The sequence below is a fragment of the Hemiscyllium ocellatum genome, chromosome 23 (genome assembly GCF_020745735.1).
Source record: "Hemiscyllium ocellatum isolate sHemOce1 chromosome 23, sHemOce1.pat.X.cur, whole genome shotgun sequence".
Classification (NCBI taxonomy): Eukaryota; Metazoa; Chordata; class Chondrichthyes; order Orectolobiformes; family Hemiscylliidae; genus Hemiscyllium; species Hemiscyllium ocellatum.
This window is the reverse complement of record NC_083423.1, coordinates 3,834,432-3,977,703: the sequence shown is the minus strand read 5'-3', so window position 1 is coordinate 3,977,703 and position 143,272 is coordinate 3,834,432. Positions and strand designations below refer to the sequence as shown.

The window sequence follows — 143,272 nt, the reverse complement described above, 5'->3', positions numbered from 1 at the left end:
ATGATTGTGCATTTAAATATAGGAGTGTGTGTGTGAGAGTGCATTTAACTGTGGGGTTATGTGTGTGTGCATTTAGCTGTGGGCTGTGTGTGTGTATTTAACTGTGGGAGTGTGTGTGTGTGAATGTGAATTTAGCTGTGGGAGTGTGAGTGTGTATTTAGCTGTGAGGGCGTGTGTGTGTACATTTAGCTGTGGGGATGTGTGTGTACATTTAGCTGTGAGGGTATGTGAGTGTGCATTTAGCTGTGTGAGTGTGAGAGTCTGCATTTAGCTGTGGGAGTGTGTGTGTGTGTGCATTTAGCTGTGGGCAGTGTGTGTGTGTATATTTAACTGTGTGTGTGTGTGTGTGTGTGTGTAATTAACTATAGGAGCGTGTGTATGTAATCTAATCTAATCGAATGTGCATTTAGGTATGGGGGAGTGTGTGTATTTAGCTGTGAGGGTGTGTGAGTGTGAATTTAACTATGAGGGTGCATGTGTGAGTGTACATTTAGCTGTGAGGGTGCATGTGTGTGTGTACACTTAGCTGTGAGGGTGTGTGAGCGTGAGTTTAGCTGTGGGAGTGTGTGTGTGAGTGCGCATTTAGCTATGGGTGCTTGTGAGTGAACATTTAGCTGTGAGGGCGTGTGAGTGTGCATTTAGCTGTGGGAGAGAATGTGTGTGTGTATTTAACTGTGCGGCTGTGTGTGTGCATTTAACTGTAGGACCGTGTGTATAAATGTAATCTAATCTAATCTGAACTGTGGGCCTGTGTGTACTAATGTGCATTTAAGTATGGGGGAGTGTGTATATTTAGCTGGGGGGTTGTGTGTGTACATTTAGCTGTGGGGTGTGTATGTGTGTACATTTAGCTGTGGGTGTGTGTCTGTATGTATATTTAGCTGTGAGGGTGTCTGAGTGTGCATTTAGCTGAGGCGTTGTGTGTGTACGTTTAGCTGCGGGAGTGTGAGTCTGCATTTAGCTGTGAGGGTGTGTGTGTATACATTTAGCTGTGTGTGTGTGTGTGTGTGTGTGCATTTAGCTGTGAGTGTGTGTGAGTGTGTGTGCATTTAGCTGTGGGAGTGTGTGTGTATACATTTAGGTGTGTGTGTGTGTGTGTGCATTTAGCTGTGGGAGTGTGTGTGTATTTGGCTGTGAGGGTGCTTGTGAGAGTGTGAATTTAGCTGTGGGAGTGTGTGTGAGAGAGTGTGCATTTAGCTGTGAGGGTGTGTGAGTGTGTATTTAGCTGTGGGGGTGTGTGTGGGCATTTAACTGTGAGGGTGTGTGAGTGTGCATTTAGCCGTGGGAGTGTGTGAGTGTGCATTCAGCTGTGAGGGTGTGTGAGTGTACATTTAGCTGTGGGAGTGTGTGAGAGTGTACATTTAGTTGTGAAAGTGTGTGTGTGAGTGTAAATTTAGCTGTGGGAGTGTGTGAGGGTACATTTAGCTGTGGGAGTCTGTGTGTGAGTGCACATTTAGCTGTGGGAGTGTGAGAGTGTACATTTAGCTGTGGGAGTGAGAGTGTGTGTGTGTATGAGTGTACATTTAGCTGTGGGAGTGTGGTTGTGAATGTACATTTAGGTGTGGGAGTGTGTGAGTGTATATTTAGCAGTGGGAATGTGTGTGTGAGTGTACATTTAGCTCTGTGTGTGTGTGTGCATTTAGCTGTGAGGGTGTGTGTGTGTGCATTTAGCTGTGGGAGTGTATGTGTATTTAGCTGTGAGGGTGCATGTGAGAGTGTGAATTTAGCTGTGGGAGTGTGTGTGAGACAGTGTGCATTTAGCTGTGGGAGTGTATGTGAGAGAGTGTGCATTTAGCTGTGTGTGTGTGTGTGTGTGTGCGCATTTAGCTGTGGGAGTGTATGTGTATTTAGCTGTGAGGGTGCATGTGAGAGTGTGAATTTAGCTGTGGGAGTGTGTGTGAGAGAGTGTGCATTTAGCTGTGAGGGTGTGTGAGTGCGTATTTAGCGGTGAGGGTGTGTGAGTGTGCATTTAGCTGTGGGAGTGTGTGTGTGCATTTAGCTGTGAGGGTGTGTGAGTGTGCATTTAGCTGTGGTAGTGTGTGAGTGTACATTTAGCTGTGAGAGTGTGTGAGTGTACATTTAGCTGTGAGGGTGTGTGAGAGTGTACATTTAGCTGTGGGGGTGTGTGAGAGTGTACATTTAGCTGTGGGAGTGTGAGAGTGTGTGTGTGAATGTGCATTTAGCTGTGGGAGTGTGTGAGTGTACATTTAGCTGTGAGGGTGTGTGAGAGTGTACATTTAGCTGTGGGGGTGTGTGAGAGTGTACATTTAGCTGTGAAAGTGTGTGTGTGTGAGTGTAAATTTAGCTGTGGGAGTGTGTGAGGGTACATTTAGCTGTGGGAGTCTGTGTGTGAGTGCACATTTAGCTGTGGGAGTGTGAGAGTGTACATTTAGCTGTGGGAGTGAGAGTGTGTGAATGTACATTTAGCTGTGAGAGTGTGAGAGTGTGTGTGTGCGAGTGTACATTTAGCAGTGAGAGTGTGTGTGTGAGTGTACATTTAGCTGTGGGAGTGTGAGAGTGTGTGTTTGAGTGTACATTTAGCTGTGGGAGTGTATGTGAGAGAGTATACATTTTGCTGTGGGTGTGTGAGAGTTTGTGTGTGAGTGTGAGAGAGTGTGTGTGAGTGTACATTTAGCTGTGGGAGTGTGAGAGTGTGAGTGTACATTTAGCTGTGGAAGTGTGTGTGTGTTAGTGTACATTTAGCTGTGGGAGTGTGAGAGTGTGTGTGTGAGTGTACATTTAGCTGTGGGAGTGTGAGAGTGTGTGTTTGAGTGTACATTTAGCTGTGAGAGTGTGAGAGTGTGTGTGTGCGAGTGTACATTTAGCAGTGAGAGTGTGTGTGTGAGTGTACATTTAGCTGTGGGAGTGTGAGAGTGTGTGTTTGAGTGTACATTTAGCTGTGGGAGTGTGTGTGAGAGAGTGTACATTTTGCTGTGGGAGTGTGAGAGTTTGTGTGTGAGTGTGAGAGAGTGTGTGTGAGTGTACATTTAGCTGTGGGAGTGTGAGAGTGTGAGTGTACATTTAGCTGTGGAAGTGTGTGTGTGTTAGTGTACATTTAGCTGTGGGAGTGTGAGAGTGTGTGTGTGAGTGTACATTTAGCTGTGGGAGTGTGTGTGTTAGTGTACATTTAGCTGTGGGAGTGTGGGAGTGTGAGAGTATGTGTGTGTGTACATTTAGCTGTGGAAGTGTGTGTGTGTTAGTGTACATCTAGCTGTGGGAGTGTGAGAGTGTGTGTGTGAGTGTACATTTAGCTGTGGAAGTGTGTGTGTGTTAGTGTACATTTAGCTGTGGGAGTGTGAGAGTGTGTGTGTGAGTGTACATTTAGCTGTGGGAGTGTGTGTGTTAGTGTACATTTAGCTGTGGGAGTGTGAGTGTTAGTGTACATTTAGCTGTGGGAGTGTGAGAGTGTGAGACTGTGAGTGTACATTTAGCTGTGGAAGTGTGTGTGTGTTAGTGTACATTTAGCTGTGGGAGTGTGTGTGTGTGAGTGTACATTTAGCTGTGGGAGTGTGAGAGTGTGTGTGTTAGTGTACATTTAGCTGTGGGAGTGTGAGAGTGTGTGTGAATGTACATTTAGCTGTGGGAGTGTGAGAGTGTATATTTAGCAATGGGAATGTGTGTGTGAGTGTACATTTAGCTGTGGGAGTGTGAGAGTGTGTGTGTTAGTGTACATTTAGCTGTGGGAGTGTGTGTGTGTGAGTGTACATTTAGCTGTGGGAGTGTGAGAGTGTGAATGTGAGTGTACATTTAGCTGTGGGAGTGTGTGTGTGTTAGTGTACATTTAGCTGTGGGAGTGTGAGAGTGTGAGTGTACATTTAGCTGTGGAAGTGTGTGTGTGTTAGTGTACATTTAGCTGTGGGAGTGTGAGAGTGTGTGTGTGAGTGTACATTTAGCTGTGGGAGTGTGTGTGTTAGTGTACATTTAGCTGTGGGAGTGTGAGTGTTAGTGTACATTTAGCTGTGGGAGTTTGTGTGTGTGTGTGAGTGTACATTTAGCTGTGGGAGTGTGAGAGTGTGTGTGTTAGTGTACATTTAGCTGTGGGAGTGTGAGAGTGTGAGAGTGTGAGTGTACATTTAGCTGTGGAAGTGTGTGTGTGTTAGTGTACATTTAGCTGTGGGAGTTTGTGTGTGTGTGAGTGTACATTTAGCTGTGGGAGTGTGAGAGTGTGTGTGTTAGTGTACATTTAGCTGTGGGAGTGTGAGAGTGTGTGTGAATGTACATTTAGCTGTGGGAGTGTGAGAATGTATATTTAGCAGTGGGAATGTGTGTGTGAGTGTACATTTAGCTGTGGGAGTGTGAGAGTGTGTGTGTTAGTGTACATTTAGCTGTGGGAGTGTGTGTGTGTGAGTGTACATTTAGCTGTGGGAGTGTGAGAGTGTGAATGTGAGTGTACATTTAGCTGTGGGAGTGTGTGTGTGTTAGTGTACATTTAGCTGTGGGAGTGTGAGAGTGTGAGTGTACATTTAGCTGTGGAAGTGTGTGTGTGTTAGTGTACATTTAGCTGTGGGAGTGTGAGAGTGTGTGTGTGAGTGTACATTTAGCTGTGGGAGTGTGTGTGTTAGTGTACATTTAGCTGTGGGAGTGTGGGAGTGTGAGAGTATGTGTGTGAGTGTACATTTAGCTGTGGAAGTGTGTGTGTGTTAGTGTACATTTAGCTGTGGGAGTGTGAGAGTGTGTGTCTGAGTGTACATTTAGCTGTGGAAGTGTGTGTGTGTTAGTGTACATTTAGCTGTGGAAGTGTGAGAGTGTGTGTGTGAGTGTACATTTAGCTGTGGGAGTGTGAGAGTGTGTGTTTGAGTGTACATTTAGCTGTGAGAGTGTGAGAGTGTGTGTGTGCGAGTGTACATTTAGCAGTGAGAGTGTGTGTGTGAGTGTACATTTAGCTGTGGGAGTGTGAGAGTGTGTGTTTGAGTGTACATTTAGCTGTGGGAGTGTGTGTGAGAGAGTGTACATTTTGCTGTGGGAGTGTGAGAGTTTGTGTGTGAGTGTGAGAGAGTGTGTGTGAGTGTACATTTAGCTGTGGGAGTGTGAGAGTGTGAGTGTACATTTAGCTGTGGAAGTGTGTGTGTGTTAGTGTACATTTAGCTGTGGGAGTGTGAGAGTGTGTGTGTGAGTGTACATTTAGCTGTGGGAGTGTGTGTGTGAGTGTACATTTAGCTGTGGGAGTGTGGGAGTGTGAGAGTATGTGTGTGTGTACATTTAGCTGTGGAAGTGTGTGTGTGTTAGTGTACATTTAGCTGTGGGAGTGTGAGAGTGTGTGTGTGAGTGTACATCTAGCTGTGGGAGTGTGAGAGTGTGTGTGTGAGTGTACATTTAGCTGTGGAAGTGTGTGTGTGTTAGTGTACATTTAGCTGTGGGAGTGTGAGAGTGTGTGTGTGAGTGTACATTTAGCTGTGGGAGTGTGTGTGTTAGTGTACATTTAGCTGTGGGAGTGTGAGTGTTAGTGTACATTTAGCTGTGGGAGTGTGAGAGTGTGAGACTGTGAGTGTACATTTAGCTGTGGAAGTGTGTGTGTGTTAGTGTACATTTAGCTGTGGGAGTGTGTGTGTGTGAGTGTACATTTAGCTGTGGGAGTGTGAGAGTGTGTGTGTTAGTGTACATTTAGCTGTGGGAGTGTGAGAGTGTGTGTGAATGTACATTTAGCTGTGGGAGTGTGAGAGTGTATATTTAGCAATGGGAATGTGTGTGTGAGTGTACATTTAGCTGTGGGAGTGTGAGAGTGTGTGTGTTAGTGTACATTTAGCTGTGGGAGTGTGTGTGTGTGAGTGTACATTTAGCTGTGGGAGTGTGAGAGTGTGAATGTGAGTGTACATTTAGCTGTGGGAGTGTGTGTGTGTTAGTGTACATTTAGCTGTGGGAGTGTGAGAGTGTGAGTGTACATTTAGCTGTGGAAGTATGTGTGTGTTAGTGTACATTTAGCTGTGGGAGTGTGAGAGTGTGTGTGTGAGTGTACATTTAGCTGTGGGAGTGTGTGTGTTAGTGTACATTTAGCTGTGGGAGTGTGAGTGTTAGTGTACATTTAGCTGTGGGAGTTTGTGTGTGTGTGTGAGTGTACATTTAGCTGTGGGAGTGTGAGAGTGTGTGTGTTAGTGTACATTTAGCTGTGGGAGTGTGAGAGTGTGAGAGTGTGAGTGTACATTTAGCTGTGGAAGTGTGTGTGTGTTAGTGTACATTTAGCTGTGGGAGTTTGTGTGTGTGTGAGTGTACATTTAGCTGTGGGAGTGTGAGAGTGTGTGTGTTAGTGTACATTTAGCTGTGGGAGTGTGAGAGTGTGTGTGAATGTACATTTAGCTGTGGGAGTGTGAGAATGTATATTTAGCAGTGGGAATGTGTGTGTGAGTGTACATTTAGCTGTGGGAGTGTGAGAGTGTGTGTGTGAGTGTACATTTAGCTGTGGGAGTGTGAGAGTGTGAATGTGAGTGTACATTTAGCTGTGGGAGTGTGTGTGTGTTAGTGTACATTTAGCTGTGGGAGTGTGAGAGTGTGAGTGTACATTTAGCTGTGGAAGTGTGTGTGTGTTAGTGTACATTTAGCTGTGGGAGTGTGAGAGTGTGTGTGTGAGTGTACATTTAGCTGTGGGAGTGTGTGTGTTAGTGTACATTTAGCTGTGGGAGTGTGGGAGTGTGAGAGTATGTGTGTGAGTGTACATTTAGCTGTGGAAGTGTGTGTGTGTTAGTGTACATTTAGCTGTGGGAGTGTGAGAGTGTGTGTCTGAGTGTACATTTAGCTGTGGAAGTGTGTGTGTGTTAGTGTACATTTAGCTGTGGAAGTGTGAGAGTGTGTGTGTGAGTGTACATTTAGCTGTGGGAGTGTGAGAGTGTGTGTTTGAGTGTACATTTAGCTGTGAGAGTGTGAGAGTGTGTGTGTGCGAGTGTACATTTAGCAGTGAGAGTGTGTGTGTGAGTGTACATTTAGCTGTGGGAGTGTGAGAGTGTGTGTTTGAGTGTACATTTAGCTGTGGGAGTGTGTGTGAGAGAGTGTACATTTTGCTGTGGGAGTGTGAGAGTTTGTGTGTGAGTGTGAGAGAGTGTGTGTGAGTGTACATTTAGCTGTGGGAGTGTGAGAGTGTGAGTGTACATTTAGCTGTGGAAGTGTGTGTGTGTTAGTGTACATTTAGCTGTGGGAGTGTGAGAGTGTGTGTGTGAGTGTACATTTAGCTGTGGGAGTGTGTGTGTTAGTGTACATTTAGCTGTGGGAGTGTGGGAGTGTGAGAGTATGTGTGTGTGTACATTTAGCTGTGGAAGTGTGTGTGTGTTAGTGTACATCTAGCTGTGGGAGTGTGAGAGTGTGTGTGTGAGTGTACATTTAGCTGTGGAAGTGTGTGTGTGTTAGTGTACATTTAGCTGTGGGAGTGTGAGAGTGTGTGTGTGAGTGTACATTTAGCTGTGGGAGTGTGTGTGTTAGTGTACATTTAGCTGTGGGAGTGTGAGTGTTAGTGTACATTTAGCTGTGGGAGTGTGAGAGTGTGAGACTGTGAGTGTACATTTAGCTGTGGAAGTGTGTGTGTGTTAGTGTACATTTAGCTGTGGGAGTGTGTGTGTGTGAGTGTACATTTAGCTGTGGGAGTGTGAGAGTGTGTGTGTTAGTGTACATTTAGCTGTGGGAGTGTGAGAGTGTGTGTGAATGTACATTTAGCTGTGGGAGTGTGAGAGTGTATATTTAGCAATGGGAATGTGTGTGTGAGTGTACATTTAGCTGTGGGAGTGTGAGAGTGTGTGTGTTAGTGTACATTTAGCTGTGGGAGTGTGTGTGTGTGAGTGTACATTTAGCTGTGGGAGTGTGAGAGTGTGAATGTGAGTGTACATTTAGCTGTGGGAGTGTGTGTGTGTTAGTGTACATTTAGCTGTGGGAGTGTGAGAGTGTGAGTGTACATTTAGCTGTGGAAGTGTGTGTGTGTTAGTGTACATTTAGCTGTGGGAGTGTGAGAGTGTGTGTGTGAGTGTACATTTAGCTGTGGGAGTGTGTGTGTTAGTGTACATTTAGCTGTGGGAGTGTGAGTGTTAGTGTACATTTAGCTGTGGGAGTTTGTGTGTGTGTGTGAGTGTACATTTAGCTGTGGGAGTGTGAGAGTGTGTGTGTTAGTGTACATTTAGCTGTGGGAGTGTGAGAGTGTGAGAGTGTGAGTGTACATTTAGCTGTGGAAGTGTGTGTGTGTTAGTGTACATTTAGCTGTGGGAGTTTGTGTGTGTGTGAGTGTACATTTAGCTGTGGGAGTGTGAGAGTGTGTGTGTTAGTGTACATTTAGCTGTGGGAGTGTGAGAGTGTGTGTGAATGTACATTTAGCTGTGGGAGTGTGAGAATGTATATTTAGCAGTGGGAATGTGTGTGTGAGTGTACATTTAGCTGTGGGAGTGTGAGAGTGTGTGTGTTAGTGTACATTTAGCTGTGGGAGTGTGTGTGTGTGAGTGTACATTTAGCTGTGGGAGTGTGAGAGTGTGAATGTGAGTGTACATTTAGCTGTGGGAGTGTGTGTGTGTTAGTGTACATTTAGCTGTGGGAGTGTGAGAGTGTGAGTGTACATTTAGCTGTGGAAGTGTGTGTGTGTTAGTGTACATTTAGCTGTGGGAGTGTGAGAGTGTGTGTGTGAGTGTACATTTAGCTGTGGGAGTGTGTGTGTTAGTGTACATTTAGCTGTGGGAGTGTGGGAGTGTGAGAGTATGTGTGTGAGTGTACATTTAGCTGTGGAAGTGTGTGTGTGTTAGTGTACATTTAGCTGTGGGAGTGTGAGAGTGTGTGTCTGAGTGTACATTTAGCTGTGGAAGTGTGTGTGTGTTAGTGTACATTTAGCTGTGGAAGTGTGAGAGTGTGTGTGTGAGTGTACATTTAGCTGTGGGAGTGTGTGTGTTAGTGTACATTTAGCTGTGGGAGTGTGAGAGTGTGAGTGTACATTTAGCTGTGGAAGTGTGTGTGTGTTAGTGTACATTTAGCTGTGGGAGTGTGTGTGTGTGTGAGTGTACATTTAGCTGTGGGAGTGTGAGAGTGTGTGTGAATGTACATTTAGCTGTGGGAGTGTGAGAGTGTATATTTAGCAGTGGGAATGTGTGTGTGAGTGTACATTTAGCTGTGGGAGTGTGAGAGTGTGTGTGTTAGTGTACATTTAGCTGTGGGAGTGTGTGTGTGTGAGTGTACATTTAGCTGTGGGAGTGTGAGAGTGTGAATGTGAGTGTACATTTAGCTGTGAGAGTGTGTGTGTGTTAGTGTACATTTAGCTGTGGGAGTGTGAGAGTGTGTGTGTGTGTACATTTAGCTGTGGGAGTGTGAGAGTGTGTGTTTGAGTGTACATTTAGCTGTGGAAGTGTGTGTGTGTTAGTGTACATTTAGCTGTGGGAGTGTGAGAGTGTGTGTGTGAGTGTACATTTAGCTGTGGGAGTGTGTGTGTTAGTGTACATTTAGCTGTGGGAGTGTGAGTGTTAGTGTACATTTAGCTGTGGGAGTGTGAGAGTGTGAGACTGTGAGTGTACATTTAGCTGTGGAAGTGTGTGTGTGTTAGTGTACATTTAGCTGTGGGAGTGTGTGTGTGTGAGTGTACATTTAGCTGTGGGAGTGTGAGAGTGTGTGTGTTAGTGTACATTTAGCTGTGGGAGTGTGAGAGTGTGTGTGAATGTACATTTAGCTGTGGGAGTGTGAGAGTGTATATTTAGCAATGGGAATGTGTGTGTGAGTGTACATTTAGCTGTGGGAGTGTGAGAGTGTGTGTGTTAGTGTACATTTAGCTGTGGGAGTGTGTGTGTGTGAGTGTACATTTAGCTGTGGGAGTGTGAGAGTGTGAATGTGAGTGTACATTTAGCTGTGGGAGTGTGTGTGTGTTAGTGTACATTTAGCTGTGGGAGTGTGAGAGTGTGAGTGTACATTTAGCTGTGGAAGTGTGTGTGTGTTAGTGTACATTTAGCTGTGGGAGTGTGAGAGTGTGTGTGTGAGTGTACATTTAGCTGTGGGAGTGTGTGTGTTAGTGTACATTTAGCTGTGGGAGTGTGAGTGTTAGTGTACATTTAGCTGTGGGAGTTTGTGTGTGTGTGTGAGTGTACATTTAGCTGTGGGAGTGTGAGAGTGTGTGTGTTAGTGTACATTTAGCTGTGGGAGTGTGAGAGTGTGAGAGTGTGAGTGTACATTTAGCTGTGGAAGTGTGTGTGTGTTAGTGTACATTTAGCTGTGGGAGTTTGTGTGTGTGTGAGTGTACATTTAGCTGTGGGAGTGTGAGAGTGTGTGTGTTAGTGTACATTTAGCTGTGGGAGTGTGAGAGTGTGTGTGAATGTACATTTAGCTGTGGGAGTGTGAGAATGTATATTTAGCAGTGGGAATGTGTGTGTGAGTGTACATTTAGCTGTGGGAGTGTGAGAGTGTGTGTGTTAGTGTACATTTAGCTGTGGGAGTGTGTGTGTGTGAGTGTACATTTAGCTGTGGGAGTGTGAGAGTGTGAATGTGAGTGTACATTTAGCTGTGGGAGTGTGTGTGTGTTAGTGTACATTTAGCTGTGGGAGTGTGAGAGTGTGAGTGTACATTTAGCTGTGGAAGTGTGTGTGTGTTAGTGTACATTTAGCTGTGGGAGTGTGAGAGTGTGTGTGTGAGTGTACATTTAGCTGTGGGAGTGTGTGTGTTAGTGTACATTTAGCTGTGGGAGTGTGGGAGTGTGAGAGTATGTGTGTGAGTGTACATTTAGCTGTGGAAGTGTGTGTGTGTTAGTGTACATTTAGCTGTGGGAGTGTGAGAGTGTGTGTCTGAGTGTACATTTAGCTGTGGAAGTGTGTGTGTGTTAGTGTACATTTAGCTGTGGAAGTGTGAGAGTGTGTGTGTGAGTGTACATTTAGCTGTGGGAGTGTGTGTGTTAGTGTACATTTAGCTGTGGGAGTGTGAGAGTGTGAGTGTACATTTAGCTGTGGAAGTGTGTGTGTGTTAGTGTACATTTAGCTGTGGGAGTGTGTGTGTGTGTGAGTGTACATTTAGCTGTGGGAGTGTGAGAGTGTGTGTGAATGTACATTTAGCTGTGGGAGTGTGAGAGTGTATATTTAGCAGTGGGAATGTGTGTGTGAGTGTACATTTAGCTGTGGGAGTGTGAGAGTGTGTGTGTTAGTGTACATTTAGCTGTGGGAGTGTGTGTGTGTGAGTGTACATTTAGCTGTGGGAGTGTGAGAGTGTGAATGTGAGTGTACATTTAGCTGTGAGAGTGTGTGTGTGTTAGTGTACATTTAGCTGTGGGAGTGTGAGAGTGTGAGTGTACATTTAGCTGTGGAAGTGTGTGTGTGTTAGTGTACATTTAGCTGTGGGAGTGTGAGAGTGTGTGTGTGTGTACATTTAGCTGTGGGAGTGTGAGAGTGTGTGTTTGAGTGTACATTTAGCTGTGGGAGTGTGTGTGAGAGAGTATACATTTTGCTGTGGGAGTGTGAGAGTTTGTGTGTGAGTGTGAGAGAGTGTGTGTGAGTGTACATTTAGCTGTGGGAGTGTGAGAGTGTGAGTGTACATTTAGCTGTGGAAGTGTGTGTGTGTTAGTGTACATTTAGCTGTGGGAGTGTGAGAGTGTGTGTGTGAGTGTACATTTAGCTGTGGGAGTGTGAGAGTGTGTGTTTGAGTGTACATTTAGCTGTGAGAGTGTGAGAGTGTGTGTGTGCGAGTGTACATTTAGCAGTGAGAGTGTGTGTGTGAGTGTACATTTAGGTGTGTGAGTGTGTGTGAGAGAGTGTACATTTTGCTGTGGGAGTGTGAGAGTTTGTGTGTGAGTGTGAGAGAGTGTGTGTGAGTGTACATTTAGCTGTGGGAGTGTGAGAGTGTGAGTGTACATTTAGCTGTGGAAGTGTGTGTGTGTTAGTGTACATTTAGCTGTGGGAGTGTGAGAGTGTGTGTGTGAGTGTACATTTAGCTGTGGGAGTGTGTGTGTTAGTGTACATTTAGCTGTGGGAGTGTGGGAGTGTGAGAGTATGTGTGTGAGTGTACATTTAGCTGTGGAAGTGTGTGTGTGTTAGTGTACATTTAGCTGTGGGAGTGTGAGAGTGTGTGTGTGAGTGTACATTTAGCTGTGGAAGTGTGTGTGTGTTAGTGTACATTTAGCTGTGGGAGTGTGAGAGTGTGTGTTTGAGTGTACATTTAGCTGTGGGAGTGTGTGTGAGAGAGTATACATTTTGCTGTGGGAGTGTGAGAGTTTGTGTGTGAGTGTGAGAGAGTGTGTGTGAGTGTACATTTAGCTGTGGGAGTGTGAGAGTGTGAGTGTACATTTAGCTGTGGAAGTGTGTGTGTGTTAGTGTACATTTAGCTGTGGGAGTGTGAGAGTGTGTGTGTGAGTGTACATTTAGCTGTGGGAGTGTGAGAGTGTGTGTTTGAGTGTACATTTAGCTGTGGGAGTGTGAGAGTGTGTGTGTGCGAGTGTACATTTAGCAGTGAGAGTGTGTGTGTGTGTACATTTAGGTGTGGGAGTGTGTGTGAGAGAGTGTACATTTTGCTGTGGGAGTGTGAGAGTTTGTGTGTGAGTGTGAGAGAGTGTGTGTGAGTGTACATTTAGCTGTGGGAGTGTGAGAGTGTGAGTGTACATTTAGCTGTGGAAGTGTGTGTGTGTTAGTGTACATTTAGCTGTGGGAGTGTGAGAGTGTGTGTGTGAGTGTACATTTAGCTGTGGGAGTGTGTGTGTTAGTGTACATTTAGCTGTGGGAGTGTGGGAGTGTGAGAGTATGTGTGTGAGTGTACATTTAGCTGTGGAAGTGTGTGTGTGTTAGTGTACATTTAGCTGTGGGAGTGTGAGAGTGTGTGTGTGAGTGTACATTTAGCTGTGGAAGTGTGTGTGTGTTAGTGTACATTTAGCTGTGGGAGTGTGAGAGTGTGTGTGTGAGTGTACATTTAGCTGTGGGAGTGTGTGTGTTAGTGTACATTTAGCTGTGGGAGTGTGAGTGTTAGTGTACATTTAGCTGTGGGGGTGTGAGAGTGTGAGAGTGTGAGTGTACATTTAGCTGTGGAAGTGTGTGTGTGTTAGTGTACATTTAGCTGTGGGAGTGTGTGTGTGTGAGTGTACATTTAGCTGTGGGAGTGTGAGAGTGTGTGTGTTAGTGTACATTTAGCTGTGGGAGTGTGAGAGTGTGTGTGAATGTACATTTAGCTGTGGGAGTGTGAGAGTGTGTGTGTGAGTGTGAGAGAGTGTGTGTGAGTGTACATTTAGCTGTGGGAGTGTGAGAGTGTGTGTTAGTGTACATTTAGCTGTGGGAGTGTGAGAGTGTGTGTGTGTGTGAGTGTACATTTAGCTGTGAGAGTGTGTGTGTGTTAGTGTACATTTAGCTGTGGGAGTGTGAGAGTGTGAGAGTACATTTAGCTGTGGACGTGTGTGTGTGTTAGTGTACATTTAGCTGTGGGAGTGTGAGAGTGTGTGTGTGAGTGTACATTTTAGCTGTGAGAGTGTGTGTTTGTGTGAATGTACATTTAGCTGTGGGAGTGTGAGAGTGTATATTTAGCAGTGGGAATGCGTGTGTGAGTGTACATTTAGCTGTGGGAGTGTGAGAGTGTGTGTGTTAGTGTACATTTAGCTGTGGGAGTGTGTGTGTGTGAGTGTACGTTTAGCTGTGGGAGTGTGAGTGTGTGTGTGTGTGAGTGTACATTTAGCTGTGGAAGTGTGTGTGTGTTAGTGTACATTTAGCTGTGGGAGTGTGAGAGTGTGTGTGTGAGTGTACATTTAGCTGTGGGAGTGTGTGTGTTCGTGTACATTTAGCTGTGGGAGTGTGGGAGTGTGAGAGTGTGAGTGTACATTTAGCTGTGGAAGTGTGTGTGAGTGTACATTTAGCTGTGTGAGTGTGAGTGTTCGTGTACATTTAGCTGTGGGAGTGTGAGTGTTAGTGTACATTTAGCTGTGGGAGTGTGAGAGTGTGAGTGTACATTTAGCTGTGGAAGTGTGTGTGTGTTAGTGTACATTTAGCTGTGGGAGTGTGAGAGTGTGTGTGTGTGAGTGTACATTTAGCTGTGAGAGTGTGTGTGTGTGTGAGTGTACATTTAGCTGTGGGAGTGTGAGAGTGTGTGTGTTAGTGTACATTTAGCTGTGGGAGTGTGAGAGTGTGTGTGAGTGTACATTTAGCTGTGGGAGTGCGTGTTAGTGTACATTTAGCTGTGGGAGTGTGAGAGTGTGTGTGTTAGTGTACATTTAGCTGTGAGTGTGTGTGTGAGTGTACAATTAACTGTGAGAGTGTGTGTTAGTGTACATTTAGCTGTGTGAGTGTGAGTGTTAGTGTACATTTAGCTGTGGGAGTGTGAGAGTGTGTGTGTTAGTGTACATTTAGCTGTGTGAGTGCACATTTAGCTGTGGGAGTGTGTGTTAGTGTACATTTAGCTGTGAGTGTGTGTGTGTGTACAATTAACTGTGAGAGTGTGTGTGAGTGTACATTTAGCTGTGAGAGTGTGTGTGAGTGTACATTTAGCTGTGAGTGTGTGTGTGTACAATTAACTGTGAGAGTGTGTGTGAGTGTACATTTAGCTGTGAGTGTGTGTGTGAGTGTACAATTAACTGTGAGAGTGTGTGTGTACATTTAGCTGTGAGTGTGTGTGTGTGTTGGTGTACATTTAGCTGTGGGAGTGTGAGAGTGTGTGTGTTAGTGTACATTTAGCTGTGTGAGTGTACATTTAGCTGTGGGAGTGTGTGAGAGTGTATATTTAGCTGTGTGAGTGTACATTTAGCTGTGAGAGTGTGAGAGTGTGTGTGTTAGTGTACATTTAGCTGTGAGTGTGTGTGTGAGTGTACAATTAACTGTGAGAGTGTGTGTTAGTGTACATTTAGCTGTGTGAGTCTGAGTGTTAGTGTACATTTAGCTGTGGGAGTGTGAGAGTGTGTGTGTTAGTGTACATTTAGCTGTGTGAGTGTACATTTAGCTGTGGGAGTGTGTGTTAGTGTACATTTAGCTGTGAGTGTGTGTGTGAGTGTACAATTAACTGTGAGAGTGTGTGTGAGTGTACATTTAGCTGTGAGTGTGTGTGAGTGTACAATTAACTGTGAGAGTGTGTGTGAGTGTACATTTAGCTGTGAGTGTGTTTGAGTGTACAATTAACTGTGAGAGTGTGAGTGTATATTTAGCTGTGAGTGTGTGCGTGAGTTTACAATTAACTGTGAGAGTGTGTGTGAGTGTACATTTAGCTGTGAGAGTGTGAGAGTGTGTGTGTGTTGGTGTACATTTAGCTGTGGGAGTGTGAGAGTGTGTGTGTTAGTGTACATTTAGCTGTGAGAGTGTGTGTGTGTGAGTGTACATTTAGCTGTGGGAGTGTGAGAGTGTTGTATGTGAGTGTACATTTAGCTGTGGGAGTGTGTGTGAGTGTACATTTAGCTGTGGGAGTGTGTGTGTGTGAGTGTACATTTAGCTGTGGGAGTGTGAGAGTTTGAGTGTGAGTGTACATTTAGCTGTCGAAGTGTGTGTGTGTTAGTGTACATTTAGCTGTGGGAGTGTGAGAGTGTGTGTGTGAGTGTACATTTAGCTGTGGGAGTGTGTGTGTTAGTGTACATTTAGCTGTGGGAGTGTGGGAGTGTGAGAGTATGTGTGTGAGTGTACATTTAGCTGTGGAAGTGTGTGTGTGTTAGTGTACATTTAGCTGTGGGAGTGTGAGAGTGTGTGTCTGAGTGTACATTTAGCTGTGGAAGTGTGTGTGTGTTAGTGTACATTTAGCTGTGGAAGTGTGAGAGTGTGTGTGTGAGTGTACATTTAGCTGTGGGAGTGTGTGTGTTAGTGTACATTTAGCTGTGGGAGTGTGAGAGTGTGAGTGTACATTTAGCTGTGGAAGTGTGTGTGTGTTAGTGTACATTTAGCTGTGGGAGTGTGTGTGTGTGTGAGTGTACATTTAGCTGTGGGAGTGTGAGAGTGTGTGTGAATGTACATTTAGCTGTGGGAGTGTGAGAGTGTATATTTAGCAGTGGGAATGTGTGTGTGAGTGTACATTTAGCTGTGGGAGTGTGAGAGTGTGTGTGTTAGTGTACATTTAGCTGTGGGAGTGTGTGTGTGTGAGTGTACATTTAGCTGTGGGAGTGTGAGAGTGTGAATGTGAGTGTACATTTAGCTGTGAGAGTGTGTGTGTGTTAGTGTACATTTAGCTGTGGGAGTGTGAGAGTGTGAGTGTACATTTAGCTGTGGAAGTGTGTGTGTGTTAGTGTACATTTAGCTGTGGGAGTGTGAGAGTGTGTGTGTGTGTACATTTAGCTGTGGGAGTGTGAGAGTGTGTGTTTGAGTGTACATTTAGCTGTGGGAGTGTGTGTGAGAGAGTATACATTTTGCTGTGGGAGTGTGAGAGTTTGTGTGTGAGTGTGAGAGAGTGTGTGTGAGTGTACATTTAGCTGTGGGAGTGTGAGAGTGTGAGTGTACATTTAGCTGTGGAAGTGTGTGTGTGTTAGTGTACATTTAGCTGTGGGAGTGTGAGAGTGTGTGTGTGAGTGTACATTTAGCTGTGGGAGTGTGAGAGTGTGTGTTTGAGTGTACATTTAGCTGTGAGAGTGTGAGAGTGTGTGTGTGCGAGTGTACATTTAGCAGTGAGAGTGTGTGTGTGAGTGTACATTTAGGTGTGTGAGTGTGTGTGAGAGAGTGTACATTTTGCTGTGGGAGTGTGAGAGTTTGTGTGTGAGTGTGAGAGAGTGTGTGTGAGTGTACATTTAGCTGTGGGAGTGTGAGAGTGTGAGTGTACATTTAGCTGTGGAAGTGTGTGTGTGTTAGTGTACATTTAGCTGTGGGAGTGTGAGAGTGTGTGTGTGAGTGTACATTTAGCTGTGGGAGTGTGTGTGTTAGTGTACATTTAGCTGTGGGAGTGTGGGAGTGTGAGAGTATGTGTGTGAGTGTACATTTAGCTGTGGAAGTGTGTGTGTGTTAGTGTACATTTAGCTGTGGGAGTGTGAGAGTGTGTGTGTGAGTGTACATTTAGCTGTGGAAGTGTGTGTGTGTTAGTGTACATTTAGCTGTGGGAGTGTGAGAGTGTGTGTTTGAGTGTACATTTAGCTGTGGGAGTGTGTGTGAGAGAGTATACATTTTGCTGTGGGAGTGTGAGAGTTTGTGTGTGAGTGTGAGAGAGTGTGTGTGAGTGTACATTTAGCTGTGGGAGTGTGAGAGTGTGAGTGTACATTTAGCTGTGGAAGTGTGTGTGTGTTAGTGTACATTTAGCTGTGGGAGTGTGAGAGTGTGTGTGTGAGTGTACATTTAGCTGTGGGAGTGTGAGAGTGTGTGTTTGAGTGTACATTTAGCTGTGGGAGTGTGAGAGTGTGTGTGTGCGAGTGTACATTTAGCAGTGAGAGTGTGTGTGTGTGTACATTTAGGTGTGGGAGTGTGTGTGAGAGAGTGTACATTTTGCTGTGGGAGTGTGAGAGTTTGTGTGTGAGTGTGAGAGAGTGTGTGTGAGTGTACATTTAGCTGTGGGAGTGTGAGAGTGTGAGTGTACATTTAGCTGTGGAAGTGTGTGTGTGTTAGTGTACATTTAGCTGTGGGAGTGTGAGAGTGTGTGTGTGAGTGTACATTTAGCTGTGGGAGTGTGTGTGTTAGTGTACATTTAGCTGTGGGAGTGTGGGAGTGTGAGAGTATGTGTGTGAGTGTACATTTAGCTGTGGAAGTGTGTGTGTGTTAGTGTACATTTAGCTGTGGGAGTGTGAGAGTGTGTGTGTGAGTGTACATTTAGCTGTGGAAGTGTGTGTGTGTTAGTGTACATTTAGCTGTGGGAGTGTGAGAGTGTGTGTGTGAGTGTACATTTAGCTGTGGGAGTGTGTGTGTTAGTGTACATTTAGCTGTGGGAGTGTGAGTGTTAGTGTACATTTAGCTGTGGGGGTGTGAGAGTGTGAGAGTGTGAGTGTACATTTAGCTGTGGAAGTGTGTGTGTGTTAGTGTACATTTAGCTGTGGGAGTGTGTGTGTGTGTGAGTGTACATTTAGCTGTGGGAGTGTGAGAGTGTGTGTGTTAGTGTACATTTAGCTGTGGGAGTGTGAGAGTGTGTGTGAATGTACATTTAGCTGTGGGAGTGTGAGAGTGTGTGTGTGAGTGTGAGAGAGTGTGTGTGAGTGTACATTTAGCTGTGGGAGTGTGAGAGTGTGTGTTAGTGTACATTTAGCTGTGGGAGTGTGAGAGTGTGTGTGTGTGTGAGTGTACATTTAGCTGTGAGAGTGTGTGTGTGTTAGTGTACATTTAGCTGTGGGAGTGTGAGAGTGTGAGAGTACATTTAGCTGTGGACGTGTGTGTGTGTTAGTGTACATTTAGCTGTGGGAGTGTGAGAGTGTGTGTGTGAGTGTACATTTTAGCTGTGAGAGTGTGTGTTTGTGTGAATGTACATTTAGCTGTGGGAGTGTGAGAGTGTATATTTAGCAGTGGGAATGCGTGTGTGAGTGTACATTTAGCTGTGGGAGTGTGAGAGTGTGTGTGTTAGTGTACATTTAGCTGTGGGAGTGTGTGTGTGTGAGTGTACGTTTAGCTGTGGGAGTGTGAGTGTGTGTGTGTGTGAGTGTACATTTAGCTGTGGAAGTGTGTGTGTGTTAGTGTACATTTAGCTGTGGGAGTGTGAGAGTGTGTGTGTGAGTGTACATTTAGCTGTGGGAGTGTGTGTGTTCGTGTACATTTAGCTGTGGGAGTGTGGGAGTGTGAGAGTGTGAGTGTACATTTAGCTGTGGAAGTGTGTGTGAGTGTACATTTAGCTGTGTGAGTGTGAGTGTTCGTGTACATTTAGCTGTGGGAGTGTGAGTGTTAGTGTACATTTAGCTGTGGGAGTGTGAGAGTGTGAGTGTACATTTAGCTGTGGAAGTGTGTGTGTGTTAGTGTACATTTAGCTGTGGGAGTGTGAGAGTGTGTGTGTGTGAGTGTACATTTAGCTGTGAGAGTGTGTGTGTGTGTGAGTGTACATTTAGCTGTGGGAGTGTGAGAGTGTGTGTGTTAGTGTACATTTAGCTGTGGGAGTGTGAGAGTGTGTGTGAGTGTACATTTAGCTGTGGGAGTGCGTGTTAGTGTACATTTAGCTGTGGGAGTGTGAGAGTGTGTGTGTTAGTGTACATTTAGCTGTGAGTGTGTGTGTGAGTGTACAATTAACTGTGAGAGTGTGTGTTAGTGTACATTTAGCTGTGTGAGTGTGAGTGTTAGTGTACATTTAGCTGTGGGAGTGTGAGAGTGTGTGTGTTAGTGTACATTTAGCTGTGTGAGTGCACATTTAGCTGTGGGAGTGTGTGTTAGTGTACATTTAGCTGTGAGTGTGTGTGTGTGTACAATTAACTGTGAGAGTGTGTGTGAGTGTACATTTAGCTGTGAGAGTGTGTGTGAGTGTACATTTAGCTGTGAGTGTGTGTGTGTACAATTAACTGTGAGAGTGTGTGTGAGTGTACATTTAGCTGTGAGTGTGTGTGTGAGTGTACAATTAACTGTGAGAGTGTGTGTGTACATTTAGCTGTGAGTGTGTGTGTGTGTTGGTGTACATTTAGCTGTGGGAGTGTGAGAGTGTGTGTGTTAGTGTACATTTAGCTGTGTGAGTGTACATTTAGCTGTGGGAGTGTGTGAGAGTGTATATTTAGCTGTGTGAGTGTACATTTAGCTGTGAGAGTGTGAGAGTGTGTGTGTTAGTGTACATTTAGCTGTGAGTGTGTGTGTGAGTGTACAATTAACTGTGAGAGTGTGTGTTAGTGTACATTTAGCTGTGTGAGTCTGAGTGTTAGTGTACATTTAGCTGTGGGAGTGTGAGAGTGTGTGTGTTAGTGTACATTTAGCTGTGTGAGTGTACATTTAGCTGTGGGAGTGTGTGTTAGTGTACATTTAGCTGTGAGTGTGTGTGTGAGTGTACAATTAACTGTGAGAGTGTGTGTGAGTGTACATTTAGCTGTGAGTGTGTGTGAGTGTACAATTAACTGTGAGAGTGTGTGTGAGTGTACATTTAGCTGTGAGTGTGTTTGAGTGTACAATTAACTGTGAGAGTGTGAGTGTATATTTAGCTGTGAGTGTGTGCGTGAGTTTACAATTAACTGTGAGAGTGTGTGTGAGTGTACATTTAGCTGTGAGAGTGTGAGAGTGTGTGTGTGTTGGTGTACATTTAGCTGTGGGAGTGTGAGAGTGTGTGTGTTAGTGTACATTTAGCTGTGAGAGTGTGTGTGTGTGAGTGTACATTTAGCTGTGGGAGTGTGAGAGTGTTGTATGTGAGTGTACATTTAGCTGTGGGAGTGTGTGTGAGTGTACATTTAGCTGTGGGAGTGTGTGTGTGTGAGTGTACATTTAGCTGTGGGAGTGTGAGAGTTTGAGTGTGAGTGTACATTTAGCTGTCGAAGTGTGTGTGTGTTAGTGTACATTTAGCTGTGGGAGTGTGAGAGTGTGTGTGTGAGTGTACATTTAGCTGTGGGAGTGTGTGTGTGAGTGCACATTTAGCTGTGGGAGTGTGTGTGTGTGAGTGTACATTTAGCTGTGGGAGTGTGGGAGTGTGAGAGTGTGAGTGTACATTTAGCTGTGTGAGTGTGAGAGTGTATATTTAGCTGTGGAAACGTGTGTGTGAGTGTACATTTAGCTGTGGGAGTGTGTGAGTGTACATTTAGCTGTGAGTGTGTGTGTGAGTGTACATTTAGCTGTGGGAGTGTGTGAGTGTACATTTAGCTGTGAGTCTGTGTTAGTGTACATTTAGCTGTGAGAGTGTGAGAGTTTGTGTATGTGAGTGTACATTTAGCTGTGGGAGTGTGTGTTAGTGTACATTTAGTTGTGGGAGTGTGAGCGTATATGTGAGTGTATATTTATTTGTGGGAGTGTGAGAGTGTGTGTGTGTATGAGTGTACATTTAGCTGTGGGAGTGTGTGTGTGAATGTACATTTAGCTGTGGGAGGGTGAGAGTGTATATTTAGCTGTGGGAATGTGTGTGTGAGTGTACTTTTAGCTGTGGGAGTGTGTGAGTGTACATTTAGCTGTGAGTGTGTGTGTGTGAGTGTACATTTAGCTGTGGGAGTGTGTGAGTGTACATTTAGCTGTGAGTGTGTGTGTGAGTTTACATTTAGCTGTGGGAGTGTGAGAGTGTGTGTGTGAGTGTACATTTAGCTGTGCGAGTGTGTGAGCGTACATTTAGCTGTGAGTGTGTGTGAGTGTACATTTAGCTGTGGGAGTGTGTGAGCGTACATTTAGCTGTGAGTGTGTGTGAGTGTACATTTTGCTGTGGGAGTGTGAGAGTGTGTGTGTGAGTGTGAGAGAGTGTGTGAGTGTACATTTAGCTGTGGGAGTGTGAGAGTGTGTGTTAGTGTACATTTAGCTGTGAGAGTGTGAGAGTGTGTGTGTGCGAGTGTACATTTAGCAGTGAGAGTGTGTGTGTGAGTGTACATTTAGCTGTGGGAGTGTGAGAGTGTGTGTTTGAGTGTACATTTAGCTGTGAGAGTGTGAGAGTGTGTGTGTGCGAGTGTACATTTAGCAGTGAGAGTGTGTGTGTGAGTGTACATTTAGCTGTGGGAGTGTGAGAGTGTGTGTTTGAATGTACATTTAGCTGTGGGAGTGTGTGTGAGAGAGTGTACATTTTGCTGTGGGAGTGTGAGAGTTTGTGTGTGAGTGTGAGAGAGTGTGTGTGAGTGTACATTTAGCTGTGGGAGTGTGAGAGTGTGAGTGTACATTTAGCTGTGGAAGTGTGTGTGTGTTAGTGTACATTTAGCTGTGGGAGTGTGAGAGTGTGTGTGTGAGTGTACATTTAGCTGTGGGAGTGTGAGAGTGTGTGTTTGAGTGTACATTTAGCTGTGAGAGTGTGAGAGTGTGTGTGTGCGAGTGTACATTTAGCAGTGAGAGTGTGTGTGTGAGTGTACATTTAGCTGTGGGAGTGTGAGAGTGTGTGTTTGAGTGTACATTTAGCTGTGGGAGTGTGTGTGAGAGAGTGTGCATTTTGCTGTGGGAGTGTGAGAGTTTGTGTGTGAGTGTGAGAGAGTGTGTGTGAGTGTACATTTAGCTGTGGGAGTGTGAGAGTGTGAGTGTACATTTAGCTGTGGAAGTGTGTGTGTGTTAGTGTACATTTAGCTGTGGGAGTGTGAGAGTGTGTGTGTGAGTGTACATTTAGCTGTGGGAGTGTGTGTGTTAGTGTACATTTAGCTGTGGAAGTGTGTGTGTGTTAGTGTACATTTAGCTGTGGGAGTGTGAGAGTGTGTGTGTGAGTGTACATTTAGCTGTGGGAGTGTGAGAGTGTGTGTGTGAGTGTACATTTAGCTGTGGGAGTGTGTGTGTTAGTGTACATTTAGCTGTGGGAGTGTGGGAGTGTGAGAGTATGTGTATGAGTGTACATTTAGCTGTGGAAGTGTGTATGTGTTAGTGTACATTTAGCTGTGGGAGTGTGAGAGTGTGTGTGTGAGTGTACATTTAGCTGTGGGAGTGTGTGTGTGTGAGTGTACATTTAGCTGTGGGAGTGTGAGAGTGTGTGTGTTAGTGTACATTTAGCTGTGGGAGTGTGAGAGTGTGTGTGAATGTACATTTAGCTGTGGGAGTGTGAGAGTGTATATTTAGCAGTGGGAATGTGTGTGTGAGTGTACATTTAGCTGTGGGAGTGTGAGAGTGTGTGTGTTAGTGTACATTTAGCTGTGGGAGTGTATGTGTGTGAGTGTACATTTAGCTGTGGGAGTGTGAAAGTGTGAATGTGAGTGTACATTTAGCTGTGGGAGTGTGTGTGTGTTAGTGTACATTTAGCTGTGGGAGTGTGAGAGTGTGTGTGAGTGTACATTTAGCTGTGAGAGTGTGTGTTTGTGTGAATGTACATTTAGCTGTGGGAGTGTGAGAGTGTATATTTAGCAGTGGGAATGTGTGTGTGAGTGTACATTTAGCTGTGGGAGTGTGAGAGTGTGTGTGTGAGTGTACATTTAGCTGTGGGAGTGTGTGTGTGTTAGTGTACATTTAGCTGTGGGAGTGTGAGAGTGTGTGTGTGAGTGTACATTTAGCTGTGGGAGTGTGTGTGTGTGAGTGCACATTTAGCTGTGGGAGTGTGTGTGAGAGAGTGTACATTTAGCTGTGGGATTGTGTGAGTGTACATTTTGCTGTGGGAGTGTGAGAGTGTGTGTGTGAGTGTGAGAGAGTGTGTGTGAATGTACATTTAGCTGTGGGAGTGTGAGAGTGTGTGTTAGTGTACATTTAGCTGTGGGAGTGTGAGAGTGTGTGTGTGTGTGTGAGTGTACATTTAGCTGTGAGAGTGTGTGTGTGTGTGTGTGTGAGTGTACATTTAGCTGTGGGAGTGTGAGAGTGTGTGTGTGTGAGTGTACATTTAGCTGTGAGAGTGTGTGTTTGTGTGAATGTACATTTAGCTGTGGGAGTGTGAGAGTGTATATTTAGCAGTGGGAATGTGTGTGAGTGTACATTTAGCTGTGGGAGTGTGAGAGTGTGTGTGTTAGTGTACATTTAGCTGTGGGAGTGTGTGTGTGTGAGTGTACATTTAGCTGTGGGAGTGTGAGAGTGTGAGTGTACATTTAGCTGTGGGAGTGTGTGTGTGTTAGTGTACGTTTAGCTGTGGGAGTGTGAGAGTGTGAGTGTACATTTAACTGTGGAAGTGTGTGTGTGTTAGTGTACATTTAGCTGTGGGAGTGTGGGAGTGTGAGAGTGTGAGTGTACATTTAGCTGTGGGAGTGTGTGTGTGTTAGTGTACATTTAGCTGTGGGAGTGTGAGAGTGTGAGTGTACATTTAACTGTGGAAGTGTGTGTGTGTTAGTGTACATTTAGCTGTGGGAGTGTGAGAGTGTGTGTGTATGAGTGTACATTTAGCTGTGAGAGTGTGTGTTTGTGCGAATGTACATTTAGCTGTGGGAGTGTGAGAGTGTATATTTAGCAGTGGGAATGTGTGTGTGTGTGTACATTTAGCTGTGGGAGTGTGTGTGTGTTAGTGTACGTTTAGCTGTGGGAGTGTGAGAGTGTGAGTGTACATTTAACTGTGGAAGTGTGTGTGTGTTAGTGTACATTTAGCTGTGGGAGTGTGAGAGTGTGAGTGTACATTTAGCTGTGGGAGTGTGTGTGTGTTAGTGTACATTTAGCTGTGGGAGTGTGAGAGTGTGAGTGTACATTTAACTGTGGAAGTGTGTGTGTGTTAGTGTACATTTAGCTGTGGGAGTGTGAGAGTGTGTGTGTGTGAGTGTACATTTAGCTGTGAGAGTGTGTGTTTGTGTGAATGTACATTTAGCTGTGGGAGTGTGAGAGTGTATATTTAGCAGTGGGAATGTGTGTGTGTGTGTACATTTAGCTGTGGGAGTGTGAGAGTGTGTGTGTTAGTGTACATTTAGCTGTGGGAGTGTGAGAGTGTGTGGGAGTGTACATTGAGCTGTGGGAGTGTGTGTTAGTGTACATTTAGCTGTGGGAGTGTGAGTGTTAGTGTACATTTAGCTGTGGGAGTGTGAGAGTGTGTGTGAGTGTACATTTAGCTGTGGGAGTGTGTGTTAGTGTACATTTAGCTGTGGGAGTGTGAGAGTGTGTGTGTTAGTGTACATTAAGCTGTGGGAGTGTGTGTTAGTGTACATTTAGCTGTGGGAGTGTGAGAGTGTGAGTGAGTGTACATTTAGCTGTGAGTGTGTGTGTGAGTGTACAATTAACTGTGAGAGTGTGTGTTAGTGTACATTTAGCTGTGGGAGTGTGAGAGTGTGAGTGTACATTTAGCTGTGGGAGTGTGAGTGTATATTTAGCTGTGGGAGTGTGAGAGTGTCTGTGTTAGTGTACATTTAGCTGTGTGAGTGTACATTTAGCTGTGGGAGTGTGAGAGTGTGTGTGAGTGTACATTTAGCTGTGAGTGTGTGTGTGAGTGTACAATTAACTGTGAGAGTGTGTGTTAGTGTACATTTAGCTGTGGGAGTGTGAGTGTACATTTAGCTGTGGGAGTGTGAGAGTGTGTGTGTTAGTGTACATTTAGCTGTGTGAGTGTACATTTAGCTGTGGGATTGTGTGAGTGTACATTTTGCTGTGGGAGTGTGAGAGTGTGTGTGTGAGTGTGAGAGAGTGTGTGTGAGTGTACATTTAGCTGTGGGAGTGTGAGAGTGTGTGTTAGTGTACATTTAGCTGTGGGAGTGTGAGAGTGTGTGTGTGTGTGAGTGTACATTTAGCTGTGAGAGTGTGTGTGTGTGAGTGTACATTTAGCTGTGGGAGTGTGAGAATGTGAGAGTACATTTAGCTGTGGAAGTGTGTGTGTGTTAGTGTACATTTAGCTGTGGGAGTGTGAGAGTGTGTGTGTGAGTGTACATTTTAGCTGTGAGAGTGTGTGTTTGTGTGAATGTACATTTAGCTGTGGGAGTGTGAGAGTGTATATTTAGCAGTGGGAATGTGTGTGTGAGTGTACATTTAGCTGTGGGAGTGTGAGAGTGTGTGTGTTAGTGTACATTTAGCTGTGGGAGTGTGTGTGTGTGAGTGTACATTTAGCTGTGGGAGTGTGAGAGTGTGTGTGTGTGAGTGTACATTTAGCTGTGGGAGTGTGTGAGTGTACATTTTGCTGTGGGAGTGTGAGAGTGTGTGTGTGAGTGTGAGAGAGTGTGTGTGAGTGTACATTTAGCTGTGGGAGTGTGAGAGTGTGTGTTAGTGTACATTTAGCTGTGGGAGTGTGAGAGTGTGTGTGTGTGTGTACATTTAGCTGTGTGAGTGTACATTTAGCTGTGGGATTGTGTGAGTGTACATTTTGCTGTGGGAGTGTGAGAGTGTGTGTGTGAGTGTGAGAGAGTGTGTGTAAGTGTACATTTAGCTGTGGGAGTGTGAGAGTGTGTGTTAGTGTACATTTAGCTGTGGGAGTGTGAGAGTGTGTGTGTGTGTGAGTGTACATTTTGCTGTGGGAGTGTGAGAGTGTGTGTGTGAGTGTGAGAGAGTGTGTGTGAGTGTACATTTAGCCGTGGGAGTGAGAGAGTGTGTGTTAGTGTACATTTAGCTGTGGGAGTGTGAGAGTGTGTGTGTGTGAGTGTACATTTAGCTGTGAGAGTGTGTGTGTGTGAGTGTACATTTAGCTGTGGGAGTGTGAGAGTGTGAGAGTACATTTAGCTGTGGAAGTGTGTGTGTGTTAGTGTACATTTAGCTGTGGGAGTGTGAGAGTGTGTGTGTGAGTGTACATTTTAGCTGTGAGAGTGTGTGTTTGTGTGAATGTACATTTAGCTGTGGGAGTGTGAGAGTGTATATTTAGCAGTGGGAATGTGTGTGTGAGTGTACATTTAGCTGTGGGAGTGTGAGAGTGTGTGTGTTAGTGTACATTTAGCTGTGGGAGTGTGTGTGTGTGAGTGTACATTTAGCTGTGGGAGTGTGAGAGTGTGTGTGTTAGTGTACATTTAGCTGTGGGAGTGTGTGTTAGTGTACATTTAGCTGTGGGAGTGTGAGAGTGTGTGTGAGTGTACATTTAGCTGTGGGAGTGTGTGTTAGTGTACATTTAGCTGTGGGAGTGTGAGAGTGTGTGTGTTAGTGTACATTAAGCTGTGGGAGTGTGTGTTAGTGTACATTTAGCTGTGGGAGTGTGAGTGTATATTTAGCTGTGGGAGTGTGAGAGTGTCTGTGTTAGTGTACATTTAGCTGTGTGAGTGTACATTTAGCTGTGGGAGTGTGAGAGTGTGTGTGAGTGTACATTTAGCTGTGAGTGTGTGTGTGAGTGTACAATTAACTGTGAGAGTGTGTGTTAGTGTACATTTAGCTGTGGGAGTGTGAGTGTACATTTAGCTGTGGGAGTGTGAGAGTGTGTGTGTTAGTGTACATTTAGCTGTGTGAGTGTACATTTAGCTGTGGGATTGTGTGAGTGTACATTTTGCTGTGGGAGTGTGAGAGTGTGTGTGTGAGTGTGAGAGAGTGTGTGTGAGTGTACATTTAGCTGTGGGAGTGTGAGAGTGTGTGTTAGTGTACATTTAGCTGTGGGAGTGTGAGAGTGTGTGTGTGTGTGAGTGTACATTTTGCTGTGGGAGTGTGAGAGTGTGTGTGTGAGTGTGAGAGAGTGTGTGTGAGTGTACATTTAGCCGTGGGAGTGAGAGAGTGTGTGTTAGTGTACATTTAGCTGTGGGAGTGTGAGAGTGTGTGTGTGTGTGTGAGTGTACATTTAGCTGTGAGAGTGTGTGTGTGTGAGTGTACATTTAGCTGTGGGAGTGTGAGAGTGTGAGAGTACATTTAGCTGTGGAAGTGTGTGTGTGTTAGTGTACATTTAGCTGTGGGAGTGTGAGAGTGTGTGTGTGAGTGTACATTTTAGCTGTGAGAGTGTGTGTTTGTGTGAATGTACATTTAGCTGTGGGAGTGTGAGAGTGTATATTTAGCAGTGGGAATGTGTGTGTGAGTGTACATTTAGCTGTGGGAGTGTGAGAGTGTGTGTGTTAGTGTACATTTAGCTGTGGGAGTGTGTGTGTGTGAGTGTACATTTAGCTGTGGGAGTGTGAGAGTGTGTGTGTTAGTGTACATTTAGCTGTGGGAGTGTGTGTTAGTGTACATTCAGCTGTTTGAGTGTGAGAGTGAGAGTGAGTGTACATTTAGCTGTGGGATTGTGTGAGTGTACAATTAACTGTGAGAGTGTGTGTTAGTGTACATTTAGCTGTGGGAGTGTGAGAGTGTGAGTGTACATTTAGCTGTGGGAGTGTGAGTGTACATTTAGCTGTGGGAGTGTGAGAGTGTGAGTGTACATTTAGCTGTGGGAGTGTGAGTGTACATTCAGCTGTTTGAGTGTGAGAGTGAGAGTGAGTGTACATTTAGCTGTGGGATTGTGTGAGTGTACAATTAACTGTGAGAGTGTGTGTTAGTGTACATTTAGCTGTGGGAGTGTGAGAGTGTGAGTGTACATTTAGCTGTGGGAGTGTGAGTGTACATTTAGCTGTGGGAGTGTGAGAGTTTGAGTGTGAGTGTACATTTAGCTGTCGAAGTGTGTGTGTATTAGTGTACATTTAGCTGTGGGAGTGTGAGAGTGTGTGTGTGAGTGTACATTTAGCTGTGGGAGTGTGTGTGTGAGTGCACATTTAGCTGTGGGAGTGTGTGTGTGTGAGTGTACATTTAGCTGTGGGAGTGTGGGAGTGTGAGAGTGTGAGTGTACATTTAGCTGTGTGAGTGTGAGAGTGTATATTTAGCTGTGGAAACGTGTGTGTGAGTGTACATTTAGCTGTGGGAGTGTGTGAGTGTACATTTAGCTGTGAGTGTGTGTGTGAGTGTACATTTAGCTGTGGGAGTGTGTGAGTGTACATTTAGCTGTGAGTCTGTGTTAGTGTACATTTAGCTGTGAGAGTGTGAGAGTTTGTGTATGTGAGTGTACATTTAGCTGTGGGAGTGTGTGTTAGTGTACATTTAGTTGTGGGAGTGTGAGCGTATATGTGAGTGTATATTTATTTGTGGGAGTGTGAGAGTGTGTGTGTGTATGAGTGTACATTTAGCTGTGGGAGTGTGTGTGTGAATGTACATTTAGCTGTGGGAGGGTGAGAGTGTATATTTAGCTGTGGGAATGTGTGTGTGAGTGTACATTTAGCTGTGGGAGTGTGTGAGTGTACATTTAGCTGTGAGTGTGTGTGTGTGAGTGTACATTTAGCTGTGGGAGTGTGTGAGTGTACATTTAGCTGTGAGTGTGTGTGTGAGTTTACATTTAGCTGTGGGAGTGTGAGAGTGTGTGTGTGAGTGTACATTTAGCTGTGCGAGTGTGTGAGCGTACATTTAGCTGTGAGTGTGTGTGAGTGTACATTTAGCTGTGGGAGTGTGTGAGCGTACATTTAGCTGTGAGTGTGTGTGAGTGTACATTTTGCTGTGGGAGTGTGAGAGTGTGTGTGTGAGTGTGAGAGAGTGTGTGAGTGTACATTTAGCTGTGGGAGTGTGAGAGTGTGTGTTAGTGTACATTTAGCTGTGAGAGTGTGAGAGTGTGTGTGTGCGAGTGTACATTTAGCAGTGAGAGTGTGTGTGTGAGTGTACATTTAGCTGTGGGAGTGTGAGAGTGTGTGTTTGAGTGTACATTTAGCTGTGAGAGTGTGAGAGTGTGTGTGTGCGAGTGTACATTTAGCAGTGAGAGTGTGTGTGTGAGTGTACATTTAGCTGTGGGAGTGTGAGAGTGTGTGTTTGAATGTACATTTAGCTGTGGGAGTGTGTGTGAGAGAGTGTACATTTTGCTGTGGGAGTGTGAGAGTTTGTGTGTGAGTGTGAGAGAGTGTGTGTGAGTGTACATTTAGCTGTGGGAGTGTGAGAGTGTGAGTGTACATTTAGCTGTGGAAGTGTGTGTGTGTTAGTGTACATTTAGCTGTGGGAGTGTGAGAGTGTGTGTGTGAGTGTACATTTAGCTGTGGGAGTGTGAGAGTGTGTGTTTGAGTGTACATTTAGCTGTGAGAGTGTGAGAGTGTGTGTGTGCGAGTGTACATTTAGCAGTGAGAGTGTGTGTGTGAGTGTACATTTAGCTGTGGGAGTGTGAGAGTGTGTGTTTGAGTGTACATTTAGCTGTGGGAGTGTGTGTGAGAGAGTGTGCATTTTGCTGTGGGAGTGTGAGAGTTTGTGTGTGAGTGTGAGAGAGTGTGTGTGAGTGTACATTTAGCTGTGGGAGTGTGAGAGTGTGAGTGTACATTTAGCTGTGGAAGTGTGTGTGTGTTAGTGTACATTTAGCTGTGGGAGTGTGAGAGTGTGTGTGTGAGTGTACATTTAGCTGTGGGAGTGTGTGTGTTAGTGTACATTTAGCTGTGGAAGTGTGTGTGTGTTAGTGTACATTTAGCTGTGGGAGTGTGAGAGTGTGTGTGTGAGTGTACATTTAGCTGTGGGAGTGTGAGAGTGTGTGTGTGAGTGTACATTTAGCTGTGGGAGTGTGTGTGTTAGTGTACATTTAGCTGTGGGAGTGTGGGAGTGTGAGAGTATGTGTATGAGTGTACATTTAGCTGTGGAAGTGTGTATGTGTTAGTGTACATTTAGCTGTGGGAGTGTGAGAGTGTGTGTGTGAGTGTACATTTAGCTGTGGGAGTGTGTGTGTGTGAGTGTACATTTAGCTGTGGGAGTGTGAGAGTGTGTGTGTTAGTGTACATTTAGCTGTGGGAGTGTGAGAGTGTGTGTGAATGTACATTTAGCTGTGGGAGTGTGAGAGTGTATATTTAGCAGTGGGAATGTGTGTGTGAGTGTACATTTAGCTGTGGGAGTGTGAGAGTGTGTGTGTTAGTGTACATTTAGCTGTGGGAGTGTATGTGTGTGAGTGTACATTTAGCTGTGGGAGTGTGAAAGTGTGAATGTGAGTGTACATTTAGCTGTGGGAGTGTGTGTGTGTTAGTGTACATTTAGCTGTGGGAGTGTGAGAGTGTGTGTGAGTGTACATTTAGCTGTGAGAGTGTGTGTTTGTGTGAATGTACATTTAGCTGTGGGAGTGTGAGAGTGTATATTTAGCAGTGGGAATGTGTGTGTGAGTGTACATTTAGCTGTGGGAGTGTGAGAGTGTGTGTGTGAGTGTACATTTAGCTGTGGGAGTGTGTGTGTGTTAGTGTACATTTAGCTGTGGGAGTGTGAGAGTGTGTGTGTGAGTGTACATTTAGCTGTGGGAGTGTGTGTGTGTGAGTGCACATTTAGCTGTGGGAGTGTGTGTGAGAGAGTGTACATTTAGCTGTGGGATTGTGTGAGTGTACATTTTGCTGTGGGAGTGTGAGAGTGTGTGTGTGAGTGTGAGAGAGTGTGTGTGAATGTACATTTAGCTGTGGGAGTGTGAGAGTGTGTGTTAGTGTACATTTAGCTGTGGGAGTGTGAGAGTGTGTGTGTGTGTGTGAGTGTACATTTAGCTGTGAGAGTGTGTGTGTGTGTGTGTGTGAGTGTACATTTAGCTGTGGGAGTGTGAGAGTGTGTGTGTGTGAGTGTACATTTAGCTGTGAGAGTGTGTGTTTGTGTGAATGTACATTTAGCTGTGGGAGTGTGAGAGTGTATATTTAGCAGTGGGAATGTGTGTGAGTGTACATTTAGCTGTGGGAGTGTGAGAGTGTGTGTGTTAGTGTACATTTAGCTGGTGGGAGTGTGTGTGTGTGAGTGTACATTTAGCTGTGGGAGTGTGAGAGTGTGAGTGTACATTTAGCTGTGGGAGTGTGTGTGTGTTAGTGTACGTTTAGCTGTGGGAGTGTGAGAGTGTGAGTGTACATTTAACTGTGGAAGTGTGTGTGTGTTAGTGTACATTTAGCTGTGGGAGTGTGGGAGTGTGAGAGTGTGAGTGTACATTTAGCTGTGGGAGTGTGTGTGTGTTAGTGTACATTTAGCTGTGGGAGTGTGAGAGTGTGAGTGTACATTTAACTGTGGAAGTGTGTGTGTGTTAGTGTACATTTAGCTGTGGGAGTGTGAGAGTGTGTGTGTGTGAGTGTACATTTAGCTGTGAGAGTGTGTGTTTGTGCGAATGTACATTTAGCTGTGGGAGTGTGAGAGTGTATATTTAGCAGTGGGAATGTGTGTGTGTGTGTACATTTAGCTGTGGGAGTGTGTGTGTGTTAGTGTACGTTTAGCTGTGGGAGTGTGAGAGTGTGAGTGTACATTTAACTGTGGAAGTGTGTGTGTGTTAGTGTACATTTAGCTGTGGGAGTGTGGGAGTGTGAGAGTGTGAGTGTACATTTAGCTGTGGGAGTGTGTGTGTGTTAGTGTACATTTAGCTGTGGGAGTGTGAGAGTGTGAGTGTACATTTAACTGTGGAAGTGTGTGTGTGTTAGTGTACATTTAGCTGTGGGAGTGTGAGAGTGTGTGTGTGTGAGTGTACATTTAGCTGTGAGAGTGTGTGTTTGTGTGAATGTACATTTAGCTGTGGGAGTGTGAGAGTGTATATTTAGCAGTGGGAATGTGTGTGTGTGTGTACATTTAGCTGTGGGAGTGTGAGAGTGTGTGTGTTAGTGTACATTTAGCTGTGGGAGTGTGAGAGTGTGTGGGAGTGTACATTGAGCTGTGGGAGTGTGTGTTAGTGTACATTTAGCTGTGGGAGTGTGAGTGTTAGTGTACATTTAGCTGTGGGAGTGTGAGAGTGTGTGTGAGTGTACATTTAGCTGTGGGAGTGTGTGTTAGTGTACATTTAGCTGTGGGAGTGTGAGAGTGTGTGTGTTAGTGTACATTAAGCTGTGGGAGTGTGTGTTAGTGTACATTTAGCTGTGGGAGTGTGAGAGTGTGAGTGAGTGTACATTTAGCTGTGAGTGTGTGTGTGAGTGTACAATTAACTGTGAGAGTGTGTGTTAGTGTACATTTAGCTGTGGGAGTGTGAGAGTGTGAGTGTACATTTAGCTGTGGGAGTGTGAGTGTATATTTAGCTGTGGGAGTGTGAGAGTGTCTGTGTTAGTGTACATTTAGCTGTGTGAGTGTACATTTAGCTGTGGGAGTGTGAGAGTGTGAGTGTACATTTAGCTGTGAGTGTGTGTGTGAGTGTACAATTAACTGTGAGAGTGTGTGTTAGTGTACATTTAGCTGTGGGAGTGTGAGTGTACATTTAGCTGTGGGAGTGTGAGAGTGTGTGTGTTAGTGTACATTTAGCTGTGTGAGTGTACATTTAGCTGTGGGATTGTGTGAGTGTACATTTTGCTGTGGGAGTGTGAGAGTGTGTGTGTGAGTGTGAGAGAGTGTGTGTGAGTGTACATTTAGCTGTGGGAGTGTGAGAGTGTGTGTTAGTGTACATTTAGCTGTGGGAGTGTGAGAGTGTGTGTGTGTGTGAGTGTACATTTAGCTGTGAGAGTGTGTGTGTGTGAGTGTACATTTAGCTGTGGGAGTGTGAGAATGTGAGAGTACATTTAGCTGTGGAAGTGTGTGTGTGTTAGTGTACATTTAGCTGTGGGAGTGTGAGAGTGTGTGTGTGAGTGTACATTTTAGCTGTGAGAGTGTGTGTTTGTGTGAATGTACATTTAGCTGTGGGAGTGTGAGAGTGTATATTTAGCAGTGGGAATGTGTGTGTGAGTGTACATTTAGCTGTGGGAGTGTGAGAGTGTGTGTGTTAGTGTACATTTAGCTGTGGGAGTGTGTGTGTGTGAGTGTACATTTAGCTGTGGGAGTGTGAGAGTGTGTGTGTGTGAGTGTACATTTAGCTGTGGGAGTGTGTGAGTGTACATTTTGCTGTGGGAGTGTGAGAGTGTGTGTGTGAGTGTGAGAGAGTGTGTGTGAGTGTACATTTAGCTGTGGGAGTGTGAGAGTGTGTGTTAGTGTACATTTAGCTGTGGGAGTGTGAGAGTGTGTGTGTGTGTGTACATTTAGCTGTGTGAGTGTACATTTAGCTGTGGGATTGTGTGAGTGTACATTTTGCTGTGGGAGTGTGAGAGTGTGTGTGTGAGTGTGAGAGAGTGTGTGTAAGTGTACATTTAGCTGTGGGAGTGTGAGAGTGTGTGTTAGTGTACATTTAGCTGTGGGAGTGTGAGAGTGTGTGTGTGTGTGAGTGTACATTTTGCTGTGGGAGTGTGAGAGTGTGTGTGTGAGTGTGAGAGAGTGTGTGTGAGTGTACATTTAGCCGTGGGAGTGAGAGAGTGTGTGTTAGTGTACATTTAGCTGTGGGAGTGTGAGAGTGTGTGTGTGTGAGTGTACATTTAGCTGTGAGAGTGTGTGTGTGTGAGTGTACATTTAGCTGTGGGAGTGTGAGAGTGTGAGAGTACATTTAGCTGTGGAAGTGTGTGTGTGTTAGTGTACATTTAGCTGTGGGAGTGTGAGAGTGTGTGTGTGAGTGTACATTTTAGCTGTGAGAGTGTGTGTTTGTGTGAATGTACATTTAGCTGTGGGAGTGTGAGAGTGTATATTTAGCAGTGGGAATGTGTGTGTGAGTGTACATTTAGCTGTGGGAGTGTGAGAGTGTGTGTGTTAGTGTACATTTAGCTGTGGGAGTGTGTGTGTGTGAGTGTACATTTAGCTGTGGGAGTGTGAGAGTGTGTGTGTTAGTGTACATTTAGCTGTGGGAGTGTGTGTTAGTGTACATTTAGCTGTGGGAGTGTGAGAGTGTGTGTGAGTGTACATTTAGCTGTGGGAGTGTGTGTTAGTGTACATTTAGCTGTGGGAGTGTGAGAGTGTGTGTGTTAGTGTACATTAAGCTGTGGGAGTGTGTGTTAGTGTACATTTAGCTGTGGGAGTGTGAGTGTATATTTAGCTGTGGGAGTGTGAGAGTGTCTGTGTTAGTGTACATTTAGCTGTGGGAGTGTGAGAGTGTGTGTGAGTGTACATTTAGCTGTGAGTGTGTGTGTGAGTGTACAATTAACTGTGAGAGTGTGTGTTAGTGTACATTTAGCTGTGGGAGTGTGAGTGTACATTTAGCTGTGGGAGTGTGAGAGTGTGTGTGTTAGTGTACATTTAGCTGTGTGAGTGTACATTTAGCTGTGGGATTGTGTGAGTGTACATTTTGCTGTGGGAGTGTGAGAGTGTGTGTGTGAGTGTGAGAGAGTGTGTGTAAGTGTACATTTAGCTGTGGGAGTGTGAGAGTGTGTGTTAGTGTACATTTAGCTGTGGGAGTGTGAGAGTGTGTGTGTGTGTGAGTGTACATTTTGCTGTGGGAGTGTGAGAGTGTGTGTGTGAGTGTGAGAGAGTGTGTGTGAGTGTACATTTAGCCGTGGGAGTGAGAGAGTGTGTGTTAGTGTACATTTAGCTGTGGGAGTGTGAGAGTGTGTGTGTGTGTGTGAGTGTACATTTAGCTGTGAGAGTGTGTGTGTGTGAGTGTACATTTAGCTGTGGGAGTGTGAGAGTGTGAGAGTACATTTAGCTGTGGAAGTGTGTGTGTGTGAGTGTACATTTAGCTGTGGGAGTGTGAGAGTGTGTGTGTTAGTGTACATTTAGCTGTGGGAGTGTGTGTTAGTGTACATTTAGCTGTGGGAGTGTGAGAGTGTGTGTGAGTGTACATTTAGCTGTGGGAGTGTGTGTTAGTGTACATTTAGCTGTGGGAGTGTGAGAGTGTGTGTGTTAGTGTACATTAAGCTGTGGGAGTGTGTGTTAGTGTACATTTAGCTGTGGGAGTGTGAGTGTATATTTAGCTGTGGGAGTGTGAGAGTGTCTGTGTTAGTGTACATTTAGCTGTGTGAGTGTACATTTAGCTGTGGGAGTGTGAGAGTGTGTGTGAGTGTACATTTAGCTGTGAGTGTGTGTGTGAGTGTACAATTAACTGTGAGAGTGTGTGTTAGTGTACATTTAGCTGTGGGAGTGTGAGTGTACATTTAGCTGTGGGAGTGTGAGAGTGTGTGTGTTAGTGTACATTTAGCTGTGTGAGTGTACATTTAGCTGTGGGATTGTGTGAGTGTACATTTTGCTGTGGGAGTGTGAGAGTGTGTGTGTGAGTGTGAGAGAGTGTGTGTAAGTGTACATTTAGCTGTGGGAGTGTGAGAGTGTGTGTTAGTGTACATTTAGCTGTGGGAGTGTGAGAGTGTGTGTGTGTGTGAGTGTACATTTTGCTGTGGGAGTGTGAGAGTGTGTGTGTGAGTGTGAGAGAGTGTGTGTGAGTGTACATTTAGCTGTGGGAGTGAGAGAGTGTGTGTTAGTGTACATTTAGCTGTGGGAGTGTGAGAGTGTGTGTGTGTGTGTGAGTGTACATTTAGCTGTGAGAGTGTGTGTGTGTGAGTGTACATTTAGCTGTGGGAGTGTGAGAGTGTGAGAGTACATTTAGCTGTGGAAGTGTGTGTGTGTTAGTGTACATTTAGCTGTGGGAGTGTGAGAGTGTGTGTGTGAGTGTACATTTTAGCTGTGAGAGTGTGTGTTTGTGTGAATGTACATTTAGCTGTGGGAGTGTGAGAGTGTATATTTAGCAGTGGGAATGTGTGTGTGAGTGTACATTTAGCTGTGGGAGTGTGAGAGTGTGTGTGTTAGTGTACATTTAGCTGTGGGAGTGTGTGTGTGTGAGTGTACATTTAGCTGTGGGAGTGTGAGAGTGTGTGTGTTAGTGTACATTTAGCTGTGGGAGTGTGTGTTAGTGTACATTCAGCTGTTTGAGTGTGAGAGTGAGAGTGAGTGTACATTTAGCTGTGGGATTGTGTGAGTGTACAATTAACTGTGAGAGTGTGTGTTAGTGTACATTTAGCTGTGGGAGTGTGAGAGTGTGAGTGTACATTTAGCTGTGGGAGTGTGAGTGTACATTTAGCTGTGGGAGTGTGAGAGTGTGTGTGTTAGTGTACATTTAGCTGTGTGAGTGTACATTTAGCTGTGGGAGTGTGAGAGTGTGTGTGAGTGTACATTTAGCTGTGAGTGTGTGTGTGAGTGTACAATTAACTGTGAGAGTGTGTGTTAGTGTACATTTAGCTGTGGGAGTGTGAGTGTACATTTAGCTGTGGGAGTGTGAGAGTGTGTGTGTTAGTGTACATTTAGCTGTGTGAGTGTACATTTAGCTGTGGGATTGTGTGAGTGTACATTTTGCTGTGGGAGTGTGAGAGTGTGTGTGTGAGTGTGAGAGAGTGTGTGTGAGTGTACATTTAGCTGTGGGAGTGTGAGAGTGTGTGTTAGTGTACATTTAGCTGTGGGAGTGTGAGTGTGTGTGTGTGTGTGTGAGTGTACATTTAGCTGTGAGAGAGTGTGTGTGTGAGTGTACATTTAGCTGTGGGAGTGTGAGAGTGTGAGAGTACATTTAGCTGTGGAAGTGTGTGTGTGTTAGTGTACATTTAGCTGTGGGAGTGTGAGAGTGTGTGTGTGAGTGTACATTTTAGCTGTGAGAGTGTGTGTTTGTGTGAATGTACATTTAGCTGTGGGAGTGTGAGAGTGTATATTTAGCAGTGGGAATGTGTGTGTGAGTGTACATTTAGCTGTGGGAGTGTGTGTGTTAGTGTACATTTAGCTGTGGGAGTGTGGGAGTGTGAGAGTGTGAGTGTACATTTAGCTGTGGAAGTGTGTGTGTGTTAGTGTACATTTAGCTGTGGGAGTGTGAGAGTGTGTGTGTGTGAGTGTACATTTAGCTGTGAGAGTGTGTGTGTGTGTGTGAGTGTACATTTAGCTGTGGGAGTGTGAGAGTGTGTGTGTTAGTGTACATTTAGCTGTGGGAGTGTGAGAGTGTGTGTGAGTGTACATTTAGCTGTGGGAGTGTGTGTTAGTGTACATTTAGCTGTGAGTGTGTGTGTGAGTGTACAGTTAACTGTGAGAGTGTGTGTGAGTGTACATTTAGCTGTGAGAGTGTGTGTGTGTACATTTAGCTGTGAGTGTGTGTGAGTGTACAATTAACTGTGAGAGTGTGTGTGAGTGTACATTTAGCTGTGAGTGTGTGTGTGAGTGTACAATTAACTGTGAGAGTGTGTGTGTGTACATTTAGCTGTGAGAGTGTGTGTGTGTTGGTATACATTTAGCTGTGGGAGTGTGAGAGTGTGTGTGTTAGTGTACATTTAGGTGTGTGAGTGTACATTTAGCTGTGGGAGTGTGTGAGAGTGTATATTTAGCTGTGTGAGTGTACATTTAGCTGTGAGAGTGTGTGTGAGTGTACATTTAGCTGTGAGTGTGTTTGAGTGTACAATTAACTGTGAGAGTGTGAGTGTATATTTAGCTGTGAGTGTGTGCGTGAGTTTACAATTAACTGTGAGAGTGTGTGTGAGTGTACATTTAGCTGTGAGAGTGTGTGTGTGTGAGTGTACATTTAGCTGTGGGAGTGTGAGAGTGTTGTATGTGAGTGTACATTTAGCTGTGGGAGTGTGAGAGTGTGTGTGTGAGTGTACATTTAGCTGTGGGAGTGTGAGAGTGTGTGTGTTAGTGTACATTTAGCTGTGAGAGTGTGTGTGTTGGTGTACATTTAGCTGTGGGAGTGTGAGAGTGTGTGTGTGAGTGTACATTTAGCTGTGGGAGTGTGAGAGTGTGTGTACATTTAGCTGTGGGAGTGTGAGAGTGTGTGTGAGTGTACATTTAGCTGTGGGAGTGTGAGAGTGTGTGAGTGTACATTTAGCTGTGGGAGTGTGAGAGTGTGTGTGAGTGTACATTTAGCTGTGGGAGTGTGAGAGTGTGTGTTAGTGTACATTTAGCTGTGGGAGTGTGAGAGTGTGTGGTAGTGTACATTTAGCTGTGGGAGTGTGAGTGTGTGTACATTTAGCTGTGGGAGTGTGAGAGTGTGTGTTAGTGTACATTTAGCTGTGGGAGTGTGAGAGTGTGTGTGAGTGTACATTTAGCTGTGTGAGTGTGAGTGTACATTTAGCTGTGGGAGTGTGAGCGTGTGTGTACATTTAGCTGTGGGAGTGTGAGAGTGTGTGTTAGTGTACATTTAGCTGTGGGAGTGTGAGTGTGAGTGTGAGTGTACATTTAGCTGTGGGAGTGTGTGAGTGTGAGTGTGAGTGTACATTTAGATGTGGGAGTGTGAGTGTGAGTGTACATTTAGCTGTGGGAGTGTGTTAGTGTGAGTGTGAGTGTACATTTAGATGTGGGAGTGTGAGAGTGTGTGTTAGTGTACATTTAGCTGTGGGAGTGTGAGTGTGAGTGTACATTTAGCTGTGGGAGTGTGTGAGTGTGAGTGTACATTTAGCTGTGGGAGTGTGAGAGTGTGTGTGTTAGTGTACATTTAGCTGTGGGAGTGTGAGAGTGTGTGTGTGTGTGTTAGTGTACATTTAGCTGTGGGAGTGTGTGTGAGTGTACATTTATCTGTGGGAGTGTGTGAGTGTGAGTGTACATTTAGCTGTGGGAGTGTGAGAGTGTGTGTACATTTAGCTGTGGGAGTGTGAGGGTGTGTGTGTTAGTGTACATTTAGCTGTGGGAGTGTGAGAGTGTGTGTGAGTGTACATTTAGCTGTGGGAGTGTGTGAGTGTGAGAGTGTGTGTACATTTAGATGTGGGAGTGTGAGAGTGTGTGTACATTTAGATGTGGGAGTGTGAGAGTGTGAGTGTACATTTAGCTGTGGGACTGTGTGAGTGTGAGAGTGTGTGTACATTTAGATGTGGGAGTGTGAGAGTGTGAGTGTGAGTGTACATTTAGCTGTGGGAGTGTGAGAGTGTGTGTACATTTAGCTGTGGGTGTGTGTGTTAGTGTACATTTAGCTGTGGGAGTGTGAGAGTGTGTGTACATTTAGCTGTGGGAGTGTGAGTGTGTGTTAGTGTACATTTAGCTGTGGGAGTGTGAGAGTGTGTGTACATTTAGCTGTGGGAGTGTGAGTGTGAGTGTGTGTTAGTGTACATTTAGCTGTGGGAGTGTGAGTGTGTGTGAGTGTACATTTAGCTGTGGGAGTGTGAGAGTGTGTGTACATTTAGCTGTGTGAGTGTGAGTGTGTGTTAGTGTACATTTAGCTGTGGGAGTGTGAGAGTGTGTGTACATTTAGCTGTGTGAGTGTGAGTGTGTGTTAGTGTACATTTAGCTGTGGGAGTGTGTGAGTGTGAGTGTGTGTTAGTGTACATTTAGCTGTGAGTGTGTGTGTTAGTGTACATTTAGCTGTGGGAGTGTGTGAGTGTGTGTTAGTGTACATTTAGCTGTGTGAGTGTGAGTGTGTGTTAGTGTACATTTAGCTGTGGGAGTGTGTGTTAGTGTACATTTAGCTGTGGGAGTGTGAGTGTGTGTTAGTGTACATTTAGCTGTGGGAGTGTGAGTGTGAGTGTGTGTTAGTGTACATTTAGCTGTGGGAGTGTGAGTGTGTGTTAGTGTACATTTAGCTGTGGGAGTGTGAGTGTGAGTGTGTGTTAGTGTACATTTAGCTGTGGGAGTGTGAGTGTGTGAGTGTACATTTAGCTGTGGGAGTGTGAGTGTGTGTTAGTGTACATTTAGCTGTGGGAGTGTGAGAGTGAGTGTGTGTTAGTGTACATTTAGCTGTGGGAGTGTGAGTGTGAGTGTGTGTGAGTGTACATTTAGCTGTGGGAGTGTGAGAGTGAGTGTGTGTTAGTGTACATTTAGCTGTGGGAGTGTGAGTGTGTGTTAGTGTACATTTAGCTGTGGGAGTGTGAGAGTGAGTGTGTGTTAGTGTACATTTAGCTGTGGGAGTGTGAGAGTGTGTGTGTGAGTGTACATTTAGCTGTGGGAGTGTGAGTGTGTGTTAGTGTACATTTAGCTGTGAGTGTGTGTGTTAGTGTACATTTAGCTGTGGGAGTGTGAGTGTGTGTTAGTGTACATTTAGCTGTGAGTGTGTGTGTGAGTGTACATTTAGCTGTGGGAGTGTGAGTGTGAGTGTGTGTTAGTGTACATTTAGCTGTGGGAGTGTGAGTGTGAGTGTGTGTTAGTGTACATTTAGCTGTGGGAGTGTGAGCGTGTGCTGCATTCTTTGTCCCGATCACTTTAAGGAAAGGGGAGGAGTTGTTTTGGAGGGGGCGAGACTTTCTTTAATAGAATGCAGCGTCTTTTACGCGCCACCATGTTTGAATGGGAAGTCCAAGATGGCTGAAAGCAGAGGCAGTAAGTATCTGCTGAGGTTTGGTGGAGGGTAATTGCAGTGTTTGTGGGGGTTTGCAGAGAGTGCCCGGGGAGCGGGGCCGGGGGATTGCTGTGTGAGCGCTGTAGCTCCAGCAGCTGATGCGCTGCTCCCTGCGCTGGCAGCTTTCGGCGCGTTTACCATCCCCTCTATATAACCCCCTAGCACCATCCAGTTCCTCTTTTCAGCCTCCTCCACCTCTCCCTTACTGTTTTCCTTCATTGGGGCTTTTCTTTTCATGTGATCAGCAAGGAACCCCTTTTGCTTTCTGAATTCCAGTTAAAAAAGAATCAGATTGGAACTGATCTCTTTAAATGCACATTGTGTTTTCTCTGGAGTTAGCCCTGCACTAACTTTATTTTACTTTCAGTTTTAAGGCACCCAACGTGAGATGATTCTTCGGGCTGCATTGTTCTGAGCTACTGCCTGTTAAAATGGGGAGTGGGGTAGTTTGCAGGGCAAATAGGAAACAGCTTTTGCATTCAAAGCAGTTGGAGTCTTTTATTTTCAGATTCTGTTAATTTTGCCCTCTGGGGAGGGAGCGGAGGCCTTATTTTCAAACCAGCACTGTTATGCAAGAAAGTGTGTTCAAAGGCTTAATTCAGACTCTCAGTGCTGGTCATGTCTGAGACTAGTTAAGCCTTTGAAATGCACCCAGCTGAGTTGAGCCTTTCTCAAAGGTATCTCTCAAATTGCACCTTTTTAAAGACACCAGGATAACACTTTTGTGTGAAGTACATGACAAGTCAAAGGAAAGGCTGTTGTGGGGGAAGGGATTAGAGGCTGAGTTAAAGTGGTTATGTTTTTTTTTGGAAGAGAGCTCTGTGGGTGGTGAATGTGGTGAGGAAAGTTTCGCGGGGAAATATTTGAGCGTTGTATTGGAGGAGTGTGAGGAAATGATGACGGAGCAGATTGTAATCTGAGAAGTTTTTAGATGGGGGTTGGTGGTTGGTCTTCTGGAAGCTGGGAGGGACTCCTTGTTGTGAAATGGGTGACTGACCAGCCTTGGGAGGTTGTTGTATTGAGTAGGAACTGAGAGGCTGGGTGGGGGAAACATTGCAGTTGTTGAGTAAGGAATGGACAAAGACATGGTGAGGATTTTAAAGGTGAACGGATTTGGCTAACCCAACTTGTGAAGAACAGTCAGTCTTTTATATGCTTGAGATGTGGGTGCTGTGGGCAAGGCAAACATTTACTACTCGTCCCTACTTGCCCCCTTGAGAAGGTGGGGGTGAGCTGCCTTCTTGAACCGCTGCAGTCCATGTGCTGTAGATAGACCCACAGTGCCCTTAGGGAGGGGATTCCAGGATTTTAATCCAGTGACACTGAAGGAACAGTGATATATTTCCAAGTCAGGATGGGGAGTGGCTTGGAGGGGAACTTGCAGGGGGTGGTGTTCCCATTATCTGCTGCCCTTGGGGAAGTGGTCGTGGGTTTGGAAGGTGGTGTTGTGGTAGATGGAATTCTGTAAAGTGTAAAAATAGGTAAGTCCCCTGGGCCGGATGGGATTTATCCTCGGATTCTCTGACAAGTCAGAGAGGAGATTGCCGAGCCTTTGGCTTTGATCTTTATGTCATCATTGTTTACAGGAATAGTGCCAGAAGACTGGAGGATAGCAAATGTTCCTTGTTCAAGAGGGGGAGTAGGGACAACCCTGGTAATTATAGACCAGTGAAATTTACTTCGGTTGTGGGTATAAGTGTTGGACAGGAGTATAAGAGATAGGATTCATAATCATCTAGAAAGGACTAAGATGATAAGGGATAGTCAATATGGTTTTGTGACAGATAGGTCATGCCTAATTAACCGTTATTGAGTTCTTTGAGAAGGTGACCAAACAAGTGGATGAGGGTAAAACGGTTGATGTGGTGTATATGGATTTCAGTAAGGTGTTTGATAAGGTTCCCCACGGTAGGCTAGTGCACAAAATATGGAGGTATGATATTGAGGGTTATTTAGTGGTTTGGATCAGAAATTGGCTAGCTGAAAGAAGACAGAGGGTGGTGGTTGATGGAAATGTTCATCCTGGAGTTTATTTACTAGTGGTGTACCACAAGGATCTGTTTTGGGTCCACTGTTGTTTGTCATTTTTATCAACGACTTGGATGAGGGCAAAGAAGGATGAGATTAGTAAATTTGCAGATGACACTAAGGTCGGTGGAGTTATGGATAGTGCCGAAGGATGTTGTAGGTTTTAGAGGGACATAGATAAGCTGCAGACCTGGGCTGAGAGGTGGCAAATGGAGTTTAATGCGGAAGATTGAGAGGTGATTCACTTTGGAAGGAGTAATAGGAATACAGAGTACTGGGCTAATGGTAAGATTCTTGATAGTGTAGATGAGCAGAGAGAGCTCGGTGTCCAGGTACATAGATCTTTGAAAGTTGCTACCCAGGTTGGTAAGATTGCTAAGAAGGCATACGGTGTGTTAGCTTTTAGTGGTAGAGGGATTGCGTTTCAGAATCATAAAGTCATGTTGCAGCTGTACAAAACTCTGGTGCAGCCACATTTGGAGTATTGTGTACAGTTCTGGTCACCGCATTATAGGCAGGATGTGGAAGCTTTGGAAAGGGTTAGAGGAGATTTATTAGGATGTTGCCTGGTATGGAGGGAAGGTCTTAAGCGGAAAGGCTGAGGGACTTGAGACGGTTTTCATTAGAGAGAAGAAGTTTGAGAGGTGACTTAGTTGAGATATAGAAGATATTCAGAGGGTTAGATAGGGTGCACAGTGAGAGCCTTTTTCCTTGGATGGCGATGGATACCATGAGGGGACATAGCTTTAAATTGAGGGATGATAGATATAGGACAGATGTCAGAGGTACATAGAACATAGAAGGATACAGCGCAGTACAGGCCCTTCGGCCCTCGATGTTGCGCCGACCGAGTCCTACCTAACCTATACTAGCCCAATAACTTCTAAATGCCTATCCAATGCCCGCTTAAATGAACATAAAGAAGGAGAGTTCACCACTGATACGGGCAGGGCATTCCATGAACTCACAACCCGCTGTGTGAAGAATCTACCCCTAACATCTGTCCTATACCTACCACCCCTTAATTTAAAGCTATGTCCCCTAGTAACACCTGACTCCATTAGCGGTAAAAGGTTCTTAGTATCTACCCTATCTAAACCCCTAATCATCTTATACACTTCTATCAGATCTCCCCTAAACCTTCTCTTCTCCAATGAGAACAGCCCCAAGTGCCTCAGCCTTTCCTCATAAGATTTTCCTACCATTCCAGGCAACATCCTGGTAAACCTCTGCACTCGTTCTAAAGCTTCCACATCCTTCCTATAGTATGGCGACCAAAACTGCACACAATACTCCAGATGAGGCCTCACCAGAGTCTTATACAACTGCAACATGACCTCAGGACTCCGGAACTCAATTCCTCTGCCAATAAAGCCCAGTACACCATATGCCTTCCTCACAGCACTATTTACCTGGGTGGCAACTTTCAGAGATCTGTGTACATAGACACCAAGATCCCTCTGCTCATCCACACTACCAAGTAGCCTACCATTAGCCCAGTAATCCATCATCTTGTTATTCCTAAGGTAGTTTCTTTACTCAGAATAGTAGGAGCATGAAATCTACTGACTGCAATAGTATTAGACTCACCAACTTTAAGGACATTTAAATAGTCATTGGATAGGCTTATGGACAAGAATGGAATAGTATAGGTCAGATTGGCTCCACAGGTTAGTGCAACATCGAGGGCTGAAGAGCCTGTACTGCGCTGTAATGATCTATGATCTATGTTCTATGGGATGTGGGTTTGGTAGTACAGCATGCAATGAGTGTGGGTCAGCCTGAACTGCTGGCTGGAGATGGACATGGTCATAGTTTGGGTTCTGGGAAAGGTGATGTGGATTGAACATGCAGTTCCAATATAACCCAGAGGAATTTTGCAGCTTTTGGTTTTCAAAACAGATATCTACTGGAATTAAATGAAGAAGACCCTTTCCAACCCTAAAGTTAACTGTCCTGTCAAATGTAATTAGACAGCAGGAACCCCCTTGTCAATGGGTGAGACATGAAGCCATCACCCTCTTTAATGTTTTGAGTGGATGTTAAAGATCGTATGGCATTATTCGGCAAAGAGTTGGCAGCTTCTTTTTATAGTTTTCATATTTATAGCAAAGTTTGGAACAATAAGAATGCTTCTAATTTTATTAAAGGTTTTCAGTTGTTGGCATTGGAGTCTGCAAAGCAGATTGAGGGGGAGAATATCTAAAGTTAGAGGATGACAAGTAACATCTTCATGTTTTCTCCTCTGCATCATTTTGGAGATAAATTAATCCCTTTTGAGTCAGGGGCAGTTAACAATCCAGTTTCTGCTGAATCATCCTTGGATTTATGACTAGCTGCTGATGACATTTCAGCTGTCTCACTGTTGACGTCAGTATTTGTTAGAGCTTGCAACAATGTCAGAATCTTAATAATATTTGTGTGATGGGAAAATGATTAAACCTTTCATCATGTTTTGTTTACATACACTGTTTTTAATGGCTTCCCAAACTGTTTACTGGGGAGGGGAGAAGATTAAGTAGATATTGGAGGTGAGCACAGATACAGGGAAAGATATCTTAATAACATTCTTCATGGACAAGAATGTGCATTTATGTAGCGCCTTCAACGTAAAATGCCCAAAGCACAATACTGGGACATTAATAGCTAAGATTGAGCCACAGAAGGGTATATCAGATGGTCAAACAGTGGGTTTTAAGGAATAAAATAAATATAAAGAATTGCAGATGCTGGAAATTTGAAACAAAAACAGAAGGTGCTGGAGAAACTCAGCAGGTCTGGCAGTATCTGTGCAGAGAAATAGTTCATGTTTTGAGTTCAGTGACTCATTTTCAGTTCTCTCAAAGGGTCGTTGAACTTGAAATGTTAACTGTGTTTTACTCTCCACAGTTGTTGCCAGACCTGCTGAGTTTCTCCAGCACATTCGGATTTTAAGGAGGGAAGGGTGTAGTAGGGAATTCCAGATGCTGGATGGTATGACCACTAAACTACTAAATTGGAGGATGCAGAATTAGCTGAGTGTAGATATCTCAGGAAATTTTGGGTCTGGAATAGATTGCAGAATGGCAATTGCATTGAGAGATGTGTACAGTCTTGGATATGTGGTTCTTGAAGCCTGATTAATTTTACTGATTCCAATCGAACTTCATATTTTGTACTTAATTTGAACATTGTAGGTTTGGAAAGATGTGCTTTTGAGGCCATCAAACCCTTAATGGGATTACAAGGATCTGTTTTCATGTGCACAAAGAATTGGGAAAGTGGCTCGGACACAAACACCGAAAGCAGGAGCAGGCCATTTGATTCTTTGAGCAGAATGATTGATTGTGGCTGGTCATCCAACTCAGTCCCCCCTTCCTGCTTTCCCCCCATGCTCATTGTTCCCTTTAGTTCTTGGGCTATATCCACGTCCTGGGAAACAATCAGTGTTTCGGTGTTAGCTGCTTTCTGTGGCAGAGAATTCCACTGGCTCCCTTTCCCTGGATGAAGAAATGTCTCCTCATCCTGCTTTGGTCATTTATTGCAACTTTTGGCATGTTGTCTTACAGTTCAACCCAGCCTGTTTAGGAAATAGGGAAGGTGGAAGACAGATGTAAGTTTGGGTGAACTGAGGCATTATTTAAACTTTCTAGTGAGCTAGTGGTGAGGAAATAAACCCTTGGGTAGCATGCTGGAAGCATACAAGGGAAGGATAGAATTTTCTTTTAATTAAAATTGCTTTAGAATGTGGAATATGTTGCCAAAACTGGTTGTGAAATCACAGAAACTGGAAGCCTATAAGGAGGCCATTTGGCCCATCATTCCTGTTCTGAAAGTGACTAATGATTAATCCCATTCCTTTGGTGTTTCAGTACAGCTCTTTCCTCTTCAAAATGGATATCAAATTCATTTAAAAAAATATTCCTGCTTTATCTGCAACCACCACTGTTTCAAGAAGCCTATTCCTGATCTGAACAATTAGCTGCTTTAGAAGAAGATCCACACCTCCCCATAGTTTTTAATTATTTTAACTGAATCCTGTGGTTAGTAAATCTTCTATTAATGGAAGCAGTTTTTTATTTCCATTCTAGCACCTTCAGAACTTAGAACATGTGTCTGAAGTTTACCACTAGCCTGATATTATAAGGAGAGCAGAAAAAAAGGTAGAGTTTATGGGAGTATTTGAATAGGAGAATAGAAACCATAATTTGTGCTTATCTGAGTCAAGGCTGAGATAGACAGATTTTTAACAAGTAAGGAATCAAGGTTTATGGGGAAAAGGCAGGAAAAGTGATGTTGAGGATAATCTGATCAGCTGTGATTTCTTTGCGTCTGCTCTGACATTCAATAGGGCCTACTTAGGCTCCTGTACTTTATGTCCTTTTTAAATCCGGTTTCTCCATGTTCACATTTGAGTAAACTTCTCCTTTGTCACACCAAGAGTTTGGCACTATTTTTTTCTGAAGCTTGTAGCTGATTCAACCCTGTTCTTTTTAAAACATTAAATGTAAATATTAAAGGTGGCCAATATTATGAGGCATGGATAGAGTCAGTAGCCAGAGACTTTTCCCCAGGGCAGGATTGACTGCCATGAGGAGTTATAATTTTAAGATACTAGGAAGGAGGTATAGAGGAGACGTCAGAGGTAGGTTCTTCACGCGGAGAGCTGTGAATGCATGGAATGTGTTGCCAGCGGTGGTGGTGGAAGCAGAATCATTAGAGACATTTAAGCGCCTGCTGGAAATGCATATGGACAGCAGTGAATTAAGGGGTGCGTAGGTTAGGTTATTTTATTTTAGGTTAGGAATAATCCTCTGCAAAACATCATGGGCCAAAGGGCCTGTTCTGTGCTGTACTTTTCTATGTTCTAATATAAAGCATGGATTTGGTTTTTGACCCTGTGGGTAGTTGGGACTGAGTGACTAGATTGAATTTAGTCTGGTTGTCATTGTCTGTAACTTTGCATTCAAACATGATTCCTGTAATTTGTCCATAACAGTTCATTATGAAAATATTATCTGTATTTTACTTTATAATCACACAGCACCAGGTTAAAGTAAAACAGGTTTATTTGGAAGCTCTAGCTTTCGGGGCGCTGCTCCTTCATCAGCTGGTTGTGCACAACTACCTGATGAAGGATCAGTGCTATGAAAGCTCGTGCTTCCCAATAAACCTGTTGGACTATAACCTGGTGCTGTGTGATTTTTAACTTTGTCCACACCAGTCCAACACCGGCACCATCTCATCATTACTTTGGAAAAACCTTCATGCTCTCAATACGGATGCTAAAATTGTTTTAGTAAATGTTTCACTTTTTTACAATGTGGTGTCCTCCCTGTCTAACAAAATAACTGCTGCCAACAACCCAATAGGTCTGAAGTGTACACACAAAATGTTGATCTGATTGCTGTGTGTTTGAGCTACATTTACTTTGGGTACTTTTTAAGTTGGTCCAGTGGATTTGGGAAATGCATGACTTGTCTGTTACCATTGCTGGATTCTGGATCAGTGGTGCTGGAAGAGCACAGCAGTTCAGGCAGCATCCAACTCCCTGTTTGCAGTTGGTGAGCTAACAAGAAAGAGCAGGCATACGTTGTCAAGGCGTGGCACACAACTTGTTACAAGATCAGTGGTGGGGCCTCAACTGTTGGCACTAAGATGATAGGCAAGGAAGTTCTGAAGATGGCATGAGACTGTAGAGGAAACAATATGTTACATGAGTGGGCAAACAGTGAGCAAATGGAGTTTAATGTGGAAACAAGTAAAATTGTTGATTTAGCATCGAAATGGTAAGTTGGCAGAGCTGAGATGCAGAGTGATCAGGGTGTCCTTGTGCAGAGCAGGTTTGCTAGTTGAATATCTGGAATGACTGCATTGTCAATAGACAATAGGTGCAGGAGTAGGCCATTCTGCCCTTCGAGCCTGCACCACCATTCAATATGATCATGGCTGATCATCCTTAATCAGTATCCTATTCCTGCCTTATCTCCATAACCCTTGATTCCACTATCCTTGAGAGCTCTATCCAACTCTTTCTTAAATGAATCCAGAGACTGGGCCTCCACTGCCCTCTGGGGCAGAGCATTCCACACAGCCACCACTCTCTGGGTGAAGAAGTTTCTCCTCATCTCTGTCCTAAATGGTCTACCCCGTATTTTTAAGCTGTGTCCTCTGGTTCAGCACTCACCCATCAGCGGAAACATGTTTCCTGCCTCCAGAGTGTCCAATCCTTTAATAATCTTATACGTCTCAATTAGATCCCCTTTCAGTCTTCTAAACTCAAGGGTATACAAGCCCAGTCGCTCCAGTCTTTCAGTGTAAGGTAGTCCCGCCATTCCAGGAATTGACCTCGTGAACTTATACTGCACTCCCTCAATAGCCAGAATGTCTTTCCTCAAATTTGGAGACCAGAACTGCACACAGTACTCGAGGTGTGGTCTCACCAGGGCCCTGTACAGCTGCAGAAGAACCTCTTTGCTTCTATACTCAATCCCTCTTGTTATGAAGGCCAGCATGCTATCAGCCTTCTTCACTACCTGCTGTACCTACATGCTTACCTTCATTGACTGGTGTACAAGAACACCCAGATCTCTTTGTACTGCCCCTTTACCTAAATTGATTCCATTTAGGTAGTAATCTGCCTTCCTGTTCTTGCCACCAAAGTGGATAAACATATATTTATCCACATTAAACTGCATCTGACCACTCACCTAACCTGTCCAGGTCACCCTGTAATCTCCTAACGTCCTCCTCACATTTCACCCTGCCATCCAGCTTCGTATCATCAGCAAATTTGCTAATATTACTTTTAATACATTCATCTATATCATTAATGTATATTGTAAGAAGCTGCGGTCCCAGCACTGATCCCTGTGGTACCCCACTGGTCACTGCCTGCAATTCCGAAATGGAGCCGTTTATCACTACTCTTTGTTTCCTGTCAGCCAACCAACTTTCAATCCAAGTTAGTACTTTGCCACCAATACCATGCACCCTAATTTTGCTCACTAACCTCCTATGTGGGACTTTATCAAAAGCTTTCTGAAAGTCCAGGTACACTACATCTACTGGATCTCCCTCGTCCATCTTCAAAGTTACATTCTCAAAAAATTCCAGAAGATTAGTCAAACATGATTTCCCCTTCATAAATCCATGTTGACTCTGACCTATCCTGTTACTACTATCCAGATGTGTCGTAATTTCATCCTTTATAATAGACTCCAGCATCTTTCCCACCACTGAGGTCAGACTAACTGGTCTATAATTTCCTGCTTTCTCTCTCCCACCTTTCTTAAAAGGTGGTACAACATTAGCCACCCTCCAATCCGCAGGAACTGATCCCGAATCTATCGAACTCTGGAAAATAATCACCAACACATCCACGATTTCCCGAGCCACCTCCTTCAGTACCCTGGGATGTAGACCATCAGGCCACGGGGACTTATCAACCTTCAGACCTAACAGTCTCTCCAACACCAATTCCTGGCAAATATAAATTCCTTTCAGTTCAGGTCCTTCAGCCACTGTTACCACCGGGAGATTGCTTGTGTCTTCCCCAGTGAACACAGATCTGAAGTAACGATTCAATTCTTCTGCCATTTCTTTGTTCCCCGTAATATATTCCCCTGTTTCTGTCTTCAAGGGCCCAATTTTAGTCTTAACCATTTTTTTGCCTTTCACATACCTAAAAAGCTTTTACTATCCTCCTTTATATTTTTGGCCAGTTTACCTTCATACCTCATTTTTTCTCTGTGTATTTCCTTCTTAGTAATCCTCTGTTGTTCTTTAAAAGCTTCCCAGTCCTCCGTTTTCCCACTTATCCTTGCTATGTTATACTTTTTCTCTTTTAACTTTATATGTTTCTTCACTTCCCTCGTCAGCCACGGCCGCCCATGCCTCCTCCTGGGATCTTTCTTCCTTTTTGGAATGAACTGATCCTGCATCTTCTGCATTATACCCAGAAATACCTGCCATTGTTGCTCCACTGTCACCCCTGCTCAGGTATTGCACCATTGAACTTTGGCAGCTCCTCCCTCATAGCTCCATAGTTCCCTTTATTCAACAGAAATATTGTCACTTCCGATTGTACCCTCTCCCGCTCAAATTGCAGATTGAAGTTTATTGTATTATGGTCACTACTTCCCAATGGCTCCTTCACTTTGAGGTCCCTGATCAATTCTGGTTTGTTGCACATGAGACTAGACTTATATCCACTGGAACTTGAGAGGAAGAGACAGCTTTATTAGAACATGGAACAATACAGCACAGCACAGGAACAGGCCCTTCAGCCTACAATGTTGTGCTGAGCATGACACCAAATTAAACTAATCCCTTCTGCCTGTCCTTTGTCAATGTCTTTCCATTCCTTGCATGTTCATATGCTTATCAAAAAGCCCCTGAAATGCCCCTGTTGTATCTGCCTGCATCACCACCCCTGGCAGCATGTTCCACACTCCTGCCACTCTCTGTGTAATAAACTTGCCCCTCATGTCTCCTTTGAACTCTTTCTCCCCCCCCCCCCCCCCAATGGAAATGCATGCCCCCTGAGTATGAGCAGCAACAGAAGACCCTGAGGATTCTTGATGCTTCACATGTGGGACATTCTAACATTGAGGGGTCATTCTTAATGAGCATGGAGTGATCAGATTAGACATGGTCCTGACTGAATAGCAGAGTGGGCTGGAGAGTTGAATGGCCTACTCCTGCCTATAATGTCAATGTTCATTTTAGGATTGTGACATGTGAGGGTGGTGACCACGCAAATGCACGTCTGTTCTAATCTGTTGCAGGTAGCTGAGTATTGTGTTTAAAATTTGTATTTTAAATGCTATGCTGGATTGTGAAGATAACAGATGGAATTGAACAGCTAGCACATTTTAAATTTGGGTTCTGTAATGAATCTTGAGTTTTGTATCTGGGTTGAGTGGGGATGCGATAATAAAGAGACCTTTTTTATGAAAGCCTCTGACATCGTTGGGGGGGGGGGGGGGGGCGGTGTTTGTGAATTGGAACTTGGAACTGTAAAATGCTTCTACAATGTAGCTCAACTTTCAAGGTGACAGTGCGAAAAAATTATTAATCAGCTCCATTCCCTGGAAGGTGGAAAAGATTATTGTGTTTTCTTTGGGCTGAAGATGAATCATTCGTACTTCTTCAGCAGAAACTTTTAAAATGAATAAATTCAAAACAACTGTAAAATGTATACCAATGCGTGGAATCATTTTTACTGGAGGGAGAAATTGCAGCTGTATAATTAAAGTTATAGAACATAGAACAGTACAGCACAGAACAGGCCCTTCAGCCCACGATGTTGTGCCGACCACTGATCCTCATGTATGCACCCTCACATATCTGTGACCATATGCATGTCCAGGAGTCTCTTAAATGTCCCCAATGACCTCGCTTCCACAACTGCTGCTGGCAACACATTCCATGCTCTCACAACTCTCTGTGTAAAGAACCCGCCTCTGACATCCCCTCTATACTTTCCTCCAACCAGCTTAAAACTATGACCCCTCGTGTTAGTCATTTCTGCCCTGGGAAATAGTCTCTGGCTATCAACTCTATCTATGCCTCTCATTATCTTGTTCACCTCAATTAGGTCCCCTCTTCTCCTCCTTTTCTCCAATGAAAAATGTCCAAGCTCAGTCAACCTCTCTTCATAAGATAAGCCCTCCAGTCCAGGCAGCATCCTGGTAAACCTCCTCTGAACCCTCTCCAAAGCATCCACATCTTTCCTATAATAGGGTGACCAGAACTGGATGCAGTATTCCAAGTGCGGTCTAACCAAAGTTTTATAGAGCTGCAACAAGATCTCACGACTCTTAAACTCAATACCCCTGTTAATGAAAGCCAAAACACCATATGCTTTCTTAACAACCTTGTCCACTTGGGTAGCCATTTTAAGGGATCTATGTACCTGCACCCCAAGATCCCTCTGTTCCTCCGCACTGCCAAGAATCCTATCCTTAATCCTGTACTCAGCTTTCAAATTCGACCTTCCAAAATGCATCACCTCGCATTTATCCAGGTTGAACTCCATCTGCCACTTCTCAGCCCTCTCTGCATCCTGTCAATGTCCTGCTGCAGCCTCCAATGGCCCTCTATACAGTCAATGGCAACCTTTGTGTCATCTGCAAACTTGCTGACCCATCCTTCAATCCCCTCATCCAAGTCATTAATAAAAATTACAAACAATAGAGGCCCAAGGACAGAGCCCTGTGGAACACCACTCCCCACAGACTTCCAGGTAGAATATTTTCCTTCCACTACCACTCGCTGTCTTCTGTTAACCAGCCAATTCTGTATCCAGACAGCTATGTTCCCCTGAATCCCATTCCTCCTGACCTTCTGAATGAGCCTACCATGGGGAACATTATCAAATGCTTTGCTGAAGTCCATATACACCACATCCACAGCTTGACCCTCATCAACTTTTCTAGTCGCATCCTCAAAGAATTCGATAAGGTTTGTGAGGCATGACCTGCCCCTCACAAAGCCGTGTTGACTGCATTTAATTAAACCATGCTCTTCCAGATGGTTATAAATCCTATCCCTCAGAATCCTTTCTAACACCTTGCAGGCGACAGACGTGAGACTTACTGGTCTGTATGGATTTGACTTTCAAACCTGGATTAGGTTCTCCCTCAAGGGAGTGCTTTGAACATCACCTAAGGAGGCATTGGCTGCAGTTATCCTGGGCCTTGGTGAGATCACACCCAGAGTATTGTTTGCAATTTTGGTCTCTCTAGCTAAGAAATGATTTAACCGCCATAGAGGGGGTACAGTGGAGGTTCACTCAGCTGACATCAGGGGCGACAAGACTATCCCATGAGAAGAGACTGGTTTGACTGGGCCTGTACTCACTGGAGGATGGAAACATGAGGGGGATCAGATTAAAACGTATAGAATTCCAACAGGGTTAGACAGACCAGACAGCGGATGTTTCCCCTTCGGTGGGGAGCCTAGAACTAGGGACGGTAAGGAACTTGTGGAGACCTACTCACCAAGTATACTCAAGAAAGTTTTTTTTTGATATTAAAGGCATCAAGGCATATAGAGAGAAAGCAGGAACGTGGCATTGAAGTAGAGAGTCAGCCATGATCACATTGAATGGCAGAGCAGGCTCGAAGGGCCGAATAGCCGCCTCCTGTTCCTGGATTCCATGTGTGGGGGTCATGGAGGTGCTAACCCTCTGGTTATACAAGCAATCATATCATCGGTATCTCTAATTTCTGTGCTTTGCCCTCTGTCCCCTCCTCACTCACCCAGAGTAACATTCCACCTTCTGTCTTATCCCAGGGTGGTGCGTGCCCTGTTTAGCATCACTCGAGATTCTCCAGGAACTGTGTCGAGTCGAGAAGCTGACCTGCCCTGCCCTTGGAATTGGCAAGAGAAACCTTGAAGAATATGAAGTGGAGTATCTGTGTGGGTATAAGAAAGTAAAGGTTCGTTCACTACATACCTGTCATTTCTTCAAAGTGAATGTTTTTGTTCTGCCTCCATCTCCTGCGATAAACACTCCGGACAACAGTTTATCACGTACTGGCTCAGTGGAAGCTGATATTTCATTTTGGATTTTGTTTACTCAAAGCATTTCGTTTACACATTAATCACTTGAAGAATGTCTAATTTGATAATGTGAATTGGAGTTTAAGCTGACGTTCAATTCATAATATCTGATGAACAATCGATAAGTGTGACAATATATGCAGGAATAGGTTTTACACTTCTTAAAATTTTATTTCGACATCTCCAGTAGAATTAATTTTATAACAGCAAAATGTCACTTCACATTAACCTGTTTGGTTCAACTTTTGTGGAAAATTAACAATGTTTTCTGGCTATGCTGCTTATTTTCAAGGTTTATTCATTTATTTGTTTGCTTAACTGAGTCCTGCCATAAGCACCGGCCTTGCTTTTCCTGACTCTGCCATATAATGTTTCAGCTCCATGACCTTTTCATCAGAACTAAAGAATTTCAGGGTGGCGTGGTGGCTCAGTGGTTAGCGCTGCGGCCTCACAGCTACAGAGACTCAGGTTCGATTCCCACCTTCGACAACTGTCTGTGTGGAGTCTGCACGTTCTCCCCGTGTCTGCGTGGGTTTCCTCTGGATGCTCCGGTTTCCTTCCACAAAGATGTGCAGGTTAGGTCGATTGCGGATTGCACCTAAATTGGAAGGGAACTAATATACTGGCAGGGAAATTTGCCAGAACTGCTTGGGAGGATTTAAACTAGTAAGGTGGGGGGGGGGGGATCCAGGGAGATAGTGAGGAAAGAGATCGATTTGAGACAGGTACAGTGAGTTCCTAACAGGGAAGGCAGATGAACTCAGGGCATGGTTAGGAACGTGGGATCAGGATATCATAGCAATTACAGAAACATGGCTCAGGGATGGGCAGGACTGGCAGCTTAATGTTCCAGGACACAAATGCTACAGGAAGGATAGAAAGGGAGGCAAGAGAGGAGGGGGAGTGGCATTTGTGATAAGGGATAGCATTACAGCTGTGCTGAGGGAGGATATTCCTGGAAATGCATCCAGGGAAGTTATGTGGGTGGAACTGAGGAATAAGAAAGGGATGATCACCTTATTGGGATTGTATTACAGGCCCCCCAATAGTCAGAGGGAAATTGAGAAACAAACTTGTAAGGAGATCTCAGCTATCTGTAAGAATAATAGGGTAGTTCTGATAGGGGATTTTAACTTTCCAAACGTAGACTGGGACTGCCATAGTGTGAAAAGTTTAGATGGAGAGGAATTTTTTAAGTGTGTACAAGACAATTTTCTGATTCAGTATGTGGATGTACCTACTAGAGAAGGTGCAAAACCTGACCTACTCTTGGGAAATAAGGCAGGGCAGGTGACTGAGGTGTCAGTGAGGGAGCACTTTGGGGCCAGCGACCATAATAGTGATGGAAAAGGATAGACCAGATCTAAAAGTGGAAGTTCTAAATTGGAGAAAGGCCAATTTTGACGGTATTAGGCAAGAACTTTCGAAAGCTGATTTAGAGGCAGATGTTCACAGGTAAAGGGATGGCCTTCAGAAATGAGATAACAAGAATCCAGAGAAAGTATATTCCTGTCAGGGTGAAAGGGAAGGCTGGCAGGTATAGGGAATGCTGGATGACTAAAGAAATTGAGGGTTTGGTTAAGAAAATGAAGAAAGCATATGTCAGGTACAGACAGGATAGATCGAGTGAATCCTGAGAAGAGTATAAAGAAAGTAGGAGTATACTTAAGAGGGAAATCAGGAGGGCAAAACGGGGACATGAGATAGCTTTGGCAAATAGAATTAAGGAGAATCCAAAAGGGTTTTACAAATATATTAAGGACAAAAGGGTAACAAGGGAGAGAATAGCGCCCCTCAAAGATCAGCAAGGCGGCCTTTGTGTGCAGCCACAGAAAATAGGGGAGATACTAAATGAATATTTTGCATCAGTATTTACTGTTGAAAAGGATATGGAAGATATAGACTGTAGGGAAATAGATGGTGACATCTTGCAAAATGTCCAGATTACAGAGGAGGAAGTGTTGGATGTCTTGAAATGGTTAAAAGTGGATAAATCCCCAGGACCTGATCAGGTGTACCCGAGAATTCTGTGGGAAGCTAGAGAAGTGATTGCTGGGCCTCTTGCCGACCAGATATCCCAATCCAATCTAGTCCTACCTGCCCACATCTTCGATAGTCACAGGTGAGGTGCCGGAAGACTGGAGGTTGGCAAACGTGGTGCCACTGTTTAAGAAGGGTGGTAAAGACAAGCCAGGGAACTATAGACCAGTGAGCCTGACCTCGGTGGTGGGCAAATTGTTGGAGAGAATCCTGAGCGACAGGATGTACATGTATTTGGAAAGGCAAGGACTGATTAGGGATAGTCAACATGGCTTTGTGCGTGGGAAGTCATATCTCACAAACTTAGAAGATTAATGAGGGCAGAGCAGTAGATGTGATCTATATGGACTTCAGTAAGGCGTTCGACAAGGTTCCCCATGGGAGACTGATTAGCAAGGTTAGATCTCATGGAATACAGGGAGAACTAGCCATTTGGATACAGAACTGGCTCAAAGGTAGAAGACAGAGGGTGGTGGTGGAGGGTTGTTTTTCAAACTGGAGGCCTGTGACCAGTGGAATGCCACAAGGATCGGTGCTGGGCCCTCTACTTTTTACCATTTATATAAATGATTTGGATGTGAGCATAAGAGGTACAGTTAGTAAATTTGTAGGTGACACCAAAATTGGAAGTGTAGTGGACAGCAAAGAGGGTTACCTCAGATTACAACAGGATCTGGACCAGATGGGCCAATGGGCTGAGAAGTGGCAGATGGAGTTTAATTCAGATAAATGTGAGGTGCTGCATTTTGGGAAAGCAAATCTTAACAGGACTTATACACTTAATGGTAAGGTCCTAGGGAGTGTTGCTGAACAGAGATGTTGGAGTGCAGGTTCCTAGCTCCTTGAAAGTGGAGTTGCAGGTAGATAGGATAGTGAAGAAGGCGTTTGGTATGCTTTCCTTTATTGGTCAGAGTATTGAGTACAGGAATTGGGAGGTCATGTTGAGGCTGTACAGGACATTGGCTAGGCCACTGTTGGAATATTGCATGCAATTCTGATCTCCTTCGTATCGGAAAGATGTTGTGAAACTTGAGAAGGTTCAGAAAAGATTTACAAGGATGTTGCCAGGGTTGGAAGATTTGAGCTGTAGGGAGAGGCTGAACAGGCTGGGGCTGTTTTCCCTGGAGCATCGGAGGCTGAGGGGTGACCTTATAGAGGTTTACAAAATTATGAGGGGCATGGATAGGATAAATAGACAAAGTCTTTTCCCTGGGGTCGGTGAGTCCAGAACTAGAGGGCATAGGTTTAGGGTGAGAGGGGAAAGATATAAAAGAGACCTAAGGGACAACTTTTTCACACAGAGGGTGGTACGTGTATGCGATGAGCTGCCAGAGGAAGTGGTGGAGGCTCGTACAATTGCAACATTTAAGAGGCATTTGGATGGGTATATGAATAGGAAGGGTTTGGAGGGATATGGGCCGGGTGCTGGCAGGTGGGACTAGATTGGATTGGGATATCTGGTCGGCATGGACGAGGTTGGACCGAAGGTCTGTTTCCATCTCAATGACTGTATGGTCATGCTAAATTGACTATAGTGTGCAGGCTATGTGGGGTTAGCCATAAGGAATACAGGGGTAGAGGGTGTGAATCTGTTGAAGGGTCATTGTGGACTCGATGGGCTGAATGACTGTTTCCACACTGTGAGGACTTTAAGTTCCAATATGATGGCGTTCTGATGAGAACTCATTTAACTGAAACATTAAATCACTCTCCACTGACGATGCCTGCTATTGAGTTTTCTGGGTGGTGGGGGGTGGGGGGAGAGAAGGGGAGAGAAAGGCCTAGATGGCTCTTCATCTCTATTGAAGAATCACCTAGACTCAACATGTTAGCTTGCTGTCTCTCCACGATGCTGCCTGACCCACTGTGATCTCCAGCATTTGTTCAGATAATTCAGATTCCAGCCTCTGCAGTAACTTGCTCTCCCTGTGTTTATGGCCTGACTTGGAATAAGGCCGATTCACCCATCGCCCTCTGTGCTCACTGACCTACATTGGCTCCTGTTTAAGCAAAACCTCTATTTTAAAACTGTGATTTAGTTTGCAAATCCCTGCAAGGATTCACGTCATCATCCTTCTTCCTTTTTCCTGTGATCCCTTTTGCATTCCTCAACCCTGCACCCCTGCTGTTCTGGCCTCTGTAGCATCCCAGCTTTTCATCACCAGCAGAGAGTGATCTGAGATCTAGTGTTATCTCTTTGCCTCATTTCCTTCAAAGATGCTCCATTAAACCTACCTCCCTTTTTAATAACCAAACATGGAGCTGCCTGCCCTGATGCCACTCTTGTATTTCGGTGTCAGATAGAGTTTGCTAACAAAAAGTTACAGTTAACCTGAGAATGTAACTTTTAAGAAAATGTTTTGTGATTTACATGCGAAAGAAGTGAAACTATCATGGTCATTCTAACAGATGAGAGACTTAACAAACAATCAAGGTATTTTTCAATGTATAATTTCAGTGACATCACACTGTAAACTTTTGCTATAAATTCTGTGTCCTCACAACCCCCTGATGAAGGAGCGGCGCTCTGAAATTTAGTGCTTCCAATTAAATTTTTTTTTAGATTAGATTATTTACAGTGTGGAAACAGGCCCTTCGGCCCAACAAGCCCACACCGACCCGCAACCCACCCAGACCCATTCCCCGACATTTACCCCTTCACCTAACACTACAGGCAATTTAGCATGGCTAATTCATCTAACCTGCACATCTTTGGACTGTGGGAGGAAACCGGAGCACCCGGAGGAAACCCACGCAGACATGGGGAGAATGTGCAAACTCCACACAGTCAGTCGCCTGAGTCGGGAATTGAACCCGGATCTCTGGCGCTGTGAGGCAGCAGTGCTAACCACTGTGCCACCGTTCTGCCCAAACCTGTTGGACTATAACCTGGTGTTGTGTGATTTTTAACTTTGTACACCCCAATCCAACACCGGCATTTCCAAATCATGGTAGATATGGCTCCTGTGGGTGAAGAAATCAAGGGACGTGGGGGAGGGTGGGATTAGGGGAATGAGATCGATGGTCAGCCAGGATTGTATTGGATGATGGGCAGGCCTGAGGGGCTTATTAGCATACTTCTGTCTTGAACTGTTCAAGTGACGTTGTTAAATCTTTAACTGAGTCTTGTATAAGTGAAGAAAATAACAAAACCAAGCTTTAATAATTAACATTTTTAAATTCCATTTTTACCCCTTTCTAAGCGTAAAGAGTACTATCTGGTGAAGTGGAAAGGATGGCCTGAGTCAACAAACACCTGGGAACCAAGGAAAAATCTCCGATGTGTTGGACTTGTGAAGCAGTATCATGATGATAGGAGCAAATTCTTGGAAAAAGTGAAAGCAGCAAAAAAGCTAAAGTTCAACAACTGCAAAGATTACAAATCTGAAATTGAAGAGTGTATTATCAGGAAATCCAAACAAAGATTAGCGCTCAAAAGATGGGAAGAGGAGCTGAACAGAAAGAAGAATCATAGAGGTAAAATACTGGTGGAAAATGAAGTGGACTTTGAGCCTCCCCCTATGGACTTCCATTACATTAATCAATACAAACCATCTCATGGAATCAATTTAAACAGTGACCCTTTGATTGGCTGTGAGTGTTTAAACTGTTTGGAGGAGAAATGTTGCCCAGAGGAAGCTGGAGCAACATTTGCTTACAACGCACGACGGCAGCTAAAGATTGCCCCAGGCAAACCCATTTTCGAATGCAATTCTTGCTGCAGTTGTGGATCTCAGTGTCCAAACAGAGTGGTACAGAATGGGACGCTATATGATCTCTGCATCTTCAGAACTTCAGATGGAAGAGGTTGGGGCATAAAAACCCTCCAAAATATTAAGAAGAATTGTTTTGTAATGGAATATGTTGGAGAGGTATGTTGTATTTATTTTGTGGTGTCTTTTCCAGTGACTAAAGTGTTGCACTAACATTAGCTCCCAGATCCTCACTTGGTCGAGCAAAGTAGGTTGTTGCTGGGAACAGTCTGCTGCTGAGTAACTAACAGTGCATTGAATTCTCTTGCTGTCTTCATTTACACAGTGTGAGATACCATCTGCATGGATTGGTTTCAGGAAAGATCATTCCCTGAATGATTAAGTTTCCTGTTTGTTCATTTCCTAATCTATCCTTATCTTTATTTTGTGTGGGGTGCTGGGCCAACATTTACTGCCTGTCCCAGAGGGCAGCCACATTGCTGTGGTTCTGGAGGCTCATGTAGGCCAGACCAGGTAAGGATGCAGTTTCCTTCCCTTAAGGACCTTAGTGACCCAGACAGACCCCTGAAAGTCGACAGTTGTTTCACAGTCATCAGTCCAAATTTTAATTGAATTCAGAGTCCACCATCTGCCGGGTTCCGAGATCAATAGTCTAGTGATAACATCATGAGGCTATCAACTCCCCTTTTCTCATCTAAATGCTTTGTCAAGATTAGCACTTCCTGTTTAACAGTCTTCCTTGCTTCGTTTTGAACCTAGGAAGAGGGATTCGCCATTCCCTCATCTCCCTGTTTCCTGTTGTGGTGACAGTTCCTATAGTTAGATCGGATTGACTGTATTTGCTTTATCCCTGGTGCTAACCAACTTTTTAAAAAAATTGTTGGGAAGCACCGTTGCCTGTAACTGACTGATAAAGCCTGTGGGGTTGCTATTTTGGGAATTAAAAACCCTTTAGTTGAAAGTGCAGTGCATCAGCACATGACCACAATCCCATGGTAAACCCCCTTTTAACTTGAACTTGGCAGTTCACATCAGCGTGCAGTAGCTTTTCCAATGTGACAGGTTTGTTTTTTGGTTTTGCTGGGGTTTCAGCTTGTAATTGAAGCAGTCGAAGTTTACAAACAGGTGATTTTTCATCATCGCTTCCTTTTTTTAAATTATATTTTTAGTTTAGTCCTTTGCTTGGATAACATCAGCTGGGATGTTTGCCCCTGGTTAGTTCAGTTTAGTTGCAACCACTTGGGAAGTTGAAGAGGTTTAGAATGTACAGTGTGGGTCACATATGAGCAGAGCAAAGAGGAGTGTGGGGAGGGGAACCACAGGCAAGGAGACACTAGGTCCCTGTAATGCTGAGGAAGTTAATGAGTTAAACACCTCTTTGATCGACAAAGAGGTGCATTTGACATGACATAGAAGGTGATCCCGATGAGATGGGATTCTGAGAAAAGATGAGACAATAGATCTTGAGAAATGTTGAGCAAAGGCATGAGATCTAATTACAAACCCTGGGGATTTATGATGATTACTTCCATTCTGAAAAGAGACAACAAAGCTGGGTGATCCCCATAGTGCAGAATGCCATCCCTTTCCTTTCTCCAGTGACTGCATGAAGAATCTCCACTCCAAGTGTTGAACCTGTTTTCCAACCTGTTTTTCTATTTTCTATTTGGAAACTTACAAGGGCACTCTCTGCGTTCCTTTCAAAATGTCAATATTTCATATTCTCACCCTTGCTATATAGACATGTGTACAGTCATAGAATCATAGAGACATACAGCACAGAATCAGACCCTTCAGTCCAACTTGTCCATGGCGATCAGATATTGTAAATTAATTATGTCTCATTTGCCAACACTTGGCCCATATCCCTCCAAGCCCTTCCAATCATATACCCATCTAGATGCCTTTTAAATGCTGTAATCGTACCAGCCTCCCCCACTTCCTCTGCCAGCTCATTCCATACATGCACCACCTACTGTGTGAAAAAATTGCCCACAGATCCCTTTTTAAATCTTTCTCATCTCACTCTAAACCTATGCCCTCTAGTTCTGGACTCCCCCATCCCAGAACAAAGACCTTGTCTATTCATCCTATCCACGCGCCTCATGATTTTATAAACCTCTATAAGGTCGCCCCCCAGCCTGCAATGCTCCAGGGAAAATAGCCCCAGCCTGTTCAGCCTCTCCCTACAGCTCAAATCCTCCAATCCTGGCAACTTCCTTGTAAATCTTTTCTGGACGCTTTCAAGTTTCACAACATTCTTCTGATAGGAAGGAGACCAGAATTGCATGCAATATTCCTACAGTGGCCTAACCAATGTCCTGTACATCTGCAACATGACCTCCCAACTCCTGTACTCAATGCACTGACCAATAAAGGAAAGCATACCAAACGCCGCCTTCACTATCCAAACTACCTGTGACACTAGTTTCAAGGAACTGTGAACCTGCACTGCAAGATCTCCAGATAACGCAACATACATATTAATTGGGTGACCATTACAATCAACAAGTATCAATAAGCGAGACCAAGCCCTTTACTGTTATTCAGTGAATGTTCTTAACCTTGTTAACTGGATTCATACCATGGATACTTTTCCCTTGTTAGCTTGAGAATGTGTATAGTGTATAAGCAGTCAGGGAAAGAGTTAAATTTGAGTTTTGTGAAACAAGAGGTTCAGCTGAGCACGACCCAGATCAGATAAGAGCTTTCAATTAACAATGGGGTGCTGGAGGCAAGGGTAATGGGTTAACAAGGTGGAAAAGCAGTCATTATGTAGAGCCATTTAACTCAGAATTTAACACTTTCCCTACCTGCTTCTACCCTTTACACATTCTCAGTGGCATTACGTTAACCAACCTCCGGTCTTCTGGCAACTCACCTGTGACTATCAATGATACAAATTTTTCAGCAAGGGGCCCAGCAATCACTTCTCTAGCTTCCCATAGAGCTCTAGGGTATACCAGATCAGGTCCTGCGGATTTACCCATTTTTATGTGTTTCAAGACATCCAGCACCATCACCTCTGTAATATGGACATTTTTCAAGATGTCACCATCTATTTCTCTACATTTTATATCTTCCATGTCCTTCTCCACAGTAAATACTGATGCAAAATACTCGTTTAGTATCTTTGCCCATCTCCTGTGGCTCCACACAAAGGCTGCCTAGCTGGTCTTTGAAGGGCCCTATTGTCTCCCTAGTTACCTTTTTGTCCTTAATGTATTTGCAAAAGCCCTTTAGATTTTCCTTAACCCTATTTGCTAAAGCTATCTCATGTCCCCTTTTTGCCCTCCTGATTTCCCTCTTAAGTATACTCCTACTGCTTTTATACTCTTCTAAGAATTCACTCAATCTCTCCTGTCTGTACCTATTATATGCTTCCTTCTTTTTCTTAATCAAAAACTCAATTTCTGTAGGCATACTGCATTCCTACATTTACCAGCCTTTCCTTTCATCCTAACAGGAATATACTTTCTCTGGATTCTCACTATCTCATTTCTGACGGCTTCCTATTTTCTAGCCGTCCCTTTACCTGAGAATATCTTCCTTCAATCAGCTTTTGAAAATTCTTGCCTAATACCATCAAACTTTTAGATCTGGTCTATCCTTTTCCATCACTATTTTAAAACTAATAGAATTATGGTTGCTGGCCCCAAAGTGCTCCCCCACTGACACCTCAGTCACCTGCCCTGCCTTATTTCCCAAGAGTAGATCAGATTTTGCACCTTCTCTAGTAGATACATCCACATACTGAATCAGAAAATTGTCTTGTACGCACTTAACAAGTTCCTCTCCATCTAAACCCTTAACACTATTGCAGTCTCAGTCTATATTTGACAAGTTAAAATCCCCTACCATAACCACCCTATTATTCTTACAGATAACTGAGATCTCCTTACAAATTTGTTTCTTAACTTCTGTCTGACAATTAGAGGGTCTATAATACAATCCCAATAAGGTGATCATCCCTTTCTTATTTCTCAGTTCCACCCAAATAGCTTCCCTAAATGTATTTCTAGGAATATCCTCCCTCAGTACAGCTATGATGCTATCCCTTATCAAGAACACCACTCCCCCTCTCTCAACCCCCTTTCTATCCTTCCTGTACCATTTGTATCCTGGAACATTAAGCTGCTAGCCTGTCCATCCCTGATCCACGTTTCTGTAATTGCTATGATATCCCAGTCCCATGTTCCTAACCATGCCCTGAGTTCATGTGCCTTCCCTGTTAGGCCTCTTGCATTGAAATAAATGCAGTTTAATTTATCAGTCCTACCTTGTTCTCTGCTTTGGCCCTGCCTGCCCTGACTGTTTAACTTGCTTCTGTTCTCAACTGTACCAATCTCAGATTGATCTCTTTCCTCACTATCTCCCTGGGTCCCCTCCAGCCCCCCAATCTTATTAGTTTAAATCCTCGCGAGCGGTTCTAGCAAATCTCCCTGCCAGTTTATTAGTCCCCTTCCAATTCAGATGCGATCCATCCTTCTTGTACAGGTCACTTCTACCCCAGAAGAGATTCCAATAATCCAAAAATGTGAATCCTTCTCCCATACACCAGCTCCTCAGCCATGCATTCATCTGCTGTATCATCCTATTCCTGCCTTCACTAGCTCGTAGCACCGGGAGTAATCCAGATATTGCTATCCTCAAGGACCTTTTTTTGAAAAAATTCCTGCCTAACTCTCTCTCTTCTCCCTTCAGAATCTCATCCTTTTCCCTTCTATGTCGTTAGCTCAATGTGTACAATAAGCTCTTACTGGCCTCTCTTCCCCCTAGAGAACATTCTGCACCCTCTCTGAGACATCCGTGATCCTAGCACCAGGGAGGCAACATACCATTCTGATTTTTCGCTGCTGCCCACAGAACGTTTGTCTGTACCTCGGACTAGAGTCCCTTGAAACAGTTGATCTTTTGGAACCCGACGTACCTCTCATTACATTAGAGCCAGTCTCAATACCAGAAACTTGGCTGTTCATGCTAAAATTCCCTGAGAGTCCATCACCCCCTATATTTTCCAAAACAGCATACTTGTTTGAAATGGGGATAGCCACAGGAGACTCCTGAACTGCCTGTCTATCTCTTCTACCTTTCCTGGAGTTAACCCATTTACCTGACTGTATCTGCGATTTTTCTCCCTTCCTTATAACTGCCATCCATCACACCCCCTAGATCTTGTAATTTCCTCATTGCCTGTAACTGTCTCTCCAAGCGATCCATGCAATCTGATAGGATTTACAGCCAAAGACACTTCTGCAAACATAATCATCAGTAACATAGAAACTCTCCCTAAACTCCCACATCTGACAGGAAGGGCACATCACTCTAGGAAAGGCTATCTTTGCTCCTTCACAATCTACAGACCCAGAAAATAGCACTGTTGTTTTGCCCTAAACAATAATGCTCCAGACTAACTTAATACTTATGGTTTATATTTTTAAAATTTAATGGAGACAGGTCTCAGTAAAATATATAATCAAGATAGAACCCACTCTACTCACCACTGCAGACTTACAGCAAGGTTACCCTTTAAAAACTGTGCACTTACCTGTTCCTGTGCTCTGAGTTCTCCCACACAGGTTCATCCAAGGTCAGCTATGAATCTCTCTGTTGATTAATTTTTCCTAGACATATTCCGATATCCAAGGATACATGAACTCAAACAGCAAAGGCAGTAACTGTACATATTCACATCTGTGTCAGCTAGCGGTGTATGTTTCTTCCTCTCTCTCTCTCTCTCTCTCTCTCTCTCTCTCTCTCCCCCTCACTGACTGTTCGCTGCCTTTTGTCTGTCTTTGTCCTTTTAAAAGTGCAGTTATTTTGATCATCGTTCCCCAAAGTTCCAAAAAGATAATTGCTGCTCCTGGAATTCGAGGAAATCACCTCCAACACCTAAAATACTGTTTTAAAAAAAAAAGCAGCTGTTATAGCCACAATGTTTTCCATCCTTCATCTTGGAGTTCCTGCTTTAACCATTTCTATCTCTGGAACCTCCAGCCAGTTATAGACACTTGTATGTTCTTGGTTCCTCATTGTTTCACCATTGGCAACCGTGTCTTCGCTACCAGAGTGCCGAAGGTCTGGAATGCCAACAGAAAACCTTTCCACCCTGATCTACCTTTCCACATGGGGCTATCGTCAAATTCTATTCAGTAGTAGAATGTAGAACATTACAGCGCAGTACAGGCCCTCGATGGTTCCACGGGTCTGTGCAACAATCTGAATCCCATCTAACCTACGCTATTCCATTTTCATCCATAAACTTTTCCAATGGCCATTTAAATGTCCTTAAACTTTTGGCAAGTCTACTACTGTTGCAGGCAATGTGTTCCATTCCCCTACTACACTCTGAGGAAAGAAACTACCTCTGACATCTGTCCTATATCTTTCACCACTCAATTTATAACTATATCACCTCGTGCTAGCCATAGTTATCTGAGTAAAAAGGCTCTCACTGTCCAAACTATCTAACCCTCTGATTATCTTAATTAAGTCGCCTCTTAACCTTCTTCTCTGTAACAAAAACCGCCTCAAGTCCCTCAGACTTTCCTCATAAGACCTTCCCTCCATACCAGGCAACATCCAAGTAAATCTCCTCTAAACCCTTTCCAAAGCTTCCACATCCTTCCTATAATGCAGTGACCAGAACTGTACACAATACTCCAAGTGTGGCTGCACCAGAGTTTTGTACAGCTGCAGCATGACCTCATGGTTCCAAAACTCAATCCCTCTACCACAAAGCTAACACACTGTATGACTTCTTAAAACCCTATCAACTTGCGTAGCAACTTTCAAGGATTTATGTACCTGGACACCGAGATCTCTCTGCTCGTCTACACTACCGAGAATCTTACCATTAGCCCACTCTGCATTCCTGTTGCTCCTTACAAAGTGAATCACCTCTCACTTTTCTGCATTAAACTCCATTTGCCACCTCTCAGCCCAGCTCTGCAGCTTATCTATGTCCCTCATTAACCTACAAAATCCTTGGCACTATCCACAGCTCCATTGACCTTCGTGTCATCTGCACGTTTACTAACTCATTCTTCCACACACACATCCAGGTTGTTTATAAAAATGCCGGCAGCAGTGGACCCAAACACAGATTCCTGCGGTACCCCACTAGTAACTGAACTCCAGGATGAACCTTTCCCATCAACCATCACCCTCTGTCTTCTTTCAGCTAGCCAATTTCTTATTCAAATCACGGTGCATCCATATTTTGTGCAATCGTCTACCATGGGAACTTTATCAGACACCTTACTGAAATCCACATACACCACATCAAACGCTTTACCTTCAAGGTGTTTCGTCGCCTTCTCAAAGAACTCAATAGGTTTGTGAGGCATGACCTACCCTTCACAGATCTATACTCCTGAGAAGTGCATTGTTGCTGTGCAACTACATTAAAGACATTTATATAAACAGCTTCTGAAAAGAAAACTGTAGACTTGGCTAAATTTTTCAAACCCGAAGAAGCAGAGAACCACTGCGTGTTAATGAGGGGTCATTCCCCAAATGTTCCTTCTGGCGTAGTACCTGCTAGGCAGGAAAGTGTAAACCTCCAAGCTCCTAACTTTGTCCTCATGAGACTAAATTGACTAGAGCTAGGTATTGCCAGCTGTAGCTCAGGCTACAGGGAGAAGCAGTTTAGTGTGAGGTACTGGTCAGACCACAGCAGAAATACTGTGAACCATTTTAGGCCCTTTATCTAAGGAAAGATAGACTGACACTGGAGGCAGCTCGGAGAAGGTTCACTCGACTGATGCTGGGTGTGGAGGGACTGTCCTATGAGGAGAGGTTGAGTAGGTTGGAACTGTACTTATTGGAGTTTAAAAGAATGAGAGGTGACCTTATTGCAACATGTGAGATTTTTGGGGTAGACACAGAGAGGTCACCCCCATTGTGGGAGAGTTGAGAATCAGGGCTCATCATCTCAGAATAAGAGGTCACCCAGTTAGGACAGATTGAGGAGGACTTCTTTACCACAAAAGGCTGTTGAGGCTGGGTCATTTTAGTATATTCAAGGCTGAGATGGATGGAAGCTTAAATCAGGAAGGGAATCCGTGGTTATGGGGAAAAGGCAAGAAAATGAGCTTAGGATTATCAGATTAACCATGATTTCATTGAATGGCAGAGCAAACTTGATGGGCTGAATGGACTAATCCTGCCGTTGAATCTTATGATCTTATTTCTGAATAGGAAACTTTTCCCTCTGGTTACCTGCTGTGTGTTTATCCCTTGGTCACCATCTTAAAAATGGATCACTATCTCGAGGTTAGTGGGATGTGGAAGTGAGTTGGCTGCTTTTCCCACATGAGAATAGGGACTAGGCCGCAAAGTAACGTTAATTGACTGCAAAGCCTTTTAGGACATCCTGTGAAGGTGCTACAGAAATGCAAGTGTATAATATAAGCAAGGCAGAACAAACAGCTGTCAACAGAAGTTGAAAACAAACTCTGCACGACCCCAAATAAAACACAGTTTCTGTATGGAAGTGAGATACCAACAGAACCCTCTCCCCACACCCAGCCTCTGGAGAACCTTCCCAAAGGATAGCCCATTGGTCTGTCTGTTGTGGTGAGTTGAGTGATTGAAATGCTGTACACATTGGGCTTTTAAGTTTAACTAAACTTTTCTTTTGAACTATCGGCATAATCTCTCCCAATGGCCCACTCCTCCTTTGTGGAATGGAATGGAATGTATTGTTTTGGAATGCTGACGAGTCTGGAAGTATCTAGTTTTTGTGTGTCAAAGTGTTGTTTGAAGCAAGGTATTGCATTTTGCTAAGACAGGACTTTGACAGTTAATGGAAGGGCCCTGGGAGTGTTGTTCAATAGAGTGACAGAGGGATGCAGGTGTGTAGTTACTCAAAAGTGGAGACACAGGTAGAGAGGTGGTAAAGAAGGTGTTTGGCATACTTCTCTTCATCGGATCGCATTGAGCCACAGTGTGTATGAAGCTTGTATGTTTTCCCCCGTATCTGCATGGGTTTCCTCCTGGTGCGCCGGTTTCTTCCTATAGTCCAAAAATGTGCAGGTTAGGGTGGATTGGTCGTGCTGAATGCCTCCTAGTGTCCCAAGGATGTGCAGGCTGATGGGTTAGCTGTGAGAGATGCAAGGTTTTGGGGGTTGGGTCTGGGTGGGATGCTGTTTTAAGGGTCGGTGTGGACTCGATAGGCAGCTTCCACTCTGTAGGGATTCTTTGATACCATAAACATTTCTGCATTTTCTGTTAGTAATTTATGAATGCTCAAGCACTCAAGTAAAGTCGCCTTAGTCCCAGAAGTCCCAGAAGTGATGCCAGCAGTGTGGGGTCAGTTCCTGTACTGGCTGATATTACCATTGAAGATCCCACCTTGCTTAGTACTAATTGCCCATTCAATGTGCCTGCCTTTCTATTGTTCCTTGCTGTATAGTTAAAGTTCGCTAGTGCAAGCAGTTCCATCTGCCCTTATGTTCACCTGTTAGTAAACTAATATCTTACCACTGGAGTAAATTAATAATATTGTGTGTGTGTGTGTGTGTGTGTGTGTGTGTATGTGTGTGTGTGTGTGTGTGTCCGTCCGTCCGTCTATCCGAGGAGCTAGTCTGGGTCAGGACTAACCTGCACAGGGAGGTAGGTTATAACGATGTGACCCAGAGTTTGGTGTTGGGACCCTTGTCCTTCCTGATACAGATTAATTAGGGTCCAGGATATAAGGTCTTCAGGCAATACTGAGGAGGAGGGGGTCTTAGTTTTGATCAGGGAATCTAGTCCAGCAGTAAGGAGGGATGATATCTCGGAAGGTTTCTCAAATTAAGCCAACTGAGTAGAACATAAAAAGTAGAAAAGAGCAGTCAGTGTTTAAGAATCTCACAGCACCAGGTTATAGTCCAACAGGCTTATTTGGAAGCACTAGCTTTCGGAGCGCTGCTCCTTCATCAGGTGGTTGTGAAGTAAAACATCATTAGACACGGAATTTATAGCAAAAGATTACAGTATCATACCGGGATATATTGAACAAATGATTGTTAAGTCATTCATCTTTTAGAATGCAGGTTTTGGTTCATTAAGATGTAAAGGAACTTCTTTTAAGTCACCTTCTCAAGATAACATAAGGTTTTATAACAAAAAGTCAAGCATGCATTAAAGGAGTGAGGTTAGAGTCTGTCTGTATCCCAGTCTTGAGTCAGACTGGTTCTATTTCCAAAGTAGGAATTTACAAATGTTACATGGATTGGCTTTCTGCAGATTGTGCATTTTTTGAGCAAAATAGAATGGATCTGCAAATACAAATTCACTCCATAGACCTGTCTGTGTGTATGCATGCATGGGAGAGAGTGTGTGTGTGTGTGCGCGCATGCGCGTGTGTGTGTTTGCGTGTGAAAGCTAGGTAAAGTGCATGTGATTGACTATACGTCTGTGTGTGTGTATGTGTGTTTGTGTGTACGCGCGCGCTTGTGTGAGAGAGTGTATAGTGCAGTGGGGTCACCTGTAATGTGACATGAACCCAAGGTCCCGGTTCAGGCCATCCCCATGGGTACCGAACTTGGCTATCAACCTCTGCTCGGCCACTTTGCATTGTTGCCTTTCCCAAAGTCCGTCTTGAAAGATGGTCACCCCACGGTCTGAGGCCGAATGTCCCTGACTGCTGAAGTGTTTCCCAACTGGGAAGGAACACTCCTGTTTGGTGATTGTTGTGCAGTGTCCATTCATCCATTGCCACAGCCTCTGCTTGGTTTCACCAATGTACCATGCCTTAGGGTATCCTTGCCTGCAGTGTAAGAGAGAGACAACATAGGCTGGGTCACATGTGCACTTGCCGCATACATGGTGGGTGGTGTCCCCACGTGTAATGGTGGTATCCGTGACAGCGCTCTGACGCGTTTTGCTGTAGTTGCTGTGACAGGGTTGTATGGTGTTGTTATCGATGTTTCCTGAAACCCAGGCAGTTTGCTACGGACAATGATCTGTTTGAGGTTTGGTGGTTGTTTAAAGGCAAGAAGTGGAGGTGTGGGGGAGGGGTCTTTGAGAGGTGCTCATCCTCATTGATAATGTGCTGCAGGCTGCGAAGAAAATGGCGTAGTTTTTCAGCTCCCAGGAAGTACTGGACAACAAAGGGTACCCTGTCAGTTGCAGCTCTCCTGAGGAGGTCACTACGGTTCCTTGCTCTGGCACATCATAATTGGCGGTTGATGAGTTGAGCATTGTACTCCATTCTTATGAGGGCATCCTTTGAGTCTTTCAGGTGTCTGTCATGTTCCTCCTCATCTGAACAGATCCTGTGTACGCGTAAGGCTTGTCCGTAGGTGATGGCTGTTTTAACATGTTTAGGGTGGAAGCGAGGGAAGTATGGTATCATGAGGTTGTAGGTTTGTGGTAGAGTGAGGTGCTGAAGTGCCCATCCTTGATGGAGGTGCATGTGTCCAAGAATGAGACAGATACAAAAGAGTAGTCCATGGTGAGTCTGATGGTGGGATGAAACTCGCTCGTATTACTGTGTAGTTGTTTCAGTGACCTCTCACCGTAATGACCTCCTCAGGAGACAGACACGTGATGCAACCACTAGGGTACCCTTCGTTGTCCAGTACTTCCCAGGAGCAGAGAAACAACGCCATGTTCTTCACAGCCTGCAACACATTATTGACGAGGATGAGCATCTTGCCAAGACCTTCCCTACACCTCCACTTCCCACCTTGGAACAACTGCCAAACCTTAAACAGATAATTGTTCGCACCAAATTGCCCAGCCTTCAGGCCAACAACCACAGCACCGTACAGCCGTGTCATGGCAGCCACTGCAGGACGTATCCGAGTGTTGACATGGATACCATCGTTACACGTGGGGACACCACCCACCATGTGACACGGCCAACGTGGCCTATCTCAGACACTACAGGCAAGGATGCCCTGAGGCATGGTACATTGGCGAGACCAAGCAGAGGCTTGGGCAATGGATGAATGGACACCACACAACAATCAACAGCTAGGAGTGTTCCCTCCCAGTCGGAGACCACTTCAGCAGTCCAGGACATTTGGTCTTGAACCTTCAGGTGGCCGTCCTCCAAGGCGGATTTCGGGACATGCAACAACGCAAAGTGGCCGAGCAGAAGCTGACAGCCAAGTTCTGTATCCATGGGGATGGCCACACACAGACACACGCACTTCCTCTAAATATTCCCATCCAGATGCCTTTTACATACTGTAATTGTACCGACCTCCACCACATCCTCTGGCAGCTCATTTCATACACGTACCACTCTCTGCGTGAAAACCTTCTGCCTTAGGCCTCTTTTTATATCTTTCCTCTCTCACCCTAAACATATGCCCTCTAGTTTTGGACTCCACCAACCCAGGATAATGACCATGTCTATTTACTGTATCCATGCCCTGCATGATTTTTGGTGATCATAATTCCAGTAGATTCAAGATTATTATGGAAAAGTATAAGGATGGGCCTGAGATCAAAGTTCTAAACTGGAGGAAAGTCGAGTTTTAATAAGATCAGGTATGATTTGGCCAGAGTGGACTGAGAGTAGATACATTCAGATAAAACTGTGCTCGAACAATGGAATGTGTTCAAGAAGGAAAGATAGAAAGTGCAGGGGCACTGTCTTCCAGTTAAGATGCAGGCTGGTCCAACAAATCCTGTAAACTCTGCATATCAAAGAATATCCACGATCGGATAAAGAGAAAAAAAAAGAGGCTTATGGGAACAGAAAAGGACCATGAAAGAATAATAGCCGGTAACATAAAGGAAAAGCCCAAATTATTTTAGAATTACATTTAAGAACCGCAGTGGTTGTGTATGGAGTTAGAAGACCTAGCTAGTGTTCTAAATTAATTCTTTGAATCAGTGTTCACTAATAAGACGGATGATATAGGTGAAGAAATCAGGGAGAGGTTATTTGGTACTGTTAAAGACAGTAGCATGGTCCAAGAGGATGTTCTGAATGGTCTGGCAGGTTTAAAAGTAGATAAATCTCCAGGGGCAGATGAATCCTATCCCACACTGTTGAGTGAAGCAAGGGAGGCACTGTTGGGGGTAATCATTTTCAATTCCTCTCTGGTTATCCTTTACCACCTCTTCTATTTAAGAAGGAATCAAGGGATAAACCCGGAAACTACAGGCCAGTCAGTCTAACCTCAGCGGTGGGGATTGGAAGCAATTCTGAAGGATAGAATTAGTCTGCATTTGGAGAGGCAGGGATTAATCAAGAACAGTCAGCATGGTTTTGTTAAGGGAAGGTTATTTGATGTATTCTTCTTAGACTTCAGCAAGGCTTTTGATAAGGTCCCTCATGGGAGACTGATAGCGAAGAGCTCCTGGGAACCAAGGAAATTTGGCAAATTGGATCCAGAATTAGCTGGAGGCAGGAAGCCAAGGGTGATGGAAGGGCGTTTTTGTTTCTGGTGGGAATCTGCAAGGATCAGTATTGGGGTTTATACAAATGATTTAGACTTGAATGTAGAGGAGGTGGTCAGTAAATTCACAGATGTTATGAAAATTGGTGGGATTACAGGGGATAAAGGTGGACTGATCAGTTGAAATGGAATGCAGTCTAGATAAGGGGGAGGACAATCAAGACAAGTGAATACATGATGGGCAGTGAGACCCTGGGTAGATAAGGAAGATAGATAAAAACATTTCCTTACGATGGAGGGGTCAGCAATCGGGCGATATGGATTTCAGGGAAGGGACAGGAGGGTTGAGAGAGGATTTGTGGAAAAGCTTTTCCTCCCAGTGAGTGTTACAAATGTGGAACTCATTGCCTGGAAGGGTGGTGGTGGTAGAAGCAGGAACAACAACATTGAAGAATTATTCACATGTGCATTTGCAATGCCAAAGCACACAAGACGATGGGCTGTCTGCTGGAAAATGGGATTAGTATAGTTAGGTGTTGTTTTTGACCAGGTCAGACTTGATGGGCCAAAGGGCCTTTTTTCTGTATATTGACATCTGTGACTCTCGGTGTGAAGGTGATGCATGTGCTGTAGGTAGACACAAAATGCTATTTGGGAGGGAATTCCAAGACTTTAACCCAATGACAGCGAAGGACCGGTCATCTATTTCCAAGTCAGGATGGTGAGTGGCTTGGAGGGGAACTTGCAGGGGCTGGTGTTCCCAGGTATCTGCTGCCTTTGTCCTTCTCCATGGTAGTAGTTATGGGTTTCGAAGGTGCTGTATAAATCATAGAAACAAAATTATTCCTTTTGGTAGGAAGAACGTGGAAAAGGTATAGAATTAAAGGTACAGTTCTTTTAAAAAGGTGTATGAGTAGAGGATCTATGTGTAAAAGGGTGTAAGTAATTGCAGGTGGCAGACAGGTTGGATGGGTAGTTTATTAAGTATGCAGTATCCTAGGTTTTATTAGTAAGGCAATAGTGCACAAGTGCAGGGAGGCTATGTTGAACTAGTATAAGACACTAGTTTAGCCTCAGCTGAAGTATCTTGTACCATTGTTGGCACAACTTTGGAAAGGATCTGAAAACGTTGGAGAGAATGCAGAAATGATTTGATGAACCGGTTCTAGGGATGAAGGACTTCGGTTACGAGGATTGATTGGAGAGGTTTTGAAAGTCTCTGTTGGACCTCCCTCATTGCTGCAGTGAACTAAATCTGTAGTTTTCTCTATTGGAAGGTAATCACTAGCGAAGAAGCAGAAAGACGAGGGAAATATTACGACAGTAAAGGCATCACTTACTTGTTTGACCTGGATTACGTGGAGGATGAGTACACTGTAGATGCTGCAAGATTTGGAAATATTTCGCACTTTGTGAATCACAGTGTAAGTATTACGCTTGTTTTTACAAAAAACTGAATTCTTGGAGCTATTTAATGTTGGTTGAATTTCATCTTACTGATTTAACTTTTAGGAGTATGATTTTTTAAAGTAAGTCATTAAGATTATTTTGAGAAGGAGTGTTCCAAAGGCACTCAACCATGTGTGTGTGGTGGAGGAAAACTCTCACCTGTCTTCACTTATTTTGAAGCAGTGAACCTAATTCTTGATTGTCACACAAGAGGAAACAACCTGTCCACAAACTGGCACTTTTTTAAAAAAAAACTTTCATTTAAAATCCGTAATATTGGTATCTTCTGGAATAGTTGCCCATTTAGCCCCTCAAGTCTGTCCAGTCATTCAGTGAGATCGTGACTGATTTGATAATCCTCATCTCAACTTTCCTGCCTTGTCCCAAAACCCTTGAATCCCTGACTGATTCAAAATCTATCTCAACCTTGAACAATCCTAACAACCCAACCTCGACACCCCTCCACAAGAAAGAATTCCACAGATTCACCGATCTTTAAGAGAAGCAATTCCTCCTCGTCTGTATCTTTCATGTGGAGACTCCTTGTTCTGAGGTTGTGCCCTCTAGGCCTAGACTTTCCTCCAAGAGGGGGAAACAGCCTTTCCACATTTACCTTGTCAAACCCCTAAGAATCTTTTATGTTTCAATAAGGTTGTCCCTCCGTCTTCTAAACTCCAATCAGTACAGGCTGAACCAGGTCCTTAAGATTTGGTATCGGCCTAGTGAAATTCTCTGAACATATACCTTTATCAAGACTGAAGAATGATTTAAGTTCAAAATAATAACAATCTTTTGAAAAGTGAAACCAGTTAATGATTGAAATACGTTCTGGTGTTGACCTTGCTGTTTGTAAATATTCGGGGGTTTTTTTGTGTGAGTGTCGCTGCTTGCATGTTGAGAATTGTTCAGCTCAGTACGTCATACTGTTACATTGACCTCCATTCAGTAAGAAGGTGATTCAGAATTGAATTCAGCAAAAAAAAAATTGAACTCCCCTTTTGGGAACAGGCAGGTGTTGCCTTTGTAGCAGCATGATAGTGATTTTGATCATTTGGAGCAATTAGAAAAAAAGCCCAGAATATATAGAAAATTGTAGAAATTGAGAGGTAAACCAGTGAACTGAAGCTGAATTTAGATCGAGACATCGATATTGGATTGACACACTTCATGCTGTTGCCTTGATGCTCTCAATAGCAATGTGCAATTGGGGAAGATTAAGGTATAAGGCATGTATATTTAAGCTTCAATATATGGGCTGAAGCCATTCTCAATGTGACCCTGAAGCTTAACTTTTCTAAATGCCTCCTGAACAAATTTGGTGGTGATGTATAATTCAAGATCATCAACTTTTACATCGGACCAGGTGGGTGGGTGGAGTGTGGGAAAGTAACAAGCCTGGTTTCTAAAAAAAAAACTTCTGAAATGGAATCCAGCGATGGGGTTTGTCTCCTGTTGTAGGAAGTGTGTAAATGGGAATGTTAGCAATGCAGGTTACATTGACTAAAATGTCACCAGAAACAAGGGGCTTGACACTATGATGTGAAGAAATCTGACAAGCTGGACAGATTATCATTTTCCAGTTCTGCTTGTTCCCTCAATAATGGACAAACACAATTATACAGGTTTTTTTTGTACAGAAGGTAATTTGAATTTTTTTACCACAATATATTGTTGGAACAGAATCTACTAATACTAAGAAAGAAAGAAGTTGTTTAGAGAAGGAACATAGTTGGTGTAGAGAGTGAGCAGAGCGTGGAATTAAATTATTTCCTGTTAAGAGGAACATTGGCACAGACTCTGGTTCAGATGAACTGAACCTGTTCTAACAATCCAAAACTAGTGAAGTTCCACAGAGGTGGGTGTTGGGACCACAACTATTCACATTATATGTTAATGATCCAGATGGAGGAACTGAGGGCATTTTGCAGAAGACACAAAGATAGGTGGAGGAACAGATAGTGTTGAGGAAGCAGGAAACGGCAGGACCGGGACAGGCTGGGAGCGTGGGCAAAGAAGTGGCAGAATACAATGTGGGGACGTGTGAGGTTAGTCGCTTCGGTTGGAAGAATGGAGGCATAAACTATGTTGTAAATGGGGAAAGGCTTTGGAAATCTGAATCTCAGAGGAACTTAGAAGTCCGAATTCAGGATTCTCTTCAGGTTAACATGCAAGTTCAGTTACCAGTTAGGAGGACTGCAATACAGGAGCAGGGATGAACTGCTGAGGCTGTATAAGGCTCTAGTCAGATTGTATTTGGAATATTGTGAGCAGTATTGAGGCCCTATATCTAAGGAAGGATGTACCAGCATTGGAGCGGATCCAGAGGAGGTTTACAAGAATGATCCCAGAATAAAGGGCTTGTCATGTGAGGAATGGTTGAGGACTGTGGGTCTGTACTTGATGGAAGTTTAGAAGGATGAGGTGAAGGATCTGATTGATCAAAACTTCCAGAATACAAGGTGTGGATAGAGTAGAAGTAGCAAAGACGTTTCCACTAGCAGGAGAGACCAAGACTGAGGGTACAGCCTCCAATTGAAGGGATAAACCATTAGAACTGAGATGGGTTGGAATTTCTTGGAACCACAGGGTCATTAATCTGTGGAACTCAGCGCTGCAGAGGGATGGAGGCCAAGTCACTGAGTGTATTTAAGACAGAGATAGATAGGTTGCTGATTAGTAAAAGGTTGGGGGGGGGGGGGAGGGGGGGGAGGGGGGGAGGGGGGGAGGGTGTTGGTGGTGGTTCAAAGGTTACGGGGAGAAGGCAGGAGAATGGAGTTGAGAAACATAGCAACCATACTGAAAGGGTGGAGTGGACTCAGTGGGCCCAATGCCCTAATTCTGCTCCGATATCTTACGGTTTTATAGATTAACTTCTTTTATTTGAATGTTGTTTGTTTGATACTGAGCAGTTTGATCTTTGTGAAGACATGGCCTAATAAGCCCAAACCAGCTTCATGGGAATGCATTCAAATCTGACTTTCTTTTCTGCAGTGTGATCCCAATCTTCAAGTTTACAATGTTTTTATCGATAGTTTGGATACTCGCTTCCCGAGGATTGCACTATTCTCAACGCGTTCTATAAAAGTTGGGGAAGAACTTACCTTTGACTATCAAATGAAAGGTGCGTCTTGTATCTTCCAATGTTGGATTTACCTGAATCACAATGGAGACAGGGTGACCCTCTTCCTGGTGTGAGGCTGAACAAACTATACCCATAATGATTGATATCTCAAAGGGTTTTGAGAGGGTTTAAGGTGTTAGTCAATCAACATGTAGGTGACAGAGGAGGTGTTTTTTTTTTGCCTCTCTCACAGAAGGTGGTCCATTTTGTCCACAGTCATCCCTGTGACCAGTTACCAGCTTCAGCCTCCTACTTTGCTGAGATGGGATTTTTGAATTTCCGATCTCTGGGTTATTTATCAAGTGTCACATCCCAATGCACTAACATCCTTTAACATGGTTAAAGTGTAGATTCCGGAGGGCACAGGCAAAGTGAATAAAATGGCAAAAGAATAGGTCAACCTCTTGAAATATCCATTGTGAGGAAGCCTTGTATCTCTTTTGAGCACGTCTTCCAACTTAATGTTGACTTTTGCTGTCATATCCTAGTCAGAGTTGGATTGAGAACCCTTGAAATTGGGCTCCTGTGAACATTGAGATAGAATAGACCACTTAGCACTTTCGGCATGCTTCCACATTCAATAAAATCATGGCTGATCTGATTTTAACCTCAACTCCACATTCCAGCTTATCCCCAGTAATCTTCCATCCTCTTGGGAATAATGAATCTATCCACCCTTGGCCTTCAAACTATTTAAAGATACTACATCCTTTTAAGGAAGGGAATTCCAAAGACACTCAACCTTCAGAGGAAAAAATGTTTCCTCATTTGTTTTTGATGGGCATTTCTTCATTTTTAAACAGTGACCTCTAGTTGTGAATTCACACACAAAAGGAAACCTCTTTTCAGCATCCATCTGGTCAAGTCCCCCCAGGATCTTCCATGTTTCAATTATGTGTGATTGCTTTAAACTCCAGAGGGTACAGGCCTAGCCTGTCTAGCATTAAGGCTATTTACTCACTCCCAGTGCCAGTCTAGAGAACATTCTCTGAACTGTTTCCAGTGTGTCAACATCCTTCTGTAAGTATGGTGATCAGTACTACATGCTGAACCCCAGCTGTGGTCTCTCCAATGATCTCTATACCTGAAGCATAACCTCCTTACTCTGACATTCCATGTCCCTTGCAATAAAACATAACATTGTTAGTTTTCCTGTTCACTTGCTATATCTGTGTACTAACTTAATTCATGCACTTAGTCACCCAGAGATCGTTCCGCATCTGGGTACTCTGCAATCTCTGGATTATATAATTGTTATTATTGAGTGTTTTGCTGTTTACCGCTGTTAGTGTAATTACACACTTGGTTTTGGTAGGTTCGGGTGATGTATCCATTACTGAAACCTCTGAAGTCAACAGCCCACCCAAAAGGCAGCCCAGAATGGAATGCAAGTGCGGATCCCTATCCTGCAGAGGATATATGAACTGATATATTTGCAAAGAAAATTGTATTTTTTTTTTGTTTTTAGATAGAATTGTGTTTTTTTTCTTGTATCCTGATTCCATCAATGCTTTGGATGATGACCCTTGAAATAAGCAGCATCCATATAGTGAACATGTTGGTCCTTACACCTGGTGGAGATGCAGATCTATGGGACGGCTTCCTTGGGAGAAATAATTGTTTGCCTTTTGCATCAAATCATTGATACTGTTTGTAACCTGAATACAAGTGGTCACTGACCAACACTGTTACAATGCTCTTAATGCAGCACACCTGTTTTAGCAGAGCACTCTCCACCCACTTCATTTTTTTTTTAGAAAGGACAATTTTATTCCATCACATCCTCCCACCTTTTCCCATGGATTTACGTCTTTGGGTTTCAGTTGAGTGAATTTAGCTATTGTTCAGACACACATTCTAGATGTATCAGCAAAGATTCTCTGCATTCCCCTCTTGTATATAGTGAAGATAATGCCCTCTGAAGTGGCTTCCATACAATGTTTGTGCTACGATCAGTGTTGATTATGCCTAATTATTTAATACCTCTGTAATGCCAAGGAGAGTGAGCATATTCAGACTCAAAGTAAGCAACAAGAGTGTGTACATTTTGGATGAAGGATAGCCATAATAATGGGGCAAGTTACATTAATAATTTGTAAGGTTACACCCCAAAATTAAGCAAGACTGAGTCCTTTGTAATCTTTTTATGAGCTTGTTTTAAATGTCTGTTTTGAGATTGTCACATATTTAAACCTTTAACAGTACCTTTACAGAAATTTGAATATTTTCTTACTTTATGCTAAATATTGCAGCACTATTAAACATTAGTTGCAAAATTGCTCAGAATAGTAGGCAGTCAATTATAGATCCACATCAACACAAACAAAATGTACTGTAGAAATCTGACCAGCCAGCATCTGTGGGAAAACAGATGAGTTTTGAGTCTGATGTGCCTCTACTTTGGAATCCTTTTTATTTTAATACAAGCATGGATTTCCTTTAAGAAATTGAACTATTGTTCAAGCTCTAATCACAGCTGGTATTACTTTCTTTACCCAGCTTGTGTTTGCATTTGTGTACGCTGCTCCTAAATACAATAGACAGCTGGAGTGATTATTCTACAGCATGGATCTGGTGTAGTGAGCTCCCTCTATCTCCCTCTACCCCATTACTCAAGATATAGGTGCAGAATTACTCTGCCATGCCATCATTGTTGATACATTTCTGTTTAGGCTACCAAGGAAAAAGAAGTTGAAATTGATATTTTTCTTTACTTTTGTAGGTTTAGTACTTTAAATACAATTTAGGGAAAATCTGTAAAGATACTGTTGCTTTGATGAGATTTCATCCAAAGATTTTGCAATGAGTGTCTTTAGAGGATTTGTTTTGATGCTTTTTTAAAAAAAAAATGCTTCAAGTCATAACTACTGCGCTTGAGGGAGTGCTCTCCTTAAAACAGTAGTAATTTACATTTGCATCCTGAATTTGAGTAAAACATGGAATGTCAAAGAAGCATTACATTGTGAGCAGGTAAAAAGCAAGTTCCAGGTACAATAGTAGTTTGTGACAACCCAAGTTTAAAAAATTCCAGCCAGAAATTTATATCTTTGTTTTTGGTGTAAGCTCAGTAGCAGTCCTATTGGTAATGAAACAGTGATTCACGGTAATCTAGTTACAGTTTAGTCCAAGGCTTGTCACGAAGGCACCAGAATGTGGTGTGAGCATGGAAGTTGAAAGGTGGTTTTAGTCCGTGCAGTTAGCCTTTTTTAACCTGATTTTTAAAAGTGAAACTCTGCTCAGTCAGTCATCGCTCAGTGGGATGGATGACATTGTTAGCCAGATTCCCACTAAGCAATGTTAATTGTGCTGAGGATTCCTGCCTTACTTACAGGTGTCCAAACCATCATAAATGAGCTGACTGTAGTTTGAGGTGATCTGAAGCAGTTCCTCAGTGGAGACAGGATATACTGCACTCCAGCCCAAAAAACAAGTCACCCTTTTGAACTGAAAGCTGCTTGAGTGTCATGTTTTGGTGCAATGATGCAACATTTTAAAATCAATCTACTTGGTAAATTAAAGTTTTTTTTTAAACTTTTACAAGGTGGAAACTCCTATTTAACAAAAGGGGAATTGGTGGATGACCCTCTGGCTTTAGGCTATCAAGAAAATAAAGTTGAAATGGATATATTTTTCTTTACTTTTGTAGGATTGTTTCAAGTCTTGTATACCTCTTTATACTGAGCTGTGAATTGAAAACTGGTGCTGTACGACATGTTTGCTCAAAGAATGAATAAATGTCAATGTTTCAAGTTGGTCCATTGCTGATTTTAACATCACTGGGCATAAAGAGTCCAAGGTTTTGTTTCTGGATGAGACATAGTCCAAATTCCATCACAGCCACCACAATTTCAAGTGATTGGATCTTGACTAAAAGGTTTGAAATGGTAATGGGAGAATATTGTCACCTCACTACCTTCTCAAACCTTCCTGGCCTTCAGATGAGACAATGCCCCAGCCTGGCCCGGTCTAGCTTTTAACTTGCTTGAATTGTTCTACAGCATGGATCTGGTGTAGTGAGCTCCCTCTATCTCCCTCCACCCCATTACTCAAGCTATAGGTGCAGAATTACTCTGCCATTTGGTCATTGTTGATACATTGCTGTTTAGGCTACCAAGGAAAAAGAAGTGTCTGCCCTCTCAAAAAAAAAAGCAAATCCAGAAATGGGTAATACAGGCTGGTTTTACCAGTCTCAAAAATAAATTCCAGTAAGGAAATGGAAAATGCAACATTTGGCTGAAATGATTGCACCAGCCCCTGATGAAGAACTGTGATATCTCTCTCACTCTCTCTTCACCTCACTACCCATTAAACAAGAGCAGAATTAGGCCATTCAGCCCACACTCTGCTCTGCTATTTGATCCTGGCTGATGTGTTTCTCAACCCCATTCTCCTGCCGTCTCCCTGTAACCTTTGATCTTCTTACAAGTCAAGAACCTATCTATCTGTGCCTTGAATACACTCAATAACTTGGTCTCTGCAGCAATGAGTTCGACAGAGTCCCCACCCTCTGGCTGAAGACTCAACAAATCTAAAGCAATATTTGCAGAGCACAAGGAGAAATTGTGTATAAGAAGATAGAGTTTGACATTGTCTTGAAGACTATACAAATGAAGAGTATAAGACTTGACTCGCTGGTGGAATGAATGTTCTGTAATGCAATTCTATATAAAGGAACAGATGTCTTTTATTTGCTGCGGTCCCCCATTGAGGGAGTAGTATATGATCCTACTGGGTAGTATTGGCCATGAACTGTTCTCAGAACTGAGGGAACAAATATTTGTCCAAAGTTGATGAATAAATACAAAACGTTTGTGATAAATAACAATAGTTGAGAGTGTACAAAACTTAAAATCTTGTGAATTCCCCCATCAGTCAGTAGTTGTAGAAAGAAAATTGATCACAATCCTATGGATCTCTTTTGTTCTGGAGTTTAGAGCTTCTCATCTCCAACACTGGGATGTACCCACAGTTGTACTGCTAGGATTTACCACCACTTATCTGTTTAGGTGCCTTGATTGTCATGGTTTTGCCAGATGCTAATTCTTTGTAAAGGATGTTTAATTCCTCTGGCTGTGGCAGGTCAGAGTCTGGCGTTGATGGTATTTCAAAGTCTGAGGATGTCTGTGAGCCAGACTTGAAAACAGGAACTGAATTTTGTTGTCTCTCTCCCTTCTGGCTCCTGTTTGAATGATCAGTGTTTAGCAGTGCAGCAGACAGATCGGGATGGAATTGATGATGTTGCTGAAGATCCCAGATGCTGTTGCTTTTCTCAGCATCCAGAGCTGTGCTGAATGGGGGTTTCTCTTTGGTGAATTTCCCAGAGCCCATTCTATTTTCTGGAATGTGATTTGGCTCACCAACCAGGCTGCCCTGACTTCCTTGTTCAGATATATGTGTCGATTGGGATGATGTTTGAGAGGGAAGGTGGACCGAATCTCCATCCTCAGAATCACTGAACAGTTTTGGCGATTGCGAACCCACCTCTTGCTCCCTCAGAGGCTCAGAATCCTCTTCGGTTTCTGATATCAAAACAGATTCTGCTTTGAAGAACATATCCCACTGTGGCGACTCGGTCTCACCTGCTTTCCCTCCTGAGGAGCAGTGCACTGAGAGATTGGGGACTGATCCCTTCCAAATGGGATTCGGCTCCCTTTTCTGGTAAACTGTTGCAGCTTCTTCGTCCTCTTCATCTTCGTCATCGTCATCGTTTGACTCTTCACACTCTAGGAACTCCGTATTGACATATATGGGGTGTTTACTTACACTCTCTTCATCGACATGTTGCTCTCTCTGCTGTAATGGGTCCCTGTTTTCATCATCCAGCTGTGAACGTGGAGCACACTGTAACCTCTGCTTCAATGGAATTAGATGGGAATCATCAAAAAGGTCATCATAGTCTCCATCTGTTTAAAAACAATTTTAAATGAAGCAATTTAGTTAAAAATAGTCATACCGTAATCCCATCGTACATCCAAACGTCAAGCAACCTGTTGCAAATTGTTAACATTTCCATATTTATTACCTGTTAGGTTATGCGAAAACCATTTAACTAATTATAAATAGGCTAGTCAGTCTGTACTGGTTAATGATGTGATAAAAGGCAACGCATTGGAATTTTGATCTTTATTCATCCAGAAATTCCAGTGTTTTCTATTGACAATACTCTTTTCAATAAAAACCATCATGAGCACCTTGTCCGAGTAACTTCATTCGTGCTTTCACAGTTCCACTCTTCACTGGCAAGTGCAATAAAGCGCAGATGGCTCACTTTTCATTTTCCAAATGAGATTACCCTTCACATAAACATCAAGGAATCGACAGGGCAGCAGCTCAAAAACAAACATGATGCCCACGAGTAAATAAAAGATAATTAATTCATGGGAGCGAGGTGTTCCTTGCAAGGACAATGTTTATTATCCATCCCTAAAAATCAGAGTGGCTAGCGAGGGCAGGTTCCAAGTCAACCATGTTGCTGTATATAATAATTCAAGTAACTCACTGGAAAGGAGCACCATTTATTGTTGAACACCAAACTAGAGCCAGTATTCATAGCATATGTAGGCTAGTCCCAACCTGGGCATTTTAATAAATGGAGCAGATGGGACTTGAACCTGGGCCTCCCCCTATGGAGGCCAGGGTCTGCTTTTTTTTGCTTCATGTACCCAGAAGTATTATCACACACAACTAAGCGACTTCCCCACCACTAAGATCACCATGACTTTTTTTCTCCATTTTTTAATCTTTTAGCTACCACCAGTAATCTGCCTTAGCCTGGCATTGAACCAGAAACCTTTAGATCTTTCTGTTTTACAGTGACGTTCACTGCCTTTGTGCAGAATTACATGGCATGTTTAAATGCCTCCCATGGCACACTGGTTGAAAACCACTGCAGCAGAGAATGGTATAAATGATAGAATGTAGTTTGATGACAAAGCTTTAGGAGACTCATTCATGACTCTCAGTAAATAAATCCTCCAGCAAGGAAGACAGCATCAAGGAAGGGATTTTTTTTACCCAAAGACTTCACCCAGGAAGTCAAGGATGATGTCAAACCAAGAGACTACAACTTGGCAAAGATTAATGGTGAACCAGATGATAGGGAAAGTTTGAAAAGTTAATATAAGGTGACAAATGAAGAAAATAAACTTGAGTCAAACCAGCAAATAAGACATAAAATAGACAGCAAGAGCTTCCTTAAATAAGAAAAAGAAAAGCCACCATGATTAAAGGCCCTTTCGAGAATCAGGCTGGGAAATAATAGGGGAAATCGGGAAATTGAGAAGAACTGACTAAGTATTTAACATCCTCAAATGTGAAGATTGATACAAATAATATTCCAAAAGATCCCCAAAAAAATCAAGGGACTATAATAGAGAGATGGAATAAAGAATAACTATCATTAGATAAAAGGTACTAAGAAAATTTATGGTGTTAAAGGCTGTTAAGACTTGGTGTGTTGCATCCCAAGATTTTAAAGGATTTTAAAGATTTTATGTTCTATTAGGAAAATATTAATGTAGTCACAAATGCAACATCAGAGCATTTAGAAATATGTAAATTAGCAAATAAATATGGCTGCATGAAGGGGAAATAATGCCTGAGTTCTTGTAAGAGTTGTTTGAGGAGGTAACAAGCAGAATAGATAAATTTGAATTTCCAAAAGGTGTTTGTAAAGCTATCATATTAGGCTATGTAACAAGAAAAGGGCTCATGATGATAGGTATAGTATATTTGCACATATAGGGGATTGGCTGATTAATAGAAGAGAGTTGAGATTACAGGGGACATTTTCAGGAGGGCAACTAGGGATCAACGTTGGGACCACAATAATTTACAATATACATTAATGATAAGGACAGTAAATGCACTATAGTCAAGTTTGAAGGTGATACAAAAAGAGGTGGTAAATGTCCCTTCATCTGAGCCTGAAAATGCTGATTCAAGTCCCACTTGTTCCAGAGGTGTGTCAATAACTGGTTGTTTAAAAATGTGTTGAAGTTAAATAACATCAAGCAGTCATCCATAGGCTACTAACTATTACAAAATAATGCAAATAACTTGTCTTCATCAGGAGTGATTCTGAGCTGTTAAAGTGTTAAAGTTGATGTCTGCGAGAGGTCTCAGTTAGTGATTTTTGTTTGAATTCCTCCTGCTGTTTGAGAATGAACGATTTGTCATGTAATTGCAATTAGTTGTACACTTGTTCTCCTTGGAGTTAGTTTCAACTTTGATGGTGCTTTCTTTCAGCTGGAGTTTTGTAAAAAGTTTAGATATTCCATTCCACATCATCCAACAAACATACCTTGCTCCTTGATAAAACAATTCCTTGATCTTTTCAACTTGCCCAGTGGTTTGTACATGGCCTCACCATCTCCTAAGCACTTCCTCCTCAGTGGCTTCAAACTAAATCAGAACAGAAACAGAATTACACAGTTTTAAATTAAACAATTGGGCAGCACAGTGACTCATTGGTGAGCACTGCTGCCTCACAGTGCCAGGGGTCAGGATCAATTCTATCCTCAGGCATCTATGGAGTTTGCTTGTTCTTCCCCTGTCTGCAGGTTTCCTCCCATAGTCCAAAGATATGCAGGTTAGGTGAATTGACCATGGTTAAATTGGGGTTATTGGGATAGGATGGGATACTCTTTGAAGGAATGGCCTGCTTCCAAACTAGGGATTCTAATTCTAACTAGGAATTGTTACAAAATTAACAAGGACAGAGTGTGGGTTATTGCTGAGTGAAGATACAGTTTGCCAAAGCTTTTCAGCTTGCACTCATCAGGACAATTTGCAAGGAAATGTAAAGAACAGCATTCGTTCATAGAACATAGAAAAGTACAGCGCAGAACAGGCCCTTAGGCCCACAATGTTGAGTCGAGACTTAATCCTAATGTAAAATATAGTAACTTAACCTACGCAATCCTCAACTCACTGCTATCCATGTGCATATCCAACAGTTGCTTAAATGTCTCCAATGACTCTGCTTCCACCATCACCGCTGGCAACACATTCCATGCATTCACAACTCTCTGCGTAAAGAACCTACCTCTGACATCTCCTCTATACCTTCCTCCTAATATCTTCAAACTATGACTTCACGTACCAGTCAATCCTGCCCTGGGGAAAGGTCTCTGGCTATTGACTCTATCTATTCCTCTCATTATTTTGTACACCTCGATCAGGTCTCCTCTCTTCCTCCTTCTCTCCAGAGAGAAAAGTCTGACCTTATTCAACCTTTCTTCATAAGGCAAACCCTCCAGACCAGGCAGCATCCTGGTAAACCTTCTTTGCACCCTCTCCAAAGCCTCTGTCTCTTTCCTATAGTAGGGCGACCAGAACTGGACACAATATTCCAAGTGTGGTCTCACCAGGGACTTGCAGCAAAACCTTGCGGCTCTTAAACTAGATCCCTCTGATAATGAAAGCCAAAGCACCATATGCTTTCTTAACAACCCTATCCACTTGGGTGGCAACTTTGAGGGATCTATGTACTTGCACACCCAGATCCCTCTGTTCCTCCACACTGCCAATAATCCTGTCTTTAATCCAATATTCAGCATTTGAGTTCAACCTTCCAAAATGCATCACTTCACATTTATCTAGGTTGAACTCCAACTGCCATTTCTCAGTCCAGCTCTGCATCCTGTCTATGTCGCGCTGCATCCTGCAGTAGCCCTCTATACTATCGATGACACCTCCAACCTTTGTATCATCTGCAAATTTACTAACCAACCCCTTAAACTTCTCATCCAAGTCATTTATAAAAACTACAAAGAGCAGAGGCCCAAGAACAGAGCCCTGCAGGACCTCACTCATCACTGACCTCCAGGCAGAATACTTCATCTACAACCACTCTCTGCCTTCTGTCAGCCAGCCAATTCTGAATCCAGATAGCCAAAGGTCCCTGCATCCCATACTTCCTGACTTTATCAATGAGCCTACTATGGGGAACCCTATCAAATGCCTTGCTGAAGTCCACATACACCACATCCACTGCTCGATAGTTGACCTGTCTTGACACCTCCTCAAAGATCTCAATAAGATTAGTGAGGCATGACCTGCCCCTCACAAAGCCATGCTGACTGCCTTTAATCACACTATGCTTTGCCAAATAGTCATAAATCCTATCACTCAGAATTCTTTCTACAACTTTGCTGATAACAGAAGAGAGACTGACTAGTCTGTAATTGCCAGGGATTTCCCTATTACCTTCTTGAAAAGTTCAGTATGAGAAGAGAATGCTGATTACAAAATTGCGACAGTGGGACAGAGGGATCTGCATGTCTTGGTGCATAGAGTCATACAGATGTACAGGACAGAAACAGACCTTTTAATCCTAGTTAATACACAATGATTAGGAAGGCAAATGGAATGGTTTATTGCAAAGGAGGGATGTTCTACTGCAGCTCCACACGACCCTGGTAATATCTTCAGATATTTTATACGATATTGGTTTATTTTATAAAGAATACAATTGCAGTAGCAGTTCAGGGCTCACTGACTAATTGTTGAAACGAAGGACTTAGGAAGAAAATTGAGCCCATACCCGGTAGCTTGGAGGAGTGAGAAGGGATCTGCTTTTCATATCAAAGATCCTAAGCTGACTGGATAGTGTGGAAACCCAACGGATATTCCCTCTTTTGGAAAGAATAGAGCTGGGGGCATTAGTTTAGCAATGTAAGGTGTCCCTTTTAAGAGGAAGAGGGGGGTATGGAATTTTGTTCCCCAGAAAGCAGTGGAGGCTTGGTGATTAAACTTATTGAAGGTGAAGCTAGGTAGAGTTTTGATGGATAAGGGGTTTAAGGAGTGGAGTAGGCTGGGGATGGGGTGGTTGCAGACAGAAAAGTGGAGTTGAGATCACAACTGGATCAGCCACGGTCTTACTGAATGTTGGAGCAGGCCTGAGCAGCCAAATGGCCTATTCCCAAATTCTTGGTAACGCTGTCACAATTATACTCCAGGTGTTGTCAATTCTCAACTAAAATTTTATATTGTAACTAAAATACTCAATATTTGACTATTTTTCACTATAGTGAAATTACCAGTTCGATCTTTTTCTTGTGCTGATGAAGGTCAAACCTTGCAGGACTGAGTTTGTCAAATTCTGACAGTACAGGAACTTCTCAAATAAAGAAAACCATGGCAACTCTTGGTGAGAAACGGCCATTACTACAAACACTGGAGGGCTCCTCACATGCTTTACTTACATCTCCTTGACATCTTCAAAACTCCGGCCCATAGGCACAACGTTTGGGTGAATATTCACGGGCTGTATGTGCGAAAGAAAATCTATGACCTGAGGGAAGAGAGGATGGAGAAAGAAGAAGAAAAAAATTATTATGGACCAGACCAGACCAGACGCCCTCAACATATTTTAAAAAGGTAACCCAAACCCTAACACTTCTTATTTTAAAGGCAAATGTGATGTGCTGTGTTCCAGGTGCAATTCGACTGGTCAAATTATTCAATGTTAAGCAAAACACGATTTAATCACAATAGTTAAAATATAACAAAAGAAAGAAGAACTTTGAATAACTTACATCAATTGAAAAGATGAACTAAATAATAGATACTGTACCTATTACTAATTAACTGTTCCAATACAGTAACATCCCATAACCACACCCCTTGGCAAAAAGGGAAATTCAGAAAAATAGGTTTGTTCACCCAGCAGAAAGGAGAAACCCCAGCTTCTAGCTGTGACTGAGGGGTATCAAAAAAGGCTTTTATTTCTTTGAAACTCCAGCAGCTTCTGACCTGTTGAGCTTCCAACAGCAACTGCTTAAAGCTAAACCTAAACAAAACTAAAAAAAAACTAGAAATGCTGAACTGTGAGAGCTGGTCACACCCATCCAGGCTGTTTCTATTGTTCTAACTTTAAAAAAGCCCAAGGCTTCCCCAGCTGTTTACCACAGACTGCTCGTTATCTCTACAGTCAGTTCTGAAATAACACGATTGTTCCATTCTCGTGCAATCTTACTTTATAGGAAAATCGCTTAATAGCCTTGCCATTTTAACTATTGGGGCCAGAATTGCATTATAGCCAACATAGGTAAGGAAAGTTCGCGTTCTACAAATAACAGTGTAAATTACTCAAAACGCATTAAAGCCAATTCGCATTGAAGAAACACCCTTTATAGCAAAACCAACCGTAGTTCAATCTTTCTCTTAAAAGAAACAAGTACAAAAAAAACCCTCTTAAATCCATAGCATTGTCACAAAATGAAAGGAAGGGAGAGATGTAAAGAGAAGACAGAGTGTACAATAATGAAGAAGGAGTTGTGCATAGAAACCAAAAGAGGGCAAGTGGAAAAATAACATGGGTAAGAGAGAGAAAAATGAGAAATGAGGAAAATGAGAGACAAAGGAGTGAGAGAAAGAGAGAATGTGGTGAAAAAAAAAAGAAAAAATATTTACTAAGTGGAAATCTTTCCCTCCCGAGTCGACCATCTGCTTAAGGAATTATATGTGTGCACCAGCTTTTAAAATGAAACAATTTTCTGTCAGACTGTAAGACAGATTTTCCCGTCACTTCGGTAGATTTTGAGTGATTCTTGGACAGAGTAAAATCAAGGCACTGACCACTTTGTAACTACCCATAATGTGACCTTTACCATATTAATATGAAGGGGACGATCATCAAACAAAGATGGGAATAGAAATGAATTAAGATGCAACATTTAGTACATAAAATCTCAGAACATGAAGCAAAACATTTACTGTGGGTAAAAGAAGAGATTTACCTTTTTAAAATTCATCTGTGGTATGTGGGTGTCACTGGCTCAGCCAGTATTTATATCCATCTGTAATTGCCCAAGGGGCATTAGAGAACCAGGTGGGTTTTTCCTGACAATCAACAATGTTTTCATGGTCATTGTTAACCTTTTTATTACAGATTTTTATTGAATTCAAATTTGCTGTGGCAGGATTTGAACCAGAGTCTCTAGGGTATTACCTGGGGCAAGGGGTGGGGAGCATTTACCAGATTAATAGTTTAATGCTATTACCACTTGGCTGTCACCTCCCCTTACCTCACTGAAGGACGAATGGAATGAGAAGCAAGCTCTGTATGAACTCTCTCCAGTTCTGAAATAAATAGGAAATACAATCCCTAAGTCAGAGTTGTGTTTTTAAAAGTAGAGCCGTGTTATTGATTTCATCGAGAGCTTCAATAATTCACATTTTTTTCAATACAGTTCAAACATACTCAATACTGTCACTCTTCATTGAAAGCAAATGAAGTGGTTTAATTACCAAGTTCCTTTATCGCATGTGTATGGCTTCTTTTCCTTTTTCTTAATTCATTCATGGGATGTGGGTGTCACTGGCTGGGCCCAGCATTTATTGTCCATCCTTAGTTGCCCCTTGAGAAGGTGGGGGTGAGCTGCCTTCTTAAATCATTGCAGTGCTGTAGGTCGACCCACAATGCCCTTGGGGAGGGGGTTCCAAGAATTTGACCCAGCGACACTGAAGGAACGGTGATATATTTCCAAGTCAGGATGGTGAGTGGGTTGGAAGGGGACCTTGCAGGGGAAGGTATTCCCATGTATCTGCTGCCCTTGTCCTTCTAGATTGAATTTGATTTTATTTATTGCCATGTATAGTCTTTTACAAAGATATAGTGCACAGTGTCACAACCCTCCAGCACCATTTTAAGACACAGAAAAATAAAACAAAGCATGGAATATAAAAAGGTAGAAAAAGAAAGAAATAAAGAAAGAGTATTCAACTTTACAGCCCTTCTTATGAAGCGTTGCACCATGGTCCAGGCGGCTAGGCACGAGTCCACTTCACCACGCCATGGAACAGAGGTCCCCATTCTTCAGTCATCACCACGGTGTCTCCTCGATGGACCTGGACAATGCAGATGCCACCAAAGCAACTTGATACCACACCGGCCCAAACCCAACTCTGCCACCCACCATGAGCCTGCTTCAGGTGCACCTCCCCACTTCAAATGGTGCCAATGCCACCGAGCCCCACACTGGGCCCAAACTCACCTCCACGAGCCCTTGCTAGACCCAAATTCACCTCCACAAGCCCGCACTGGGCCCAAACACACCTCCACATGCCCGCACTGGGCCCAAACGCACCTCCGCGAGGCGCGCTGGGCCCAAACGCACCTCCACAAGCCTGCGCTGGGCCCAAACCCACCTCCACGAGGCGCGCTGGGCCCAAACGCACCTCCACGAGCCTGTGTTGGGCCCAAACCCACCTCCACAAGCCCGCGCTGGGCCCAAACGCACCTCCACGAGCCTGTGCTGGGCCCAAACCCACCTCCACAAGCCCGCGCTGGGCCCAAACGCACCTCCACGAGCCTGTGCTGGGCCCAAACCCACCTCCACAAGCCCACGCTGGACCCAAACGCACCTCCACGAGCCTGCGCTGGACGCAGTTGCTGCTGGGAACCTAAACCCATGCCCCGTCCCTGCCATCATGAGTCTGCATGGGCTTAACCACTGCCGATGTTGTCGCTGCGACTGAACTCTTGAACAAAAGTTAAGTGACATAAACGAGAGGGGAAAAAAAAAGAGAAAAGAAACAAAAAGAAAAGATATGGAATAAGATTGTGAATGGCATGGATAGAGCAGAAGGTATGAGGCCTTTCCCCAGGGTGAAGGGGTCAGTTACTAGGGCACACAGGTTCAAGGTGCGAGGTTGGGCAGGGGTTTTAAAAGAGATGTGTGAGGCAAGTTTTTAACTCAAAAGGGTGGTGCGTGACTGGAACATGCTGTTAGAGGAGGTGGTGGAAGCAGACACAATAGCAGCATTCAAGAAGCTGCTGGACAAATACAGGAATAGGAAGGGAGGAGAGGGATATGGATCCTGTAAGTAAGGACAGTTCCGGTATGGAAGGGCAAAATGTGGCAGTGCTTGTTGGGCAAAAGGGCCTGTTCCTGTGCTGTACTATTTGAAAAGAAAAGCAGAGAGCGCGGACAAGCCCCAGGCTGAGAAGCCCTACTCCACCACCATCTCATCTGAAGATTGTGGGTCTGAAGAGCATTATTGAGATACTGCAATGCATCTTGTAGATGGCATACACTGTAACAACAAAAATACTTCTGTGTCTTAGTTCTAAATGGCTGAGTTTTTACTATATCCTCTAAATGTTGCAATTGTGTTCTGAATAATAGCAGGATTTAATATGGATAAGTAACCTTACACATAGAAACACAGAAAACAGGAGCAGGGAGATGCCATTCAGCCCATTTGAGTCTACTTTGCCATTCAAAGTGGGCGGCACGGTGGCACAGCAGTTAGCACTGCTGCCTCACAGCGCCAGAGACCGGGGTTCAATTCCCGCCTCAGGCGAATGACTGTGTGGAGTTTGCACGTTCTCCCTGTGTCTGCGTGGGTTTCCTCCGGGTGCTCCGGTTTCCTCCCACAGTCCAAAGATGTGCGGGTCAGGTGAATTGGCCATGCTAAATTGCCTGTAGTGTTAGGTAAGAGGTAAATGTAGGGGTATGGGTGGGTTGTGCTTCGACGGGTCGGTGTGGACTTGTTGGGCCAAAGGGCCTGTTTCCACACTGTAATCTAAAATGATCTAATCAATAGAGTCTTGACTGATCATCCAACTCAACAACAAAAAAAAAAGACTGCTCCCAATTTCCCTCCACATCCTTCGATCCTCTTAGCCCCAAGGATGGAACGCAGTCTGATCAGGTGTGGAACCCAAGCAATGCACAACACAGGGGATCATGACAATCCTTGCCACGAGCCAGGATTAAAGGTGGTGAACCCACTTTCAGTGAGTATAATTGGTGAGAGGTAAGGGCAGCAGGTGGGTGGGTGCTCAGGGGGAAGGAGACAATTTTGTGCAAGGTTGGCTGGAGGGTTGGGGAGAGAAAGGATGGGTTCAAGTCAGAGAGCGCGAGGGGTAGTATTGTTTGAGATTGAGCTGGCTGCAGTGGAGTTCTTGCTTCCTGACAACTCCAGCCTCAACATGAAGTATCACCAACAGCCAGGACTTCACGGGATCCACTGACAAGAACATAAGCCTACTCTGCCATTTAACGTGATGAAAGCTGATCTTATCCTGGTCTCCACCACACTCTCCTGCCCACTCCCCATTGTCGTTTATTCCTTTTTTCCATCAGAAACATCTATTTCTGTCTTGAATCTGTTGATGGATTCTTCCTCCACTGCCCTGGGAAGCAGTGACTTTCACAGATTCATGACCCTTCGAGAGAAGTGCCTTTCCTCATCTTAAGTTTGAACCCAGGCAAAAATGAGGACTGCAGATGCTGGAAGTCAGAGTCTAGATTAGAGAGTGGTGCTGGAAAAGCACAGGAGGTCAGGCAGCATCTGAGGAGCAGGAAAATCGACATTTCGGGCAAATGCCCTTCATTCCTGATTTTCCTACTCCTCGGATGCTGCCTGACCTGCTGTGCTTTTCCAGCACCACTCTAATCTAGACTCAAGTTTGAAACTACCTCCTCTCACTTTATGAGTGAAATGGGTTGGGCGCGAAACAAAATAGGTTCACTAAAAGAACCCTCCCTGAATGGCACCAACAATTGTTTTAACATCCTTTGGTTATACGAAGATCTCTTTTAAACACTTCATGCCGAGGGTAATATGAGTAACAATACTGCACTCCCTCTGCACTGCATGGAGATGTCAGCATTGTTCAATGTGTTCACGCTTTAAGGCCTTAGGTCACAGTTAAAACTTTTCCCAAGTCCATCAGCTTCATGAGCAATAACAACAAACTATTGACCAAATATCTCTACAGATGAGAGACTAAACCATGGATCCTTTTATTTTGTGACATGAAAAATTGCTACAACAGATGCTACAGTCTGTTAACCAGAATAGGTTGGCTTTAACCACATGGGGGAATAGTGCTGAATGTTTTGCCTGTTTTGTGGTAATTAAGATTTTATCAGAAGTGTTATACATGGTTTGAAATTGGCTGTGTAATTTATACTAGCATTTAGTTTCAGCATCTTGTTGTTATTTTCAGTTTTATTGGAGTATAAACAGTTTAATTCTGTAAATGCTGCTTTTTGATTAGGTATGAAGTGATCAGGCAGATTTTTGAGCAGTGGTTTTCTTTAAAATTCATGCCAGGAATACTTCCAGTAACAAGCTGTTTTTAAACACTGCTTTCTCTGCTCATAGCCTGCTGTCCACTGCTCACATCTGCATCAGCAAAAATAATAGTTGCAGGTTTGGGAGGTTTTCAGCAATGTAGGAAAATTGTAAACAAGACTATTTAAAGCAAATTTCTGCTGACACCAGTGTGGAGGCATGCTACATTTTGTAGATTATCTTCAACTGCTTTGGAAAATAATGCATCAGGCACAATAATTTTACCACAGTAATTCTTCCACACAAGGAGAGCTGCAGAATCATTACAGGCTAGTCAAAGAGAAGTACAGAATGGAAACAGACTCTTCAGTCTAACTCGTCCATGCCAACCAAATATCTTAAACTAATCTAGTTCCATTTGCCTGTGTTTGGTGCGTAGCCCTCTAAACCCTTTCTATTCATATACCCATCAAAATGCCTATTTTTATTAAGAAAAAATAGATTTTTAAATATTACAAATACAAAACAATGCAATTCAAAACAGTATGAAAATAGTAAAAAAACTAAACCCAAATAATAAAAAAATTCCCCAACCCATCCTCCTATACGAATGTATAAACATATATAGAAAAGTATAAAATTAAACAAAAACCTAAACTAGCTATTTAACTAAATAAATAAATACCTAACAACAAACAAATAAATAGTAATAGCTCAGCCTAGCCAAATAATACACTCATACATTCACAGTTCCTTCTCCCTGGATATTGGACTCATGAAACACAATCGTTACGGCTATATAAAAGCCCTTGTTAGTGTGGCAGATAAATCTGTGTCCAGGTATTTCAAAAAGGGTTGCCATGTCTTGTAAAAATTCTCAGTTTTGTGGTGTACCATATTTGTGAGAAAATCCAGGGGAATATGCTCCATAACAATCTTCCGCCAACCCAACAGGCCTGGGGGGTTTTCTGATATCCAACCCAGCAAGATATGCCCCTACTAACTGATCATTACATCTCCCTCAAATAAATCACCCATGCAAGATATACCCCTAGCTGCCCAACGTTTAAACCCTGAATCTATCATACCTGGTTGAAAACTCGGCATACCCACTAAAGGTGAAATGTGTTGCTGGAAAAGCGCAGCAGGTCAGGTAGCATCCAAGGAGCAGGAGAATCGACGTTTCGGGCATGAGCCCTGTAAACAAAGATGTTTTGCCAATATTACCGTCCCTCTGCTGAATTGCCCTCCATGCTTTAACAGTATTGATGATTATTGGGTTATGGCAATATTCCCTAACTGTCCAAAAACAGCAAACTGGTAAGGGGGCACCTTGCCTGGGAGGCTTCGATATCTCGCCATATTGAAAGGGGGTCCCCACAAACCCAATCACTTACGTAGGTCAAAAGCTTTATTGGTAATTTTTAATGTCCGGAAGGTCTACTCCCCCCAGTCTGTGAAGCAACTGCAGTTTGGCTAATTTAATGAGGGGCCGTTTATGGTGCCAGATAAAGGAGCTGAACCAACTGTTCAGTCTCCTGAGTGTTTGTTTATTGAAAATCAGGGGGAGCATCTGTATAGGGTATAGCAAACGAGGGAGAATATTCATCTTAAGCGCTATCCGACCCAACCATGAGACTGGAAGTGCCTCCCATCTTTGGAGATCTTGTTTAATTTTTTCAAATAATTGAGTAAAATTGGCTTTGAACAGCCAATCCAGAACTGGAGTAATGAATATGCCCAAATACACAAACCCCCATGACCACCTAAATGGGAATCTATAGTCACTCTCAAGAGCCAACTCTTTCGTAATCCAACCACTGGCATAGCCTCTGATTTAGCAAAATTAATCTTATACCATGAAAAAGCGCCAAACGCGTGAATGCATTGTATCAGGCAAGGCACTGAGACTGCTGGATTTGTCAAGAAAATTAGAACATCGTCTGCATACAGCGAGATCTTATGTTATTTTGACCCCACTTCTGGAGCTGATATATTGTGATCCCCACGAATGGCCTCTGCCAACGGTTCAATCACCAAAGTACTGGTGAAAGGGGACAGCCCTGCCGGCTGCCCCTAAAAATATTAAAATTGCTTGATCGCAGCGAGAGGTACACTGTGGAGAACCTTTACCCATCTTATGAAAACTTTGCCCAGACCAAACCGGTCAAGAGTATAGAAAAGGTATGGCCACTCAACTCGGTCAAATGCCTCTCTGCATCTAAAGAAATCACCAATCCCTGTATTGGCTGCTGTTGGCATGCTTGAATTACGTTAAGCAGCCTCCTAACGTTATTGGAGGATCTGCGACCCTTTATGAAGCCCGTCTGATCCTCTTTAATAATGGGTCTTTGAGAAAGGACTGATATTCGGGAGTCACACTCGGGTGCTTTACATCTCTAAAAAAGGATTCCATTTTGGCCTGCCCCTCCTCACAATTCTCAGACTGATATAACTTAGAGTAGAATCTCTGGAACGCCACATTAATCTTTTTAGAATCACATGTTAGGTTCCCAGACCCTTCCCTAATCGCTGTAATGGTTTGTGGGGCACTTCTCTTTCTGGCAAGGTATGCTAAGTATTTGCCTGGCTTGTCACCATGCTCGTATAGCCTTTGCTTTGCAAAAGCCAGCTCCTTCTTTGCCGTCTGCGTGAGCACGGAATTTAGTGCAGACCGCAGTGCCGTAATCCTCTGTAGTTTGACCAACGAGGGTCTGTCAAAATAGGCCTTCTCAGCTGCCTTCAACCGTGCTTCAAGGAGACGTTGCTGCTCACCCTTCTGCCGCTTCCTACTTGTGGAATATGAAATAACTAACCCTCTGGCATAAGCTTTGGCAGTTTCCCAGAGAACAGATGAGCTATCAACTGAGCCTATGTTGATGTCTAGGAATGCCCGAAATTCCCTAGAGAAATACTCCACAAACTTGCTGTCCATGAGAATAAAGGGGTCCATTCGCCAGTACCTTGAATCCACTGTAATATCCTTAATTTTAAACCATGAGGTAGACTGGAGCATGATCAGAGATGGCAATATTACCAATCGTACAGGATGCCACCAGATCCAGGGTTACCGCAGGGGTCAGAAAAAAATCAATCCTCGTGTGACATCTGTGCGGATTGGAGAGAAACGTGAAATCCCTACCTGTAGGGTGGAGACACCTCCAGACGTCCACCAATCCTAATTCCCCACACAAACACAATAACTGTTTACTTTGTGCAGAGGGTATCGAGGGACCTTTAGGCAACCTGTCTACTGTGGGGTCCATGAGGCAGTTAAAATCACCCCCTATAATGATGTGCCGAGACTTGAGACTTATCAATTTAGAAAAAGCATCTACCAACAATTTAAGAGGATGAGCTGGGAGACAATAAACATTTAAAATGCCATATTCTTCCCCATTTATCAAGGCTTTAAGAATTACAAATCTCCCGTATGTGTCTTTAATACATTCCAACAATTTAAATGAGAGATTTTTCCTTACCAATATAGCCATCCCCCTACTTCTGGTATTAAATGATGAAAAATAAACTCGGTCAAAGCCATTCTGCTGCAATTTCAGATGCTCCTTGTCATCCAAATGTATCTCCTGTAACAAAGCAATATCCACCTTCTCCTTTCTAAGACTCAAGAGTATCTTCTTCCTCTTAATTAGTGAGTGACTTCCCTTGATATTCCAGGTACACCATTTAATCAAATCATTAGCCATAATCTTCTGCAATTACATTTAAATTCCAGAGAGAAGGAACTCGAACCACAAATTGCTGAGCCTTAGTGTTACATGGTCCACCAAATATAAAAACTACATAAACTAAAACCACTATATTTAACAAAACATACAAAATTATTAAAAATAAAAAACAACAAAACCAACATATAAAAGGGCCAATAGTGCTGAGTAGGGGAACCCACCCCCTGCCCGGAGGGGGCAACTACCTGTCCCAAACTGCCCATAAATAGGCATCTAACCATCTCAACCACCCTCACTTCTCCCAGCTAGAGCCGCATCGCAAGCACAAGCTAAAAAGAATAAACACCCCATAGAATATCAATATGAATTTTAAAAATTCTTTTATAAAAAAAAGGAGGAATAAATACCCTACCCATCCTTTGGTATGTCCTAACTTAGAAATTTAAAATGTACATCTTAAACACCGCCGGACGTAGTTTGAACCAAATTATTATCAATAGAGGAAAAGAAAGGGGAGAAACAAAGCTCCAACCGGATTTCCTCCATTTCTTTTACAGAATGATAAACTTCTTCAAAGACCGCAATTTCCCCCCAGACGTGATCGACGATGCCCTTCACCGCATCTCCTCCACTTTCCGCTCCTCTGCCCTTGAGCCCCGCCCCTCCAATCACCACCAGTACAGAACCCCACTGGTTCTCACCTACCACCCCACCAACCTCCATATACATCATATCATCCGTCGTCATTTCCGCCACCTCCAAACGGACCCCACCACCAGGGATATATTTCCCTCCCCTATCAGCGTTCTGGAAAGACCACTCCCTCCGTGACTCCCTCGTCAGGTCCACACCCCCCCCACCAACCCAACCTCCACTCCCGGCACCTTCCGCTGCAACCGCAAGAAATGCAAAACTTGTGCCCACACCTCCCCCCCTTACTTCCCTCCAAGGCCCCAAGGGATCCTTCCATATCCGCCACAAATTCACCTGCACCTCCACACACATCATTTACTGCATCCGCTGCACCCGATGTGGCCTCCTCTATATTGGGGAGACAGGCCGCCTACTTGCGGAAAGTTTCAGAGAACATCTCTGGGACACCCGGACCAACCAACCCAACCAACCCAACCACCCCGTGGCTCAACACTTCAACTCCCCCTCCCACTCCACCAAGGACATGCAGGTCCTTGGACTCCTCCATCGCCAGACCATAGCAATACAACGGCTGGAGGAAGAGCGCCTTATCTTCTGCCTAGGAACCCTCCAACCACAAGGGATGAACCCAGATTTCTCCAGTTTCCTCATTTCCCCTCCCCCCACCTTGTCTCAGTCAAATCCCTCGAACACAGCACCGCCTTCCTAACCTGCAATCTTCTTCCTGACCTCTCCGCCCCCACCCCACTCCGGCCTAACACCCTCACCTTGACCTCCTTCCACCTATCGCATTTCCAACGCCCCACCCCAAGTCCCTCCTCCCTACCTTTTATCTTAGCCTGCTGGACACACTCTCCTCATTCCTGAAGAAGGGCTCATGCCTGAAACGTTGATTCTCCTGCTCCTTGGATGCTGCCTGACCTGCTGCGCTTTTCCAACAACACATTTTCAGCTCTGATCTCCAGCATCTGCAGTCCTTACTTTCTCCTCCCTGATAAACGCATACCCAAGCAATATACTACAATTGGTTAACTTAGGTTAGTTTGTCCACAAAGTCTCTTGCCTTCTCTGATGTGTCAAAGAGTTGCATGGATCCATCTAAGGTGATCCAAAGCACTGCTGGGTATCTCAGGGAGTACTGAATCCCAAGCTCCTTCAATCTTCTCTTGACACCATCATATGATTTTTGTTTCTGGATCACCACCGCTGAAAAGTCCTGAAAAAACATGATCTTAGACCCCTCGTAAATTAGGGCCTTTGGATCCTTCTCCTGGAGTCTGGAAGCCTCCATGACTCTCTCCTTATCCCGGTAATGATGGAACCGCACCAGGAAAGGACGAGGGCGTTGACCCAGACTCGACCTCTGTGCTACGACCCAGTGAGCCCCCTCTATCTTCAACCCTCTCATGCCAGTCTCCAAGTCAAGGAATTTCGGAAGCCAATCTTCAACAGATTCCGCAGGCCGCTCACCTTCCTTACCCTCAGGCAGACCGATGATCCGAATGTTTTTTCTCCTGCCCCTGTTTTCAAGATCATCCACTTGGTCACGCAAATTGCGTCTTCAGGGCTTGGATCTCTTCCTTGAATGAACTGGCATCAGCTTCCACCACTGTGACCCTGTGCTCCACCTCATCCGTCCTCTTCTCCAGGTCTCCCAGCTGCTGCTCCTGCTTCTGCAGCCTGAGAGAGACTGGAGCCAGCTTCTCTTCAATCTGTTTCCCCAACATTTCGTGAGATTTTGAGAGCTGGTTCACCAGGTCCTGGAGAGTAATCTGCTCCGAGGCTGCTGCAGGCCCAGCCTCAGATGCTCCTCCTCCCTTTTTAGGCATTTCTGGACAGCTGAAAATACAGGTAAGTCAATTTTTAAATGTTTCTTGGGGCTCCACAATGTTTCCAACACCCCAAGAAATCCTGATGACCTGGGTTGGGTGGGTTAAAGGACCATCCTGCTCCTGCTGCGATGCGAAGCTCTGCAGTGTGATCTTCTCCGATCGCCGCCGTCTTAGATCCCCCCGAAATGCCTTTTAAATGTAGTAATTGTACCAGCCTCCACCACTTCCTGTGGCAGCTCATTCCACCATCCTCTGTGTGAAAAAGTTGCCATTTAGGTCCCTTTTAAATCTTTCCCTTCTCACCTTATACCTATGCCCTCTAGTTTTGGACTCACCTATCCTGGGAAATATGACCTTGTCTATTCAACCTATGCATGTCCCTCATGGTTTTATAAACCTATATAATTTATGATGTCCACTCTTGGATCTCACTGTATAACCATCAACAATCAGCAGTTCTTTCTATTGCTGCCAAAGCCACATCATAGTCTTTAAGAAATTAAATTCAGTCTTGTCTGATCAAAATATATGCAAAGGAACCTCATAACTACTCAAAAAGGATATAAGAGATTAGAAGAGCTGAAGATCCAGTACTGCAAACTACAAGCTGAATATCAAATCATTAATAATCAGCTGAATTCAGATTCATTAAATAGACTGTAAACACTTTAATAAATAGGTATATTGAATCTGAAACATTAACACCATTTCTGTCTTCACAGATGGTGCTGATGTTAAGTTTCTCAGGCATTTTCTAGTTTTATTTCCGATCTCCTACATTTGCAGCTTTTTACTTTAATGTGAATATTTTAGGTTTGATTATTTGTTATTCCAATTCTCCTAAATGAGTTGTTTTTCTTTGTGGCAGTTGTTGAGGGTAAAGGGAACAAATTGTGCAGATCCAATGTCCCTCTATTCTGCTGGGAGAGGTACTGCTCGGACTCGGAGAGACTCTGGGTGAGCTCTTTGTCCCTGCCTGAGTACATTGCTGTCAATTATGCCTCAGTTAATGACCAGGCAGAGCTCAGCAAAGCAGAGCAGCCTGAACTAGAGGCTATTTGGTCCATACAGCAGATTATTGCAGACCTGACAGATCAGCCAACTACATGGGGTGGGCATATTGAGAGCCTTATGATAGTTTATGAACCAGGAATCATCTGCATTTCATTTCCATAAAGTTCCATATGATGTGCACATGGGAGGAAATTAATCAATCCACAATGAAATGTTTCAATGTTACTCAATAAATATTCCCTCCCTCCACCACTGACACATTGTAGTAATGTGTACCAACTACAAGATGCACAGCATCAACTTACCAAGGCTGCTTCAGCAGCACCTTCCAAACCTCTACCACCTAGAAAAACAATGTTAGGAAATGCAGGAGAACACAACCCCCTGAAAGTTCACCTCTGAGCCACTCACCATTCCGACTTGAAAATACATCATTGTTCCTTCAGTGTTGCTGGGTCATAGAGTCATAGAGATGTACAGCATGGAAACAGACCCTTCGGTCCAACCCGTCCATGCCGAGCAGACATCCCAACCCAAAGGGCATTGTGGGGCTACCTCAAAGCAGCAGCTCCGACCACCTCATCCAGGGCAATTAAGGACAGGTAACAAATGCCAAACTCAAAAGCAAACACCCACATTCCATAAGCAAATGAAAAGTTGCTTTCATTGGACGTGGGGTTTGATCTGACCTCTGATGCAGAGGTAAAAATAATAAATGAGAAGTAGAGTTGGACCAGGAGAGTAACGTGAATAATTTTCGCAGAAAAACTTGAATGCTTAGATTGTACGATGTAGTATTTAAAATATTAAAGGCTACACAGAGCAAGATCCTGTGCTTCTTTCTTCAGCCAGTCTTCGATACATCAAAGTCATACACAAGTTCCTTCCAATGGTGTACATTTGGGTAACACAGATGTGGTAATACATGATGCTGTCATACCTTACAATTACACTCGACTTATTTGTCCTTTCACCGAACCACATGGTGGAGGGTTTAATGCTGATAATGCGAAGTGGAGTCCCATCTTTTGCTGTAATGCCACAAGGGAGTCGGTTTCCACGAATAAAATCCTCATCCTGGTGAGGACATCAATTGGGAATTTACAAATTGGGACCATTTCATTTAAAAGGATTATGACAATTAAGATTAGAGTTTTGAAGCAACTAGAACAATACAGAGTGATGATACAGTACGTTACAAAATTTGCTCACAAATCAGGAAGTGATCTGTATGTTGCAACCTGTTAACGATTAAAAAGCTGATGAAATAACCGTACCTTGGGGTGTCTACATGCGTGAATCTGCGTTGATCTGTCTGTGGTGACATGATGTAGAATTTCAGGCATGTTATGAAACATATCCAGCTTGTTAAGATGAACCTGAAGGTACAGAAAGATTCAGACAAGAAACACATTAGATGGAGGAGGCTGATAGGCTGCCTTTTCAGACAACTGGCAGCACAAAAGGTGAATGGTCCAGATGAGCACAGTCCCAAACTTCACCTCCGCTCAGCAACCTGCCTCAGGAAGGGTTGATTTACCACTCTGATTTATTATCATGTTCGACGGGAGAGGTTAGTTTGTAGGCAAAAACAAAAACATTCAGTTGTGGGAAATTCACCAGGAATCTTGGTGAATGCTGTCCCAAGATGTACAACACCTACTCTCATCAGTGAAGCGCTAAAATGGAGTGATCTCCAATTCTGATGTTTGAGTGTGAACAGGTAGCAGCAAATTTTCAGCACCTACCTGAACCGAGAATTCTTCACTGAGGTTAGTGAAGAGATATTCATATCCGTATGCTGCCTTACAGTTTAACCACACGACGTGGTAAGGACTGAGTGTGATCCAACTTCTCACCAACTCCAGGATCCCATTCAGGCATTCCACCTGGGAACAGCGAGGCACAAAACAAATATGGAATACCCCTGGACTGGCGTTTTGCCAATTGCTTAGTTATAAATTGCATATCGCCAACATTGCAGACATTTTGCACACTGTTAGTCAGCCACCTGGATGCAGTTGCACCCCAAACCAAGACCGAAAAGGACAATGTCCCGAATGAACCCGCAATTTTGAACTGTAAATGGAATCGTTTCAGCATTGTGCTTAATTGAGAAAACAGTGGCACTGAATGGTGTGGTCATCAATACGACAAAGGAGCTGAACTGGAACGTTCAGTCCCACAAGCCAACTCTGCCTGTAAATGAGGTCATGGTTGACGTGTTTGTGTTTCAAATTCCACATTCTACATCTACATACAATAACCCCCAACTCCCTTGCCTAACAAGAACCAAGTTTCAGTAAATTGAAGCCCCCAACTCCTTGCTGAGGTGACGGTAAAAAAATCCAACTGTAACTATTTTGAAGGAGAGCTGGGGAGTTTCCTGCTGTGTCCTGGGGACTACATTCATCATTCAACCAAACTCATAAAAACAGGTCATTTTGGTCATTGTCACAGCATTGTTGTGGGATCTTGCTGTGCACAAATTGGCTGTCACGTTTCCTACATTAATACACCAATTACATTTCAAAATGCCTCGCATTGGCTGTGAGGCATGTTGGGGAAATCGGATATTTGTGAAAAACCCATGGAAAGACCCATCTCTTCTGACTGCTGCTAGCACCAGCATAATGGGCTGAACGGCCTTGCGCTGGTGCTGTAAGATTCCATGATTCTACATTTCTATTACAAGAAATTATAAAACTTATGTAACTCACTAGATTTAGGGCAATACAAACAAAAATAAATGAAACTATTGGTATAATCTGTGAAAATGTCAAAATGATTGAAATATTTACCCTGCTTGGGATTTGATAAAATCGTGGATCACAAAATGTTGTATCCAAGTAAACACTGTGAATGTCTTTGATCCTATAATGGAATAAAATGGAACACTGTTCAATTATACAAAAACAAAGTTGCATGTGGACAGACATAATGCAAAGTATTCTCCATATGGCAGCGTACCATTCATGGAGGGCAAAGACTGAACAGGAAACCATAACCACTAACTGATTTCACAAACAACGTACACCAGGAATGTCAGCACAGTCCAGGTGGCTGCACATTCAACTCTGCAGCTGATACTTCATGCCTTTACTAACTGACAGAATCCTCACTCCTCGTGAATATTGCTTTCTTAATGTAGAAAATCTCCTAAAAATCTTCAGAGAGTGAGCCAAGGGGAGGATAATTTAGAAAAAGTAACCAAGTATTTGGCCATGCATTCAAGTTTTAAAAATAAAGACAGTGGGAGCTAGAACAGTATTGGTCAAGAATTGCAGGAGGTGGGGGGAATAGAATGCAAAGCCACCAGTGGTGGGCTAAAGGAAATGAGGAAAATAATTAAGGTTAGAAATTTCATCAAATTGTCATTTTCTTTAATATAAGAGTGTGTGTAGAAAAGGGGTGAATGATGCTTTCAATAAAAAAGTTACATTTATTGGTAAAAGAGCTATGACCTTACTCTGCCACCGTAGTCAGCCACTGTAGTGTTAAGATGTCAATGATAGTTAGTTAAATAATCCTGGTAAAAACAGTTTGCAAACATGCTCTTAAAACAAAACCTTTCAATTTACAACTTAGGTAGCGCCCTCAGCAGGTTTAGTTTATAACTACACAAAACTATTTGAAATAAGGAACTTAACAGTTTGAATGTAATAATAGACTCAGCAACAGGAGCCGCATTGAGATGCTTTCTCTCACACTGACGATCAATGTTGGAAAGTGAGGACATGGACACATCTTGCTTGGCCACATGGTTCCTGAACCAATTCAATGCTGTGCTACTGAGATTCAGTGAGTGAATGTATCCAAAACACTGAATGATAACACCACATAAAGTTTGCCAGACTGGTCTTCCTGATTATACAAATCTCTGGATCCTCTACAGCTTTGATAAGAGCAGTGGTACAGTACAGACTAAAGACAACAGGGGTCTGCCTTTCCAGCTACGCTAACGCAATAACTAATTAGTTCTGTAACATTTCAGACTCGACCATGAGGATTGCGCACCAGACGTGTGTGACAACATACTAACCGAATTGTTTTTGAGCATGAATGATTTAAGTTTGTTTTTACAAAAGTATTTTTACTTTTGAACTTATTTAAAACTTTGTTCACACTTTTCAATCACTTAAATAAGTTCTGATTTGGAGATACTGGTGTTGGACTGGGGTGTACAAAGTTAAAAATCACACAACACCAGGTTATGGTCCAACAGATTTATTTAGAAACACTAGCTTTCAGAGCACAGACACCCACCTGATGAAGGAGCAGCGCTTCAAAAGCTACTGTGATTTTTAACTTAAATAAGTTCTGCTTTCTGGTGATGTAATGATAAATACAGGACCGATTTGACACCCTAAATTTTATCTGATAACTAACATTTTTTCTTTTTCTGTCCAGGTCAGTGGCAAGACTCTGCATTACTGGGGGAATGCTGCATTGTCAGAAGTGTTACTTTTAAAACCCAGGCTACACCTGCCCTTTTAAGGCAATATGCCACAAGGAGGTTAGTTTGCCCATCTGTGTAGGACAAACCAATTTGCCCCATTCCCCCACTCAATTCACTTTATTCTGTAAAGTTATTCCCTTCTTGTGTTCATCTAATTTCCTATCAAAATCATCAGTTGTTTTTGCTGTTAGTACATTGGGCGACAAGTTCCAAGTCATGACTACTTGAGTGTTCAAGCAAAATGGTCTTCCATTTTAAGAAAAAGTTATTTTTGGCTTAATGACAGAAGACAGAGCGTGGTGGCAGAAGGTTATTGTTCAGACTGGAGGCCTGTGCCAGGGTGTGCCAAAAGGATTGATGCTGGGTCTACTGTTGTTGGCCTTTATATAAATAATTTGGATAAGATTATAGGAAACGTAGTTAGTAAGTTTGCAGATGGCACCAAAATTGGTGGTACAGTGAAGAAGGTTATCTAAGAGTACAATGGAATGTTGATCAACTGGGCCAGTGGACTGAGGAGTAGTAAATGGTTAATTTGGATAAACTTGTTTTAGTAGAACAAACTAGGGCAGGACTTATACAGTTAATGGTAGGGACCTGGGAAGTGTTGTCGAACAAAGAGACCTGGGGTGCAAGTATATAGATCCTTGAAAATGATGTCACAGGTAGAGAGGGTGGGGAAGAAGGTATTTGGCATTCTTGCCTTCATTAGTCAGAGCACTGAGTACTGGAATTGGAATATCACATTACAGCTGAACAAGACATTGGTATGGCCCCATTTGGAGTGCCGCGCATAATTCTGGTCACCCTGTTATAGGAAGGAGGTTATTAAAAACTGGAGAGATATACAAGGATGTTACCAACACTGGAGGATTTGTGTTACAGTCTGTTTTGATACAGCTGGGTGGCATGGTGGCTTCGTGGCTAGCAATGCTGTCTCACAGCGCCAGGGACCTGGGTTCGATTCCAGCCTCAGGTGACTGCTCATGTGGGGTTTGCACATTCTCCCTGCGTCTGCGTGGGTTTCCTCCGGGTGCTCTGGTTTCCTCCCACAGTCCAATGATGGGCAGGTTAGGAGAATTGGCCATGCTAAATTGCCCGTAGTGTTCAGGGATGTGTAGGTTAGGTGCATTAGTCAGGGGTAAATGTAGAGTAATAGCGTAAAGAATTGGGTCTGGGTGGGTTACTCTTTGGAGGGTCAGTGTGGACTTGTTGGGCCAAATAGCCTGTTTCCACACTGTAGGGATTCTATGCAGAATAAGAAAACCATGTAATAGCAGCACCATTTAAACCAGAGGAACTGGAATCACGTTTATTGCCAATGCAGATAAGGAAAGATTGTGTTCTACAAATAATGGTCAAAATTCTTCAATCGCGTTCCAGCCAATTTGTGTTGAAGAAACACACGTTATAGTACAACAGACTGTAGAAAGAGGGGCTGGATAGGCTGGGACATTTTTCACTGAAACATAGGAGGCTGAGGAATGATCTTAGAAAGGTTTAGAAAATTATGGGGGGTAAAAAATGAGGTCTGCAGATGGTGGAGATCACAGCTGAAAATGTGTTGCTGGTTAAAGCACAACAGGTTAGGCAGCATCCAAGGAACAGGGAATTTGACATTTCGAGCATAAGCCCCATTATGGGGGGCATAGATAAGGTGAATGGCCAAGGTCATTTCCCTAAGTAGGGGAGTGTGAAACTAGACAGGTTTAAGGTGACAGAGGAAAGATTTAAAGGGACCTTATGGGCAACTGTTTCCAGACAGAGGGTGGTGCATATATGAAACAAGCTGCCAGAGGAAGTGGTTAGAGGTGAGTACAATTACAACATTGAGAACACAGAACATTACAGCGTAGTACAGGCCCTTCAGCCCTCGATGTTGTGTCGACCTGTGGAATTAATTTGTTCTTAAAGTTGGCGAGTCTACCACTGTTGCAGGCAGTCCATTCCAAGCACTGACTATTCTCTGAGTAAAGAAACTACCTCTGACATCTGTCCTATATCGATCATCCCTCAGTTTAAAGCTATGTCCCCTCGTGCTAGCCATCACCATCTGAGGTAAAAGGCCCTCACTGTCCACCCTATCTAACCCTCTGATTATCTTATATGTCTCAGTTGAGTCACTCTCAACCTTCTTCTCTCCTCCGAAAGCAGCCTCAAGTTCCCTCAGCCTTTCCTCATTTGACCTTCCCTCCATACCAGACAATATCCTGATAAATCTCCTCTAAACCCTTTTCAAAGCTTCCACATCCTTCCTATAATCTGGTGACCAGAACTGTATGCAATACTCCAACTGCGGCTGCACCAGAGTTTTCTACAGCTGCAGCATGACCTCATGGTTCAGAAACTCAATCCCTCCACGAATAAAAGCTACTCTTTATTCCCGTTGTTCCTTCCAAAGTGAATCATCTCACACCTTTCCGCATTTGCCTCCATTTCAGCCCAGGTCTGCAGCTTACCTATGTCCCTTTGTAACCTGCAACATCCTTCAGCACTATTCTCAACTCCATCGACCTTAGTGTCATCCACAAATTTACTAACCCATCCTTCTACGCCCTCATCTAGGTCATTTATAAAAATGACAAACAGATGTTAATTTAAAAGATGTTTGGCCAGGTAGCTGGATAAGAAAGGTTTAGAGAGAGACAGACCAAATGGAAGCCAATGGGACTAGTTCAGTTTTGGAGACAGGATTAGCATGGACAAGTTAGGCTGAAGGGCCTGTCTCTATGACACTATGACTAATAAACAACTTGTACAAAACTTTCACCAAATGAACTCCACCTTTAAGATTAGTCAAATGGCCATACATAATTTCCAAAGTTAATTTCATGCACTGACCAAAGTGACTTGTCAAAAGAGATTAAAGACTGCTTCTCCTGGTGAACCTTTACTCATTGTCTCCTGGTATTACTTCTGTCCTCACTCAGTACGTGGTGAAATCTGGAAATTTCATGGGCAATAATTGGCCGTTGTGCTTTGTGTTTTTGCCTCTAGCTGGGTATTTGCATCTGATGAGCCAACATTTACATTAACTCCCTGAACAAAAGAATTGGACAAGGCCAAGTAGTACTGAAAGATTCAATAGACATTTATTGTAAATCTGGAGGTATCTACATATATTACAATTACAGGCACCTCAGTGTCTGGGCTAACACTAAACTATCCACTTACAAACAATGGCACACTTCCACCGACATATCATGCTTCAAATGACCCCAGCACAAGATGGAGACAGAAACCTTGATGTCGTCAGGTCATATGCTAAAAGTGTGTATATCATAAGCATATCTTATAAAGGTACAATGCAGAGCTGAAAAATGTGTTGCTAGAAAAGCGCAGCAGGTCAGGCAGCATCCAAGGAGCAGGAGAGTCGACGTTTCGAGCATGAGCCCTTCTTCAGGATTGAGGAGAGTGTGCCAAGCAGGCTAAGATAAAAAGTAGGGAGGAGGGACTTGGGGAGGGGCGTTGGAAATGCGATAGGTGGAAGGAGGTTAAGGTGAGGGTGATAAGCCAGGGTGGGGATGAGGGTGGAGAAGTCAGGAAGAAGATTGCAGGTTAGGAAGGTGATGCTGAGTTTGAGGGTTGGGACTGAGACAAGGTGGGGGGAGAGGAAATGAGGAAACTGGAGAAATCTAGGTTCATCCCTTGTGGTTGGAGGGTTCCTAGGCGGAAGATGAGGCACTCTTCCTCCAGCCGTCGTGTTGCTATGGTCTGGTGATGGAGGAGTCCAAGGACCTGCATGTCCTTGGTGGAGTGGGAGGGGGAGTTGAAGTGTTGAGCCACAGGGTGGTTGGGTTGGTTGGTCCGGGTGTCTCAGAGGTGTTCTCTGAAACTTTCCACAAGTAGGCGGCCTGTCTCCCCAATATAGAGGAGGCCACATCGGGTGCAGCGGATGCAGTAAATGATATGTGTGCAGGTGCAGGTGAATTTGTGGCGGATATGGAAGGATCCCTTGGGGCCTTGGGAGGGAAGTAAGTGGGGAGGTGGCACACTGCATACTAGCTATGAGATGCAATGCAAAAACACAATTAGTCAACAATTAAAACCAGTTTTACCTGCCACCTGAATGCAATAATTCCATACGAGCAACTTCTCCCTTGGCCAGTCTGAAATCTCCTGTATACAGCACTGTGCCACCTCCACCTTCAAACAGGAACCTGAAAGGAGGAGGACTGCTAGTTCAATGTTGCCGTTTAATAAACACAGTTCAGAAAGTTTTAAATATTAGGTTAAGTAAAAAGTTGTTATTTAATATTACACATACTCCATACAAAGCCTGACAAAAGTTACATGATGAACTGTCTGATAAAATCTCTGCTTTTGTTCTTAAGGTCTGAACTGAGCAATTGGGGAGGAATGCGGAGGCACCTGTAGTCAGACTTTTCCCCAAACTGGAAATGCAAGAATGGGTTCAACATTCAATCACAGAACAACTCACATGCTGAGGTATACATGCTGAGGTATACATGCTGAGGTATACTCGCATGCTGAGGTATACGCATTTGCGCAGCAGTTGTCAGAAAGGGACAAGTGTGAACAAAATCCAACCTGGATAAAATCATTTACATCTGCAAACTGGCAGGCAGCAAAGATCTATTTCACAATTCCCGAAGTAGCGCCTGAAGGAGGAGCAAGGTTCTGAATGCTTTTCAAATAAACCTGTTGGACTGGAATCCGGTGTCTTGTGATTTATGACAATTCCCGCAGACAGTTTCTGTCCAATGAGCCTTCTGAGTGGAGTGTGTGTTCCCACCATCATCACATCACAAAGGCTGACCCAAATTGACCCATTCTGCTCAGAATCAGAGATACCTCTGTAATAAAGGAGGCCATTTAGCCCATGACACCCATGCTATCTATTCTAATGTAATTCCTTCTAACATGTATTTCGGAAAACCTCCTTCTGAACAGTTAACTGTTTTTCTTTTTCAGTTGGCTAGTTACCACGAGTTTCCAAGTCCTATTGCTATTCACATGAACATGCAAAGATAATTATTTTCGCTCTTATGTCCATCATGCCCAAAGACTTGTTAATGAAACCACTGGGTAAAGACATTAATACCTACATGACTGATCCTGGGCAGTGTCCAGCAGGTAGAAGGGTAACTAGAATATCTTCCTTCTATTTTCAAAGAAAAAAAACAAAGTTCTTTAGAAATGCAAGCAGTTTAAAAACAAAATTATGTTAAAGTTTATATTGAAGCTATTGATGAATAAACTGAGTTGTACATTCTGTGTAAAGTCAGGATTCGTGACATGGAGTAGTGTCCTTGCCTCTAAACCAAAAGCTTCAGATTTAAGTCTATCTCCAGGACCAAGGACACACCATCCTGCAAATCCTTCCCACACGGATGGAAACATAGAAGGAAGAGGCCATTCAGCCCTTCATGCCTGCTCCACCATTCAATATGATCATGACTAACAATCCACCTCAGTTCCCTGATACCACTTTCTCCCCATAACCGTAAACACACAGACACACACATGAATAGCAGGCAGCGAGAGCAGAAGACACTCCTAGGCAGCTGTGTGATGGTAAGAAATTCACAGAATCAGGCCATCCAGTCCATCATGCCTGCACCAGCCCTTCCAATGAGCATCACTGCTGAGTGTCAATCTCCTGCTTTCTCCATATACAATTGCATACTGTTTCTGTCCAAATAATCATCCAATGCCCTCTTGAATGCGTCAGTTGGAACCTCAATCATCATTACCTGTCGCTCCAGACTACAGCATGCTTGTAGAAGAATGCATTGCAAGAGCAACCTCGCCCTCTTTTTGGTGAGAGAGATGCTGGTTGGCTCAGTTGATTGGAAGGCTGTAGATTGAACCATGTGCTGTTGGCACCAATTTCCCCATCCTGACTCAGGTGGATATAGAACCCACCTCCTCACCTGAACCATGATACCAATCTTGGTGAGGAGAGTCAGATGTACCTTCAGGCAGAGCACTCATGGAAGGTAAGATATTACAGCACCCAAGCAAACAGGTGTCTCAAAAGACTTGGTTTCTGTTTACCGTACAGAATGTGCTAAACTGTTCACAATCAGTCTGACTTCAGTTACAATCCACAGCTGCAAAGTTTTCAGTTGGTCTGAAAGAACAAAAATCTATTTCTTTAGAATATCAACACCAACCAAATAAATGGTCAACTCGGATGGAAGTGAAAGGGGTAGTGGGATAACAGACACATCTGACATCTCCATTGTCAATGATGACAAGATGTCCTGCTTAATATCTCCACACAAGACAAATTAAAAACAAAATATGAAGTAAAACCTCTCTCAATAACACACTACAGCAGATATGAAAGCTTTGAGTTGCAATATTATTACAGTCAGATAACTGGCGAGACAAGTCATTATATTTGAGAGCCATAGAGTCAGAACGCTTTAACACAGACATAGTGAAAACTGTGTGGACTCTGGGTGTCCGGGGGTGGTGTTTGGAGGAAAGGAAAAGCATTCCAACCTCCTGTTCATCAACATTAAAAAGCCACTTTCCAGGATCATGGATATGATCTATCCACATGTGATCAGAGACACAGCACAAGACAGAGAGAGCGAGAGAGAGAGCGAGAGCGAAAAAGGATGAGAGAAAGGAAAAAACAAGAGAGAAAGAGAGGGACAGAGAACAAGAGAGAGAGAAAAACAGAGAATGAGAGAAAGAAGAGAGAGAGAAAACAAGAGGCGTGGAGTGAGGGAGGGGGACAGAGAATGTGTGTGAGAGAGAGAAAACGAGAGAGAGAGAGAGATAGAAAGAGAGAGAAAAAACAAGAGAGGGATAGAGTATAAGAGAGAATGAGAGAGAGAAAGAGACAATGAGAGACAGAGACAGACAGACAGACATCAAGAGAGAACGAGAGAGAGAGAGAGAGAGCGAGCGAGTGACCGAGAGAGAGCGAGAGAGACACTCTTTGCATTTACCTCACCAGTTGCCTCATCAACCAAGGAAATTTGTGTTGGAGTTCCAACTTCGATAGCAATCTGTGAAAACACAAACATTTATTGACCTTATTTCACTTAAATAATGCCAACTGAATCTTAGTCCAATCCAGAACAAACACATTTTCTCTGTTCCTTACAATTTATGACTCATTGCTACCTGATTTTAAATATATTTTGGAGAGATGATGGCCTGGTGGCATTATTGCTAGATTGCTAATCCAGAGACCTAGGTACTGCTCTGGGGACCTGGTTCAAATTCTGCCGTGGCAGCAGGTGGAATTTAAATTCAATAAAAATCTGGAACTAGAAGTCTAATGGATAAGCATGAATCATTGTCGATTGCCAGAGAAACTCATCTGCTTCACCAGTGTCCTTTGTGGAAAGAAACTGCCATCCTTACCCGGTCTGGCCCACGTGTGACTCCAGACCCACAGCAATGTGGTAGATTCCTAACTTTCTTTTAAAACTATAATGTTTAACTATTTTTAATACAAGAAGAAACTGGAGGCTCAATTGATTTAAATATGGAACTTACAATATAATTCTCCCAGAACTTGTACTTCTTACTTGTTAGCAGAATTTCCTTTGTTACCGGGGAACAGTAAAGTTTCAGCTTCAAGCTGTAATGAAAGGGGAAAAAATTAAATAATTGTTTAATATTACAAAGCAGGACAATGACGAATATTGATAGATTACAGCCTCAGCAAGAGCAGATCGCACAGAGTCACATCAAAGCCTGATGTCGTCCTTGCCCAATATTAAAACAGCTTTCATATCAGCTGGAAATGTGAGATAGACAGGTCCAATTTCCATTGTCTAATCTACAGTTGCAGAATTCCATTTTATTGTCCATGTTCCAAAACCCTCCTAATCTGCGGGTGGTGAAATGGGAAAGCTTGAAACGAGACTTAAGAGGCAGATTTTTCACACAGATGAAGCAACTGGTGAGGTAAATGCAAAGAGTGTTTTCTCTCCTGCTCTCTCTCGGTCACTCACTCGCTCGCACTCTCTCTCGTTCTCTCTTGTTGTCTCTCTCACTCATTGTCTCTTTCTCTCTCTCATTCTCTCTTATTCTCTATCCCTCTGGTGTGTGTATGGAATGAGCTGCTAGAGGAAGTAATGGAGGCTGATACAATTACATCTTTTAAAAGGCATCTGGATGGGTATATGAATAGGAGGGTTTGGGGGGATATGGACCAAATGCTGGCAAATGGGACTAGATTTACTCAGAACATTTGGTCAGCATGGACTGAAGGGTCTGCTTCCATGCTATACATCTCCAAGACAGCATCTATCATTAGATTCTTTAACCTGAGGGTGGGTGGAGAAGGATCATTTGCAGAGAATGGACATTTTGTTACATGTAGATTACGATGGAGTGGTCACAAGTAACTGGATAATTCAGTCCCACTGTGTGACAGACATAAACACGACATGGCCTATTAATAATCCAGAACTGCACCTGCAAAACACCAGTTAATTATTCAACAAAAACAGATCAGTCTCGTGTTACCACTATGCTCCACTGACCAGAACCATTCTCGAATTTAAAACAACATTCACAGTTAAGAATGAAGTTTATGAAAAAAAACAAGAATGGTGAATGAATGTGATGTCTTTGTATGTTGAGAATTGATCCATAGTTTCAATTAAAAATTGCTTTCAAAGTACTGTCCTGGAATAGGGTTACACCTCCTGATGCTGCCAGGCTTGCTGTGTTCTTCCAGCCTCCTGCCTGCCTATTTCAAAGTACTGTAGCATTTAATACTTAAACAATGAAAGAACTGATAAACAATGTTCCAATGACTACAATCTAGACATTCTCTCTCGGATTGTATTTTGTTCTCATTTCTGGTGAGCTGTTCAGAAAACATTGCAGGAAATGCTGGGTTAGAAGCATGATGCTGGATGAGATAAAGAAGTGAATGATCCAGATCCAGATCCAGAAACGCAAGATTCAATCCTGATTGGATGAATGAGAGGGGAAGCAATGATCAGAGGACTTCTGGGTTGGCACCATGTGTGAGGTTTGCATTTTGTAAATTATGACCAAGTGAGAACTGCAGATGCTGGAGGTCAGAGTCAAAAAGTGTGGCGCCGGAAAAGCACAGCAGGTCAGACAGCATCCAAGGAGCAGGAGAATCGACGTTTCGGGCATAATCCCTTCCTGTTGACGGGCTTATGCCTGAATTGTCGACTTGTTAAAGTGGAGATTTGAGGTGGCCCAGGGAATCCCCTGTGGACTCAGACCTGTACAGCCTCTCTCTTGGTTCGTCCCGGAGATCGTACTCTTTGAAAGTCTGGAATAAAAACCTCTTACTCACAGTTTAGTTTAAATTTAGTCATCTCCTTTATTCACTAATAGCAGCACTGTTAGAACATAAGACTGATACCTAGAAGTTAAACTAACAAGGTTCTAATAACCTAGGAGTGTAGGGTACCAGCTCTTCAAGCGCCCCAGTAGGCTACTCTGATGTACTGATACAAAGCGGCTTCCTTTATACAAACGTTTACAAAAACATTGCACGCCCTTAATCAGACAGGTAACTGTGAAAGACAATAATTCGTAAGGAAGAAAAGGTAATTGACAGGTCTATGTACGCTTGACTAATCACTCCTACAGGCCCGAGCCATTCATCAGGTGGGAAAAACATAGCCAGCCAAGTTCGCCGCTTGCTTGCGAGATAAACTCCTATCATAAAGAGGTACCATAGAGTCAGAGATGTACAGCACGGAAACAGACTCCTCACTCCATCCCGTCCATGCCGACCAGATATCCCAACCCAACCTAGTCCCACCTGCCAGCACCCGGCCCATATCCCTCCAAACCCTTCCGATTCATATACCCATCTAAATGCCTCTTGAATGTTGCAATTACACCAGCCTCCACCACATCCTCTGGCAGCTCATTCCATACATGTACCACCCTCTGCGTGAAAAAGTTGCCCCTTAGGTCTCTTTTATATCTTTCCCCTCTCACCCTAAACCTATGCCCTCTAGTTCTGGACTCCCCGGCCCCAGGGAAAAGACTTTGTCTATTTATCCTATCCATGCCCCTCATAATTTTGTAAACCTCTATAAGGTCACCCCTCAGCCTCCGACAATCCAGGGAAAACAGCCCCAGCCTGTTCAGCCTCTCCCTAGAGCTCAAATCCTCCAACCCCGGCAACATCCTTGTAAATCTTTTCTGAACCCTTTCAAGTTTCACAATATCTTTCCGATAGGAAGGAGACCAGAATTGCATGCAATATTCCAACAGTGGCCTAACCAATGTCCTGTACAGCTGCAACATGACCTCCCAACTCCTGTACTCAATACTCTGACCAATAAAGGAAAGCATATCAAACACCTTCTTCACTATCCTATCTTCCTGTAACTCCACTTCTATAATTCAGCATTACATTTTAGTCTAAATTTTTAAAGACAGGTTTTAAGGCTATAGATTTTCTCAGATTCCCTTGCTCCTCGGATGCTGTCTGACCTGTTGTGCTTTTCCAGCAACACATTTTCAGCTCTGATCTCCAGCATCTGCAGACCTCACTTTTTACTCAATAGAATGCAGTAGACATCTTTAGTTAATTTTATAAGCAATAATCATCTAAATAATTTGAGATTCATTTTCATTTATTCAAGTAGCCACGTTAAAACAAAAAATAGTTAAACTGCAAAAACATGCCCAGATGCTGATGAAGCAGATAGACAGTTTGTGAAAATGTAACATGGCTGAACCACCATTAGCCCTGAGGCCTTCCTTGGAAATGGAAGGGGAGGATGACCCTGTACTACACTGAGAACAGCGAAGCAATCGGGTTTAGTCCAGGATGGGAAAAAAGCAAAGGCTTTGGAGAGGAGAGAGGATGAGACCTGGAAAGACAGGGAGTGGTGAGAGCATAGATAACCAGGCATTTAGCTACTTCTGGAACGTGTGAAAAATACGGTGTTCGTCGAAAACAGATCCTTTCGGAATTAGAGAAATGTATGGTCTACGTGAGCGACAATGTATAAACATATGATAAATCCTCATTGAGTTAGAGTGCTACCTCAGAATCCTTTCTGGGGTGGACTCTCCCAATGTCAGTTCATGAAACAAACAGTTCCTGAGATTTCATAAAATGAAGCTTTTTGAATGTTGCGTTGGAACAGGAAACCAAGCAAGTGAATAATGTCCCGTTCGTTATTTGTGCCTCATGGATGGTGGGTAATTTTCTGCAGCTCCAGGTATTTGCCATTAATGGAACAGCTTGTCTTGGGCAACAAATAATTTAGGATAAAATAATAACAAATACTTCTGTCCCAAGGATAGTGCTGTTGTCCATAGAAGACACTATACCCAGCAAGCTCAGCCATTTTCAGACCATATGATGCAAAACTTTGAAAATTGGCATTCAAAGTGGGAACACAAGACACAAATGAGAACCTAACATTCACTACGTCCCACTGCCTCATCACTCGAGTCTGCTGTACCTAGATTAGGCTAGATGCCCTACAGTGTGGAAACAGGCCCTTCAGCCCCACTTGCCCACACCGACCCTCCGAAGAGTAACCACCCAGACCCATTTCCCTCTGACTAATTTACCTAACACTATGGGAATTTAGCATGGCCAATTCACCTGACCTGCACATCTTTGGAGTGTGGGAGGAAACCAGATCACCTGGAGGAAACCCATGCAAACACGGGGAGAATGTGCAAACTCCACACAGACAGTCGCCCGAGGCTGGAATCGAAGCTGGTTCCTGGTACTATGAGGCAGCAGTGCTAACCACTGAGCCACTGTGCTGCCCCCCTATTGAATCTCTGTCTTAGTGATGCTTTGATTGTGGGATTCTTGCAGCACAGTTCTGAGCCAGGAGGCCTTGGTTCACGTGCCACCTGTCTCAGAGGTGTGCAATCTCATCTCTGAACAGACTGAAAATGTCTCATACCTTGACTCTAGATTTCTAATCCATGTTTTGAATTTTCTTATAAATTCACTCATGGGCATCACTGGCTGGGCCCAACATTTACTGTGTCCCTAATCCTCGAGACGGTGGTGATGAGCTATATTCTTGAACTGCTGCAGTCCATGTGCTGTAGGTAGCTCCACAATGCTGTAAGGGACAGCACTCGAGGATTGTGAATCAGTGACACCGAAGGGATGGTGATGTATTTCCAAGTCAGAATGGGGGTGGAATGTACAGGTGGTGGTGTTCCCATGTATCTGCTTCTCTTGTCCTTCTAGATGGGAGTATTCATGGGTTTGGAAGAAGCTGTCTAAGGATCGTTGGTGAATTCCTGCAGTGCATCCTGTAAACAGGACGTACTGCTACGAATGAGTGTCGGTGGTGGAGAGAGCAAATGTTTGTGATTGTGGTGCCAATCAAGTCGACTGCTTTGTCTTGGACAGTGTCAAGCTTCTTGAGTGTTGTTGGAGCTGCCTCCATCCAGGCAAGTGAGGAGTATTCCATCACACTCCTGATTTATGCCTTGTAGATTACAGGCAGAATTTGGGGAGTCGGGAGGTGAGTTATTTGCTGTAGGATTCCTAGCCTCTGGTCTGCTCTTGTAGCCATTGTATTTTTGTGGCAAATTGTGTTCCTTGTGAGTTTCTCCTCATCTCTGTCCTAAATGGTCTACCAATATTTTTAAGGTGTGTCCTCTAGTTCGGCACTCACCCATCAGCGGAAACATGTTTCCTGCTTCCAGAGTCTCCAATCCTTTAATAATCTTATATGTCTCAGTCAGATCCCCTCTCAGTCTTCTAAACTCAAGGGTATACAAGCCCAGTCGCTACAGTCTTTCAGCCTAAGATAGTCCCGCCATTCCAGGAATTGACCTTGTGAACCTATGCTGCACTCCCTCAATAGCCAGAATGTCTTTCCTCAAATTTGGAGACCAGAACTGCACACAATACTCCAGGTGTGGTCTCACCAGGGCCCTGTACAGCTGCAGAAGAACCTCTTTGCTTCTATACTCAATCCCTCTTGTTGTGAAGGCCAGCATGCTATTAGCCTTCTTCACTACCTGCTGTACCTGCATGCTTACCTTCATTGACTGGTGTACAAGAACACCCAGATCTCTTTGTTCTGCTCCTTTACCTAAATTGATTCCATTTAGGTAGTAATCTGCCTTCCTGTTCTTGCCACCAAAGTGGAAACCATACATTTATCCACATTAAACTGCATCTGCCATGCATCTGCCCACTCACCTAACCTGTCCAGGTCACCCTGTAATCTCCTAACATCCTCCTCACATTTCACCCTGCCACCCAGCTTAGTATCATCAGCAAATTTGCTAATGTTATTACTAATACCATCTTCTGTATCATTAATATGGTCAGCTCTCTAGCGGAGCTGAGCTGCTTAAGTTCAGTCTTGAAATGGTGTGTAGTTCAATAGGGAGCTGTGCGGAAACTCTCTCTCTCTCTCTCTTTCTGCCCTTCAACTTCAACATGCGGGCATGTGTTCCATTTATACTGGTTTTTAAAGGGAGTTTGCTTATTGGGAATATTGTGTGTATTCGGAACAGCAGAATTAAGTCTAGTTGGATAGGTTGAGTTCTGTAGGGATTTTTTAATCTGTTTTTTGTGTTTCGTTATGTAATTTTGTGAATAAATGTTTGTCTGTTTTAAAACCTAGTAGTCAACCTAGCTAACTTAATCTGGGTAATTTTCATTGTATATTTAGAGAAACAAATTGCAAAGTTAGGTCTAGGGCTGCGTGCTTCGAGTGGCCTGGCCTAGTCCATAACAGATTGGGGGCTCTTTGCAGGATTTTAAACAGCGAGTGGTAGGTGCTGGTGTCTTTATTTCAGGTGTTAGTTTGGTTGGTTAGAAAAAGCTTGGGATAGTAATTGCTCTTTCAGTCACCAAAAGGTTTTTGGACGCTGACACGGTGATTTTGGAAGTTTTGCAAAAAGTGAATACGGCCAAGTTGCAAGAATAGGCAGAGAAGTCAGAATTGGAAGTGCCTGCCTCTGTGAGGAAAGGAGAGATAATTACAGCAGTAGCTCAGTATTTAAACCTGCTGGAGAAACCATCAGAATCTATAACGATGGCAAGGATTCAATTGCAAATGAAGCAGCTTGCGTTAGAGGCGAGAGGTGAGGAAAGGACAGCAGAAATGAAACAGTTTGAGAGACGGTTAAAAGCAGAAGAGAAAGAAAAAGAGCAGCAGAAGAGAGGGAAAAAGAGAGAGCAGAGATAGAAAGAGAAAATTTTTGAACTTCAAAGACTGATACTTGAAAAGACAAGTCAGCTTAAAAGGCTGTAGATAAAGACTGAGAGTCGGCTCAGTGAGGAAGTAATGCAAACTCATGTGGAAGGGCAGAGAGTTAAAACAGCAAGGTTAGCAGCTGAAGGGGCTGATGATTCTGAACTGGTCCATAAAACATGGTTTGACTTCCAGAATCAGTCTCAGTCCACGAGAGATAGACACTGGGGCAAAGAGAAATCCTCACGTGGAAAGGGAAAGGTAGATCTCAGTGATGATCATAAGGAGAACTTAACACAGGGTGAAAAAGAAACCCTTGAGGGGGACAAAGAAGTTAAAAATCTCCAGTGTTTTCATTGTTATAAAGTAGGCAACACAAAACCACAGTGTTGGTGGGCTAGGAGAAAGCCAGATGTAGGTAAACCAGACAAGCCTGGGAGTTTTGTTGGACTTGTAACAAAAAGCACAAGGGAAGTTAGACAACTGCCTCAAAGTGTACAAGATGATCAGAGGTTGGTTAAGGAGGAAGTGCCAGATCTGCTGAAAAAATGTACACGCAAGGGTAAAGTTTATTCACATAGGCCAGGAGCAGCAGGTAAGGAGGTTACAATATGAAGGGAAACAGGATCCTCTAAGTCTGTAAAGCTGAGGGATGAGGAGATATGCACTCCTGAAGGACAATTGCCAGAAAAGGTACTGGTGACAGAAATTCATGGTGAGACAAATTCATGGTGAGACAAAAAAAGTGCTCAATTATGTAAAGTGAGGCTAGAGCGTCCAGAGAAGAATGGAGAATCTGTGGTAGGAGTACTGGACAAACTCTCAGCTCCAGGAATACAATTTGTCCTTGTAAATGATATAGCTGATTCACCAATAGGTGGGCTGCCTACTCTAGTTGAAAAGCCAGTGGAGACGTGGGCAACTGAAGACCTAGAGAATGTTTATCCAGGAATTTTCCCTGATTGTGTGATCACAGGATCACAGAGACACAAGCTGAAGCAGGAGAGAACAAAAGGCACAGATAAGGAAGCTGACGTGGTTTATCTGAAACTCTGTTTAATCAAGTAAGTGGATCAGAGAAGGAGCAAATAGGCAAACTTGTCAATATTTTTATCTCTACTAAGCTGACTGTTTTAACTCCTCATATTTCTGCTGTAATTCAATTATATCAAAAGGCATTCACTGAGAATGAAAGCGAATGCATTCCCGTGTGTTATTACTTAACAAATGTTGTCTTAATGAGAAAATGGAGACCATCACAAATTGGTTTGCCAGTAGGGTATAGAAAGGACGTGCTGTGAGTGATACATGAGCTATCACTTGGAGGTCATTTAGGGGTGAGGAAAACACAGGCTAAAATACAAAGACATTTTTACCGGCCTGGATTACACAAGGATGTAATTGAGCTTTGCCAGACGTGTCACACATGTCAGCTAATCGGAAAACCACGGGCAGTAATAACACCTGCACCTTTAATACCAATCCAGCATTTGAGGAACCTTTCACAAGAGTCTTGACTGATTGCACAGGTCCCCTACCTCAAACAAAAAGTGGGAATAAGTATTTATTAACAATTATTAACAATGTGTCGACTAGATTTCCAGAGGCGATCCCATTACGCAACATCACAGCTAAAAGGGCTGTAGAAGAATTACTTAACTTTTTTAACTAGATACAGACTACCAATAGAGATCCTGTCAGATCAAGGATCAAACTTCACATCCACACAATTTGAGGAGGTTATGGATAACTGGGGAATAAAGCAATTCAAATTTACTGCATATCATCCGGAATCACAGGGAGCGCTAGAGAGAGATGGCAAGAAAAACACTGAAGACCATGTTGAGGGCTTATGGTCAGGATTATCCAGATGATTGGGATAAGGGAGTTCCATTTGTACTTTTTGTGATCAGAGATTCACTGAAAGAATCGACCAAGTTCAGTCCATTTGAATTAATTTTTGGGCATGAAGTAAGAGGACTGTTAAAATTGATTAAGGAGAAATTAATAAATCAGAATTCAGAGAACACTCATTTGGACGACGTGTCAAATTTTAGAGAATGATTAAATAGAGCTGGAGTGTTGGCTAGACAGCATTTAAAGATACCACAGCATACAATAAAACAGGAAGTGGATAAGAAATCACAAATTCGCAATTTTGCAAGTGGGGATAAGGTATTGATGTTACTTTCAGTGAATGATTGGCCTTTAAAAACAAGGTTTAGTGGACCTTGTCAAATTGAGAGGAAATTGAGTGAGGTGAACTACTTGATAAGGATTCCAGACAGGACGACATCTCACAGAGTGTGTCATGGGAATATGCTCAAAAGGTATTTTGATCGGGAAGGAAAGCAAGAGGAGAAGGTGTTAATGATGACAGCCCAGAAGGAAGAACCACGTTCAGAGGATTCTGAATTAGACATTCCTCAAATCAAATCGGACAATGGGGAAGTTGTCAAAAATTGAGATAGTATTGAGTTACCTTCCACAAGAAAATCAAAATTACCTAAAAGAGTTATTACTATCACATGGGGAGATATGCGGAAATTAACTGGGAAGTTTTAACCTAATTGTGCATGATGTAAATATTGAAGATATTGTTCCAATTAAGCAACATCCTTAGATTAGATTGGATTAGATTCCCTAGAGTGTGAAAACAGGCCCTTCGGCCCAACAAGCCCACACCGACCCTCCGAAGAGTAACCCACCAGATCCATTTCCCTCTGATTAATGCACCTAACACTATGGACAATTTAGCATGGCCAATTCACCTGACCTTTGGACTGTGGGATGAAACCAGAGCACCCGGAGGACACCCACGCAGACATGGGGAGAATGTGCAAACTCCATACAGACAATCGTCTGAGGCTGGAATCGAACACGACTCCCTGGTGCTTTGAGGCAGCAGTGCTAACCACTGAGCCACCATGCTGCTCCTTATGGGCATAACCCTCTAAAGTTGGCACAGGTTCAGAAGGAGATAGAGCGCATGCTCCAAGATGGGCATAATCGAAGTGAGTTACAGTGACTGGAGCTCATCCATAGTCATGGAGTCAAAGCCAGATGGTACCCAATGGTTATGTGTGGATAATCACAAAGTCAACACTGTTACAAAGACTGATGCATATCTGATGCCATAGTTGGAGGACTGTGTCGACAAAGTGGGACAAGCAACTTACATTTCTAAATTGGACTTGCTCAGAGGCTACTGGCAACTACCTGTGTCAGAAAGAGCAAAGGCAATTTCAGCTTTCATAACAGCAAATGGACTGTATCAGTTCAAAGTCATGCCATTTGATATGAAAAACGCTCCAGCCATATTTCGGAGACTGACTAATAAGGTCATTGCCAGATTACCCAACTGTGTGCTGTATATCAATGACCTGGGGATTTTTAGTCCCTCATGGAAGGAAAATTTACAGCATTTATCGGACTTGTTCGCTCAACTTTGGAAGGCAGGCTTGGTGGGAAACCTGGCTAAAAGTGAATTTGCCAAAGCCCAAGTCACCTTCCTGTGCCATGTTATTGAACACGGACACATGGCCCCATGAGATGCAAAAACAAAAGTAACTGGGGAATTTCCCACACTGTGATGAAAAAAGCAGTACTCCAGTTCCTGGGATTGAGTGGAGTTTACCGAAAGTTTTTGCTGAACTTTAGCCGTGTGGCTGCTCCACTCACCAAATTGTTAAAAAAGGGCAAGACGTTTCAGTGGACAGCAGACTGTCAAAAGGCACTTGACAGCCTAAAACATGTGTTAACCACTGCCCCAGTATTAGCCACCCCGGATTGTACAAAGCCTTTCAAGGTGGCTAGCGATGCCAGTGATGTGGGTGTTGGTGCGGTGCTCCTGCAGGAGGATGACGAGGGAATAGAAAGACCCATTGGGTATTTTTCCAGGAAGTTAAACGTTCATCAACAGAAATATTTAATGGTGGAGAAAGAGACTTTAAGCTTGGTGTTGACATTACAACGTTTCAGTGTTTATATTACCAGCAATGCAGCTGAGACAAACATATACACTGATCACAACCATTGACATTTGTGGAAATATTTAAGGACAAAAATGCTAGCCTGTTTGGATGGAGCTTGTTGTTGCAGCCGTTCAGTTTGACGATTGCGCAGGGGGCAGGTCGTGGAAACGTGATTGGCGATACGTTATCGAGTTTCAAATGAGATACGGAGGCATCCGGTGGTGGGTGTACCGTGGCCTGAATTTGCACAGGGTTATGCACGTTTGCATGTTTATAGTTAGTATAGTGTATACGTGTGTTTAGACTACTAACTAGGTTTTGAAGGGTTAAAAAAAATGAAACCACCTTTTGGTATTGATGGTTTTTTTTTTAAAAAGAGAGGAGGTGCCACAAAGCTAGTCCAATATTTTTTCTAAAAACTATTCCTTGGCTCAAGAAGATTCTGTCCTTGGTTTTTTTCAGAGGGCCAATAAACCGGGCTAGGCTCCGATCAGTCTGGTTTGGTACAGAGACGGAAAGGATTGAGAGGCCTTTTGTTTATATGTAAATAGATGAGACTTCAGGGCAAAGAGGTCATGTTTTAGAAGTGACCTGTATAATGAAAGGGGAGTGGTCAGCTCCCTAGCTGAGCTGAGCAGTTTTAGTTCAGTCTTGAACTGGTGAGTAGTTCAACAGGGAGCTGGGTGGAAACTCTCGCTCTCTTTCTGCCTTTCAATTTCAACCTGTAAGCATGTGTTTTTAAAGGGAGTTTGCTCATTGAGACTGTTGTGTGTATTCGGAACAGCATAATTAGGTCTAGTTGGATCAGCTGAGTTCGGTAGGGTGTTTGTTTATTCTGTTCTTTATGTTTCATTGTATAATTTTGTGAATAAATCTTTTTCTGTTTTAAAATCTAGTAGTCAACCTAGCTATCTTACTCCGGGTAATTTTCACTGTACACTTACCAACACAAATTGCAAAGTTATGATCTGGGGATGCCTGCTTAAGAATGTTTTAAGTTGTCTGGCCTAGTCCATAACTAGGACCACAACAACGTTAGCATCAGGAGTATTGGTCTTATTTGTGGTCTAGAAAGAAGATCCTGTGCAGTCAATGGATTGTGGATTCACTCATGTCACAAGAGTCCCAGGTGACAAAAGAAAACAAAGAAACAGCTGGTGAAGAGGCAGGAAGACAACAGTTTACAATTTCCTTTCGATACGTTGCATTGTGGGTTTCAAGTTAAACCTCATATACCAGGTGCAATTGGTAGAATCTATTTAATAATGTTCCTGCATTCCAAAATTAACAAAGCAATTACATTGAGCCCTGGCAGAACTGAGGATCATAAGACCCTTTGTGTGCATGCCCATACATTCTTGAGGGCAACAGAACAGGCAGAGAAGGTGGTGAAGACGACATGTGGGATACTTAGTCGACAAAGAACAGGGAATTGTTGATGGAAATGGGTAAAATGTTCGGCCACAGCTGGGATATTGTGTGCAATTTTGATTGCCACATTTTCGGAAGGATGTGATTGCACTGGAGACAGTGTAGACGAGATTCACCGGGATGTTGCCTGGGCTGGAGCTTGTGTTTTTGATTCACTTGTGGGATGTGGGCATCACTGGCTATACCAGCATTTATTTGTTGCCCATCCCTGTTTGACTTCTCATGGACAACTATAAGGAGAGACTAGAGAGTCTGGGACTGTTTTCCATCGAATGGAGTCATAGAGTGGTACAGCATGGAAACAGACCCTTCGGTCCAACCTGTCCAAGGCGACCAGATAGCCCAACCCAATCTAGTCCCACCTGTCAGCAACAGGTTTAACATCCAAACCCTCCCTGTTCATATACCCATCCAAATGCCTCTTAAATGTTGCAATTGTACCAGCCTCCACCACATCCTCTGGCAGCTCATTCCATACACATACCACCATCTGCGTGAAAAAGTTACCCCTTTGGTCTCTTTTATATCTTTCCCCTCTCACCCTAAACCTATGCCCTCTAGTTCTGGACTCACTGACCCCAGGGAAAAGACTTTGTCTATTTATCCTATCCATGCCCCTCATAATTTTGTAACCTCTAGAAGGTCACCCCTCAGCCTCCGATGCTCCAGGGAAAATAGCCCCAGCCTGTTCAGCCTCTCCCTGTAGCTCAAATCCTCCAACCCTGGCAACATCCTTGTAAAGTTTTTCTGAACCCTTTCAAGTTTCACAACATCTTTCCGATAGGAAGGAGACCAGAACTGCACACAATATTCCAACAGTGTCCTAACCAATGTCCTGTACAGCTGCAACATGACCTCCCAACTCCTGTACTCAATACTCTGACCAATAAAGGAAAGCATCCCAAATGCTGCCTTCACTATCCTATCTACCTGAGATTCCACTTTCAAGGAGCTATGAACCTGCACTCCAAGGTCTCTTTGTTCAGCAACACTCCCTAGGACCTTACCATTAAGTGTACAAGTCCTGCTAAGATTTGCTTTCCCAAAATGCAGCATCTCGCATTTATCTGAATTAAACTCCATCTGCCACTTCTCAGCCCATTGGCCCATTTGTCCAGATCCTGTTGTAATCTGAGGTAACCCTCTTCGTTGTCCACTACATCTCCAATTTTGGTGTCATCTGCAAACTTACTAACTGTACCTCTTATGCTCACATCCAAATCATTTATGTAAATGACAAAAAGTAGAGGACCCAGCACCGATCCTTGTGGCACTGCACTGGTCACAGGCCTCACAGTCAGCTCAGAGTGTCCTATTTGAAGTTTAGAAAATTATGTGGGGCACAGATAGGGTAGACAGGAAGAAACTTTCTACATTAATAGAGAGATTAATACTCAGAGGGCACAGATTTAAGGTAAAAGGCAGGAGGATTAGAAGGGATTTAAGGCAGAATGTTTTTCACACAGAGATCTAAAACTCACCACCTGAATGGGTGGTAGATGCAGGAACCATAATAACTTTAAAGAAGTATTTAGATGATCATTTGACACAACAAACCTATGAATCACATGCTGCAAAATAGGACTAGAGTAGATAGGTTCTCAATGACTGGTGCTGACATAATGGACACAACGGGCCATCTGCTGCCAAACTCAATGAGTCATTGTCAGGCAAAGACTATGCCCAATAAGAGACAATCTAATCACCACCCCTTGACATTCAATGGTGTTACCATCACTGAATCCTCCACTGTCAACATCCTTGGGGTTATCATTGACCAGAACTGGACTCCAGTTCTCGTGAGTAAAATGCTGACCAGCCAGTGATGCCCATCTTCCATGAGCGAATAAAGAACTGAGTGGGCAGATGTGATAATCATCAGAAGCAGAGACAATGCATGGATAAGACTGATACACCGGGGGAATCTAGGATGAAAATGTTTTAGTCATCAGTATCTCTAATCATTAAACTACATTTAACAAATGCAACTTTTTAAATCCAAAACAGAAACCCAACATGACTTTTGCTGTATTCACAAGATTCTAACATGTTTGCGTTTAAGCTAGTTCAAATAATTAAATTTAATAGACACCTCAGAAATACATTGCTGTTACCCAATTGCAAGACAGGCAAACTGCAGAAAAGGCCTTGGGCTTTGAAGCAGCATCAAGACCATAATGTATAGGAGCAGAGTTAGGTCATTCAGCCCATTGAGTCCACTCCACCATTCAATCATGACTGAAAGCACGGGTATTTTGACTCATTATCATAAAAGGATTAATGCAATCTTTAGAAAATTTTATTCTGATTTATATGAATCGCAGGACTAGGGGGATGCAATCATTTTTTTAAAAATTTGACCTTTCAGACCTAACTCCAGAACAGGTATCGGTCTTAAATGCCCCCCTAGCAGTCCAAGAAATACTTGACACAATTAGGCAACTTCAGAGCGGTAAGGCACCTGGCCCAGATGGCTGTCAAGCTGAATTCTATAAAGAATTTAAAGGAATATTGGCTGGTCCACTTATGGGTAAAAAATGAGGTCTGCAGATGCTGGAGATCACAGCTGAAAATGTGTTGCTGGTTAAAGCACAGCAGGTTAGGCAGCATCCAAGGAATAGGAAATTCGACGTTTCGGGCACAAGCCTGATGAAGGGCTTATGCCCGAAATGTCAAATTTCCTATTCCTTGGATACTGGTCCACTTATGGACATGTATAACTATGCATACAGTCAGGGCTGTCTCCCGTCTTCGTTGAAAGAGGCAAATATCTCTCTTACCCTTAAAAAAGGAAAGGACCCAGAAGATTGTGCGTCACACAGACCAATATCCTTGCTAAATGTAGATTTTAAAATCCTTTCTAAAATGTTAGCATTGAGACTAGAAAGGGTATTGCCACATATCATAAAGGAGGATCAGACAGGGTTTATTAAGGGCCGTAGATCATCCAATAATATTAGAAGGGTTTTGAATATGATTCAAGCCTGCCATCAGGGAAAGATACCAGGAGTAGTAGTCTCATTAGACGCGAAAAAGGCATTCGATAGGGTTGTATGGTCATATTTGTTTTACACATTGGAAAGGTTTGGCGTTGGAAAGGTGTTTACCAAATGCGTCTCAACATTCTATAGTGATCCCAAAGCAGTTGTGGTTACCAATGGATTAGGTTCGGATAGCTTCAGTGTGGGTAGGGGCTGCCGTCAGGGATGTCCTCTCTCACCATTGTTATTTACGCTAATAATTGAACCACTAGCAGAAGCTATGCGAGCTGATCCGAATATAACGGTCCCGAGGATTGGTACAGGTAAACATAAAATTACCCTGTATGCAGATGATGTTCTTCTATTCCTCAGTAATCCTCTGATGTCCGTGCCTCGCTTAATCCAAGTTATTAATACATTTAGTGCATTCTCAGGCTACAAAATTAATTTCTCAAAATCGGAGGCTATGCCAATGGGTGGCCTTGCTATGATACCCCACTTAGTGGACGGATCACACTTTCCCTTTCGGTGGTCCCTGGAGGGTTTCTTATATTTAGGTATTTTTTATTACCCCAGTATTTGGTCAGTTATACAAGGCTAACTTTGTGCATTTACTGGAAAGGATAAGGCAGGACCTCCAGCGATGGGGAGACCTTCCAATTTCCTGGCTGGGTAGAATAGCACTAATTAAAATGAATGACCTGCCCCCCTCCTATACTCTATGAGAATGCTTCTGGTGATGCTGCCAAGGCTGGCACTATGTAAATTATATGGCTGGTTGGGTTCCTTTATTTGGAATCATAGACAGCCCCTCATTAAGCTGAAGAAGCTACAGCTTCCACAGGCAAGGGGAGGATTGGACTTCCCAGATTTTAGGAAATATCAGTTATTAAGTTACATAGCTGGCGGGTCTTGTCTGACCCGCAATCAATCTGGCTGGAGATTGAGGCTTCTCAAGTAAAATGCCCACTTATTAACCTTTTATTTTTAGACAAGAGGAAAATCATTATGGATCACCGTAAAAACCCTTTAATACTAAACACAATTAAAGCTTGGAATATAATGCAGCAAAATGAGGGCAACTCACATAAAACATCCCCCTATGCTCCGATAGTGGGAGCATGGGGATTCCAACTGGGGTTTACAGATGTCACTTTTAAACTCTGGAGATCCAGGGGTATCTCATGTCTAGGAGACCTATTTAAAGAAGGGGTCCTGATGTCTTTTGAACAGCGTCAGAAACTCGGATTACCTAATGGAGACCTCTTTTGATACTTCCAAATTCGAGACTATATACAGAAGAAGACTACGTTATTAGATAGTCTTTATAAATCAGATAGAGAATGTAGAGTGCTACGACCAATGGGGGTATATTTCGTCAGTACTATTTATCATTTACTACATGATGAAGTATCGGGAGATATGGACAATCTGCTTAAAACATGGGATCAGGATTTGGGACTAGAAATCTCTATAGAAACGTGGAATGACATTTGGGAAAATGCCAGAAGAATCACCATCTGTAACAGAACTCAGGCTACCCAGCTGAAGATACTTCATAGGGCCCATATAGCACCGGATCGATTGGCAAAATTTAAGGCAGGAGCATCTCCAATATGTCCCAAATGTAAAATAGAGGTGTGCACTCTTGTCCATTGCCTATAGACCTGTCATAAGATCTGTAGATACTGGACTAAAATAGCAAGTACCCTGACAGAAATTTTAGGAACGGAAATTAAAGTGGACCCCGTATCTCTCCTTTTGGGCTTTTCGAACTTACCCTCCCTGGATATGCACGGGAAGAGATTATTTTCTATTCTCTCTTTCTGTGCAAGGAAAAATATTTTGGTAAACTGGGTGGCTGAGGGCCCCCCTGGACTTTCAAATTGGCACAGATTATGAATGAATGAATGAATTAATTGACTTCCTTACAAATATGGTGCACCGAAAGACCAAATTATTTCATAAAATATGGCAGCCCTCCTTGAATTATATAAATACAGATATTTCAGCTATCCTAATAAGGGCTTTTATTTAATTGAGATTGCGAACGTGGCTGGTCTGGGGCCCCTTGGGAAGGGAATCCTGCACGAATATGGGTTTTGTTACATTTGATGTTAACACATTCCGAGCATGGATCTCACTATCCAATTTCTGTGTTTTCCATTGGTTTTCTTTTCTTTCTCTTATTTGAATAATGTAAGAGACTTAATTATACACTCTGGTTAGTTGTAGGTTAGATTAGTAGTTAGTTGAGTTTTGGTTTTTTTCTCTCGGTATTTTTCTGTTGTTAAATTTTGGTTATTATTTATTTAAGATTTAATTGTATATCAATGTTTGTACTTGAGAGTTTTTTTTATTTTTGTAAACTTGTAAAAATGTTAAATTTACAACAAAAATATCTATAAAAGAACCAGGGTCCTTAACTGCTCCTCATTGACATCCCCAGGGTCATTCTTGTAAACCTCCTCTGAATCCCTTCCAATGCCAGCACATCCTTCCCTAGATGTGGCACATTTGCTCACAGTATTCCAAATGCAGTCTGACCAGAGCCTTATACAGCCTAGGCAGTACATCTCTGCTCTTATATTCTAGCCCTCTTGAAATGAATGCTGACATTGTATTTGCCTTCCGAACTGTCATTGGCACCTGCATGTTAACTTTAAGAGAATCCTGAACTGAGACTCTCAAGTCCCTTTCTGTTTCAGATTTCCAAAGCCTTTCCCCAAAGTCTCTATTCTTCTGACCAAAGTGTATAACCTCACATTTTCCTACGCGGTGTTCCATTATCCACTGCTTTGTCTACTCCCCTAGCCTGTCCAAGTCTTTCTGCAGCCTCCTCACTTCCTCAACACCACCTGTCCCTCTTCACGTCATTTGCAAATGTACCAACAATCCCCTCCGTTCCTTTGCCCAGATGGTTCATGCACAATGTAAATAATTGTGGTTCAAGCACAGATCCCTGCAGAACTCCACTAGTCAATGTCTGCCATCCTGAAAAAGATTTCTTTAGCCCCACTCTCTGCCTTCTGCGTGTCAGCCAATCCTCTCCACATACCAGCATCTTGCCCCTAACACCATTATTTCTTATCTTATTTAGGAGCCTCCCGTATGGCACCTTGTCAAACAACTGCTGGAAATCCAAATAGATGTTAATTTTCCCAGATGCACTCCAATGTCCAGCGATACACGAATTCAAACAGCAAAGGCGGTAACTGTGCAGGTTTCTCTTTCTCTCTCTCACTTTCTCCTGCACCGTCCTTACCATGTGCTCCCTTTGTCTGATCTTCCTTTTAAACTGCTGTTGTTTTGACTTGTTTTTCCAAAGTTCAAAAACAATGCAACAGCATATAAAACAGTAATTGCTGCTCCTGCATAGCGAGGAAATCACCTCCAACACCTAAAATACCTCAAAAAAAAAGGAGCAGCTCTGACAGCTAGAAATTTTTCCCGTCCTCCATCTTGGATTACCCATTACAGGTGCTGAAAATGTGTTGCTGGTTAAAGCACAGCAGGTCAGGCAGCATCCAAGGAACAGGAAATTCGACGTTTCGGGCCAGAGCCCTTCATCAGGATTCCTGATGAAGGGCTCTGGCCCGAAACATCAAATTTCCTGTTCCTTGGATGCTGCCTGACCTGCTGTGCTTTAACCAGCAACACATTTTCAGCTCTGATCTCCAGCATCTGCAGACTTCACTTTTTACTTACCCATTACAGGACATTGGTTCGGCCACTGTTAGAATATTGCATGCAATTCTGGTCTCCTTCCTATCAGAAATATGTTATGAAACTTGAAAGGGTTCAGAAAAGATTCACAAGGATGTTGCCAGGGTTGGAGGGTCTGAGCTACAGGGAGAGGCTGAACAGCCTGGGGCTGTTTTCCCTGGAGCATCGGAAGCTGAGAGGTGACCTTATAGAGGTTTACAAAATTATGAGGGGCATGGATAGGATAAATAGACAAAGTCTTTTCCCTGGGGTCGGGGAGCCCAGAACTAGAGGGCATAGGTTTAAGGGTGAGAGGGGAAAGATATAAAAGAGACCTAAAGGGCAACTTTTTCACGCAGAGGGTGGTACGTGTATGAGTGAGCTGCCAGAGGATATGGTGCAGGCTGGTACAATTGCAACTTTTAAGAGGCATTTGGATGGGTGTATGAATAGGAAGGGTTTGGAGGGATATGGGCTTGGCACTGGCAGGTGGGACTAGATTGGGTTGGGATATCTGGTTGGTAAAAACAATGACTGCAGATGCTGGAAACCAGATTCTGGATTAGTGGTGCTGGAAGAGCACAGCAGTTCAGGCAGCATCCGAGGAGCAGTAAAATCAATGTTTCGGGTAAAAGCCCTTCATCAGGAATACAGGCAGAGAGCCTGAAGAGTGGAGAGATAAGTGAGAGGAGGAGCATGGACGGGTTGGACTGAAGGGTCGGTTTCCATGCTGTGCATCTCTATGACTCTATGATGTCCTCTGGCTCTCCTTTGCTAATGTGCTGGTTACCTCCTCAAAGAATTGTAACAAATTTGTCAAGCGTACTAGCTTTGATAAAGCTGTGCTGACTCAGCCCTATTTTGCTATGCAGTTCCAAGTACTCTGCAATCTGATCCTTAATAAAGACTTCTAAAATCTTACTAATGACCGAGGTCAGGTGAATTGGCCTATAATTTCCTGTCTTCTGCCTTCCTCCCTTCTTAAACAGGGGCGTTTCATTAGCCAATTTGCAGTCTTCTGGCAAACTCCCTGACTCCAGTGATTCCTGAAAGATTACAACATAATGTATAATGGGCCATAGAAATTTCATGATAGATTGTGTTAGCTTTAGCACTTCCCCTACTTCCTCTGGGGGCTCAGGAAATTCAGCATGTCCACAAGGACTCCTACCAATTTTTATAGACGCAACATACAAGACATCCTTTTTGGATGAATACAAATTGGTACGACAACTACGCCCAAGACCACAAGAAATTAGAGAGTTGTGAATCCAGTCCAGTCCATCACGAAAACCATCCTTCCATCCATCTACACTTTCCGCTGCTTCAGGAAAGCAGCCGATATAATTAAAGACCCCTCCCACACCGATTATACTCTCATCCATTGGGCAGAAGAAACAAAAGTTTGAAAACACGTACCAACAGATTCAAGAACAGCTTCTTCCCTGATGTTATCAGACTTATGAATGGACCTCTCATATTTTAGAGTTGATCTTTCTCTGCGCCTTCTCTGTTGCTGTAATACTGTATTCTGCATTCTGTCCGATTACCCTAATGTGCTTATGTAAGGTATGATTTGTCTGGATAGCATGCAAAACAATACTTTTCACTGTATCTCAGTACATGTGACAATAATAAATCAAACCAATTCAAAACCATAAGTTATCATACAATGATCAGAGTGAAAACAAAATGGCTATCACAAGATACACAAACCAGGTATATCACCTCTCCAAATCCTGAGAATGCATTCCCTGCCAATATCATTTCAGAAATGAAAGTGGAACAGTACCTGCATTCCAGTCGGCGCTTCAGAACAGGAGCTCTTAATCCTTTCATATGATCTGAAAAATAGATGAAAATTGACCATTCAGCAATTCTGTATAAATCCACAGGCTGTAGCTCTTCTATTCTAACTAAAGTAATGTTGGACAAGTGGTCAGCATTAATAGAATCCTCTGACTCAAATAAATCTGCAATTTTTCTTGATTTTCTTTGCCTTACATTTATAAAATCCTGAGGGGCATGGATAGGATAAATAGACAAGGTCTTTTCCCTGGGGTGAGGGAGCCCAGAACTAGAGGGCATAGGCTTAGGGTGAGAGGGGAAAGATATAAAAGAGACCTAAGAGCAACTTTTTCATGCAGAGGGTAGTGGGTGTATAGAATGAGCTGCCAGAGGGAATGGTGGAGGTTGGTACAATTACAACATTTAAAAGGCATTTGGATGGGTATATGAAAATGAAGGGTTTAGAGGGATTTGGGTCAAATGCTAGTAAATGGGACTAGATTAGTTTAGAATATCTAGTCAGCATGGACGAGTTGGACCAAAGGGTCTGTTTCCATGCTGTACATCTCTATAACTCTCTGTACCCCAGAAACCTCAAAAAGACAGTATTTCAATATTTCTGCCAGGTTGCAATTCATCAGTTCTGTGCAGAAAGGAGGTTCTAGTATCGATGGGATCTGTTAATGCGTCACATGTTGAAGCGTTAGAAATAGAATTTCATCCAGGGGAGAAAATGACAAGCCTACACAAGACACAAGTCAGGAATGTGATGGAATACTCTCCACGTGCCTGGATGGGTGCAACACTCAAGAAGTTTGACACCATCCAGGACAAAGCAGCTCACTTCACTGGCAGCACATGCATTACCTTTAACATTCACTCCCTTCACCGAAGATACACAGTAACAGCAGCATGTACCATCTGCAAGATTCACTGCAGCAACTCACCAAGGTTCCTTTGACAGCACTTTCCAAACCCATAACACCACCACCTAAAATCCATTTTGATTTGGAGATGCTGGTGTTGGACTGAGGTGTACAAAGTAAAAAAATCACACAACACCAGGTTATAGTCCTACAGGTTTAATTGGAAGCACTAGCTTTCGGAGCGACGCTCCTTCATCAGGTGATTGCGGAAGACACAATTGTAAGGCACAGAATTTATAGCAAAAGTTTACAATGTGATGTAACTGAAATTATACATTGAAAAACACCTTGATTCTTTGTTGAGTCTTTCATCTGCTCAAATAGTTTCACTTCTTTCATGTGTAAATCACAAAACTTCTTTTTAAAGTTGCATTCTCGGATTAACGGTAACAATTGGTGTTACCTAGACAATATGTTGAATGTATAATTTCAGTTACATCACACTGTAAACTTTTGTAATAAACTCTGTGTCTTACAATGGTGTCCTCCACAACCATCTGATGAAGAAGCAGTGCTGCAAAAGCTAGTGCTTCCAATTAAATCTGTTGGACTATAACCTGGTGTTGTGTGATTTTTAACTTAAAATCCATCTTAACATCGAAAAGTACAGCACAGAACAAGCCCTCTGGCCCATGACATTGTGCCGAGGTTAATCCTAATGTAAAATATAGTAACTTAACCTACGCACCCCTCAACTCACTGCTATCCATGTGCATGTCCAGCAGTCGCTTAAATGTCCCCGATGACTCTAACCATCTCAAAGAACAGCAGGTACATGGAGACACCAATAGTTTTAATTGCCCCTCCAAGCCACACACCCTGCCAACTTGGATCAATATTACCGTCCCTTCTGAGTTGTTGGGACAAAATTCTGGAACCCCCTCCCTAACTCAATTGGTACTCAAAACCAGAGCAGACTGAAACAAAAATAGGTCTGCAGATGCTGAAACATGAACAAAAAGAAATGGCTGGAGAAACTCAGCAGGTCAGGCAGCATCTGCGGAGAGAAATAAGAATTTTATGTCAATAACTTTTCAGCTGATGAAAAGGAAGAGATTTAAGAGTTGCTTAATCAAATGGAAGGAAGGGCTGGACAAGGTTCTCTGATGGGGGGGAGGGTGCAGAGAGCATTCTTGGTCAATATAATCAAAACCCAAAGCCAATCTGGGAGCAGGGCTGAGCAACTCCAAGACTAATCCATTAGCACAGCATTATTAATTAGCAAACCCCATTCTTAGAAGTAAATAATCACTTCCTCATTTGTTGAGTTTAAAAAGTGAGAGTCAGTCTGTAGAAGTGAAACTCCTCTGACACATGAAGCATTGTTTGGGTCTACAGCATCATACGGGGTGGGTACTCAGGCACCTGTGATCAAGATTGAACTGGTTTAGCACAGATTCCTTTCATTGTAGATGCTCACAAGTGGTGGATTTTTCAAAAAAACAATCATGGGATGTAGTCATCACGAGTTGAGTCAGCATTTAGTGTCTATCTCTAATTCCCAGAGGACAGTTAAGAGTCAAATACATTACTGTGGATCTGGTGTCACATGTAGGCCAGACCAGTTAATGGCAACAGATTTTCTTCCTTAGAAGAGATATTAGTGATCCAGATGTGTTTTTACAACAAACAATAACGTGGTCAACATTAGGGCTAACTTTTTGTTGAGTTCTGCCATGGTGGGATTCAAAGCTAGAACATCATCTTGGGTTCTGGATTACAAATAAAAACCAACTGCTGGAGGAACTCAGATGATTTGGCAGCATCTGTTGAGAGAGAAAGAGAGTTTGAAGGACATTGAACAAAACATTAACTCTTTTTCTTTCTCCACAGATGCTGTCAGATCTGCTGAGTTTAAAGTCTGGTTGAAGATTTGTAGCTCGGGTGTCCGTTGTTGTAGTTCTGTTCGCCGAGCTGGAAGTTTTTGCTGCAAACGTTTCGTTCCCTGGCTAGGGAACATCATCAGTGCTATTGGAGCCTCCTGTGAAGCTATAAATACCGGAAGAAACATCAAAGCAGCGCTTCACAGGAGGCTCCAATAGCACTGATGATGTTCCCTAGCCAGGGAACGAAACGTTTGCAGCAAAAACTTCCAGCTCGGCGAACAGAACTACAACATCTGCTGAGTACCTCCAGCATCCAAAGTTCTTGAGTTTGTTTTATTGTTCTGTTGGACTATAACCTGGTGTTGTGTGCTTTTTAACTTAAAATCCATCTTAACATAGAAAAGTACAGCACAGAACAGGCCCTCTGGCCCATGACATTGTGCCGAGGTGATACAGAAAGCTAATACATGGGTGCAGCCAGTAATCAGAATGCTAATGGAATGTTGCCCTTTATTTCTGGGGTGTTGGGGCATAAGAATAGGGAAATCTTACTGGCTTGTAAAAGGTACTGGTGAGAGCATATCTGTAACAGTAAGAGCTGTTTGAGTGCACACATTTAGGGAAAGATATCATTTAATTGTAGGCAGTTTAGAGGATGTTCACCAGGATGATCGCTGGTAGGGAGGAACTGTCTTATGAGCTTAGGTTAAACAGGTTGGGACTCTACCCACAGGAGATTAGAAGAATGAGAGATGATCTCATTGAAATATATAGGATACTTAAGGGACTTAGCTGAAATGCTGAGAGGATATTTCCTCTCATGGGAGAGTCTAGGACCAGATGGCAGTCACAAGTCCAAGGTTAAGAGGTGAAAATTTATTGCTGGAAAAGCACAGCAGGTCAGGCAGCATCCAAGGAACAGGAAAATCGACGTTTTGGGCATGAGCCCTTCTTCAGGAATGAGAAAAATGTACCAAGCAGGCTAAGATAAAAGGTAGGGAGGAGGGACTTGGGGGAGGGGCATTGGAAATGTGATAGGTGGAAGGAGGTCAAGGTGAGGGTGATAGGCCGGAGTGGGGTGGGGGCGGAGAGGTCAGGAAGAAGATTGCAGGTTAGGAGGGCGGTGCTGAGTTCGAGGGTTGGGACTGAGACAAGGTGGGGGGAGGGGAAATGAGGAAACTGGAGAAAGCGGAGTTCGTCCCTTGTGGTTGGAGGGTTCCTAGGCAGAAGATGAAGCGCTCGTCCTCCAGCTGTCGTGTTGCTATAGTCTGGCGATGGAGGAGTCCAAAGACCTGCATTTCCTTGGTGGAGTGGGAGGGGGAGTTGAAGTGTTGAGCCATGGATGATACAATGCATATGGAGGTTGGTGGGGTGGTAGATGAGGACCAGTAGGGTTCTGTCCTGGTGGTGATTGGAGGGGCGGGGCTCAAGGACAGAGGCGCTGCCTCGTGCTCCCACGAGGAGGTTGAACAGTTCATTCACTTTACCAACATCTTCCACCCCCGACCTCAAATTTACCTGGACCATCTCAGACTCCTCTCTCCCCTTCCTAGACCTCTCCATTTCTATCTCGGGCGACCGAATCAACACGGCCATTCACTATAAACCAACCGACTCCCACAGCTACCTAGACTGCACCTCCTCCCACCCTGCCCCCTGTAAAAACGTCATCCCATATTCCCAATTCCTTCGTCTCTGCTGCACCTGCTCCCAGGAGGACCAGTTCCAATACCGAACAACCCAGAAGGCCTCCTTCTTCAAAGACCGCAATTTCCCCCCATATACATCGTATCATCAGTCGTCATTTCCGCCACCTTCAAACAGACCCCACCACCAGGGATATATTTCCCTCCCCTCCCCTATCAGCTTTCCAAAAAGACCACTCCCTCCGTGACTCCCTCATCAGATCCACACCCCCCACCAACCCAACCTCAATTCCCGGCACCTTCCCCTGCAACCACAAGAAATGCAAAACTTGCGCCCACACCTCCTCCCTTACTTCCCTCCAAGGCCCCAAGGTATCCTTCCATATCCGCACAGCAGGTCACCTGCACCTCCACACACATCATTTACTGCATCCGCTGCACCCGATGTGGCCTCCTCTATATTGGGGAGACAGGCCGCCTACTTGCAGAACGTTTCAGAGAACACCTCTGGGACACCCGGACCAACCAACCCAACCGCCCCGTGGCTCAACACTCCAAACCTCTCCCCCCCCCCACTCCACCAAGGACATGCAGGTCCTTGGACTCCTTCATCGCCAGACCATAGCAACACGACGGCTGGAGGAAGAGCACCTCATCTTCCACCTAGGAACCCTCCAACCACAAGGGATGAACTCAGCTTTCTCCAGTTTCCTCTTTACCCCTCCCCCCAACTTGTCTCAGTCCCAACCCTCGAAGTCAGCACCACCTTCCTAACCTGCAATCTTCTTCCTGACCTCTCCGCCCCCACCCCACTCCGGCCTATCACCCTCACCTTAACCTCCTTCCACCTATCGCATTTCCAATGTCCCTCCCCCAAGTCCCTCCTCCCTACCTTTTATCTCAGCCCGCTTGGCACACTTTCCTCATTCCTGAAGAAGGGCTCATGCCTAAAACGTTGATTCTCCTGCTCCTTGGATGCTGCCTGACCTGCTGCGCTTTTCCAGCAACACATTTTTCAGCTCTGATCTCCAGCATCTGCAGTCCTCACTTTCTCTGACAAGATTAAGAGGTGTCATTTCTTAGAGAGTTGAGACTCTTTGGAACTTCTGAAGATTGTCAGATCAGCTATGACCCTACTGAATGTCAGGGCAGGTTTGAGGAGCTGCAATGGTCTACTTCTGTTCATATTTCTCATGGTCTTATTCCACCCACAGGGTTTGTAACCAGGAACTGGTTAGTGCAATCGACCAGCATTGACACCCAGCCCCAGGGATGTCTTTTTAGCTCCTTCAGTTTTGTACCTAATTTTTTTCACCTTGAGGTGTTTGCCTCACTGGGAGAGAGTATATCAGGGGATTAGAAACACTACAATACAAAACAAATGATCCTACCAGCATACTGAATTCTGAAGGGATCTGACAGAAGTCGGTAAAAGGGACCCTGAGGAACCTCAGTCCCAACACTATGACAACAGGACAACTCCGAATCTTGCAATTTGCCAGTGACAGCTCTCTGCGGCCAAACCTCATCTTTGGACTGAGACGAAGCAGCTGGCTCTGAGTCCCCAGCCCCTCAGTGGGGAGGCAGGTCCACCCAGGCAGTATGTGAGGGTAGTGAGACACTGCTCCACCCACTCTGCGTGAGGCTGGTTTCTCAAGGCAGCCCTGTCACTCCTTGAGCAACAAAATAAACAACTACAGGAGATCAGAAACATAGACATCACTGGAGAAACTCAGAAGCTCTGGCAGCATCTGTGGAGAGAGAAATAGAGTTAATATTTCGAGTTTGGTGACTTCCTCAGCAGAGACAGAGTGTATGTTTGTTTCAGCAATTACTCACTGCCCTCCTCCTCCTCCCATCCCCCTGGAATTAGTTTCACAAAGAGAGCTCTCCCACCTTTATGACAATGCGACAAGAAATAAGCTTTGGCCAGTAGGTTGTCTCTGTCAAACCTATCGATGGAGATGCTGGGGTATTCGTGCATGCGACCCTGAAACGAGCTCATTGCTACTTGTCGGTAACCAGCCGATCCGCCGCAAATGGATACAATTTACCGGCTCCGATTGATACATCACAGGGCCAATCAGAGCAGCCCATGGGCGGGGCCCTGTGGCTGACGATCCCGGAAGATCAGGAAAAGCCGGAAGGATCTAGTGTTGAGGATTTCCTGGTGTTTGGGGGAGAGAGTTGGGGTTGAATATTTGGAAATTGTCTATATTTAATTCTACCTTGATGTACCCCGGCGCTCAGTAATCCCTCGTTACTTCTACTGGAGTTTTATAAATAATATTTAATTTAGCACTTTATTGCTAAAGGAATAGGGATTGTTGGACTAAAGGAGTAGGGAACAGTTGATGCAACTGTTCAAGGCATTAGTGAACTGCCCTAGAGTATTGCCTACAATTTTGGTTCCCTTACATGAGGAGGGATCTGGTTGTATTAAAGGCAGTTCAGAGGAGGTTCACTGGATTGATTGATTCCAGAAGGGGGTTGCCTTATGAAGTAGATTGTTCAGTTTTGGCCTTATACTCTCTGGAGTTTAGAGTGACGGGAGAACGAATTGAGGTATATATAAAAATAACCTGAAGGAAACATAGGAACAGGAGTAGGCCATTTAGCCCCTCTAGCTTGTTCCACCATTTAATGGGATCATGACTGATCTGTGGCCTAACTTCATATACACCTGCCTTTGACCCATATCCTTTAATGCCTTTGCAGAACAAACAGTTATTCCTCTCAGCTTTAAAATTAACAGCTGATCCAATATCCAGTTTCATTTGTGGACGAGATTCCCAACCACTCCCACCCTTTGTGTGTAGAATCGCTTCCTAACATCTGGGTGGCACGGTGGCTCATTGGTTAGCACTGCTGCCTCACAGTGCCAGGGACCTGGGTTCAATTCCCGCTTTAGGCAACTGTCTGTGTGGAGTTTGCATGTTCTCCCCGTGTGTCTGGGGGTTTCCTCTGGGAGATCCGGTTTCACCCCGGTCCCAATGATGTACAGGTCAGGTGAATTGGCCACGCTAAATTGCACATAGTGTTAGGTGGATTAGTCAGGAGTAAATGTAAGGGAATAGGTCTGGGAGAGTTTCTCTTCGGAGAGTTCGTGTGGACTTGTTGGACCAAAGGGCCTGTTTCCATACTGTAGGGAATCTAATCTGATCTCTCCTGAATGCTCTGGCCCTAATTCTCAGACTATGCCCCTCGTTCTAGAATCCCCAACCAGTTGAACTAGTTTATCTTTATCTACTCTGTCTTCTTCTTAATATTTTGAAGATTTTGATCAGATCACCCTGTAACTTTCTAAATTCTAGAGAAAACAAGCCTAATTTGTATAATCTTTCCTCATAACTTAACCCCTGAAGTCTAGGTATCTTTCTTGTAAACGCTAATCTGTTCCTAAGGTGTGCTCAGACATGCTCACCTGGTTTGAGAAAGTAGACATAGAAAAAATGTTGCTTCATATGGCAATCTAGAATGAGAGGTCATAATTTTTGGATAGAGGTTGCAGATTTAAAACTGTGAAGGGGAATTACTTCTCACAAAGAGTTGTAAATCTGTGATTCACTACCCCAAGAATGCAGCAGATAAAGTCATAGGTCATAGAAATGTAGAGCACGGAAACAGACCCTTCAATCCAACTTGTCCATGTTGACCAGATGTCCCAACCCAATCTAGTCTCACCTGCCAGCACCCAGCCCATATCCCTCAAACCCTTCCTATTCATATACCCATCCAGATGCCTTTTGAATGTTGCAATTGTACTAGCCTCCAACAACTTTAAGTAAATTTAAGGAGGAGACATTTTTAATTAATAACAGGTTGAAAGGTTATAGAGTGCAGGCAAGGAAATGGAGTCAAGGGTGAGATGAGATCATCCATGATTGTATTAAATGGCAGAGCAGGCTCAAGGGGCTGAATGGCCTGCTCCAGACTCCAAGTTATGTTTGTATGGTCATATTTGGGAAATGTTCTTATTTTGCATTTAGATGGAGGCATGTGGGTGTGACGCTTAAATTAAAAACATGATTTTAAATTGTGTTTTCTGTAATGTCCAACTTTAATTGTTTTGTATTACCCTTATAATTTATGAATAGAGAACATTTTATGCAAATAAAAGAAATGCTGGCTAGCAGCTGACAGACCAGAATGTTGAGCTTGTCTCTCTGCTCACACCACTGAGAAACACGAGTAAAAAATGAGGTCTGCAGATGCTGGAGATCACAGCTGCAAATGTGTTGCTGGTCAAAGCACAGCAGGCCAGGCAGCATCTCAGGAATAGAGAATTCGACGTTTCGAGCATAAGCCCTTCATCAGGGATAAGAGAGCAGCCAAGCAGGCTAAGATAAAAGGTAGGGGGGAGGGGCGATGGGTGGAAGGAGGTCAAGGTGAGGGTGATAGGCCGGAGTGGGTTGGGGGCGGAGAGGTCAGGAAGAGGATTGCAGGTTAGGAGGGCGGTGCTGAGTTGAGGGAACCGACTGAGACAAGGTGGGGGGAGGGGAAATGCTTCTTCCTTTCCCGCCGCACCAACCAGTACCCTTCCACTGACACCCTCCTTCGACTGACTGAACTGGTCCTCACCCTGAATAACTTCTCTTTTCAATCCTCCCACTTCCTCCAAACTAAAGGAGTTGCCATGGGCACCCGCACGGGCCCCAGCTATGCCTGCCTCTTCGTAGGATATGTGGAACAGTCCATCTTCCGCAACTACACTGGCACCACCCCCCACCTTTTCCTCCGCTACATCGATGACTGTATCGGCACTGCCTCGTGCTCCCACGAGGAGGTTGAACAGTTCATCAACTTCACTAACACCTTCCATCCCGACCTGAAATTCACCTGGACTGTCTCAGACTCCTCCCTCCCCTTCCTAGACCT

General features: G+C 43.6%; 2 protein-coding genes across 5 annotated transcripts; one reads left to right on the top strand and one right to left on the bottom strand.

Annotated features, from left to right (window-relative positions):
* Nucleotides 1–39,979: 39,979 nt before the first annotated feature.
* On the top strand, nucleotides 39,980–81,046 carry LOC132826634 (histone-lysine N-methyltransferase SUV39H2-like). The gene is made up of 6 exons (XM_060842598.1): nucleotides 39,980–40,031; nucleotides 53,359–53,504; nucleotides 58,872–59,540; nucleotides 74,005–74,151; nucleotides 77,168–77,297; nucleotides 78,613–81,046. Exons 1-6 carry the CDS (start codon nucleotides 40,013–40,015, stop codon nucleotides 78,723–78,725), a joined length of 1,224 nt encoding a protein of 407 aa, XP_060698581.1. The 5' UTR covers nucleotides 39,980–40,012; the 3' UTR covers nucleotides 78,726–81,046.
* dclre1c (DNA cross-link repair 1C, PSO2 homolog (S. cerevisiae)) lies at nucleotides 80,031–140,443 on the bottom strand. 4 transcript variants are annotated; one of them, XM_060842594.1, is made up of 14 exons: nucleotides 140,291–140,443; nucleotides 134,001–134,052; nucleotides 113,465–113,549; nucleotides 112,909–112,968; nucleotides 111,049–111,104; nucleotides 110,038–110,139; nucleotides 104,322–104,394; nucleotides 103,269–103,409; nucleotides 102,798–102,899; nucleotides 102,461–102,597; nucleotides 90,329–90,383; nucleotides 88,505–88,593; nucleotides 85,600–85,700; nucleotides 80,031–83,200 (listed from the first exon to the last, which is right to left on the bottom strand). In XM_060842594.1, exons 1-14 carry the CDS (start codon nucleotides 140,397–140,399, stop codon nucleotides 82,275–82,277), a joined length of 2,088 nt encoding a protein of 695 aa, XP_060698577.1. In that variant the 5' UTR covers nucleotides 140,400–140,443; the 3' UTR covers nucleotides 80,031–82,274. The 4 variants fall into 4 exon arrangements, with proteins under 4 accessions (XP_060698577.1, XP_060698578.1, XP_060698580.1 ...); XM_060842595.1 differs by lacking the exon at nucleotides 140,291–140,443 and adding an exon at nucleotides 139,287–139,359; XM_060842597.1 differs by lacking the exons at nucleotides 111,049–111,104; nucleotides 112,909–112,968; nucleotides 113,465–113,549; nucleotides 134,001–134,052; nucleotides 140,291–140,443 and adding an exon at nucleotides 110,421–110,450.
* Between the last annotated feature and the right edge of the window lie 2,829 nt (nucleotides 140,444–143,272).

Bases quoted from the DNA above. Each gene is read 5' to 3' on its own strand.
- LOC132826634 (XM_060842598.1), top strand. The intron at 59,541-74,004 runs GTATGTTGTATT...CTCTATTGGAAG, and splicing joins TAATGGAATATGTTGGAGAG to GTAATCACTAGCGAAGAAGC. The intron at 77,298-78,612 runs GTGCGTCTTGTA...TGGTTTTGGTAG, and splicing joins CTTTGACTATCAAATGAAAG to GTTCGGGTGATGTATCCATT.
- dclre1c (XM_060842594.1), bottom strand. From the start codon at position 140,399: ATGAGCTCGTTTCAGGGTCGCATGCACGAATACCCCAGCATCTCCATC. The intron at 103,410-104,321 runs GTAAATATTTCA...CGCTGTTCCCAG, and splicing joins TTTATCAAATCCCAAGCAGG to GTGGAATGCCTGAATGGGAT. The intron at 83,201-85,599 runs GTATGTTTGTTG...GTTTTTAAACAG, and splicing joins TTGTTTTATCAAGGAGCAAG to ATGGAGACTATGATGACCTT.